This window comes from Schistocerca piceifrons, chromosome 2, assembly GCF_021461385.2.
Source record: "Schistocerca piceifrons isolate TAMUIC-IGC-003096 chromosome 2, iqSchPice1.1, whole genome shotgun sequence".
NCBI lineage: Eukaryota > Metazoa > Arthropoda > Insecta > Orthoptera > Acrididae > Schistocerca > Schistocerca piceifrons.
The window spans coordinates 313,084,768-313,228,946 of NC_060139.1; the positions used below are offsets into that span (position 1 = coordinate 313,084,768).

Below are 144,179 nucleotides of genomic sequence, written 5' to 3' on the forward strand. Positions count from 1 at the left end.
TGTGCCGTGTGTTGAGTTCCAGCGCTGACCGCAAGGAGGCGGGCACGTACGCGCAGACAGCGCGGCTGATGAAACAAATGAGCGCCGGTAGTGAGGCGCTCGTGCTCGGCGAGTGCGGTGGGTGATGAAACAAGTGGTTGGCAGCAGTCAGTGCACTCGAGAAAGGCAGTAGGGCGGCCGCTACTGTATTCCTCTGTTTTTGCCCTCCAACTGTGGCTGATGCAAGTCGCTGGCGCACTGTTTGTAGGCCGGGCGACCAGCTGCCAGTGACCCCTACTTTCGCTTACACTTAACGAGCCAGAAAATTGTGCAGATACACCAACGTTGTTTATCACTGGCATATAGCTGCATCAAACGACCACGCACATTTTCTGCCGTGCTTCCTGTTTCCAGCTGCATTACTAACCTTCAAAGTTTGCGGTGAAACATATTTGGTTCTTTCATTTCCTTGCGGGTCACTCCGTATTAGGTGTGCTTTTAATCAGTCCTGTACATTACGTGTTATACAAGATGTGTACTGATAATATATGACACGTCAAAACAAAAAGAAAGCACAATATTAAATTAAGGTACTACAGTTTGCTCCAGTCACGTAGCAAATACCGGCAGTGAAAACCTGCATTGTGTATAACAGTATTTCCAAGTACTTTTTTTCCACATGAGAATTTTAGATATTTTTTTTACTATGTGACTTATTTTCTGCTGCATACAGTATTACACCCGGGAATTTACTGGCAGCAATGTATTTCAATGAGTTATAAATGGACGATAAATAAAAGTATGGATTTTTTTAGCTTCTTGATAAAGGTAACTTGAAATGTGCAATCGGATGTACACATTCTATACAACATGTTATCATCCTTGAAAACAGGCACCTTTAAATGCGCGACTGTTTTCCGACTTTTTACCGAGTCTTTACGATGAGAAAAGTTACATCAAAACCGACCAACACAATGAAAATGGGAGAGACGTTTGTTACTGAGTTGTTCTTTTGCACCGTTGACAAATGTCATATGCAAGATCTGACACGAAAGAAATCAGCCTGCTGCTGCAAATCTGTGCACGGAACAGTAGGCTACTTCGTTTTGTGGCGGACACCTTACGACTCTATCCGCACTTGTTCCTTCCAAGGTTCATTTCTGGGTGTCATTTTTTTGTGAGTTCATGTGAAACCTCCATCGTTTTTGCATTCGATGAAGCACAAAAACACGTCCTAATAATCAAGGAGGTTACCCACTCCTTGATGGCAAACTGCCCGTCTACCACTACTGAGTTCATACATTTAGGTGGTACTCTTCATAAGGAACGAAGTAGTTCATATTCAAAAACAAAATCGCGCACTAATGCGGAACGGCGATGAGTTCCTTAGTAATGCGAGCAGTTCGTTTCCTTTTAATCAGATTTTTACATTTTATACCAGTGTGTATGTGTATGGAAGAGGGAGGTGGGTTACGTGCGTTCAATGTCGAGGTTATCAACGACCTTACGAAAATTAGTAGGGACAAATGTGGGTAAAACGTAACAAGTGAAAGTAAATCTTAAATAAAATTGCATTAACTCTCAATCTCAATATCTCAGTGCTTTTCGAATAGGAGACATAAGGCACAGAAATCAGTTCTTAACCATCGCAGCGCCTAGTCCATAGACTACGGGCGCGCTCCTTTCCACAAGCGCAAAAGCCCATAGGTTCTACGGGCCATTGCTGCGCGGTTTTCGCACCCCTTGACTATCGATATGCGTCTTGTTTACGCGATTCCGTTCTTAATGAATCATTGTTTCAGACTACGGATAGAGAACATGAAAGTGTTCTGTGTAAGAGAAACTATGCGCCGTGACTCGTCTGAGTAAGAAATTGCCGATTTGCTGAATTTTGGAGACATTGTCGACGCTCTGGCGGGAAACGCTTTTTCATTTTTATCGAAGTGTCGAATGCATTTTTGGTAACATGTTCATTTCTGACCGAGAAAATGACAGTACAGTCCTGCCAACAGCTCCAAATGATAAAATAAGGAAAGTGGGAGAGCATCTCGCAAGGAGACGTGTTATCATTGCGAATAGTGCTGTGTGACGTGGTGTATGGAACCCTGTTTTAAAATATTTCATACGAAAATGCTGTATAAATCCATGTAAAAACTGCTGTTGTATTTAAATTTGATATTCAGCAGTGACATTATGTGTTTATGAACTCATTTACTCTACCTATATGAATGTATGACTTCTTTAATTTTACGAAAACAATGTCATGTATAATAATATAATTTGTCCATGTTATACCATAGAGGATTTTGTTCATAGTTGCGTATTAAAGAAGACAAAATGGTCCTAAAAAAGAGTTAATTTTGTATTTATATGTTCGATATTTTCGAAGACATAAATTTTTGAACACAGTTAAAATTGCCAGTACTCTGCGGACAAGGACCGCTATTGGGCCGGTACTGGGAATGTCAATGACTAAATTGAAGGGGGTCAGAGGAAGAGAGTGCTATTCCACAAGAGAATATTTTGAGTTGCTTTGTGAAAAATGTTTGGTTGAATTCAAAGACAAAAACATAAATACAACGAAACGAAAGAAATTATGTAGGAACTAACAAGCATAGACCACTTAAATTCTTAGGTACACCTTCACAGGGTGTGGTAGAAGTTTTTTTTCTTTAACTCGTTCATGTGGTTGGAAAGTTTTGCCTACAAAATTTGTTGGCTAAACTTTCTGTAAAACTTTGAAAATATCAGATTTTTTCAGTTTTTTTTTTCAATAAATCTGTTTCTTTTGCTCCAAACGCTTTGACATCTAGTCCCTTTTTAAAGGCACGCAAAATTTTCTACAAACTTGATTACTACAACTTTTTTCTGCGCACATTACCAAGGGCGCTCGCTACATTTCGACAAAAAGCATCAATTTTTCAAATTTTGTGCAAAATGCCAAAATACGTAGTTTTTGAGCACATGTATTTGTTACTGTTTATACAGAAGAATATATATAATATTATATACTGGAGTTGCACATCTCACTTTGCGCTGGTCAGTTACTCTGTGCACAGTCGGGTGATTCCTGAGCTTCCATCTATTTGAAGTCTCTTCCTTTCTTCTGTCCATGTTGTTCCCGATTTTTTATTTCTTCTGTTTTGAAAGCCTTGCAAATTTAGTATTTTATTTTTATAACGGTTTCTTTCTGCTATTTCTGATTCTTTGGCGTTCCTTTCTAGATCTTTCCTTACTTCTGTAATCCATGCTATTGTCGATTTCCTCTTCCAGAAATACAGGAGTATTTGTTTTATTAGTCTATTTCCATCCATTCGGTAGGGGTGTCCGAAACAGGTTAATCTTCGTTTGGCCATTACTTCAGATATTTTCTCTATATTTTTGCACATCTTCTCTTTACTTCTTATTTTCCAACCATCAGCTGTTTTTATTGCGCCCATTATTTTTCTAATAATCCTTCTTTCCCGTACATCTAGTTTGTCCATCTTATAGTTCATCGTTAGGCATTCAGATCCATATAAACATTCTGGTCGTACCACTGTGGTGTAGTGTTTTAGTTTTGTTTGCTATATATACATTTCTTGTTGCAAATATTTTTGGTCAGACCATATGCTCTTCCCATTTTGTTAATTCTTACATCTGTTGCAGATTTTTCTAGTCCATTCTTTTGTATAGTTTCTCCAAGATATTTAAATTTATTTACTCGCTCTATTTTACCTATTTGTGTTTCTATGAATTTTGGCGCATTTTTTGTGTTTGTTATGAATTTTGTTTTTTCTTTCAGCTGAAATTTTGAGACCAGTTCTGTTTGCTATATTTTTTCTAGATGGTTTATTTGAATAACTGCTTCTCTCAGGTTTTCTGAAAGTATTCCAAAATCATCTGCAAAAGCTAAGCAGTTTACCTTAATTCCATTTGTTTTCCTTCCCAGAGTTATTGGTTCAATTTTGTGATTTTTTTAGCTCCGAATTCCAGATCCTTACAATTTTTTCTAGAACACAGATAAACAGTAAAGGTGATAAACCATCACCTTGTCTAACACCAGTTTTTATTTCAAATGGCTGAGATACTTCTCCCATAAATTTGACTTTAGATATTGTACCTGTTAGTGTTTCATGAATTATATTTGCTAATTTTAATTTAACACAAAATTCTCTAATGACCTTATCTATTACTCATTATGTTATATAAATATATATTAAATAACCAACGACAGAAAACTGAACTATACTGACAAATAAAATCACAGGACCAATAAATAATTAATGTAGAGCAATGAAATTTGGGGAATACATTTGTCTAGGTAATATATGTAAGTGATTAAAATTGCAAGATCACAGGTTAATGTAAGCATGAGAGAAGCCATTGCAAATGTTAAATTCTGGTATGTTAATAACTGGTGTAACTGCCAGAATGTGGCGCAGCGACAACTTGGGGTGGCCTCTTTGCTCGACGACTGATACGTTGTGTTCCACTGACATCTGCACATCCGTTGCACAGTCTGTGATGGCACCTAGAGCACAGGGCCAGAACCAACAAGAAGTGGCGCTTAATGCTCTTTTCTGAGAAGAGCAGATTCAGTCTGAGTAATAATTCTGGAAATACCCTCGTAACACGTAAAGCATACAGCAATGTTGTCAAACACGATCATTTTGGTGGTCCAAATGTTACGGTGTGGGGAGGCATTATGTTGCATGGGAGTATTGACCTCCAAATCTTTGAACACAACACTCTTACCTGTTAATGTTATTGTGATACCGTACTCCTTCCCCACGTGGATCTTTTCATGGGTGCATTAGATCCTGTCTTCATTATTATGGATGACAATGTGTCTCTGAATTGAACAGTAGAGGTAGAGGAGCTCTCGGAGCAAGAGATTATTTGGTGAATGGACTGGCCAGCCTGATCCCCTGACTTAAATCCATTGAGCACGTATGGTATGCATTGGGGAGATGTACTGCAGCACATCCACATGCACCAATGACCATCAAGCAGTTGTCAGCCGTGCTGGTGGACGAATGGAATGCCCTACCACAAGCAAGAACTCCATACCAACCTTGTGACCAGAGGCATCTTTCATCAACTGCTGGGTGGCATAGGGATGCTATGCGTTCTGAAGAGTGAGCTCCGCCCAGCGGTACACACATGATCAGTTGAACAACCAAAACACTGAGCCACACAAAATAACATGTGTATAATAATAAAAATTTTGCATAATATAAATGTGTAAAGTGGCCCCTAGACTGTCAATAATATTGTGCAATATTTCATACTGTGCAGTATTATTGACTGTCTGTAGATAAGACTGAAGGTTGTGCAATATATTGACAGATCTACTGAAATTAGAGTTTTATTGAGTAAACTGCTTAGATTGTACAGTCTGTCTAATATTGTCTCTTCGTTAACTCAGTCTCATATGCTAAATTGTTTATTTTGTGCAATTTGTCATATTTTGAAGTGGAAATGGCTTTGAAATCAGCAGATGTCCATTGATCTGAGAAGTATTAGAGGTACACAGTACAGGGGTTTGTAGGCCATATGGTGTGTTAGAACAAACAAATACAGTAATCACAAAAATAAAATAGAGCAATACAACCAGCTATTGATATACAGCGAAATGTACCTGGTAGCAGATAGCTGTAATTAGTAAAGAAATTTAACCCATTGTGGACAGATTACAGGAAAGAACTGAAATGAATTATGAGTGCATCGAAAAGCAGAGCTGGTGCTGGAGCCAATATTTAGGTACATCGATGCCATGAACTTTTTGCAAGGGCAAGAAATTTTTTAACACCCATGTAAATGTGTGCAATTCTTGTTTTTAAAATTGCATCTAAATAAATAAATCTTATGTAGATATAATCACAATTATAGGTGTAAACATTTGCAGAAGTACATAAGATGAGCGAGTATCCATTCTCGGAAAGTTCTTATAATCATTTGGCTCTTTTATTCTCAAGTCACTTGCTAAATTTTCATTTGTCATTCTCCCTCTCTTCTTATACCACTCCTTCTTCTACCTACAGTACCTCTTTAACTTACATGCAAACCCAAGAGCCAAAAAACAACTGGTGTCCATGTCCTCCATGTTTGCGTGTCTGATATGTTTACAGAACTATTGTGATTTGCTGTCTGGTGCCAACTGTCAGTACATTCCCCAATATTACTGATAGTGTAAGGGCAGCTCAAGATTAAAATATTAATTACAATGGACAAACACGTTTAAAGTACTTTAAACTGGCCACCTTTAGCCCTTTGGGGCAACTTTGTCCAACATACAGGAAAAATAAATAAATTATTTTGCTCCACAGATTGTACTGAAGCTGCAAATGTCCGTGTGTTCTATGCATTGTGGTAGTGTGTATAGCCTCAGATTAACTTGGTCACACTGGTTTCCAAATTTGTTTTCATACTGAAAAAATTGTCACAAGAGATTCATATCTTCGGTTGCAGTAAAGTAGGATAACAACTTCCTTGTCTGTGGATCTTAATTTCATCCTTAAAAAGACTCGATAAGTACTTGATTATTTATGTTATATAATATAAAATAACATTGTCTCTACTAAAGCATAATTTCCATGTATTTTCTTACAACATTTTGAAACCACACTTAGTGTTTCAATATATGTTATTTATGACAACTTGGTCCTGGGACAAAGTTGCCCCCGTTTCAATTAAATACACTTACTCATGTATTTGTTCCGTACAGTGTATTGATGCTTTTAATCTTCAGGTTAGACTGTATTTTATTTATTCCTCTTTCTCTTTGTGTACCAGTACATCAGATATGAGTGACCAGAGAAGAGAAAATAGAAGAAAAATTGGAAGCCAGAGGTACAAGGGCTCTGCTGATAATACGTTACAGAAGTGTTCGAATTACACACACAAAGGACGGCTGACTAACTCAGAAGGAGGTAGCAAAGCTCTGGAACATCCCCCATAGCATAATTAAAAACAAACTGAAAAATGTGCACACAAAAAATCTAGGAAGGTAACCAATGCTGTCAGTGGAAGAACAAAGAGCAGTCATTAAACACTTACACATGTTGTGTGATTTTAGGTTCCTCATTACAGAATATGTACAGAAATGTGTAGTCAAAGTGAATTTAGAAAAGGTCACCAGACATGTTAAAGAATTCTGTGATAATCTACCAAGGTGTGAATGGAGAAGATACCTTCTCCAACATAAGCCTCGACTATCGACTTGTGCTTCATCAAATGAGATTGGGCTACAATATCCAAGGAGACTCTTACATTTTATTCTTCAAATTTAGAACACAATAGTGGCATTCCACCTGAAATATGTAAAATTATAATGAAGCTAACCTAATAGGTGATCCAGACAGCAGAAAAGTTTTGTCAGGATGAGGAATGAGACACACTGAACAAGTAATGGATCCATCAAAAACACCAGTTATTACTTGTGTTAAACCAGTGGGAAAATTACTGCCACCTTATGTTGTATACAAGTCACAGAAGCTCTGGAACACATTGGTGAAAGGTAGTCCTAATGGTGCACACTATAATCGGTCAGAGACGATGGCTTGACTCTGCATCATTTGAGGACTGGTCTTTTAGTCTTGTGTTTCCTAGGTTGGGAAAACACAATAGAAAAGAGTTTTTGATAGGCGGCAGTTTATCAAGTCACATTAGTATGGAACTGCTTGCAGCCTGTAAAGAAAACTCCATTTTTTATGTTTGTGTGACACCAAACTCCACACACTTGACCCAACCACTGGATGTGGTATTCTTCCACCCCCTGAAGACAGCATGGAGGGAAATCCCATACGAATGGCGCAAAACTCAAACTGGAGAAAAAGTCAAGACTTTGCTTAAAGATGTGTTTACAATTTTCCTTAAGAAACTAATGATAGAATCTCTTCTAGGCTAAGAAGAAAATTTGTCTTCTGGTTTTAGAGGTTGTGGCATCTAATCAAATTGATAAGCTTCCCCAGAAATCAAAATCGCGGTTGTTAAAAGAGAAATGTTGGAACACGTGAGGCAATACTGACCCTATGACTTATCTTAGAAAATAGATTAAGTAAAGGCAAGCCTATGTTTCTAGCATTTGTAGACTTAAGGAAAGCTTTTGACAATGTTGACTGGAATACTCTCTTTCAATTTCTGAAAGTGGCAGGGGTAAAATACAGGGAGCAAAAGGCTATTTACAATTTGTACAGAAAGTAGATGGCAGTTAAAAGAGTCGAGGGGTATGAAAGGGAAGCAGTAGTTGGGAAGGGAGTGAGACAGGGTTGTAGCTTCTCCCTGATGTTATTCAATCTGTATATTGAGCAAGCAGAAAAGGAAACAAAAGAAAAGTTCAGAGTAGGTATTAAAATCCATGGAGGAGAAATAAAAACTTTGAGGTTTGCCGATGACATTGTAATTCTGTCAGAGACAGCAAAGGACTTGGAAGAGCAGTTGAACGGAATGGACAGTGTCTTGAAAGGAGGGTATAAGATGAACATCAACAAAAGCAAAATGAGGATAATGGAATGTAGTCGAATTAAGTCGGGTGATGCTGAGGGAATTAGATTAGGAAATGAGACACTTAAAGTAGTAAAGGAGTTTTGCTATTTGGGGAGCAAAATAACTGATGATGGTCTTAGTAGAGAGGATATAAAATGTAGACTGGTAATGGCAAGGAAAGCGTTTCTGAAGAAGAGAAATTTGTTAATATCGAGTATAGATTTAAGTGTCAGGAAGTCTTTTCTGAAAGTATTTGTATGGAGTGTAGCCATGTATGGAAGAGAAACGTGGACGATAAATAGTTTAGACAAAAAGAGAATAGAAGCTTTCGAAATGTGGTGCTATAGAAGAATGCTGAAGATAAGGTGGGTAGATCACGTAACTAATGAGGAGGTATTGAATAGGATTGGGGAGAAGAGAAGTTTGTGGCACAACTTGACTAGAAGAAGGGATCGGTTGGTAGGACGTGTTTTGAGGCATCAAGGGATCACAAATTTAGCATTGAAGGGCAGCGTGGAGGGCAAAAATCGAAGAGGGAGACCAAGAGATGAATACACTAAACAGATTCAGAACGATATAGGTTGCAGTAAGTACTGGAAGATGAAGAAGCTTGCACAGGATAGAGTAGCATGGAGAGCTGCATCAAACCAGTCTCTGGACTGAAGACCACAACAACAACAACAACAACAAAAGAGACGGATTGTGAATAGCCCAGTCCTTTCGATATAAATGCAGTTCTGAAATGGCCACCTGGTGCTGAATAGTCTGGGAATGCTGAATGTGTCAGTAAAGTATCCCTTGAAATAGTAAAAATCCCACTCTCCATATCTGTCCGTCTCCTCCTGTTCACATCTTCCTATGTCCCACCATCTCTCAGTTCATCTCTTCCTGCCCCTCTGCCTGTTCATCCCTCCTGCTGCCCTTGCCCTCTTCATATCCCCCTGAGCCTCCTCCATATACATCTTCTGCTCCTCTGCTCTTGTTCCATCTCCTCCTCCCCCTGACTCTGACTTACCCATCTCCTCCTGTGCTGTCTTTCTGTCCATCCCCTCCTCTGTCCATCTCAACCTTCCTCCAGTTGTGCCTATTCACACGTGTAGCCCCTGCAAAATGGTCAGTAAAGCAGGCTGACACTCCACCAATATAATACACATGTTGAGATGGTGTGGGGCTCCTTTTACTATTTTAAGGCAAACTGCCTTAAGGTGTAATGTGTTTGAGATATTGGCAAAGTGTCTAAGCTAACATTGTTGTTCATCAAAGAAATGTAACCTCATCAAAGAAACTATTATGTAATGTTCATTGCTATCTCGAGATTTTTTTTTCCTGTAATGGTCAAAAAATAATGATTCCTGAGTCTGTAAAACTCTCTCTCTCTCTCTCTCTCTCTCTCTCTCTCTCTCTCTCTCTCTCTCTCCCCCTCTCTCCCTTTGACACTTCAACTTGATAGGTGAAACTGTTCTGTAAGGTGTGGGCTGTTTTATTTAAATAATAGCAGCATAAAAATTTCCAATTTTTTTCAATTAATTTTGAGCACCCTGAGTCACTTTTTGAATTGAAGTAATTTTAACAAATGATTTTCACCTTAGCAATTATATTATCTGGTGTCTGTGGGGAAGTGCGCTTGATCAATTAGCATTTTTGAACAATCATAATTTCAGTACCTGCAAATGGGAACCTGCTTTGTTCATTATTAGCTTACGAAGTTTGATACTTTTACATGGCCTACACTGGGTGAATCTCTTTACCTATTTCAATGCTATCTTCATGCAACTACACGGAGCAGATGCTATTCGGTAACTTTGGCTTGAAAAGAACTCAGATAAATAGTAGAAGCTAATGTATTCAGAATTATCAGAACATGCACTGTAACAGGAACAGAAAGTTCCAGGTGCATTTAACAAATGGATAACTGAGAAAGATGCACAAATATCTGATGAAATACATAACGAGCTAACCAATGTTATTCAACATGTTAGTTCACAGGATGCACTACAAGCAGTAGAGAACACGGAAACAATCAAGACAGAATCACAACAGATTGGACATGATTTTCCACAACAGCAGGAACAGATTACTAATAAGATGAAGGAATTACATCAGGGATTAGTGGATGTTAGAAATGGAGGGCAGAAAGACATACTTATACATCCTAATAGAAGTTATGCTACTGCTACGATACCATTGACGTTAGAGATGATGTCTTTTTCAAGAAGATGAGTAATAACAACCATATACCTAACCTTCCAGTATATAACTGTAGGGTGACTGGTGGTACTGGTACTAGATCACAGTGTGCATGAGAGCAGATACAGGTTGATGTTCATATAGAAATTGGAGCTCCTTGTGCACATTCCTTGTAGTTAAAAATTTGTCTGTAATCTGCATCCTTGGTCTCGAATTCCTATGTGAGAGAGGACCAAGACTTGATTTTATTAATGGTAAATGTTTTTTAAAGGAGAAGGAGTTAATCGTAAATACTGCCGTGGTGTGGAGGTAAGGTATAGGAAGCCTAAAATATGAGTAGCTTTTGTTTGAAAAGCATGTTTGTAAACAATTCTTACACAGTCCAAGAATTTGAATGAACAACGACAGGTGCAACTTTATAACCTCCTTGCTAAGTACTTAAACATATTTTGTATAAAACCTAGAATTATCAAAGGCTATGTGTCAGTATGGATGTGACCACTCATAAAACTTTTTACCACTCAATCCGTTCTGTTTTGTAGACCAAAAGGTAGGCAGTCAACAAATTAGTAGAATGTTATAGTGAGGAATTATTGAGCCCTCTTTGTCACCCTACAGTAGTCCATTATCAGCTGTGGAAAGATAGGAGGTAGTGTGTGGCTGGTTTTAGACGTGACAGCAATCAGTCATATCAATTAGCAGTCCACACATGCCTGGAAAATCCTGAAGAACAAATATGGAGGATTTATGGAAATTGACATCCTACTGGCAGGTATTACTGGGTGAAGAATAATGTACATATACAGATTTTATATTTGCAGGTGAGAGCTACCAGTTCCATGTCGTACCTTTCAGTTTAAATGTTGGTACCAGGATATTCATCACTTCTTTAGACTGGTTTTAGACCTGGATTAACTGGATGAAATAGTTTTGTATGTGGATCACTTATTAAATGCAACTCTTACCTGGGAAGAACATTTAGACTTAATTAAAAGATAGCTAGTGAAATTTGTGGGTGCCTGAGTAACAGCAAATGTTCAGAAATTGAAGTTTGATAGTTCCACAATAAAGTTTTTAGGTCTCATATCATCACCTTCTGGCATAATACCAGAACCAGGAAAAATCAATGCCATTTGCAACTGTCCATACCCAAGCACAAAGAAATAACTTAAAACATAGCTCAGATTACTTCTGTAGGTTTGCGCCAGAGCAATTACCGGACAGTGACGCATTGTTGAACCTTTTACGTAAAAATACACCATGCATTGGTCAGCTGAATGTGAGAGATTAAGTCTTAATTGAAAATGCTTTACTCCAGTCTAAAATTTTACACCCTCTAGACATGGAAAAGGATTTTTATTTAGCAACAGATTTACGATGTTGTGATCTGGGCACTTTTTCAATTAGAAGAAGCTAATTGCAACACCGAAGTTAGAGTGATAGGCTTTGCAAGTTGTGTGTTATCTCAGTGTAAACAGTCATATTCCACTACGAAGTTAAGGACCTAGCAGCCTACTGGGTCTTAAAAAATTTAATTATTATTGAGCTGTACTGTGTCAATCAGTCATGGTACACCTTCCAAGTGCCACTGTTGCCTCTAGCGTTGTATGAGCCATTTCGACATAAACAAGTGGCCGTGTGAGAACTGTGTCCAATGGCAGGCAACGGAGCAGGAAGGGCTCTTCAGGCACAGTGTGTTGTGAGTTGAGCTGTGTGATTTCTCTGTCGTATGACTGGAATGCAGTATTCTGCCTGGGGCCACGTGCCCGAGAATAATTTTTCATCTTGTCAGTTCAGGAGGACATGAGGGAACCAATGTTATTCCTACTGCAAAAGGCAGTGGTTGTGACGCCTTGGTTAAGATGGAAGTATGGTGTCTTAGAATTATGGTGAGGTACCTTACTTCTGTTGAGTGAATTTGAGGACAGCGTGAGGTTCACAAAGTGTTCCTTTCTATTGTCTTCCGCAGTGTGTCGCCATCTGATGCACCTTACCTGCATTCATGGCTATTGGAACTCTAAAAAATAACTGTTCAATCTTCCTGTTTGCTTAAGACCCAGTCATGATTACACTGAGTGCAAGGTCAGAATGCTTGCACATGTTTTGTGGATACTTCTAGAGTGTATTCGAACCGAATATAGAAATCAAAATTATAAGGTCGAGGTGAGTTTTGAACTCACGACCCTCCATGCAACAGTTTACCATCATAACCACTACACCACAGAGCTACTCAGCTTCTTCTGTGACAATATTATTGACAACGCCATTATTGATCTGCAAATCCTTGCACAGCTTCTCTCTGAAACTGTCTCTTGCTGCCTTTGTGGTGATGAAGTTAAACTTTATGAGGATATTGGAGCTAGAATAGGTGTTGTGTCTAAATTACTTATTAAACATCAGAAGCGCAAAGAAACGAAAAAGCATTTCGTACTTTATCAAAGTGTTCAGGTAATGAATTGTATGAAACTAATGTGAGACTGTTCTATGGCCTTAGATGCACTGGTAAAGGTGCAAGGGCTGGCAATGTTTTCTGCATTGTGTTGAATTTGCCAAAACCACCTTCTAGGTATACGAAATATGTAACTGCAATTGGGGACTCTGTAAATGCTGTGGCTGAAGATACAATGGTTGCTGCTACATCAGAAGCTGTTGAACAAAATGAGGGTGACACAGGCATCAGCATTGCTATAGATGGATCCTGGCAAAAGTGTGGGTTTAGTTCTAAAAATGGTTTTACATCTGCAATAAGTATTGAAACTGGAAAATATTTGGATTTTGAAGTTCTCAGTAAGTACCTCCAAGGTTGTACAGCGAACCAGAACAGATTACTTCATAAGCAGGAGTGTATAAAAAAATTATGATGGCACAAGTGGAGTAATGGAGGTAAAAGGACTAACCAACAAAGTAAATGATGAATTACAAGAATATTATAGGAAGGCCATTAGAGAGAACTGTGACAATTTAGAGAAGATGAAAAGAGCCGTGTGGAGCACTTTCTTTCATCGAATATCAACCGATGAAAAGCCATGGCACACTTTGTGTCTACCTCCACCAAACACTTGGTGTAAATATAGGCAAGCTGAATTTTCTGGCACCTTGCATTGATTTACACATAAAAATTCTCTTCCTCTGGCAGTAATGGAGGCAATGAAACCTATTTACAGGGATTTGACAAATCCTGAGCTACTAAAGGAGTGTTTACATGGGAAGACCCAGAATGTGAATGAGTCCTTCAAAATGTTGTGTGGTGCTATGTGCCTAAAAATGTATTTGTTGGCCTTATGGCTCTAATGTTAGCAGTGTCTGATGCTGAAATAACTTTTAATGATGGGAATTATGAAAGACTTAAGGTTCTGGAGAAGTTAGGGGTAAGATTTGGACAGAACACAGTTAAAGGACTGTGGTAACTGGATGATCTTCGTGTACATGAAGCAGAGTTAGCTGCTCAGCAAATGACAAAAGAAGCAAGAAAGAAAAGGAGGCAGCAAGCACTGGGCTGTTGTGACACCGAAGAAGACACAGACTATGGGCCAGGGCAATTATAGTGCATAAAAGACGCAGAAATGTAAATCTGTATAAGAATGTGTAATAAAAAAAGTTTTACACCTCAATATCTCTGAACTACATTTTTTGTAATAAATGACACATTTTCTAAAAAAGTACTGATGGTAGAGACATGAAATTTTCACAGCATGCCAAGTGTGAGACTCAACACATGGAACTAGAATACTTAAAATATCCTGAGTTGTTTTGTTTTTATGTATATTTATTTACAAAATTCTGTCAAAAATTGAGTGTTTGAAAAAAAAAAAAAACCATACCCCACAGTACAATTTTAGTAAAAATTCTAGTTCATTGTATCTAGAAAGGTGCAGTCAATAATTATGGAAAATTGTAAGTTGGTGTCTTGTAAAGTTTCCAAAATTTGATAATTTAACATTGGCGGCATAGGACATACAGTGTCCCCTTAGTGACTGGCAAACTATTACATGAAAGACTCACATGTTGGACCCTTGCACTCCAAGGTCATCACTTTGAAATTCTACAAATTAAGGGAAAAGATAACAGCACAGTTGTTTGACAAGATTACCCCAAGGTCTACCCAAGTTCAGTGAATTAATAGAAAATTATTTATTTAAAGAATTATTAATTGACGTTCAGGCAAGTAGGCAACACATTCTTGACATACGCAACAATACGATTAAACAGTAGGATAATGGCCCAAGGTGGTGTCAAGTCAAACAGGTAAGAACAGAAAACTGGAATAACAAACGTTTACAACATTTCAGGATCTATAACATCATCTTATTTTATAGAAATAGTATAACTTTGGACTGCATCCCAGCAGTTAGTACACAAATATTTATACTGTACACCCATGACACATGGGAGCCCTTTGGGCCCACAAAATGAGTAAGAAAGCTAGGGCTTTACTATTACTTCCCAAGCACGAAAATATGACAGGTGTAGACTTCTTGTCTCACATGTCAGAAAATGAAACCACTTAAAGTATGTTGCAAAACTGAACTACATCCTATACTTTCCACCAAATCACTTCAGTTGACATCCATCGACGTTTCCAGACTGCTACCATCCACAAGGGGAGAACTTAAGATACTTATTTGCTATCTATACCATATTTTGAAAGTCTAAAACTGTATGCAACAAAATCAAAGCAGCAGGCTAAATAACTCAAAATATGGTGGATGACTACATACCTCACACAGGCAAGCCAGAATCAATACTGCCTGACAATGCTTCTAATTTCACTTGCACCAGAAGGGGAATGTTTTTGGGAGGCAAAACTTTGAACAGATTTTAATTTCTAGATTTCACCCTCAGACAAATTGTAAGGAACACGTTTTTTAGAGAATTTAACATATTTGTTTGAATTTCTGCTGCACACATACAAACAAAATGGGTAGAACTCATTGAACCTTTTGAACAAACTGTAAACCATTTACCTCATTTGTCCGCAACATACACTCCACCGGAGTTAATGTTACAAACTAAATAGTCAAATAAGTGGTTAGACCCACTTTCCAAAATGCTTAGGAAGGAAAATAATTAGAAAGAGAAATTTTATAAAGCAAAAATTTCACTTAGTGAGAATGCAAAGTTAAGGAAAGCAGCATACAACAAAACTATATATAAAACAAAGAAGTATAAGATAGGAGAATAATATTGTGAGAGCATTTCCCAAATCTTCTTTACTAAAAAATAATAACAAAAAATAGCAATATTTGTATACTGGACCACATATAATCACTAATATACCACATTAGGGTAGTTACTTCCTTGTTCTCATATGTGCATAAGCCAAAAGTACCGTATCATCACAGTGATTTAAAGAAATACATATACTGATGTTTTGTAGTATTTAGTTTCATAAGATCATTTTTAATATAACAGAGGGAAACATTCCACGCGGGAAAAATTATATATAAAAACAAAGATGAGGTGACTTACCGAACGAAAGCGCTGGCAGGTCGATAGACACACAAACAAACACAAACATACACACAAAATTCAAGCTTTCGCAACAAACTGTTGCCTCATCAGGAAAGAGGGAAGGAGAGGGGAAGACGAAAGGAAGTGGGTTTTAAGGGAGAGGGTAAGGAGTCATTCCAATCCCGGGAGCGGAAAGACTTACCTTAGGGGGAAAAAAGGACAGGTATACACAATTTTATGTAGTTATGTATGGAAAACTTTATTTTATGTATATATAGGTTTCATGAAAATTTCAGGAAAATTAAAGAGACCTTTGGAGAGAAGAGAACCACTTGTATGAATATCAAGAGCTCAGATGGCAACCCAGTTCTAAGCAAAGAAGGGAAGGCAGAAAGGTGGAAGGCGTATATAGAGGGTTTATACAAGGGTGATGTACTTGAGGACAATATTATGGAAATGGAAGAGGATGTAGATGAAGATGAAATGGGAGATAAGATACTGTGTGAAGAGTTTGACAGAGCACTGAAAGACCTGAGTCGAAACAAGGCCCCGGGAGTAGACAACATTCCATTAGAACTACTGATGGCCTTGGGAGAGCCAGTCATGACAAAACTCTACCATCTGGTGAGCAAGATGTATGAGACAGGCGTAATACCCACAGACTTCAAGAAGAATATAATAATTCCAATCCCAAAGAAAGCAGGTGTCGACAGATGTGAAAATTACCGAACTATCAGTTTAATAAGTCACAGCTGCAAAATACTAACGCGAATTCTTTACAGACGAATGGAAAAACTGGTAGAAGCGGACCTCGGGTTAGATCAGTTTGGATTCCGTAGAAATGTTGGAACACGTGAGGCAATACTAACCTTACGACTTATCTTAGAAGAAAGATTAAGAAAAGGCAAACCTACGTTTCTAGCATTTGTAGACTTATTAGAGAAAGCTTTTGACAACGTTAACTGGAATACTCTCTTTCAAATTCTGAAGGTGGCAGGGGTAAAATACAGGGAGCGAAAGGCTATTTACAATTTGTACAGAAACCAGATGGCAGTTATAAGAGTCGAGAGGCATGAAAGGGAAGCAGTGGTTGGGAAAGGAGTGAGACAGGGTTGTAGCCTCTCCCCGATGTTATTCAATCTGTATATTGAGCAAGCAGTAAAGGAAACAAAAGAAAAATTCGGAGTAGGTATTAAAATTCATGGAGAAGAAGTAAAAACTTTGAGGTTCACCAATGACATTGTAATTCTGTCAGAGACAGCAAAGGACTTGGAAGAGCAGTTGAACGGAATGGACAGTGTCTTGAAAGGAGGATATAAGATGAACATCAACAAAAGCAAAATGAGGATAATGGAATGTAGTCAAATTAAATCGGGTGATGCTGAGGGGATTAGATTAGGAAATGAGACACTTAAAGTAGTAAAGGAGTTTTGTTATTTAGGGAGTAAAATAACTGATGATGGTCGAAGTAGAGAAGATATAAAATGTAGACTGGCAATGGCAAGGAAATCGTTTCTGAAGAAGAGAAATTTGTTAACATCGAGTATAGATTTAAGTGTCAGGAAGTCGTTTCTGAAAGTATTTGTATGGAGTGTAGCCATGTATGGAAGTGAAATATGGACGATAACCAGTTTGGACAAGAAGAGAATAGAAGCTTTCGAAATGTGGTGCTAGAGAAGAATGCTGAAGATAAGGTGGGTAGATCACGTAACTAATGAGGAGGCATCAGGGGATCACAAATTTAGCATTGGAGGGCAGTGTGGAGGGTAAAAATCGTAGAGGGAGACCGAGAGATGAATACACTAAGCAGATTCAGAAGGATATAGGTTGCAGTAAATACTGGGAGATGAAGAAGCTTGCACAGGAGAGAGTAGCATGGAGAGCTGCATCAAACCAGCCTCAGGACTGAAGACCACCACAACAACAACAACAACAACAACATGGCTTTCTCTCAATTTGGGTGTAACTATCTACTTTGCTGCAAATCCTCTTTTATCGTGCAATGTATAGTTTATTTTTGTTAAGTTTTATGCTTGGAGGCCCAAGCATCCATAGCTTAAATATCTCACAAGACAAAGGTCATCACACCAAACAAACACTACCTATGTGAAAGTCTGAGTCAAGCCAAAATTCACTCACACATATGGCCACATGATCTAATGTCAAGAGATTTATATACATACACTTTCAAAGACTTTTACTATGTGAATGTAATCCGGGATTCTTTACCTGATGTAAATAATATCTGTGTGGGGGCAAACTCATTTTGCATCAGTGACATGAAGAAAGTATAATGAATAGTGTAATTGATGCTAACATAAATGTTGGTAACTGAGTGCTGGAATGTGAAAATATAAATGTGAAGATACTGACACACACTTTGAAAGACTTGTGTTAGTGCTTTATATTCATATTTATAGTAAATGGATGCTCAGGTCAGTGCAAAACACTGCCAGTATGGACTTGGGCCGAAAAGTGTGGTGGACTAAAGTCTTACTTACCTTTTTGTGAAGCCTGGTGTATACAGGTGTGAGTGTATTATCCAACAAAAAGTCTGGATGATCCTGGCAAACGGCTTACAGCACAAAACTGTACTTCAGTAAACATAGTTGGCAGTGTGAAAGGAATTAGACTGATGTTACAGTGGTCGCACAATAATGGGAATTGCATCTTGCTAATTGTTGACCAGGAATGTGGTGTGTGACTACAAACTTTGAAAAATGAAATAATGTCATTTCATGAACAAGTGAAGGTACAAGTACACTTACTAAGTGGATGTATCATGGGTAATGATGTGAAATGTGTATGAACTTGCAGATGGATCATGACAAACAAATAACATTTACAGATTGTAACATTATTTCATAATCTGTAGCAAAATGAACACATATCTGTTGTAGAGAGACACAATAAATTTAAGAAACCCAATAACATGTGGATCTGAATGATACATTGAATATAAACCACAACATTGTCATGTAGTTTATAATTTTTGTGTAGTAAGAAAAACTTTGTGTACTGTAAATATATTTAATCAGTAGAAAATCTCATATTGCCATATGAATTTTCATGTTTGCCAACTGCAAAGAGATGCCTTTCATCCTTGACCCAACCAAATCCAGAGGGATTTCGGGACCTGCAACATGCCTATAACTACACTTTGATGCCCCACCATGCGTCAGATGTCCTGATGTCCTATCAGCATCACAGGTTCCAGTCGACACTCTGTATTCTAACATTAAAAATGCAACAATTAGCAGCAGCAGACGGTGTAAAAATAATGTCATTTGTATAATGAGAGTGAAACTGGCATACACTGTTTAACCAGGGTTGCCAAAGGTTCTGGAAATCAGGGAATTTCAAGCACACCTGGGAAATGTCAGGGAAATTTGGAAAAAAAAAAACACTGGAAAAATCTCATTTTTGTCTCAGTACGTGAAATGGTTTGTTTACTGAGGTGTCGTGCATCGTCGCTGGCTGGGTGCAATGGAGTAAATGGGCCGCTTCCCTACTCCCTTATTACTACTGCTTCTCTCCTTTCTACCACTCCCCTCAGCTTGCAGTAAGTACTGCCACCACTTCTTGCCACTAACCTAACAGCTGCCGATGAGTGGCATGGGGGCATGAGGAGCGGTTTGTTTGGATCTGATTGTCAGACTGTGGGCAGTTGTGTCTGAGTGATTGTGTGATCGTTTTCTGACAAAAGCTATGGCTGAAAATTAAGTTGTAAGAGTGTGACTGTCTTTTTTTATGTGCCTGTCTGTGGCTCAGCAATCATCTTTATGTTAAGTTGCTACCTATCCTCATTATTATTGATTCTGAGAGTATTTAAACAAGTTATCTGTTGCATGGATTGATCACTGTGGTCTCATTTCACCAACATGTTATCTGTGGCTCATGAATAGCTGGCCACATGAGTGGATTTCCATGGCTGGCTAAAACCGCAGGCCGTTTCTGCAGGTATTTGTAATGGATTGGGCCTGCCGATCTGAAGGAATTCGGGTTCCCACTAATGTGCAGGCCCTGCCCGACTGATCTAGCCTCACTGATCTACCCGCTGGCCAGGTCTGTTTGTGTGTGGCGTAATAGAGTGGATTTTCATGATTTATCCATGGACCCAGGACTGCAGTGCTCCTCAGAGGCCAGGGGTCCTGGTTTTCAGGATATGCGACAGCCTCACCGAAAGTACGTTTTACTGTGTGGCTTTTTACAGACATTTTATTTGTTCTAGTACATTTTGGCACTTCAAAAGTAGTTTATAAGTTAGAAAACATGGATGATAAGAAGAAGAAAATTATGCTGGGACTTGTATGCTATGTACTTGTATACACTGATGTGCCAAAGAAACTGGTGTACAGGATGGCGGGTATGGGCAGGCGGTGGGCGTTATGTAAAGGATGAGCCAGACAATAAGGGATTTTACTTTATTATATGAGCCTCCAACCTGTAACTTCATTTTTCCATTGCGGCCAAGCCACGGCCGGCAGCGTTAGCTGCCTGTAAATTCTTTCGTCCCACGGTTTAGTAACAGGAAGTCAGCACCGATGAAGGGCACCTTGTTCACGCGCCTCTCTCGTGTGCTGACGAGGTAACGCCGTCCCAGGCGTCGCTTAGCAGGCAACGCTCTGGAAAGTTCCATGCCGCCCGCATGTGTATTCAAATACGAGGAGGCCGTTGGTTGCGAAAGCTAGAATTTTGTGTGTATGTTTGTGTTTGTTTGTGTGTCTATCGGCGTGCCAGCGCTTTCGTTTGGTGAGTCACATCATCTTTGTTTTTAGATATATTTTTCCCACGAGATAAGTAAAGAGGTATAAAATGGTGCTGCGGTCAGCAACACCTATACAAGAAAACAAGAGTCTGGCGCAGTTGTTAGGTCGATCACTGCTGCTACAATGACAGGTTATCAAGATTTAAGTGAGTTTGAATGTGGTGTTATAGTTGGAGCATGAGCGATGGGACACAGCATCTCCGAGGTAGTGACAAATTGGGGATTTTCCTGTACGACCATTTCATGAGTGCACCATGAATATCAAGAATCCGGCAAAACATCAAATCTTCAACATCACTGTGGCCAGAAAAAGACCCTGCAAGAACAGGATCAATGATGACTGAAGAGAATTGTTCGACATGACGGGAGTGCAACCCTTCCACAAATTGTTCCAGATTTCACTGCTGGGCTACCAACAAGTATCAGCGTGCAAGCCATTCAACAAAACATCATCGATATGGACTTTCGGAGCCGAAGGCCCACTCGTGTACCCTTGATGACTGCACGACACAAAGCTTTGCTCCTTGCCTGGGCCCATCAACACCGACATTGGACTGTTGATGACTGGAAACATGGCGCCTGGTCAGACAAGTCTCGTCTCAAATTGTATCAAGAGGATGGACATGTACGGCTATGGAGGCAACCTCATGAACCCATGGAACCTGCATGTCAGCAGGGGCTGTTCAAGTTGGTGGAGACTCTGTATTGCTGTGGGGTATGTGTAGTTACAGTGACATGGGACCCCTGATATGTCTAGATATGACTCTTGACATGTGACACATATGTAAGCATCCTGTCTGATCTGCATCCATTTGTATCCATTGTGCATTCTGATGGATTTGGGCAATTCCAGCTCGACAATTTGACACCTCACACACACACACAGAATTTCTACAGAGTGGCTCCAGGAACACTTTGCTGGGTACAGAGTGGCTCCAGGAACACTCTTCTGAGTTTAAACACGTCCACTGGCCACCAAATTCACCAGACATGAGCATTATTGAGCATATCTGGGATGACTTGCAACATGCTGTTCAGAAGAGATCTCCATCACACCGTAGTCTTATGGATTTGCGGATGGCCTGCAGGATTCATGGTTTCAATTCCCTCCAACACTAGTTCAGACGTTAGTCGGGCCCATGCCACGTCATGTTGCGGCACTTCTGCATACTCACGGGGCCTCTACACCATATTCGGCAGATGTACCAGTTTCTTTGGCTCTTCAGTCCATTTCTCAAAATAAAAATTATGAAATATCTGTAAAATAAGGGATACAGCACAGTGGGTAATAACCGACAATACTGAACTAGCAGAACCAACATTTTATTGGCAGTCACCTACAGTAGTGGTTTACACAACTCTTCCCTATATTACACACTTCTTTCAAGAGGCCTACTTTTTTCTGAGGTTATTTTTGAAATCAGTGAAGGTATTAAATCTGTGGCGCAGACGGGGTCGAAACCAGCATTGATATGCATTCGTCTTTGGACTCTGAGCATTGTCTTTGGGCTGTTCCGCCATCTTCAGTTCTTTGTGAGCCTTGCATGTGTTTAGGTGAATAAATGAACTACTGCAAAATGGGTGTTGTTTGGTGTAACCAACCCGAACTTCTCCCTCAAATCTGTCTTGCAACTCCAAGGAAATGTGTATTTTTGTCACCACATGTGTTTTGTTTTATTGAAATAAAATAATATCAGTGGTCTTAATGAAACACACATACCATTTGGCTTGCTTTATCCATATAAAAATAGTTCATTACAAAAGATGTTGATGTCAATACTTAAGATTTTTGCTCACATCAGAAATCACCATCTGCTTGCAAGTGAGCATGCAGCGACAACAACAACTGTTACCAAATTGTCTCGAATGAAAAACAGCCCACAGTTGCACTAAATTATGTTTATTCTAAACCTTGACCATGGTTTCTGCTGTAATAATACAGCCTTCTTCAGAAGTCATACACACTAATAAATGGCGGAGGACATACGGTGCCATATGTAATTTTACTTATGTTCAAAACAGGCTTAAGTTTATTGAAGTGTTTTTTGGTCTTGACGCAGCCGCTGGGCTAAGACATTTTTCATTTATTAGTGTGTATGACTTCTGAAGAAGGCTATATTAATATAGCAGAAACCATGGTCAAGGTTTAGAATAAGCATAATTTAGTGCAACTGTGGGCTGTTTTTCATTTGAGACCTTCTCTGCAAACTACTTAGAACAGATAGTTAGGAAACCCACTCATGATGAGAATCTATTGGATCTAATAGCAACAAGCAGACCTAACCTCTTTGAGGATGGCAACATCAAAACTGGTACCAGTGACCATGGTGCAGTTGTGGCAACAATGATTACCGAAATATAAAGAACAACTAAAATAAGCAGAACAATGCATATGTTCAGTAAACTAGATACAAAATCAGTAGTGTCATATCTCAATGAGGAATTTGAAACTTTCAGTACAGGTAAGGAGCATGTAGAGTAACTCTGGCTCAAGTTTAAAAAAAATGTTGACATGCACTGGATAGATATGTACCCAGTAGAACAGTTCATAACAGGAGGCAACCTCCACGGAGTACAGTCACTGTAAAGAAACTTCTAAAGCAACAGAGATTACTGCATAAAAAATGTAAAACTTAGCATAGGGCTATAGACAGAGAGATGCTGAATGAAACATGTTTGGCTGTCAAGAGAGCAATGTGTGATGCCTTCAATGACCACTGTAGCAGAATACTGCCAAGTGATCTTTTGCAGAACCCAAAGAAATTCTGGTCATGTGTAAAAAGGTTGTTATCAGTACCAAAGTTAGTATCCAGTCCCCACTGAATGAGACAGGAACTGAAACTGAGGCTAGCAAAGCAAAAGCTAAATGCTCAACTCCATTTTCAAATGTTCCTTTACAAAGGAAAGCACAGGAGAGTTGTTGCAATTTAATCCTTGTACCACTGAAAAGATGAGTGAAATAATTATTAGTCTCAGTGGTGTCTATAAACGTGAAATTGTTAAAATTGAACAAAGCTCCATGCCCTGATGGATCCCTGTCAGATGCTATACTGAATTTGTGGGTGAGTTAGCCCCTCTTGTAAATTATCCTCTATCATAGATCCTTTGGACAAAAAACTGTGCCCAGTTCTTGGAAAAGACACAAATCACACCCACCTACTAGAAGGGTAGTAGAAGTGATTCACAAATCTACCGTCCAATATGCTTGACACTGGTTTGTTGTAGAAACTTAGAACATATCCTGAGCTCAAACATAATGAATATCTTGAACAGAATGATCTCCTCAATGCCAGCCAGCATGGATTTCAAAAACATCAACGATGTAGCCTACACCCCTCCCATGACTACTACCTACTCTCTTCTGGAACCAATCTACTGTGAGTTTCTTTGCTCTAAGTCTGCTGCACCCTACTGTGACCTACAGCTGTGTGAAGCTCTTCCCCTCACGCAGATGTTGCTGGTTTCAATTTACTGAGACACAAATGCGCCAATTGGAATGAAAACCGACTGCCATCATTACCTTGCCACTTGTTATGTAGAGAGTGGACTGAAATATGAATTTGATTCTAATAGAGGACAACTACAGGAGCTGTCAAATTTGTGAGAGAAATATACATGTAGCACGTCTGGAATCATGCTGAACCAGTTATTTTTATTTTTTTGTTGGCTGCTACAAATTAATATTCAGATCAGCAGTTCAGAGTTTGAAGTTTCAAATGATAATGAGAAACCAAGGCAACAAAAGATAAGCTCGACCACTTTTTAGTATACAGTTGCCTTTTATGTACTGCTAAGGTTTTCACTGATATATAATATGGAATGCTTGTCCATAAAAAATGGTTTCATGCTGTAATTAAAAAAGTGGCCAAAATTTTCGAAGACAATGACGATTGGCTTTATCATTTGATTATGTACAGAACATCTCACTTCCACATTTGCTTTTGCAAGAATCTCAAGCAGTTCTGGGTTTGTAGTATTGAGATACACAACATACAAATGGATGAAGGTATGTTATATTGTCATGAGGGCCAATGTAAGAGAGGTCGTAATGAAGTGTGAATCTTTCTGTAGCATTACATTGAGAACTTTGTCGCCAACAACACAACAGAATGCCATTTCTCAGCTACAAAGGCAGTCTCTGTTGTAGGTATATTTTAAAATTGACACATTTTACACTAGTGACACATCTTCATAATTTCTTAGACTGCATAAACTGCACTGGTCCAAAAGCAGACTCTGAATGGAGCATAAGTGAAATTGTGAAATTTAAAACTGGAAGCCAAATCATAGAGAAAACTGGTGTGTGGACCGGCTTCACTACAAGCCTATCCACACACTGGTTTTCTCCATGATTTTTTTTCCAGTTTTATATTTTAATGTTGTGGTTACATTCCTTTCAATGTCTACTTTTTGACTGGGGATGTGCCCCTAACATGAAACTCATCACTTTTAAAATAAATACCTGCAACAGAGACTGCCTTTTAATTTGAAAATTGAATTACTGTTGTTGAAGCAGGGTAGAAATAGAGTAGAGAAACATATTTAGGAACCCAGTTGTTCAGTGATGCATGTGAACACCAAAATCACAATTATATGAACGTAAAAATGTTACTGAATCTGATAAAATCTATCACTGTTTCCCCATTAGATGCAACTCTTATGTAATGTAATTAATGTGATGTAATGTACCACCTGACCGTGACTTTGGTGTTGCAAAAAGAGAGTTGCGAATGTCCGACTGAGTGCTTATTGCAGAAAAGTATATTTCATCACTGAATCCAACCACCTTGGTTCCATTAAAGTTTATGCATCAAAAATGACCGAAATGGTGGATCCCTTTATGCAGAAAGGCCATCGTATTATATGAAAAAAATTGGAAAAAGGTACTTGAAAAGGCCAAAGCGTTGTTTGCTCTCCAGCAGTTTGTGTACTACGAGTACAGTTCAGAAAAGAAAGGGGAAGTAGTTCGTAAGCCCTATATCAGAGGACTCAAAGTCCATACCTTTACATTAGTGAAAGCCAGGATCTATTTTCCCAGCAAGAACACTGGGCTTCCTCAAACAGAAGTTAGTTCCAACACATAAGAAAAGTTAGATCTTATTGTGAAATTACTGTAGTATATTATAGAACCACAGTACCAACTCTTTTATAATTAGCTTAAGTTGTGTCTCACCATGGGAATGTATGAAGTTGACTGAAAAGCAGCTAGAACCAATCATCTTTTTTAACATGTTTTGTATTAATTTTTGGTAAACTTAAGACAGTTTTATGAACAAGTGGCATAGCATCTTTTGTAATGTGTTTTATGTTTATTTCATATAAACTTGGGGAAATTTTCTAAATACTTAAAAATTCTAAGGTTAATATTAAACATATTTGGTGGTGTAGGTTCTGAAGCATTCAGAAACAGCAAGTTATTTGGTTATCATTTAAATGTACAAGTACTTCATAACGTGATTATGTATGGTAATAATGTATTTTTCTGTGCAACAGTACACTCAGGACAGACATATTTGCATTTATTATAATCAGAATACTTACGTTCATACATTTTATATAAGTGCCTTAACTATATCTGCTTCCTTTTTATTGCTATAAGGGGAGAAATCCAGGTGTTAAAAATCACCACAGCAGCTACAATTATTTTTCAAACGCAGTAATATTAGCCTCACATGGTGCAGAAAATGAACTGTTTCTGACTGCAGAAAAAAATTATCAAACAAATGATGTAGAATGTGTTTTTCTTTCTCCTGCACAATGTATCAATCATGAGTTATCCCTTTTTTGATATAAGTGACTCAGTAATGATAAAGTTCATAAGTGAAAGAGTAAATAGCTTTTTCAAAAAGTAAATATTTTTCCCTAATTCGCCTAATTTCTTCAAAACAACTAATAAAGTTTAATGTCTGGCATGATGCAGCAGTTTTTCACGCATCTCACTGTTCATAACATCAATATACCATAAACTGGGGTGAATAGGGACAGTTCTGCGTTTCTTTTGTCATCCCTGAACAGTAAATAACTTCTGTACTGAAGGTAATATTTTTGTATTGCGTAACACTGCTCATGCAATCCATGCTATATCATGAAAATATGTTCTCCTTTTTCTTGAACATGTTTGTGTCCCTATTCCCTCCAATGCTGAGGTGAAAAGGGACATTATTTATTTATCATTGTGTTCCCTATCCAAATATCTGGTGGGCTGTATAGGGACATAATTTACCTTTTTAAGACGGACTTGATGATATTTATTACATAAGTCTGGCAGTACAAAGGAACTTTTGTTTATTTTAAACTGATACCTATAATTTTTACAATATAATTTACAATTATACAAATCAGGGGTAACAAAAAATGAACAAACTGATTATCCAAACAAATCAGTCATTACAGAAATAGATGGTGTCTTCAAAACACCAAGAATATCAGGTTTTGGGAAAACACACTCATCGGGCACAAAACACACACATCAGAGCACTTGTTCAATTGGCAAAGAAACATTTCACTATATAGTCCATTTTCTTTATCAATTTGAAGAACCTTACCATTAGAAAACTTAACCTTAACCCAGTCTCCCTCCTTTAAATTGTGGCCACATCACCATTTTGTGCATCTTTTACAGAAGAGTCTAGCTCATCTGGAATGGTTTCTTCCTCTCCATCTGATAATTGTTCGTGATCATTCTCTTTCTGACCCCTTGTCTGATCTGTGTCATCATTCTCATAATGAATTACTTTAAAAATTCTGTCAGCCTGTCTGTAGTTAAGTACTTTCTTCTGTTTAAGAGGAAATATACCTGCCTTATGAACAGAGAAAGTATAGTAAGTGATAAACTTTTTTCCCTTTCATCATTCTGTATGAGCTATCAGTGAGAAAATTTCGTAAAGGTTTGAAATTACATGTAAAGTTTGTGGCAAGTCATTGTGTGTTCTCGTTCTCAAATACTGCATGTATAAAATTTGGGAATTACGTCTCGTAGCCTACATTCTTTTTCACATACACTCTTTCACATACACTCTTACTCCTTTGATTGGTAGATGGTTCTTCTTAACCCCACAGAAATTCTTTCCGGACAACAGGTGATACGTATACCATGCTTTGTTGAAATCAGTCCAGTGGTTTCAGGGGAGATGTGGAACAAACATGAATACATACATTTTATAATTCTTTTTGTGATTCAATTTTGATTAAATATATACTATATGGTTTTCCCTAGCTACGCTTTAGTACCAGTGAAAACCCAATAAAATCAGTCTCATAGTTTTGGAAATTCACGTGTTCAGACAAAAAAAAAAAAAAAACAAGGAAGTTATAGTAAAACTTTGTATCACGATATCTTTTTGAAAAACTAAAACCTACATGGTGCCTCAAACTATGCCCAAGTTACCTGCGAAAACCCCATAAAAATTCGTTTTATTTACTTATTTATTTTCATGTTCCATAGATCCTTGATGCAAATGTATCGCTAGGATGTATATCATGTCAGATTATTACAGTAATAACCATATCTAAATGGTCATGAGGTTTACAAACTAAATCATATATAAAGATACATAAGGTTCAAGTGATTAGACAACACAAATTATAGTGGTAACAATGGTTGCACAAACAAATTATATGTCTTACATTGTAATAAATATAAAAAGCATTCTGCCATCAATTGATATGCCAGTGCTACATGGTCAGTTCTCAGAGGAATGCTTAAAATTAAACACATTGTACTAATTGTTACACACTGTAAATAAGTTTCTGTAAAAAATAGAAAGGGAGATTCCATGGTGACTGATGTTACATTCTCAAATCAGTTTTATCAATCCATAAACCTATATTTTCTTTTGTAAAGATCTGGAATTAATATTTAAGCAAGGAAGAGCATTAAAATTAAAGAACAAGAATGTAATTTATATTGTGCTCATGTTACAAATTTGGGACATCCTATTGCTAATGTGAATTTTACGTTATAAGTGTCCGCAAACTGTTAGGAGTGTGGATCAAGTTTTCATCAAAGAAAATGCAAATTAGGTTGGCATTCAAGTGACATAGTTACAGATTTCTAAAAATATTTATAGCGTGTAAAATATTAAAGTATATTGAAAAAAGTGCATGACTCAATGTTACGCAACTCATGTTACTTGCTACTTATTGTCAGAAAAACTTTTTCCTGTGAGCAGAGAATTGAAAACATGATGTTATTTACCAATAAGATAATCTTAAGATCACCATTTCACTTTTTAAACACTGTAAAAATTACACGAGCATGACATCAGGGAAAATAAACTGTAAACTTAGTGAGAAGTCAGAGGACTGAAAATATCGCCTTGCATCGACAATATCTGGTGGATTAATTTTTTTTATAATTTTCTCCTGTGTGAACAGAGTTTCCATCACATTTCACAAGCCATTTCCAATAGTGACCAGCATGCTCCACTGCACTCATTAGATAAGAATTTCCAAAAATTGTATGTACTTCTCCACATACACTTAACAACCATATTCTCCTTTGTATCAGTCTCCAATTTTCACACTTTCTATAGGCCTAGTTCCTTCAATATCATGAGCTGCATCAGGGAAATTCTTTGGAGACAGCAGATATGTTTGTAGTACTCCTTTCTTGTAGTGAAAACAGTGAATGCTTTTTTATGTTTGGTGCTGATCATGCTGGCAAAAATTTTTAAGCCAGATTAAGTTTCATACTGATTACTTGAATTTCATGAGTGGACATGAAGAACCCGTATAGTTGTGGTGAGCAAATGTTAATGCATCAACTACTACAAAATTTTTTACTGCCTTTCCACACGTGCACCAATTCCATCTATGGCTCCTTTAACATGAGATGCAGCAAAAAAGTTCCATTAGATTTCCACATTGAGGGTCGACTGAAGTTGAGATACAAGGGCAGTAATATTTTTGTTTTTAAATTGTGAGGCAGGTCCATCGGACCAGACTGAAACTACCTTCAATTTTTTTGGAATAGTTGACAGTACCTTGCTAATGTATGCAATCACAGTAACCTTGGAATGGGTTAAGCTGTCTGAAACAACACCTGTATGATGAGAGCCTGAATGGAACAGTGAAAATACTAACTTGTGTTCAATACACACCTTGCACCTCATCTAGATAAACAGAAATGCAATTTCAGCAAAATCAATATGCAGCAATGTAAACTCCTTATAATCTTCGCTGAGAACCATTTACTTTTACTGATAATAAGATGCAGACTGAACTCTCTTTGTACAGCAGTGAGCAAGAAACTAAGGAATTGTGGAAATTTTGTATTTCGCTATGTCAGCCGTAGAGCCTTCTTTCATTTTAATAATTTTAGAGTCGTTTTCTTCCATCTTCCAAATATACCATAATAAATTCACAACTTCCAGCTTGTCAATTTTATGGGCTTCTTTGAAACTTCTACCATTTTGACAATTTACATTCATTCCGTCAGCAAAGCTCTCTGGGTGGCTGGCATTTGATGGATGATGTAAATTTGTTGCTGTAAGCTGGACTGTTATATCATGTTTGCTATGAAGGCTGCTGACACCATTTATGAAATTTTCGTGATATTTACACTAACATATGTTATGAGGTAGTTTGCTGCGTAATTGAACATGTGGTGGCCGTACTTTTGCAAACTTAAGATTTCACAATTTGAACTTCAAGGTCTTTCTGTTTGGATGCGTCATATGTTTCCATGATAGATATGATTAAGTGATGAATGTGAACTGACTTTTTCCTCATTATTTTCTCTAATCACTTTTGTGTCCTCCCTGCCTGGTGACTGGCAACTGACGTCACGACAGATGAAACAAGTTACAAGTCTTTAGTTTCAGAACTAAGGTCTCTTCTCTATTTTGTAACAACTGCCATGACTGGGTCTTTCAGACTTTCCAATGGATGAATTTCCACACAAGTCACTGAATAGCTCACGAACAACTACGACTTTACATCATGGCGAAGATGGCTTTGCCTAGAGCACCATGTGACGTATACAGAGACACTATGTTTTCTAACTCTCTCGCTAGTTTCAGCTCTTCTTTCTTCAAGTCAGTCATTGTTTATGTGCACACAAATGCAGAAACTTTAGTTTATGCTTCTTTTGACTTTTTCTAGCTTCTTCCAGATGCATCCTCTTCAATTTTTCATATTTTTCCTCACTCTTTAACTTTTCCATCTCATTATTTGTCTTTCTGCTGCTGTTATGAGCATCCTGTTCCTGTAACCTTAAAAAATATAACTCTGACTCAGATAACGTGGCTCACGTTACACATTTAATTTTCTGTTTTTACAATATTGGTTAAAATTGGCAAATTTTTAATACTGATATTATTTACACATTCACACAAAGAAGTAAATAACTAAACAAGATGAAGTTAGCTCTAACATTCCTCTTAATATAAAAACTTAATTACATGAAAGTGACTCGTGTTACATGAAAGTTCATGCTGTTGTATTATGTTATTTATCCTAACCTGGAATTCACCTACTTCAGTTTTATACCGTTTACGCAATACAAGAAGGTATATAACAGTAATGTAAATAACGATATGCTAATTCTTACCTGCCAATTAGTTGACATCGTGGCCCAAAATCTCCAATAACTCACACTGCGCCATTACATGAAAAATAAAAATGGCTAGAAATTATGGAGGGAAAGCAATAATGAGCAACAAACATTGTTGCCATACAGTAAAAAGTCCAGTCATATCAAACAATATATAAAAAGTACCAAATTTTTAAGTTATAAAACTTATAAGTCTGCCCACTTTATATGGAATATCCCGAAAGAACTATTCGAAAGATAAAGTTACAGCTGTCTATTAAATTTAGTCATATCTCCAATGAATCATTTAACATGAAATGGAAGTTTATTTTTTACTTTTGTGGTAGTAGTTTTGGAACTTAGCGTGTTCACCGACAAACAGTCTTAGTATAAATGTGTTGACAGGGAGCCGGCTGATATGGTAGAGCGGTTCTAGGCGCATCAGTCCAGAACCACACGGCTGCTGCGGTCCCACGTTCGAATCCTGCCTCGGGCATGGATGTGTGTGATGTCCTAAAGTTAGTTAGGTGTAAGAAGTTCTACGTCTAGGGGGACAGGTGGCCTCAGATGTTGAGTCCCATAGTGCATTGAGCCAGTTTTTAAACTGTTTTTGTTGACGGGGCTGTTTCCGAACATTATTTTCTTGCTAACTTCTCTTGGCTATTGAACAAAATGTCTTCTGTTACTACGGACGTAAAATTTTTTTTACCTCCATCTCTGTCAGTACATATGTTGCAAAACAATATTTGTAGAATAATTTAGGCATTCAGGTTCAATTAAATACCAGTTGTATAGTAGTTGTGTACTTCGTTCTGATCTTCGACCATATATTTATGGTCGAAACTCGAAGGTTTTGATCGACACATTTTCATCTCCATAATTATTCACTGCGGTGTATGTTTACTGTTTGTATTTTGTTTTCGCGGGAACAGTGGAAGATGAGTTCTTGGCTTCTTGTTGTTCTTTTACGCCAGTGTGTTTAAAATACTAGTACAGCAAGTAACGTTTTTGTAAATGACATTTTTGTTGTAGTTATGGCATCAAATAAGGAGCTTGGCGCAAAAAGTGAGAAGCGTGTGACTTTCAAAGATGACAAACTTAATACACAAGTGTCAGTTCCATCTCGGATACCCGTTAGATCAAACTCCGTATCACGGCATAGCTGTAGCTCAAGAACTGGAGCAATTAAAAAATCGCCCAAGAAATCTCAGGCGAAAAAATCGTTAGTTAGAAATGTCGAGCAACCAGTATCAGTCAGCCGACATAAGGGACTATCCCAATGTGTCGATGTCCATAGTTTGTATTCAACAAGAAGCAGTAAAACTAGTGACCTAGGCGAACCTCCGCATAAATATGCCGTCCCAGAATTGTACACAACCTTATGCTTGGCAAATGAAATCCGTAAAACAGCTCAAACAGTACCAAAGGCGTCGATCAAAAGCACCAAGGATTTACCACCTGTAAAATGTCAAGTAGCGGAAGAAACGGTAAGATAAGTAATAACTTTACAGAAATCGCATACATTCAAACAATAATGGCTTACATTACTAAATGTAATTAATTTTTAATCAGCCTTAAAAGTCACCTCTTTCTTGTCAGGCGTTCCAGCTGCCCATTTGATCATATGCAGTACGATGTACTAGACGAAGTCGGACATTCAACGTAAACTAGTGATAAGAAGGAAGAATGTTCATGTTTGCAAACATTCACTTTCACTCATTGATTAGAAACAGTGATACTGTAGGTTTTTCCTATACATGATTCAAATACACTGTTATTTAGGTCGTATAGATTTTATGCTTTGTAGTAATTTGTTAAACAATTTTATTTCTATATTGGTTAGTATGAACCTTTCTGACACAAACATGTTTTGGTTGAGTTAACATCCTAGTTTCATTTTATTGTATTGTAATGGTAGGTCCTCTGTGTCACAATTTTTCCTCATACTACTAACATCACATTGCATTTTTTTAAAAAAATATATATTATTATGTCTATCATATAGATGCATGATGCATTTTTAGATAAAAATTTGTGTGGCTGTCTAGCTTGTGAAATAGAACATTTATTCATCTTTCAACGTGTTTACGTGCAATCAGTGTTGTCGTATAAAATTCATATACACTGAGAATTTCAAATTACAGTGATTTTACAAGGATCCTTACCTAATTATACTGGGTTCTCATTCAGCAAGGTGACGGTTTAAACAAACTTCTGGCCATCCAGATGTAGGTTTCCCAAGATTTCCCTAAATCTGTCCAGGCAAATTCCAGGATGGTTCCTTTGAAAGGCATGTCTGATTTCTTTCCACCTCCTTGGCAGATTCTGAGCTTTTGCTCGATCTCTAATTAAATCAATGTTGATGGGACGTTAAACTCAATCTTCGTCGCTTCCCTAATTATGTCTGAAGTAGGCTTTTACTTGGCTAACTTTGTTAGGAATGTAAATTGTTATACAAACTGATCAATTTCTTTCAAACCTAATACAGTATGCCACAATGAATCAGTATATTACATTAATATCTTTTTATACCTAAATAATTTGTAAATAATTATAATGATCACAAAGTTTTCATCTGTATTGCCTTATACAATATAACAAAGTAAATCAATATATCACCCTGTTAGCTTAATAAAATATTATGGTTTATAGTTTTGTGTACTCCCATCTCAAAACTGTATTGTATCTTGTCATCTATTGTACATTCTTGAAATTCCTTCACTGTATAGAATGCTTACTTTTTATCCACTCCATTATTACACTGTTAAATATATTCAGGAGCACTGAATGTGCATTTTTAGGTAGTTTGTTAAAATGTTTGAGACCAAGATATTTATAGCTCTTGTAGACCTCTGCTAATCTGGCATGTTGCTTGTCAGTTGCGTGTCTGTGCCTAGTTTTATAATGGTTTATTGACATCCTAAGGTCAAGAGTATTTATGTCTTCTTTGGTGTATACTAGGTAATTATAAATTTATAAACTAGGTAATGTCATAATATTCATTTCCTTAAAGTAATGTGTAGTAGACGGAAAGGCATCAGGTAAAACAGAAGTAATATCTGACGTTCCCCAAGGAAGTGTTATAGGCCCTCTATTGTTCCTGATCTATATTAATGATATAGGAGACAATATTGATAGCTGTCTGAGATTGTTTGCAGATGATGCTGTCATTTATCATCTTGTAAAGTTGTCAGATGATCAAAACAAATTGCAAAATGATTTTGGTAAGATATCTGCATGGTGCGAAAAGTGGCTGTTGACCCTGAATAAAGAAAAGTGTGAAGTTATTCACATGAGTACTAAAAGAAATCCACTAAATTTCGATTACGCAGTAAGTGACACAAATCTGAAAGCTGTGAATTCAACTAGCCTATGTTAAATACTTAGAGATTACAATTACAAATAACCTAAATTGGAACGATCACATAGATAATGTCGTGGGTAGAGCAAACCAAAGACTGTGATTCATTGGCAGAACACTTAGAAGGTGCAACAGGTCTACTAAAGAGACTGCTTACATCACTGTTGTGCAGTGTGGGATCTGCATCAGGTGGGACTAACGGACGAAATCGAAAAAGTACAAAGAAGGGCAGCTTGTTTTGTATTATCGCGAAATACAGGAGATAGTGCCACAGACATGATAAGTGAATTGGAGTGGCAATCATTAAAACAAAAGTGTTTTTTGTTGCGACAGGATCTTTTCGTGAAATTCCAATCACCAGTTTTCGCCTCTGATTGCGAAAACGTTCTGTTGGCGTCCATGTACATAGGGAGAAATAATCATCATGATAAAATAAGAGAATTCAGGGCTTGCACAGAAAAATTTAAGTGCTCGTTTTTCCCATGCGCCGTTCGAGAGTGGAATGGTAGAGAGACAGCTTGAAGATGGTTCTTTGAATCCTCTGCCAGGCACTTTATTGTGAATAGCAGAGTAATCATGTAGATGACTCTCATAGTGTAACTCCCACAATGTGTGATGGCCTTTCTTGGCATTTAAGGACAATTTCAGATCCAGGTGAGTGTCCCCATAGCAAAATTCCATATGACAGGTGGGAACTGAAAAAAAGCAAAGTATGCCCACAACAGCAGAGTTCCACTTATACAGCCTCTCAGCTTATACAGTATTTAACTCGCACGTGCAAGTCTGGAGCATAAGCTATCTGTTTGTGTAACCCAGCTTAGAAGTTGATCAGTATGGAATCCAAGAAGTTTCACTGATTTATTTTCTTTCTTGGGGGGCATTCAGATTAAATACAATGTTTTATGTTCTGCTACTGTTTATGTGCAATGCATTAACTTGAAATCGGGAGGTACAAGTGTTTATTGTCATTGCTACTTCCAATTGTAACTCATCTGAGCAATTAATGTGGTGTCATCTGCATGTAGTAGAGCATCACAGGGCAGTATGTAAGGCAGACCATTTATTTATATAGATAACAGAAAAGAGCCAAAAACGGAGTCCTGCGGCACTCCTTTTTTAATGGGTAAAGGATATTGATTTTTTGTTATTCTCACACACAGTAAATGATCTCTTCTATTGCTTAGGTATAACTGCAGGAGGGCTTCCTACCCTATTCCATAGCACTATTGCCTTCTTATTTGAATAGTGTGGGGCAATGTGTCAGAGGTTTTTGTTAAATCCAGTAGTGTCCCTCAACGCATTGACGCAGCAGTCTTATACCTTTGTTATGGTCCTGTCAATTGCTTTCGGAGTAGAGTAGGTGGATTGAAAGCCATACTGTGCAGGGCAGATTAGGTTATTATATTCAAAATATTGGTTCATCTGATGGTGTGTACAATGCTGTTATTTTATAAATAATTCGGATTAGTGAAATGAGTTGGTAATTGCTGCACTACCTAACTTATCGACTCGCTTGATTATGAAAAATTAGAAAAGCAATATGGTCTTCAGTTCAGGAATTACTGAATTAGTTATTGCTTCACTGACACGTCGGCAAGTTACGTGACTCCATTTAAAACATTCAGATGATTTATTGGGTAATGGCTGCAGTATTCAGTCTTGCTCACGTCAACCTTAATGTTGGTGTCTACTTTAGACTCTGCAAAGAATTTATTTGGTATATCAGGAGGAACTGGATACTGTAATCTATCTTTTGTCAATTTATTTCAGCTTTGATGCTTTTCCATGCTGGTTTACGTTATTTAAAAAGTTAAGAACATATCCATCACTGGCCTTGCATAGAGCTGTCTCTTGTATAGTGCTGTCTTGACTGTAGATATTTATTTTATTTTATTTGCATGTCAAGTTCTTTAGGACCAAATTGAGGAGCAAATCTCCAAGGTCATGGAATGCGTCAGTACATGAAATTACAACATAAAAGCAATAACATAAAATAAAATGTTTATGAACCCAAAAAGAGTCAAGCCATAAGTTTAAGTAAACACAATCAACCATATAACATAAGAATCAGCTTAATTTTTCAAGGAAGTCCTCAACAGAATACAAGGAGTGAACCATGAGGAAACTCTTCAGTTTCGATGTGAAAGTGCGTGGAATTTTGCTGAGATTTTGAATTCTTGTGGTAGCTTATTATGGATGCAGCAGTATACTGCACACCTTTCTGCACAAGAGTGAAGGATGTTGGATCCAAATGCAGGTTTGATTTTTGCCATGTATTAACCGAGTGAAAGCTGCATATTCTTGGGAATAAGCTAATATTGTTAACAAGAAATGACAGAACTGCATTATTTGAAACAGAGCCAATGTTGCTCACAACATCCTTTACTACCAAGGTGGTGTCATCAGCAAACAGAAATATTTCAGAGTTACCCGTAATACTAGAGGGCATATCATTTATATAAATAAGGAACAGGAGTGGCCCCAACACTGATTCCTGGGGCACCTCCCACTTGACGGTACCCCACGCAGACCCGACACCACAGCCATTCTCAACATTGTGAATAATGACCCTTTGCTGTCTGTTGCTGAATCAAGAGGTGAACAAATTGTGAGCTACTCCCTGTATTCCGTAATGGTCCAACTTCAGGGGCAATATTTTCTGTTCAACACAGTCAAGCGCCTTAGTTAAATTAAAGAACATGCCTAGCATTCGAAACCTTTTGTTTAACCCATCCAGTGCCTCACAGAGAAAAGAGAATATAGCATTTTCAATTGTTAAACGTCTTCTAAAGCCGAACTGTACATTGGATAGCAAATTGTGATATAAAATGATAAATTATCCTTACATACACAGTGTTGTCAATAACTTTAGCAAACATTGATGGAATATAAATAGGTCTAAAATTGTTTACATAATCCCTTTCTCCCTTTTTATAAAGAGGTTTCACTACTGAGTACTTTAATCGTTCAGGAAACTGACCATTCCTAAAGGAAAAATTACAAGTATGGCTAAATACAGAGCTAACATGTGCAGCACAATACTTTAATATTTTGCTAGGTACTCCATCATATCCATGAGAGCCCTTAGTCTTTAGTGATTTAATTATTGCCTCAGTATCCCCCTTGTCAGTATCACAGAGGAGTATTTCAGACATCAGTCTCAGAAAGGCATTTTCCAAGAGAGTTATATGATTCTATGTAGAAACTAAGTTTTTATTTAATTCACCAGCAATGCTAAGAAAATGATTGTTGAATACTGTACATTTATCTGACTTATCAGTAACAGAAATATTTTTACTACAAACTAACTTTATAGGGTCGACAGAAGCGTCCGATCCAACACGTCGGCTTTGACCCGTGACGTAAGGGTGTTGTCGTGTGTGACGTCATGACGGCGCGGAGTTTGGTTTGAGTGTGGCTGTCTCCAGTTCTGTTTTATCTTATTTTATTTACTTTTCTGATCTGTTCGTTCTATCTCGTGAGATTTTTTTAAATTTAAAAACACTTATTACTTATTTTAATTATCTGTTTCCTCGAATTTCTGTTTTAGTTTATTATATTTATCTTTCTGATCTGTTCGTTCTATCCCGTGAGATTTTTTTTTAAAAAGACAAAAAACACTAATCAGCTACAGAGGCATCTTTATCTTCTATGGGTTGCAGGGGTTACGACCCCAGGGGAGGTGGGTGGGTATTCATGCATGGCTGTCTTCACTTACACTTTGTAGCTACGCAAGGCGTCTAAATTTGTTTATATTTAGTTTGCCCCCCACCCAAAACACCCCATTTCCCGCGCTTGTCCCGTTAGTGTCATTAGGCTTCTTGTGGAAAGTGTGTGTGTTTGTTTTTGTTTCCGCCATATTTGTGACGTCATGGGTCAAAGCAGACGGGTGGGATCGGACGCTTCCGTATTTCCACTTTATATCGTTGACCTTGTGCTGCTGACCAGGCACTTCCTTCACAGCTGATGACATGGTTTTAATTTTATCCTGTGAATTAGCTATTCTATTTGCATACCACATGCTCTTTCCTTCCTAATAACATTTTTAAGCACCTCACAATACTGTTTGTAATGGGATACTGTAGCTTGATTGAGACTACTTGTAACATTTTGATATAATTCCTGCTTTGTTCTACATGATATCCTTATCCCACTGTCCAGCCACTAGGGCTACCTATTACTACTTGTACTCCGTTGAGAACGTTCTAATGGAAAGCAACTCTCAAAGAGCATGAGAAATGTGTTAAGCAAAACATTATATTTGTCATCTATGTTATCAGCACTGTAAACATCCTGCCACTCTTGTTCCTTGACAAGGTATAAAAAGACACTCTATTGCTGTTGGATTAACTTTCCTACATAGTTTGTAGTTACATGTTACATTTGTTTGAGTACAAAAGCCTTTTAGTGTTAAAATTTGTGCATCATGGTCTGAAAGGCCATTCACCCTTTTACTAACAGAATGCCCATCTAGTAATGAAGAATGAATAAAAATATTGTCTATGGTTGTGCTACTGTTCCCCTGCACCATAGTTGGAAAAAACACAGTCTGAATCAGATCATACGAATTTAGATCTACCAACACCCTTTTTCTTGCACCATCATATACAAAATTTATATTTCTGGTACTTCCTACAAAGTGAATCAGGAATCCTCTCTATCATGAGCAGAAATGCTCTCAAGTCAGAGTTAGGGGACCTACAAACAACAACAATTAGAAGTTTAGTTTCACTAAATTCAACTGCCCCTGCACAACATTGAACTATCTGTTCAGTGCAGTGTCGTGATACGTCTATGGACTCAAATGGAATACTGTTTTTTACTTACATAGCGACTCCCCCACCCCGCAAAGAACGTCAAAAACAGTCAACTAATCTGTATCCTCATGAAGGAAGCCTCTGAATCATCAAATTATTTAAGTGGTGCTGTGACATACAAATAATTTCAGAGCTAACATCTATAAGCAGTTCACTAACTTTATTTCTAATACCTCTTATATTTTGATGAAATATGCTAATTCCTTCTCTACTTGGAAACATGATATCCTCTGAAGGTGAGCACTCTATTAGAGGGACTTCCTTTTAGCAAGTATACATATCAGCTAACTTCAGTCTAAAAAAGGTGCAGCTCTAACACCAATTACTAGAGGAATTTTTCCATGAATGATCCTACCACCACCCACTACACTGTCACCTATAAGCTTTGCCAGCCTCCCCTTCGAATATATATTGAGGTGCATTCCATGCCGAGTGAAACCCAATCTACTCTGCTATCAGTGCCCTATCCAGTCCCATGTTAACGTGCCTAACAGCTGCATTAAGATGAGGCCAATCATGACGCTAAAACAATTGCACGAAATGCACATTAGTACCACCAGTTTGAGTAGCAATCTTTACCACGTCACCACCTACATCATATTCCCTGTCCCTGCTCAACCCACTATCACTACTTGATCTTCCTTCGTAAATTCCTACATAACTCCCCTATGCTGTCAGTTACCTGAGCCAACATTGCAGTAGGCTTCATAATGCTGGTGACCTGGTACTCACTCCCCAACACTTTCTGCAACTACTGTCCCACATATCTACTGTGCGAACTACCTAGCAGCAGAACCTTCTTGTTTCTGTTAGGCTTTGCAACTGACCTAGGACTCCTAACTGCTGAGGACTGCTGCATGTTCCCTACATCTACAGCTACAAGAGGCTCCTCTCCACTCAACTCTGACAGTTGGTGAAATCTATTGCATATACGCAAAGTATACCTCCTCCTCCTAGCTGCCTTCTTGCCAACTGCCAGTTCCCATTCCCCACCACCCTTCACGCCCCTCAACCTACCTAGTTTCTCCTTTGCGCATTGTAACTGCACCTGAAGGGCACAGATCTTACGCTCCTGCTCCACTATCAACTTACTTCTACTACAGATTCTGCACTCCCAGGAGAGGATCTCAGTAGACTGCCCACTGTCTTCCCCACTGCATCCCCCCCCCCCCACCCCAATGAAAATACTTTGAGCAAATCCCACACTTTAACCCACTACTCACAAACCTATGACAGAGCCCACACTTCTCACTCATGGTTAAATTTTACAGTTACTGGAAAAAACTATATGTTACGTAAGTTCAGTTATACCAGTAGGACTATTTATAGTAGCAATAGAGATCTCAAAATTCTCTGTCTCCTAAGAAAGAAACTTCTTACTACTTGTATTAATACTACTACACCATAGCTAATACCAATATCAACAAAACTTCACAAAAGAATTAGCTAAAACTAAAAATACAAGCGGCCACTGGAACACTCAACAAAGTTAAAACAGTGAATGAAAATTTTACTGAAATATTTCACTAGAAACAATAGGAAACAGTGGCTGAAAAATAAAGCACAAAATTTACTAAACGACTCCAACACACAGAAAACTAAAAAAACACAGCAAGTGAATGTTTCCAAAAGTTTATTAAATTGTTATTTTGCCACAAACAGAATGAAATACCGCTGAAAACTATTAAATTTAACAACTGTATAACAGTGCACAAATAACTTTGTCGGTACTTAGCTTTATAAGAACTACAGCTGCAACTACATGCCGCAAAATGTAAACACACTATTGAGGCATGAGGCTTGGATGAACGGCATATGCATATTCATGAACAACAGACCACTTGAGTCAGTAACACAGGTACAAAGACTGAGATTAATGAAAAGCCACTAATAAGATACTTTTACAGCAAATGTTAAAATAAGTAACTGAAGACTAAAAACATGTAGTGCTTGTTTATGGTCTTGTGTTTATACCTATCTGGCATAGTCCATATCAATTCAGGCAGGCTAGGAAAAAATCTTACTTTCTTAGTCTCAGGTGTTATTGAATTTAGCATATGTTAGAATGAAGGACTAAGTAAGGAACACGTATCTTTTTGCTTCTCCAAAACAATTTCTGCTCCGAGATACAGCTCTCTAAAGATGACACTGCACGCGCCATTTTGAAGATGCGTAGTTTGGAAAAAATTTTAAAATGCTGTATCTCTGGAACAGTTCTAGTTATTTTGTTTTTTTAAAATATTATTTGAAAGATAATTGTTTCAGTATTACAAAGAAATCCTCCATTTGGGCTTATCTGTCAGAATTATTTTACTACAGAGTTCTGAACTTTTTTTGTAATTTATGGATTTTTTTTTCTCCAAAATTCCAATCCATAAAATTTTGATTATTTTTCTGTTGATTAGTACCATATAATTCTACATCGCCTGAAAAGGAGAGCTTCCACTTTTGGGTTGAACAGGTTTTATAAACAATTGAAATTTTTGCCATACATAAAACCCTTTTCATTATCACATAACAGTCTCATAAAAATCAAAACCTACCCTTATTTAACATAATTTTGGATTTGAAAGATGAGTAAGAGACTCATTTTTCAAGCATTTTAAATGATTCCAAAATGTATGTGAAAGGCCCAAGGTTTCAATTTATACTACTTCTGTGCACTCTGTTTTGGACAGAAATTAGTCAGTCAATGAATTAAAAATGTGTTCCACTGCTTCAGTATCTTCCTTTGACATACAATGATACCTTCCTGTTGAACCAATAGGAACTGGAGCAGTTGCGATCTTCAAAACATTGTGAATAGGAAGTGAGTATTGATGGCATTGTTGCTGTCATTCAGCCCATAACTGGTGTCTATAATCTCTGCAATCCACCAGTCACACACACACACACACACACACACACACACACACACACCCCTTGTAAAGTTGTGAATCTGATTATTATCCTGATGTTTCTGGGGTGTTGGCCGAACAAACGAAATTTCTTCTTTCTTGTTGTTTAAAGTGCTTGCAATATGAGTTCTCCCCTTACTCTGAGTCCAAAAATGTGTCTTCTGAATTCCTTTCATAGTAGTAGTTTGTTTGGACCATTCTTCTTTTTCTGCTCACAGAATTATTTGATTTCCTCTTTGGACAGAAGAATGAGGGCTGTGGATGTGTAAGATTTCAAAACTCTCATAAAATCCTAAGCATTCTTATTCACAGCTGTATTTGGTCTGGGAAGATTACATTTTGTAGCATGGTGCTTCAGCAGCCTCCTACACCATCACAAGGCCTCTTGCTGTGACCAGTAGCACTGTATACCCCATCAGTTGGCACAAGTGACTGTTTCAATTCAAACAGCTGATAATAATTTTGAAAACGACAAGGAGCACCATCAGAGATAATGGTGATCTTCTCTGCCCCTGTTTGTAGTTGAAGAATTTTGCGCATTGCTAACAAAGCACATGCTGAGTCGTGTCCTGTGTCATCACTTATTACTGCAACACTTGTGGTCTTGTTTTGAAAATGTGTCACTCCTGTAAAAATTGAAACCTGGTCATTACTCCAATGATACCCTTGTACTTCTTGTGGGAGAATTACAGACCAGTTCTCAGCAAAATCACAGTGAAGCACCAAACATAGTTCTTCAGCCTGTACACACCCTTTCACTTCTGCAGTGTGTTGTTGTTGCAATTTCTTCAGATGCTGGTGTGTTACTGCTTTCAATGACCATTTACCAAGTTCATCACTGAAACTGTCAAAGGCAACAGTTTTCTTAAATAGTTTATTTTCCTTCCATGTTGCATATGTAATTTCTGCTGTTGCATATGTAATTTCTGCAGAGTTATCTGCTACGTCTTCCAGGCCAAGTGTCTGTAAAGACAGTCCTCCATTTCCAGGGCAGTCACCACATTCTTGAAACAAACAATTCTCTTGGTTTATGTTACAGACTACTAAATGGCATCATATGCCCGACCAAGGTGTCATGTGTCAAGTGCTCCAGTAAGTTCTTCAAAGTTGCCACACAAAGTCCAAAATTTGTGCAGTACACACATAAACAGACATCTCTAGGTGGGGGGTGCTCTTCCAATGTGTGAAGTTTTATAGTCGCTCTTATAAACTGCAAGAATTTCTTTAATACTGCAAGTTGTGTACTTCTTCACTTTCACAACTTTTTGACCTTCAGCTGTTTTACAGTTATAGTGTCTTTTTTGTTGGCACTCTGGCGAGAACAGTCCCATTTATCTTCCAGATAAAATGACTGCACTATTTGAACTTCAGCTGCTGCTACTGGATGACCATAATAGGGATCTGGTCTTCCAAAGTCTCCTTTTCACACCTCACATTTCTCGATTTGTCTACCACGTACTTTGATATTGATGGAAGGTGGTTCAAAATTGTTTTCAAATGTCTCTGGAATAATAATTAAAACTTGCACCTTTACACTGTACAATGCACAATATTCAACAGCTGAATTGAAATTTGTGAAAAATTCCTGGCAAGAGGTGCAAGAATGCTTTGGTTTATTTTCTTCTGAAAATGGAATTTCTACTTCGAAGAGAGTGGTCAGTTTTGCTGTAGTGTATTCATCCATAGCTTTAGTAATTTCTCTGCGCTTTCTTGACGCATAGAGCTTATGACTCGACTTCACTGACCACAGTTTCTTAACAGGACTAACACTGACCTCTGTAGTCGACTGTTTCAGAGTATATAATTCTTCCTCTATTGATGAAAAATCTGCATCATCTGCACCTGGGAGGCTTCACCTTGTTCAGATATTACCATTGTTGTTACTCTGCCAAAACATTTAGAACTCAAAAAGTCGTCGTAGGAAACATCTTCACTTTGAAACAGAGTCTTCAAATGAGAACACTTATTCCCAACCTGAACAAAGTCTGTTTTTTAGTTTGTCTTGTACATCATTCTTTTATGGATATGCACACTTCACTCTCATGTGGCTCCAGTCAGAAGACATTTTAAACAGTCCTTTTCACAAAACACACTGCAGTTGTCAACTGGCAAATTCCTCACAAAAACACAGAACTCACTGGATGGTCTCAGATTTCTTAGAAGCCTCTTCAGTAAACAAATTAGCACTGAACAACTACAACACAGAAACCTGCCATGAACCACCACGACAAAGAAACTGACGAGAAACTACTACAAAGTGTAAGAAATATCTGCAACAATGAAAGTGAAAAGAAATAACTGCAACAAAAAAGTGATAAGAAATAACTGCAACAAAGACAATAGAAATAAACATTGCAACAAAGAAATTAGTAAGAAACAATTTTAGTGAAGATATCCATTACCTTTGAAAGTTAAAAAAATTATTGTTTAAAATAAAACCTGTCCAACTTAAAAGTGGAAGCTCTCCTTTACAGAGAATGTAGTACTACATGGTACTAATCAACAGAAAAAAATCTGACTTTTCTTGATTGACTTGACATTTTTGGGAAAAAAATGTGTAAATTATAAAAAAAAAATTCAAAAGGTGACAGTAGAGGAACTTTGGCAGATATGTCCAGACGGAGGATACCATTGTAATCATAAAGCAATTATCTTTCAAATAAAAATAAACTGTAACAAAATATCTAGAACTGTTATAGAGATACAGCATTTTAAAATTTTTTCCAAAATTCTCATCTTGAAAATGGTGTTCACAGTGTCATCTTTGGAGGCCTGTATCTCCAGGTAGGAATTTTTTTGGAGAAAACAAAAAAATGTCTGTGTTACTCACTCTTGAATTTTAATGTATTCTAAATTCAATAACATCCGAGACTACAAAGATAACCCCCCCCCCCCCCCCCCCCCCCTGCCTGAAGTGATACGGATTATGCCACCTGCTTTACTGTGTTTTCATAATACAGGAGCATCAAGATTCTTAAGTTGCGGTATTTAGTTGTGATGTGTACCAGTGTTTTAAACTTCCTGGTTTAGAATGCGGGTTATGCTTGCAATATTTCTTATGATATCTAGGGAATAGTTTTTCAAAGATTTCAGTTACCATTTCTAAAAATCTTTTGGTTGACTTATTAGCTTCCATATCATGTATAAGTAGTTCATTCCATTCTATTAATGTTAATATAGACTTTAGTTTGTTTAGCTTCTGTTCATTTATGGGGCTGATTATTCTTTCCTGACATATATCTGTTTTATGATCCATAGGAATTCTAAGCCATAGCCCTTCATGGTCAGAAATATGTAGTGTGATTATATTAAACTGTTATCTACTCATGTGAAAATTACAGATGGGCTTGTCATTTATATAGTCATAATTTAGTGACCTTAATGTATTGAGTAATTACTTACAGTTCTACTTCTAAAATTAATATCTGTAGAAATGTCACCAAACATTAAAACTCTGCAATTTTTGTACTTGAAGCAAGACTGTTTCTGAAGACTTTGTATAAATGATTCTTCGTTGCGATTGGGAGGATGATATGCAGACACTCTTATAATTTCCAGCTTTGGTAATAGTACTGCAGCAACTTCAAAGCTAGATTCTATATGAAGTACACTTACATCTATAATTTAATAATTTAGTTTTAGTGTTTCATTAATGTAGAGAGACACACCACCATGTTCCATATTTGTCCTGCAGTAACTTGCAAATAATTCATAGCCATTTTGTACTCTAACTGTAATTCCTTACATGATAACCATGTTCATTTATCATAAGCATACTACAATATGCTAAGATGAACATCAACAAAAGCAAAACGAGGATAATGGAATGTAGTCGAATTAAGTCGGGTGATGCTGAGGGAATTAGATTAGGAAATGAGACACTTAAAGTAGTAAAGGAGTTTTGCTATTTGGGGAGCAAAATAACTGATGATGGTCGAAGTAGAGAGGATATAAAATGTAGGCTGGCAATGGCAAGGAAAGCGTTTCTGAAGAAGGGAAGTTTGTTAACATTGAGTATAGATTTAAATGTCAGGAAGTCGTTTCTGAAAGTATTTGTATGGAGTGTAGCCATGTATGGAAGTGAAATGTGGACGATAAATAGTTTAGACAAGAAGAGAATAGCTTTCGAAATGTGGTGCTACAGAAGAATGCTGAAGATTAGATGGGTAGATCACGTAACTAATGAGGAGGTATTGAATAGAATTGGGGAGAAGAGGAGCTTGTGGCACAACTTGACTAGAAGAAGGGATCAGTTGGTAGGACATGTTCTGAGACATCGAGGGATCACCAACTTAGTATTGGAGGGCAACGTGGAGGGTAAAAATCGTAGAGGGAGACCAAGAGATGAATACACTAAGCAGATTCAGAAGGATGTAGGTTGCAGTAGGTACTGGGAGATGAAGAAGCTTGCACAGGATAGAGTAGCATGGAGAGCTGCATCAAACCAGTCTCAGGACTGAAGACCACAACAACAACAACAACAACTACAATTTACCTCTTCCAGCCAGTATTGGAGTTCCGGAAGTTTATTTTTTAAGGACTTTATATTTACACAAAGGAATTTTGCGTTGCAAGCTGTTTTTAATATGTTTACTTCAGAATTATCATGATCACTTACTCCGCTTGTCAGTTCTAGCTGTTCTGCATTATTTTCTTTTAAGACAGAGGAATATGTACTTGCAGATGTCACATTATCATTTATTCAGTATAGGGTTTAATAATCATAATGGCATTTTTGTGTATTCTGAAAGAAACATGGACTGCTGTAGTGTTTCTTATTAGAGAATCAACTGTTGTTAATAAAACTGAATCAAATGCTGGTACATCTGATAATGTGATCTCTGAATCAGTTTCATCCATATTTATTTTACTTATTTATTCATCCAGAGATCATCTCACAATTGTATAGGATTTGTCATCATAATAAAATGAAAATAAATAGTTCAAACATACTAATGAGGAGGTATTGAATAGGATTGGGGAGAAGAGAAGTTTGTGGCACAACTTGACTAGAAGAAGGGATCGGTTGGTAGGACACGTTTTGAGGCATCAAGGGATCACAAATTTAGCATTGGAGGGCAGCGTGGAGGGTAGAGATCGTAGAGGGACACCAAGAGATGAATACACTAAGCAGATTCAGAAGGATGTAGGTTGCAGTAGGTACTGGGAGATGAAGAGGCCTGCACAGGATAGAGTAGCATGGAGAGCTGCATCAAACCAGGACTGAAGACCACAACAACAACAACACACATATAGGCCTAGAATGTATTAAGATGTTTTTATGATGATAGCGCAAATGATCTGCCGTTGGCTACCTAAAAAAACCATCAAAGCATTTGTCTGAAAGGCTTTAGGAAAATCTAAATCAGGATGGACAGGGAGGGAAATCTCGGGAATACTGAAGAATGGGATACAACCCATCAGCTTTGATCAATGATGTCACAAGTTATGACAGATGATGTATGGAAAAGATTTAAAAGCATAGATGAGTGTTGAGAGCAAAGGAATGTAGTACCGGGAAAACAGATTGTAGACACGCATCACGACCATCCAGATTTCAAACGTAATTTACAAATGACCTATATAGATCATACATACATTTATAAGTAACATTACTCAGCACGAGTTTAGCTAACAAATTTTGGTAGATACATGTGCCCAACACATTTGAGGAAACACTTAACCGAGCGAGGTGGCGCAGTGGTTAGACACTGGACTCGCATTCGGGAGGACGACGGTGCAATCCCGCGTCCGGCCATCCTGATTTAGGTTTTCCGTGATTTCCCTAAATCACTCCAGGCAAATGCCGGGATGGTTCCTCTGAAAGGGCATGGCCGACTTCCTTCCCCATCCTTTCCTAATCCGATGGGACCGATGACCACGCTGTCTGGTCTCCTTCCCCAATAAACAACCAACCAACCGAAACACTTAAGCAGACAATATGTATCCGGCAAAGTTCGCCTCTTAGAATATTCACCCAAATGTCTTTGTAAATTTGAAAAGTGGCATATTCCCCTCCCCGCAACAGATTCAGTTGACCTCTATAGGACAAGTGAAGAATAGGGTACTAATGCTGGCAGAAGCAAAAAAAGCGACATATGTAACATTGGCGTGGAGTACCTCAGTTGACATGTATAGATTGTATCCTGTACTTCAGTTGTTCAGTAAAGGTCAGCTAAAGTACAGGATACAGATTTTAAATGTGTTGAGTTTTTTCACTTCACTAGTATTAGTATCAACTGAAGAATAGGATACTAGTATTAGAGAAGGCAAAAAAAGTGACATTCGTAAAATTTGTATCTTATATTTCAGTTGATTTATACAGGCCAACTAAAGAACAGGATGCAACATTGGTAGCTCAACTGAGGTACTGGATGCCAGTGTTATGGATGTCGTTTTTTTAGCTTTCGGAAGTACTAGTATCCTATTCTTCAAATGACCTACATACTGCAGGACACAAATGAATTGCAGAGGAAAGAACACCCCTGATAGTAGCATTCATGAAATACTAGTATTATGTAAACAGTAAACATAAAAACATAAACAAACCCAAACACGAAACAGAGAACAATATGAAACGACCGTGAAATAAATGAAAGGAGACAAAATAAAAATAAGACTCTAAACTCCAGAGAAAACCAAGGCTGGCCTTGAGAGACACCATCAAAAGTCATATACCCACAACACTATATAGAAATAGATAAACACATATGTACAAGGACATACACCCACAAAATGTATAAACAAAATGAAAGGAAAGTAACAAAAAACAAAACTGCAGATGAAACTCGACTCAAATGGTTCAAATGGCTCTGAGCACTATGGGACTTAACAAACTCTACTCAACACAAGAAAAGGAAAAAAAAAATTAAATAACCCCAAAAAACCCAAACCAACACTGTAAATCGTCACCACCAAAACCCAACCTGTTCCATAATCATCATGTCCCCCCCACCCACTTCCTCAGCATTAATTTAACTAACTAATGTTGGTGGACACGTGTGACCAACGTGTTTAAGAAAATACTTAAACAGGTAATATGTGTCCGGTAAACTCCGCCTCCTAGAATATTCATCCAAATGGCTCTGTAAATTTGCAATGTGACTTTTCCCCTCCCTCCAACAGATTCCTTTATTTCTATTTACGGTGATGACACTTCGCCATAGAAGATGACTGATTTATTATCTATGCTTGAAAATTAAGAAATAAATATCTATGATTAAAATGTGACATTGTTGGTCAAAGATGATGAGGTTTATCCAGTTCTTAGTGTGTCCCCAATTGTCTGTCCTCCCAAATATTGAGATAAGTGTCTTAACAGCTGCATTGCCTCATTCATTTGGTGTCAATTGTACTATAGCCATTTGTAAAATTGGGTCAGAATCCATCCCTTATGCATTAAACATTAAACTCAGGAAAATGACATAACATTATAGTATCTTGCATGACAGATCTTGGCGTGTGATTTTTTTTTTTTTTTTAAATATTACATTGTGAATGGGTATTGTTATGTGATGGGATGTTGTAGTTGTCACTTTTGTGTATTAACCTGTAATATGAGTTCTCTAAGCAATCTTCAACTGTACAATATGCACTACATAGGCCTGTGAATTGTGTTTTAGCTGCCTTTTTAAATAGCAGTGTTTTAGTAATATTTTTTACCTCCTTGAGTGGGTAATTACTCATTTGATTCTCTGACAGAAAATGCTATTTTGAGGCTTTTTTCCTTGGTCCATAATAATATAGAGAACTATTACTGGAATACTTGCTAATGTCTTTCCTTAATGCACTCCATATTGATAGATTCAGTAGGGATTCTTTTATAGATGGACGTTGCTAGATGCTAAATTTGTTTTGTTTGAAGATTATACGAACATTACAGCAAGTAGCAAGTGAGATACAGATTTGGAAATGGCTGCTAATCAAATTTTCATTGACATTAAGAAATGGTTAAAAGCTAATTCATTGTGATTAAGCTTTGAAAAGACCCACTATATGCAGTTCAGAACCTGTAAGAGATTTCCTTCCAGCACATGGATAATATGTGAAGACATGTAGAGGGAAGAGGTTGACAGCACTAACTTTCTGGCACTATAACTCAGTAATAAATTCAGTTGGGAATGGCATAACACAGAATTTGTGAAGCGCATGATAAAGTCTGTATTGTAGTGTGAATAATATCAGATGTAGGATATATATAAAACTTCCATACTTTGTTTACTTTCATTCTATTATGTCATATGCGATCATATTCTGGGGTAACGCATCAAACCAAGCAAAAGTTTTTAGAGTGCAAAAGTGTGTAATAAGAATCATTTGCAGTGTAAATTCAAGAACATCATGTAGGATCCTGTTCAATGAACTGGGAATTCCAACCACTGCTTCTTGGTGTATTTATTGTTAATGAAATTTGTTGCAAATAATATGTATCTGTTCCCAACATCACCCTGCGGGTTCGGGGTTTAGAATAGGCCCGCGGTATTCCTGCCTGTCGTAAGAGGCGACTAAAAGGAGTCTCAAAGGCTTTGGCCTTCTGTGATGGTCCCCTGTCGGGTTTGACCTCCATATCTCAAAATTCTTCCGAAGAGCGAGCCGATTGGGGAAGGGCGCCCTACTTGGTGCATTGTGTCCATCTTGCGATCAGACCTTTCACCAGCTTATTTGTCGTTGCATTGCAGTCCTGCCCGCTCTCCATCTCTTGTACTTTCCATCTTGCGCTGTGCAGTGCCACTTTCTGCACTGACAGCGACCATGGACCACATGTCACCTAACATCCAGCACGGTAGCCAGTCCGTTGTGGCGGGTCCGCCATGTACCCTATTGGTTGTAGCCCCCTGACAACACAGGGATCGCTCTACTGATGGCTGCGCCGTTAACTCCCCACGTATGCCAAGGAGTAGATGCCCATCTCCCTGGGGCATCAGGACTCCCGGCAATGGCCATCCTGCCAGGTGGCTATTGCTGAGGCTGGGTGGCGCCCTTGGGGAGGGCCCTTGGTCGGAGTAGTGGCATCAGGACGGATGACCCGCAATGAAGCGTGGTACATCATCTCTTGCTGGCGGCCAGCCGCCAGCAGTCTCTAAGCGTTCTCGGGCTCAATTTAATGCTCAGAAGTACGATCCAAAAACGTTCCCCTCCCTGGCCACGCCCTGGGAGGAGTGTAGGTCTCAGGATGGCGGTAACAGTTATTCACCCCGATTCTTAGTTTGTACGAGAGCTGATGGGGAGTCTTTTCTATCCACAAAGCCTCAGTTCTTCGTTGCGCATTTAGAGGACAAGTTTGGGGAGGTGGAGGGCTTGTCCAAAATGCGCTCTGGGTCAGTCCTGATACAAACGGCATCCTGCGCCTAGTCACGCAGGTTACTTGCTTGTGACAAGTTGGGGGATGTTAACGTTACCTTCACACCACATAAGAGTTTAAATATGGTCCAGGGTGTTATTTTCCATAGGGACCTACTTTTGCGGTCTGATGACGAGCTGCACGCCAACTTAGAGCATAGAGGTATTCATTTCGTCCGGCGCGTTCATCGGGGTCTGAGGGACAATCAGGTTGCTACCAGTGCGTTCATCTTGGCCTTCGAGGGTGATACATTACCGGAGAAGGTCAAGGTGATGATCTACCGTTGTGACGTCAAGCACTGTATCCCTCCACCGATGCGGTGCTTTAAGTGCTGGAAGTTCGGCCATATGTCTTCCCGCTGCACTTCCAGCCTCACATGTCGAGATTGCAGACGCCCATCACATTCCAATACTCCATGTGCCCCGCCTCCCATCTGTGTCAACTGCGGAGAGCATCATTCACCTTGCTCGCCAGATTGCAAAGTCTTTCAGAAAGAGCACAAAATCATGGGATATAAGACCCTGGACCGACTGACCTACACTGAGGCCAAAAGGAAATATGACAGACTACATCCTGTGAGAATGACATCTTCTTACGCTGCTGCTACAACAACTGTGCTAGCCCCATTCGTTTCGAGACTTCCAGCCGGCTCGATGTGCAGTACAACTCCTCCTGCCCCCTTGCCTGTGGGGGGCTCTACCCACCCAGTTGCTCCTGCACCACCTGCCTCAGGAGCAACATCCTCCCACCCATCGGGGACGTCCGTCCCCGCTTCTCAGCCGGAGAAGCATCCAACTTCTTCGGCTACTCTCGCTCGTTAGGGTTCCCTTGGGTCCCTCCCTTCCCAGGCTTCCACCAGCGGGAAGGATGACGCCAGACAGTGGCATAAGTCCCCACCAGCGGCTGGTCGTAGGGCTTCGCGATCCTCCTCCGTCCCGGAGACTGAATCGGTGAAGCCTTCTCAGCCGGTGAAACCCAAGGTTCAGCGAGAGAAGTCCAAGCGAAAGACCTCTAAGGCCAAAGAACTTGCGGTGGCACTGACCCCACCACACCCTTCGAGCTCTGTGTCTGAGGATGAGGTCGAGATCCTGGCGTCCGCTGAGGACCTTGATCTCGCCGGTCCCTCAGACGCCATGGATGTCACTCGCACAGGTACTGAAACAGTGGCAGCGAGTGAACACACAGCGTAAATGGCCTCCCCAGTCCCTTCATGCCTTTCATAACTCTCTGTGGGGTGGGTCAGTGGCGACAGGTCGAGGCACCACCATTGAGCATTTATTGGCACAGCTCGATCTTTCAATTTTAAATGATGGTGCCTGCACACACTTCAGTGTGGCACATGGCACGTACTCCGCCATTGACTTTCGATCTGCAGCCCTAGCCTCTTACCGTCTGTCCAATGGAGAGTGCATGACGACCTGTGTGGTAGTGACCACTTTCCGATCTTTCTGTCACTGCCACAGCATCAGTCTTCTGGGCGCCCTAGCAGGTGGGCTATGAATAAGGCTGACTGGGACTTGTTCTCCTCCACTGCTGCTATTGAGCCTCCCTCTAATGACGACATTGATGCGGTGGTTCACTCGGTCACCACCGGCATTGTTACCGCCGCAGAATCTGCCATTCCCCGTTCTTCTGGATCCCCTCGGCGGAGGATTGTACCTTGGTGGTCGCCCGAGATCGCTGAAGCGATTAAAGATCGCCGGCAGGCGCTCCAGCATCACAAGCATCATGCCTCCATAGAACACCTCATCGCCTTCAAACGGCTGCGTGCGCGGGCCCGCCGCTTTATCTGCCAACGCAAGCAGGAGTGTTGGGAGCGGTATGTGTCCACCGTTGGCCTCCGTGTCACTCCATCGCAGGTCTGGGCCAAGATTCAACGCCTCAATGGCTATCAGATCCCTGTCAGCGTCCCTGCGCTCTCACTGAATGAATGGAGCAGTTTGTACAGACTCTGACGTAATTGCCAACTGCTTGGCAGAGCATTTTGCTCTGAGTTCTGCTTCTGCCAATTACCCACTGGCCTTCCGCTCCATTAAAGAGCGGATGGAACGTCGGAGCCTTTCATTTTGCACCCACCATCCTGAATCCTACAATGTTCCATTCAGTGAGTGGGAATTTCACAGTGCCCTCGCCGCTTGTCCTGATACCGCTCCTGGGCCAGATCGCATCCACTGTCAGATGCTGAAACACCTTTCAGTGGACTGCAAGCGACGCCTCCTCGACCTTTACAACCGTATTTGGGTCGAGGGTGAGTTTCCGTCACAATGGCAGGAAAGCAGGAAAGTATTGTTATCCCCGTTTTAAAACCTGGCAAGAACCTTTTGGAGGTGGACAGCTACCGTCCCATTAGCCTCACCAACGTTCTTTGCAAGTTGCTTGAACGGATGGTGAGCCGGCGTTTGAATTGGGTACTGGAGTCTTGGGGCCTTCTGGCTCTGTCTCAGGGTGGGTTTTGTAAAGGCCGCTACGCCGCCGACAATCTGGTGAGCCTGGAGTCAGCCATCCGTACTGCCTTTGCCCGCCGTCAACACTTGGTCGCTGTCTTTTTCGACATGCGGAAGGCGTACGATAACGACATGGCATCATCACATCCTTTCTACACTTCATGGATGGGGTCTTCGGGGTCCACTGCCGATTTTCATCCGAAATTTTCTGTCGCATCGAACCTTCCGCGTGCAAGTTGCAGCCTCCCATAGTTCCTCCCGAGTTCAGGAGAACGGGGTGCCACAGGGATCTGTTTTAAGTGTCTGCCTGTTTTTAATAGCAATTAACGGCCTCGCTGCGGCTGTGGGAACGTCTGTCTCAGCGTCCTTGTATGCTGATGACTTCTGCCTTTACTATAGCTCAAATGGCATTGCAGCTGCTGAACATCAACTGCAGGGCACTATCCGCAAGGCACAGTCTTGGGCTGTAGCGCATGGCTTTCAGTTTTCGGCAGCCAAGACCTGCGTTATGCATTTCTGCCGGCGACGCACTGTTCATCCGGAGCCGCGGCTTTACCTTGATGGCGAACTTTTTGCTGTGGTGGAGTCACATAGGTTTTTGGGGGTGGTTTTTGATGCCCGGCTGAGTTGGCTGCCTCATATTCGGCAGCTTAAACAGATGTGTTGGCGGCATCTAAATGCTCTGCGATGCTTGAGCCACACCCGCTGGGGAGCTGACCGATCTACCCTGTCACGACTCTACCTGGTGTTAATCCAGTCCCGTCTGGATTATGGGAGCCTGGCTTATGGTTCAGCATCCCTATCTGCATTGCGGGTGCTGGACCCAATCCTCCACAGCAGGATACGCCTTGCCACTGGTGCTTTCCAGACCAGCCCTGTGGACAGCATACTTGTGGAGGCAGGTGTCCCTCCACTGCGGTTACGACGCCAACAATTACTGGCTGCTTATGCTGCCCATGTTCTAAGCTCGCCCGGGCATCCAAACTATCGTCTCCTGTTCCTGCGGTCGGTCGTCCATATGCCAGAACGTCGGCCCCGGTCTGGTTGTACAATAGCGGTCCGCGTCAAAGAGTTTCTCTCTGGGCTTCAGGTTTTCACTGTTCCACCTCCTTTCCGGGCTACTTTGCATACACCCGCATGGTGTGTTCGTCGCCCTTGCCTTCGGCTCGACTTGGCACAGGGCCCTAAGGACTCAGTCCCTCCAGAGGCCTTCCGCCGCCGCTTTTATTCCATCCTGGCCACGTATCAGGGCTCTGGTGTTGTTTACACTGACGGTTCGATGGTTGCTGGTCGTGTCGGATATGCGCTCACTCTAGGGGACCATTCCGAACAACGTTCCTTGCCGGATGGCTGCAGCGTTTACACTGCTGAACTGGTCGCCATCTTTCGTGCCCTTGAGTATATCCGCTCCTGCTCAGGTGAGTCCTTCGTCATCTGTAGCGATTCCCTGAGCGGTTTACGAGCTCTCGACCAGTGTTTCCCTCGTTCTCATCTGGTGATGGCTATCCAGGAGTCTCTGCATACTCTCGCCCGTTGCGGCCGCTCTGTGGTCTTTGTGTGGACGCCCGGTCGTGTCAGTATCCTGGGTAACGAACATGTTGACCGCCTGGCGAAAGAGGCCACCAGTAAGCCATCTCTGGACGTTGGCCTCCCAGAGACTGATTTGCGGGCAGTCTTCCGCCGCAAAATCTTGGCGCTATGGGACGATGAATGGCGCGAACTGACAATGCGCAATAAACTGCGTGCTGTCAAGGAGACGACGGCTGTGTGGCGGTCGTCCCTGCGAGCCACTCGCAGGGACTCAGTAGTTCTTTGCCGGCTCCGCATTGGCCACTCCCGGCTGACACACAGTTATTTACTGCGCCGGGAGGACCCTCCTCTATGTCGCTGTGGGGCGGCTTTGACAGTGGCCCACATTTTGCTGGCCTGCCCCCTTTTAGCTGTGGTCAGGCAGACATTTGCGCTGCCTGCTACGCTCCCTGCCCTTTTAACAGACGACTCCGCTATGGCTGACTTAGTTTTACATTTTATTCGGGCAGGGGGATTTTATCATTTAATCTGAGTGTTTCTGTTTTATTTTATTGTTTTGTGTTGATTCTGGCCTTTGGCCTATGATTTTAAACTGATTTTTTAATGTGTTTCTATGTGGTTGGCTTTTCCTTTTTTATTTCTATGGTCGGCCAACCACCGTCAAACTCTGTGTGGTTTTAGTTCGTTTTGTCTTTTCTTTGTCTCAGTTTCTCTTGTTCTGTATTGTCTGTGATCTCTTCTGTTCCTCGTTTTTATTCTCTGTGGGTGTTCTTTGTATTTGGAACAAGGGACCGATGACCGTAGCAGTCTGGTCCCTTTAATCCCTCAAACCAACCAACCAGTCCCATCTGGATTATGGGAGCCTGGCTTATGGTTCAGCATCCCTATCTGCATTGCGGGTGCTGGACCCAATCCTCCACAGCAGGATACGCCTTGCCACTGGTGCTTTCCAGACCAGCCCTGTGGACAGCATACTTGTGGAGGCAGGTGTCCCTCCACTGCGGTTACGACGCCAACAATTACTGGCTGCTTATGCTGCCCATGTTTTTAACTTGTCCGGGCATCCAAATTATCATCTGTTCCCGCAGTCAGTCGTGCATCTCCCAGAACGTCGGCCCCAGTCGGGTTGTCCGATCGCCGTCCGCATCAAAGAGCTTCTCTCCGGGCTTGGGGTTTTCCCTGTTCCACCTCCTTTCCGGGCCCCTCTGCATACACCCCCGTGGTGTGTGCCTCGCCATTGCCTTCAGCTCGAATTGGCACAGGGCCCGAAGGACTCAGTCCCTCCGGAGGCCTTCCGTCGCCGCTCTTATTCCATCCTAGCCACGTATCAGGGCTCTGGCGTGTTTTACACTGACGGTTCGATGGTTGCTGGTCGTGTCGGTTATGCGCTAACTCTAGGGGACTATTCCGAACAACGTTCATTGCCGGCTGGCCGCAGCATTTACACTGCTGAGCTGGTCGCCATCTTTTGAGCCCTAGAGTATATCCACTCCTGCTCAGGTGAGTCCTTCGTTATCTGTAGCGATTCCCTGAGCAGTTTACGAGCTCTCAACCAGTGTTTCCCTCGTTCTTGTCTGGTGATGGCTACCCAGGTGTCCCTGCATACTCTTGCCCGTTGCGGCCGAACTGTGGTCTTTGTGTGGACCCCCGGCCGTGTTGGGATACCCGGCAATGAAAATGTTGACCGCCTGGCGAAAGAGGCCACCAGTAAACCATCTCTGGAGATTGGCCTCCCGGAGACTGATTTGCGGGCAGTCTTACGCCGTGAAGTTCTCTCGCTTTGGGACACTGAATGGCGCAATCTGCCCACGCCAAACAAACTCCGTCCTATCAAAACGACGACGGTTGTGTGGCAGACATCCATGCAAGCCACTCACAGAGATTTCTGTTGTTCTTTGTCGGCTCCGCATTGGCCCCACCTGGCTGACACACAATTATTTACTGTGTCGGGAGGACCCTCCTCTATGTCGTTGCGGGGCAGCTTTGACAGTGGCCCACATTTTGTTGGCCTGTCCCCTATTAGCTGTGGTCAGACAGACATTTGCGCTGCCTGATACGCTCCCTGCCCTTTTAACTGATGACTCTGCCATGGCATGCTTAGTTTTACGTTTTATTCGGGCAGGGGTTTTTATCATTTAATTTGAGTGTTTGTTATGTTTTTTGTGTTGATTCGGGCCTTTGGCCTACGATTTTAAACCGAGTTTTTAATGTGTCTCTCGGTGGTTGGCTTCTCCTTTTTTTGTTCCTATGGTCGGCCAACCACCGTCACACTCTGTGCGATTTTATTTCGTTTTGTCTGGTCCTTGTCTACGTTTCTCTTGTTCTGTGTCGTCTGTCTACTATTCTGTTGAACTTTTTTTTTTTATTCTCTGTGGGTATTTTTAGTATTTGGGAAAAGGGACCGATGACCGCCGCAGTCTGGTCCCTTGAATCCCCCAAACCAACCAACCAACCTGTTTTCAACCAATATCTCAACACATAGTATCAGTACTAGGAATAAGAATACTCTAATTAAAGATATAAAATCCCTCACCTTGGTCCAAAAAAGGGTCCTGTATTCAGGAACACACATTTTCAATAAATTACCAGCAGCCGTTAAAAACTTGGTTTTAAATAAAGCACAGTTTAAACAGAGTTTGAAAGAATTTTTGATAGGCAACTCCTTCTATTCTATAGATGAATGTCTTAGCAGTGACTGTTAAACCAGCTTCAGTAAAAATGTCTCTTAGATTTGATTTTTGACGGTACTTGGTCACAACAGTCAAGATTAGGTATTTTTTGTATTAAGCTTATTAAAAGTGCATAACTGTACTTCATTCTGAAAGTGTATTAATTCTGTAAATATTAGCAGTTACACTTTACTGTAATGTATTCACATATTTTGACAATCTCCTGACAAATGATCAGGGAAGGGAGTATTATATTCAGATGTTCGATGTTTTTTATTTTGTACTTTTTGTCATCTTCCACACCCACAAGAATCATCTCATTTTTGGGTCTATGGAACGAAAACTGAATCTAGTCTAATCTAATTTAATAATGTGTGAATCCAGCGTTGTGTGGAATGTTATCATATGTGTGAATGTTCTCAACATATTGGCAGATTCAGTATGGGTTTTGTTTAGTGATGGTCCTTGGATGTCACATTGTAAGGAATGTTAAAATGTGTTCCTCAGTAATACAATCCTTGAAAGATTGTTTGAATGGACTTTAGTGATGTCTTCTTAATGTCTGATTGAAATCTCCACTTCTAAAAATGAGAATTAATTTTCCTTGCGGCCCTTTTCGGAGAACATTCTCTATGTTAGTATCTGGATGATGTGTCAGAATTTACACGCCATCATTGTGTGTGTGTTTGTTGTATAGTCGATATCATCAAAAGAGATGAGTGTTGAGTTACTACATATAAGATATCTTTTAACATCGTTGTATACCTATAATGTTTTTTGATGCCACAACTGACTATATCTGTCTTGATTTTTCAAGTTGTCAGTGTAAACAAAGTTTTGTTTTGAACTCTGTAGCTTCCAAACAGGGAGGATTTTATTGTGATTCATACTCTCATTTTCATCATTACAAGCAAATGTGTCATGTTGCTAATCACGTTATCACAGAGGAATAAATTTCAGTAATGTTAATCTTAATGACTCTTTTGTTCTCACTATTGCAACTGTTTTGATGTTTATATATAAAAACAAAGATGAGGTGACTTACCGAACGAAAGCGCTGGCGGGTCGATAGACACACAAACAAACACAAACATACACACAAAATTCAAGCTTTCGCAACAAACTGTTGCCTCATCAGGAAAGAGGGAAGGAGAGGGAAAGACGAAAGGATGTGGGTTTTAAGGGAGAGGGTAAGGAGTCATTCCAATCCCGGGAGCGGAAAGACTTACCTTAGGGGGAAAAAAGGACAGGTATACACTCGCACACACACACATATCCATCCACACATACAGACACAAGCAGACATATTTAAAGACAAAGAGTTTGGGCAGAGATGTCAGTCGAGGCAGAAGTGTAGAGGCAAAGAAGTTGTTGAAAGACAGGTGAGGTATGAGTGGCGGCAACGTGAAATTAGCGGAGATTGAGGCCTGGCGGATGACGAGAAGATAGGATATACTGAAGGGCAAGTTCCCATCTCCGGAGTTCGGATAGGTTGGTGTTGGTGGGAAGTATCCAGATAACCCGGACGGTGTAACACTGTGCCAAGATGTGCTGGCTGTGCACCAAGGCATGTTTAGCCACAGGGTGATCCTCATTACCAACAAACACTGTCTGCCTGTGTCCATTCATGCGAATGGACAGTTTGTTGCTGGTCATTCCCACATAGAATGCATCACAGTGTAGGCAGGTCAGTTGGTAAATCACGTGGGTGCTTTCACACGTGGCTCTGCCTTTGATCGTGTACACCTTCCTGGTTACAGGACTGGAGTAGGTGGTGGTGGGAGGGTGCATGGGACAGGTTTTGCATCGGGGGCGGTTACAAGGATAGGAGCCAGAGGGTAGGGAAGGTGGTTTGGGGATTTCATAGGGATGAACTAACAGGTTACGAAGGTTAGGTGGACGGCGGAAAGACACTCTTGGCGGAGTGGGGAGGATTTCATGAAGGATGGATCTCATTTCAGGGCAGGATTTGAGGAAGTCGTATACCTGCTGGAGAGCCACATTCAGAGTCTGGTCCAGTCCCGGAAAGTATCCTGTCACAAGTGGGGCACTTTTGTGGTTCTTCTGTGGGGGATTCTGGGTTTGAGGGGACGAGGAAGTGGCTCTGGTTATTTGCTTCTGTACCAGGTCGGGAGGGTAGTTGCGGGATGCGAAAGCTGTTTTCAGGTTGTTCGTGTAATGATTCAGGGATTCCGGACTGGAGCAGATTCGTTTGCCACGAAGACCTAGGCTGTAGGGAAGGGACCGTTTGATGTGGAATGGGTGGCAGCTGTCATAATGGAGGTACTGTTGCTTGTTGGTGGGTTTGATATGGACGGACGTGTGAAGTTGGCCATTGGACAGGTGGAGGTCAACGTCAAGGAAAGTGGCATGGGATTTGGAGTAGGACCAGGTGCATCTGATGGAACCAAAGGAGTTGAGGTTGGAGAGGAAATTCTGGAGTTCTTCTTCACTGTGAGTCCAGATCATGAAGATGTCATCAATAAATCTGTACCAAACTTTGGGTTGGCAGACTTGGGTAACCAAGAAGGCTTCCTCTAAGCGATCCATGAATAGGTTGGCGTACGACGGGGCCATCCTGGTACCCATGGCTGTTCCCTTTAATTGTTGGTATGTCTGGCCTTCAAAAGTGAAGAAGTTGTGGGTCAGGGTGAAGCTGGCTAAGGTAATGAGGAAAGAGGTTTTAGGTAGGGTGGCAGGTGATCGGCGTGAAAGGAAATGCTCTATCGCAGCGAGGCCCTGGACGTGCGGAATATTTGTGTATAAGGACGTGGCATCAATGGTTACAAGGATGGTTTCGGGGGGTAACAGATTGGGTAAGTATTCCAGGCGTTCAAGGAACTGGTTGGTGTCTTTGATGAAGGATGGGAGACTGCATGTAAGGGGTTGAAGGTGTTGATCTACGTAGGCAGAGATACGTTCTGTGGGGGCTTGGTAACCAGCTACAATGGGGCGGCCGGGATGATTGGGTTTGTGGATTTTAGGAAGAAGGTAGAAGGTAGGGGTGCGGGGTGTCGGTGGGGTCAGGAGGTTGATGGAGTCAGGTGAAAGGTTTTGCAGGGGGCCTAAGGTTCTGAGGATTCCTTGAAGCTCCGCCTGGACATCGGGAATGGGGTTACCTTGGCAAACTTTGTATGTGGTGTTGTCTGAAAGCTGACGCAGTCCCTCAGCCACATACTCCCGACGATCAAGTACCACGGTCGTGGAACCCTTGTCCGCCAGAAGAATGACGATGGATCGGTCAGCCTTCAGATCACGGATAGCCTGGGCTTCAGCAGTGGTGATGTTGGGTGTAGGATTAAGGTTTTTTTAAGAAGGATTGAGATGCAAGGCTGGAAGTCAGAAATTCCTGGAAGGTTTGGAGAGGGTGATTTTGAGGAAGAGGAGGTGGGTCCCGCTGTGACGGAGGACAGAACTGTTCCAGGCAGGGTTCAATTTGGATAGTGTCTTGAGGAGTCGGATCATTAGGAGTAGGATTAGGATCATTTTTCTTCGTGGCAAAGTGATACTTCCAGCAGAGAGTACGAGTGTAGGACAGTAAATCTTTGACGAGGGCTGTTTGGTTGAATCTGGGAGTGGGGCTGAAGGTGAGGCCTTTGGATAGGACAGAGGTTTCGGATTGGGAGAGAGGTTTGGAGGAAAGGTTAACTACTGAATTAGGGTGTTGTGGTTCCAGATTGTGTTGATCGGAATTTTGAGGTTTTGGAGGGAGTGGAGCTGGAAGTGGGAGATTAAGTAGATGGGAGAGACTGGGTTTGTGTGCAATGAGAGGAGGTTGAGGTTTGCTGGAAAGGTTGTGAAGGGTGAGTGAGTTGCCTTTCCGGAGGTGGGAAACCAGGAGATTGGATAGTTTTTTGAGGTGGAGGGTGGCATGCTGTTCTAATTTACGATTGGCCTGTAGGAGGATGCTCTGAACAGCTGGTGTGGATGTGGGAGAGGAAAGATTAAGGACTTTTATTAAGGATAGGAGTTGACGGGTGTGTTCATTGGCTGAGTTGATGTGTAGGTGAAGGATTAGGTGGGTGAGGGCAATGGATTGTTCAGTTTGGAACTGGTATAGGGACTGATGGAAGGAAGGGTTGCAGCCAGAGATGGGAACTTTAAGTGTGAGGCCTTTGGGGGTGATGCCAAATGTCAGACAAGCCTGAGAAAATAGAATATGGGAGCGTAATCTGGCTAGGGCGAAGGCATGTTTGCGGAGGGAATGTAAATAAAACTTAATGGGGTCGTTGTGGGGGTGTTGTGAGGGTGACATGGTATTAGAAGGTGGAAAGTGTAACATGAGGTGAAATGAAAATATATGGGGAGAGATAAAGGTGAACCGGAAAGTAACTGGAGATCTGGAATGAAAAAAGGCGAAAAGGTGTTGGTTACAGCTGGGCTATGTTGGACTTGGGTTGGTAGACAACGATGTGCATAAAGGTTAGGTGGTTGTGTTGCCTCCAAAACACGTTAAAGGACGGAGAAATTCGGGAAAATTTCGAAAAAACTGCATGTAGTATATTAAAAGGAGTGGTATTGTGGTGGCAGATTATGAAAATGAGGCTAACAATTGTCTGACGAAGAAATAATGACGTTAAAACCTGTGGGAAGCGGCTAAAAATTATAAGTGATGTGGGAAAAACGGAAATGGAAATAAAGCGAAAGTTATTAGAACTGGCCGAAATGGTTGTTTAAAAGGTGAAAGGAGCTGTTTGTGAACTAGAAACGGTGGATATTATAGCGGCGGTAGTGCTGAAAGCGGAAAAAAAATTTTTTGGTTATGGTTTGGAAGTGGGTTACGTATTATTGAGTATATATATAGGCGGGATAAAATAATATAGCAGATTACGGTAAAAAGGAGAAGGTGAATACAAAGTGAAACTACTGGCAAAAACAGAAAGAGGAAAATAAGACGACAGAAAAGATTTCAAAATGCAACAGTGACAATAACAAACGTAATTGTTCAATTCAAATTAATGATATCAATATAATAGAAGGAAACATTCTACGTGGGAAAAATTATATATAAAAACAAAGATGAGGTGACTTACCGAACGAAAGCGCTGGCAGGTCGATAGACACACAAACAAACACAAACATACACACAAAATTCAAGCTTTCGCAACAAACTGTTGCCTCATCAGGAAAGAGGGAAAGACGAAAGGATGTGGGTTTTAAGGGAGAGGGTAAGGAGTCATTCCAATCCCGGGAGCGGAAAGACTTACCTTAGGGGGAAAAAAGGACAGGTATACACTCGCACACACGCACATATCCATCCACACATACAGACACAAGCAGACATATTTAAAGACAAAGAGTTTGGGCAGAGATGTCAGTCGAGGCAGAAGTGTAGGGGCAAAGAAGTTTTTGAAAGACAGGTGAGGTATGAGTGGCGGCAACTTGAAATTAGCGGAGATTGAGGCCTGGCGGATGACGAGAAGATAGGATATACTGAAGGGCAAGTTCCCATCTCCGGAGTTCGGATAGGTTGGTGTTGGTGGGAAGTATCCAGATAACCCGGACGGTGTAACACTGTGCCAAGATGTGCTGGCTGTGCACCAAGGCATGTTTAGCCACGGGGTGATCCTCATTACCAACAAACACTGTCTGCCTGTGTCCATTCATGCGAATGGACAGTTTGTTGCTGGTCATTCCCACATAGAATGCATCACAGTGTAGGCAGGTCAGTTGGTAAATCACGTGGGTGCTTTCACACGTGGCTCTGCCTTTGATCGTGTACACCTTCCTGGTTACAGGACTGGAGTAGGTGGTGGTGGGAGGGTGCATGGGACAGGTTTTGCATCGGGGGCGGTTACAAGGATAGGAGCCAGAGGGTAGGGAAGGTGGTTTGGGGATTTCATAGGGATGAACTAACAGGTTAAGAAGGTTAGGTGGACGGCGGAAAGACACTCTTGGCGGAGTGGGGAGGATTTCATGAAGGATGGATCTCATTTCAGGGCAGGATTTGAGGAAGTCGTATCCCTGCTGGAGAGCCACATTCAGAGTCTGGTCCAGTCCCGGAAAGTATCCTGTCACAAGTGGGGCACTTTTGTGGTTCTTCTGTGGGGGATTCTGGGTTTGAGGGGACGAGGAAGTGGCTCTGGTTATTTGCTTCTGTACCAGGTCGGGAGGGTAGTTGCGGGATGCGAAAGCTGTTTTCAGGTTGTTCGTGTAATGATTCAGGGATTCCGGACTGGAGCAGATTCGTTTGCCACGAAGACCTAGGCTGTAGGGAAGGGACCGTTTGATGTGGAATGGGTGGCAGCTGTCATAATGGAGGTACTGTTGCTTGTTGGTGGGTTTGATATGGATGAACGTGTGAAGTTGGCCATTGGACAGGTGGAGGTCAACGTCAAGGAAAGTGGCATGGGATTTGGAGTAGGACCAGGTGAATCTGATGTTTATGGACACAACACATGCCCATATTGGCAGCCATTGACAGTGTGGCCTATGCTGTGAGGGCAGGCATGTGACCAACATAACAGTATTTTAATTTGACATTCTTCCCAAATAAGTTGTAATAATCAATGGCCTAGGTGCATTTACAGAATGGGATTTATATCTTGTGCTGTTTTGCTGAGCAGTAGTACTGAAAACTGTGATGATAGTGTTACTCACCTAGAAAAATGAAGACAAATAACATGTAATTATTGATTATACTCTTTCCAATCTTTTCAAACAGACTCAGGCATTAGCTTATGCCAAGAGAGGAGTCCATAGGTCCCTAAAATTTTTGGGACAACTTTTTTTGTGTGTTATCAAGGTATCTGTGTCATCCATGTATTTTTGTAAGTGATCAGCTAGCTTCAAATTCCTGTGCATCCATTTCAGTTCTCCTCTTGTCTTAGTTAGGTTTCTTTTGACCATCTGAACAATTTTAATGCTATAGTGCACTATGTGAGCTAGTGCGATTGTGCAGGTGATCTAGGAGTGTAGACTGGAACGTCTTTGGATCCACTGCAGGTAGTATGGGCAGATAGTCTTGTGAACACAGTTTTCCAAAAACCGTCTTAAACGACAAGTTAGATAACCAACATGCAACAGAAATATCTCAGACCATTAAACTTGCCTGACATTATCAACAGTGTCAGTATCGAAATGGAAAAGCCATGTGGCTAGGGCCTCCCATCAGGTAGACCGTTCGCCTGGTGCAAGTCTTTCAAGCTGACGCCACTGCGGCGACTTGTGTGTCGAAGTATAGAAATTAGGATTAGTGATCATGATGTCATCATAGTGTCAACAGGTGGTGAAGTCAAGAAGGCCAGGGTAATGTTCATTCTAGAAAAAGCAGATAAGCAGTTGTTAGCATCCCATGTAAACAATGAGTGGACATCATTTAGCTCTAGTATGTCAGATGTAGAGGTATTATGGGCAAAGTTCAGACTTATTGTAAAGTGCAATCTGGAGCCTTTTCTCCCAAGTAAGTGGATTAAGAATGGAAAGAACCCTCTGTGGGTTAGTAATCAAATTCGGAAAATTCTGAGGAAACAGAGATTGTTGCACTGTTGGTTCAAAAAACAGTGTGTAAATGTTGACAGGGTAAAGGTAAAGAAATTTGTGCTTCTGTAAGAAGAGCAGTGCATGAAACGTACAAAAACTTCCTCCTTCATATCATAGTGAAAGCTGTTGCCGAGAACCCGAGGAAATCTGGTCATAAGTAAAATCTCTAAGTTGGTTGAAGGCTTTCATCCAGTCAGTCATTGACTAGTCTGGGGTGGCAATAGAAAACAGTGAAAAGAAAGCTGAAGTTTTAAATTTTACATTTAAGAAATCATTTGTGCAAGAGGAACATACAAATATACAGTCGGTTGAATGATATACAGACTCCTGCATGGAGGACAAAGAATTTGCCAACTGTGACATAGGGAAACAACTGAAAGAATTGAAAACAGATTAGTCACCAGGGCCAGGTGGAATCCCAGTTCAGTTTTACAGAGAGTACTCTGCAACTCTGGCCTTTTACTTAACCTGCATTAATTGCATACCTCTCATCCAGTGAAAAGTCCCAAGCGAGTAGAAAAAGGTGCAGGTGACTCCTGTACACAAAGAAAGGTAAAAGAACTGAACCACATAATAACAGACCAATATCCCTTACACTGCTTTGCTGCAGAATTCTTTAACACATCCAGAGTCCAAATATAATAAATTTTCTTGGCAGAAAAATTTTGTCCACAAATCAGCACAGATTTAGAAAGCGTCACTTGTGCGAATCTCAGCTTGCCCCTTTCTCACATGATACCTTACAAACCATGGATGTAGGGCAAAAGGCAGATTCCATATTCCTAGATTTCCAGAAGTGTTTTACACAGTGTCCCACTGAGGACCATTGATGAGGGTCTGAAAGTACAGTTCAGATTCCCAAATATGTGACAAATATGTGAGTAGCTCAAAGTCTCTTTAAATAATAGACCCCAGTATCTGGTACTCAACAGTGAATGTTCATCAGAGACAAAAGCATCATCAGGTGTGCCCCAGGAAAGTGTGATAGGATTTCTCTTGTTCTCTGTGTACTTAAATGACCTGATGGATAGGGTGAACTGATGGCTGGGTGTTGTGTGATGTCCTTAGGTTAGTTAGGTTTAAGTAGTTCTAAGTTCTAGGGGACTGATGACCACAGATGTTAAGTCCCATAGTGCTCAGAGCCATTTTTTTGATAGGGTGAACTGCTATTTACGACTGTGTGTCAATGACGTTGTAGTGTATGAGAAGGTGTCGTCGTTGAGTGACTGTGACTTAGACAAAATTTCTAGTTGGTGTGATGAATGACAGTGCACTCTAAACATAGAAAAATGTGAGTTAGTGCAGATGATTAGGAAAAACAGTCCTGTAACATTCAAATACATCATTAGTGGAGTGCAGCTGGACACAGTCTCTTCGATTAAATATCTAGGGGTAACATGGCAAAGCGATGTGAAATGGAATGAGGACCTCAGATTGATAGTAGTGAAGGCAAATGCTTGACTTTGTTTCATTGGGAGAATTTGAGGAAAGTTAAGCTCATCCGTAAAGGAGACAGTGTACAGACCTCTGGGGTGACTCATTCTTGTGATTTCATTTCCCTGGTATTCTATCAATAAACCAAAGACTACCACCTGCTTTACCCACGACTGAGCGTACGAGATCCTTTCAGTTCATATCCATACAAAGTGTTACACCCATGTATTTGTATGAGTTTAACAATTCCAGCTGTGACTCTCTGACAATTCCAGCTGTGACTCACAAATATTATAGTCATAGGATCTATGTTAGTGTCTTTTTTCTGTAAGTGCACAGTTTTACATTTTTGCACATTGAAAGCACCACTTTGAGATCATATCAAGATCTGACTGAATATTTGTGCAGCTGCTGTCAGGCTTACTTCGTTATAGACAACTACCTCATTGGCAAAAAGTCTGAGGTTACTATTAATATTGTCTGCAAGGTCATTAACATACAACACAAACAGCAGAGACCCAGTGTACTTGGCTAAGTCTCACATCAAGTTAGTTCTACAATCTGTGTGAATGCCGTGATTAATGGCTTTCAGAATGTGTGAGGAAAATAAGAGCTGTGTTTCATGTGAATGATGTTCTTAAAATCCATCTCGGTTGGCAAGGAGGGAGTGATTCTGTTAGAGATACCTCATTGCATTTGAGCTCATAGTATGTTTTAAAATTCTACACCAACTGGATGTCAAGGATATCATATGGTGGTTTTCTGAATCACTCCTGTTACACATCTTGTACATGTGTGTAATGTTCTCCCAACATTGGATGTGATTTTTACGTTAGATGGATCTACAGTGTATTATGGTTAAAAGAGGAGCCAGTTCGGTGTCAAATTCAATATAGAGCCTGATAGTGATTCCATTGGGCCCTGGAGCTTTGTTCAGTTTCAAAAATTTGCACTGTTTCTTAACATCACTGACACCAATATCTATGTTGTCCATCTTAGCATTTGTGTGAGAATTAAATTGGGGCAAATAGAATTATGCAGACATGCATGAACATTTGAAAGTGGAGTTCAGCATTTTTGCTGTAACTTTGCTACCATCAATTTCAGTTTCTGTCTTGTCCACGACTCTCTGAAACTAACTTTGGTGTCAGTAACAATCTTTACATATGATGAGAATTTCGTCAGATTTTGTTAGAGATCTTTTGATAGTGTTCTGCTACAGTGGTCATTGAAGGCTTCACCCATTGTCCAGTTGACAGCATTTCCCTATCTCTGGATTAATGCTTTATTTTACACTCATTGAGATGTGACAACCACTGCCTCTTTGTCTAGTTTGCTGGACATATGAACCTTTCTGAACCTTTCTTCGGAGATGTATATCAACAGTAAAAAGTAGAGGATCACACATTTCTAGATTCCATACAAAGAATAAAACTAAATACAGATTAAAAGAACATAAGAGAAGACATTCATTGATGTTTGATGCTCCACTCCCTCATGATCCTGACCTGCATATATGGCCCCACAATGTCAATGAAATGTTTGTCAGAAGCCAAGTATTATCAAAATTAGCTTCTACCTGATTAAAACTGCTTCAGGAGAAAGTGCTAGGAAATAAGCAACTTTTGACAGTATTCCTTCAGTTGTACATTATTTTTTGTAAGTGTGGTACAAAAGCTTGCACACAAAATGAAGGAACTGATAGAGGAGTAAAAATACAACTGTGGAATAGAAACTTATGGTCTTGGAAGCAATCCAGAGACAGAGAAAGCTGTGGAATGTTAGGAACAAAAAGGACAATCAATGCACACATGCCGTAAGTTCAGCAACTTTTAGAGGATGTTCAACTTAAAATGTGTTATCAGATGTGGATTCAACTAGAAGGAGCAGCTGCGTGCTTTTCTGTCTAAGTACATGACATACTCAGTGTCATATATCTCAGGCTTTGAATTGTAAGGTCATTGTCACCTCACTCCCCTGTTGTGATGCCCCTTTCTTTGACAGGGGAGCTGGGGGCCATGTCAAAAGCCTCGTGTTTGTAACACTATTCGTGATAAACAAACTCTTTACAGTGATACTTGCAGCATGTGATGAGGATCGTGCAATGCCTAGTGTACTTCTTAGAGTGTACCAGAATTATCTGTTAAGAAGCTAGTGCTATATTGAACGCAATGGTCACCATTGTTGAGTAAACAGTACTTTATCTTTGCTTCTACGTCTCAGTGGTAAAGTCATGACTACAGATCCAAACATCATGAGTTGGTTCTCCAGTCAGTAATAGGATTTTTATCTCATTTATCAGCATTTCTTCCACCTCTGCCAATGTTTGTTGATGTGAAAAATAATGAGTTGCGCTGTATTTCAGAGTCTGCTATAGATCTCCCTAATGGATCACCCTTTAACTGGCTAGGTAAGTTTGTTCAAAGCTCGGAAGAAGGCACCTCCATACCACCTGTTGTGGCTGTGTCCTGTTGTAATGTTTTGTGGTTCCTTGCTGGTTGAGGAGAGGGTGGTATGATGAGTGGGTGGCCGGTTTCCTCTCACTACAACACAAAATGCACATGTGGTTAAAATAAACTTTATTACAGGATCCGACTGAGTTCTTAACTCCAATGATGTCCAATCTGAAGCTGTGTAGTTAACAGCAATCAAATAACATATACTAATTCGTGAGTCTTGTCTGTGTCCATATCACAATTATATACAGTGACTAATATTCCCTCACTGTGAAAGGCTAGAGAACAGTGCGACGTATTGAGGTGCAATGCGAACCGAATCCCGATGCGACGCACTGAGGTACTGAGACTGAGAGAGAGACAGCTCGGTCATTGGCGGTGGCATATATGCAAGCTGCCCAGGGGTCGTTATAGGTGCGTAGCCTTGGTCTTCTATTGCCATCAGCGTGCTTAGTTCAACGCTTGCTATACAATGTTTCCTAGTGCCGACCAGTGTGCTGGTGAAAGTGTATGCCAGCACACCACCTCCAGTGGGGCCATGCCGAGTAAAGCACTGTGTTGTTCAAACCAACTTCATGTTGACAACTGCTTTATCTTAGCTCTTCTGATCTTTTGTGTATGTGGGGAAGGGAGGGGGGGGGGGGGTTTGCAGTATTTGTTCCTGGCATTCTGAAGCTTACACTGGCTCAGGATTACTTCCAAAACCATAAGTTCATAGTCCAGAGTTGTTGTATTTCAGTATTTCAACTCCTCTATTGACTCTTTCAAGTTGTGTGCAACCTTTTGAATCACCCTCTGTATATCACATCACAGTCCCTTGCAGATGTGGAATCAACCATGTGGACCTGTTGTGCACAGTGTGGCTGAGTGTTTCTAGTTAAAGCCTATTTTATTTGTGATGGCATAAACTGACCAGTTATCAGTGATAGTAATCTGGTGTCATTCTTTTGCCAGTTCCATTCCACGAATGTATCTTTCTGTTTACTAAAAATGTCTTACTCGACTTTCGAGTTAGTTAGTTTCATGTAGATAATGTGAGAAGTAAAAGTACTTATAACAGTTCTCCGTATCCTGTAGTTGAGTGGTTGAGAGGAGCATAAAAGAAACTGAAAGTTCAGTAGTTCAGAATACATGTTCACCTTCTTGGCCACTTTGTCTTAGCCAGCCCCATTGAATTGGCACTGCACTGTTACAGTTTAATTGTCTGGGACAATTTAGCCCTGCAGCTCTCTCTCTCTCTCTCTGTGTGTGTGTGTGTGTGTGTGTGTGTGTGGGGGGGGGGGGGGGGGGGGAGTTAGATGTGAAGGAGACACCACACCTGTGTGTGTGTGTGTGTGTGTGTGTGTGTGTGTGTGTGTGTGTGTGTGTGTGTGTGTGTGTGTGTGTGTGTGTGTGGGGAGGGGGGGGGGGGAGTTAGATGTGAAGAAGACACCACACCTTCTCAAAGCATAACTACATTTTCAGTCGTTTCATATGTTCCTGTCAACCACTCAGTGGTGCAGCTGTGCAGTGAGTCATTTACCTAACTTCTTCCATTACTTACATTTCCCATTGCTCTGTACTATTCACTAAAAATTTTTAGAAAACATGTTTTATAGCCAGCCGGCCGGTGTGGCCGAGCGGTTCTAGGCGCTTCAGTCTGGAACCGCGCAACCGCTACGGTCGCATGTTCCAATCCTGCCTCGGGCATGGATGTGGGTGATGTCCTTAGGTTAGTTAGGTTTAAGTAGTTCTAAGTTCTAGGGGACTCATGACCTCAGACGTTAAGTCCCATAGTGCTCAGTGCCATTTGTTTTATAAACAATGCACCCAGTAGTTTTATCATCAATCAATACATCGATGAAAAATATATTTAGAAGGAACTATATATTTATGGATATTGTGTCAGCCCTGTGCCCCTCTCTCACCGCACTTGATGAAAATTGAACATTAAATTCACCCTCCTAATTATTTTTTTTTATTTCCATTTATTTTTATAGTGTCAATTTGTTGAGTCATTTGTTGCTAGTAGTGTTTGAGATGTTTGATCTTTTGCGCACATCTCATCATGTAAGCAGCATGCTTTGTGGAATTGTGTTAACAGTCAATTTCTCCTAGCCTACATTTAGGGAAAAAAGCAACTAAGTGCAGTAAATTTATGTCAATATAATGCCCAAATATTGTAGCATTTTTTTAAATATTGGAATTAAATACAATGTAACTATGTCAGTATAATCGTAGCAAGGAACTCATTTTTGCATTATCTGATGTGAAGGCTCTATTACTCCTCTTTACTACTTCACTGGCACTACTATAACAAGACTTTTCTTGTTTCCTAGATTGCCAAGAAACTGAATTTTCCTGTCGAGGAACATCTGTACCGAGACTTGATAGCCCTTAACGTGCGTGAAGAAGACATTGTTCCTGCCATTGGAGACCGTCCTTCATCTCGGGTATGGAAAAAGTTTCCTAAAGACAAAGAACCACAACTGTCAGACTTTTTCAAACCACAGCCAATGCCAGAATACTGTTGTATACCAAAGGTGACTGTAAAACCAATAGGAAAGATTCAAAGTTACGATGGTTTGTCACTGTACAAGCGCCAACAACTTTGGAACATGAGCAGGCCTGAAGATACCTGATCGTGATGTGGCATTTGTGGTTTATGATTACAGGCTGAAAACAATTGCGTAAGAGATTCCGTGTGTCATCATTGCTGATACACTATCTTTCAGGTTGATTTACCCTTAGATTATGCAAAAGAGAGTTCTGCTAATTGTTGTATTCTTCATTTGCATAGGTTGGAGAAGCTCCCGAAAAGATGCTGTTTTGTCCTTGCGGCTTGCAGTTGATTTCTGCTAGACATACTGCTAATTGTATAAAGATGATTTCACTGTTTGCTGCTATTGTGTTTAGTGAAAGTGACGTGTATGCATATCATATGTGCCAGAGACTATGCATATAATTAATTTTTCTTTTGAAATGCCTAAATCCACTATTGACTCTTGAAATATGTGATGAAACCACGTACTTTTAAGTTAAGCATTTTCTTGTCATTGACTAGATATTCATTGAAGAATTCCTTAAAAGTAATGCTTCTTTTGCTGTCTCACAAGGCATCTTCATTGATAGAAAATGTAATTTTAATGTGTCTAGGTATGCTATGTTAGGAAATATATAGTATACAATTAATTCTAATGTAATGGACCTGGTTTATGACTGTGTAATATAAAGGGAAATAAGTTTAGCCTAGCTGGCAGATCTAATGCTACTGGGAAAATTGTGCACAGTAAGTAGAGAGACCCACTTACCTGAAAGTGAAGTAACCTTTCTGTTGTGGAAGTTTAAGTCCTTACTACAAACTGAAATTATAGCTTAAACAATTGCAAGGCAGAGCTAGCCAGAGTGCATAAAAATGTTATTGAATGTTAGTGATGAAACCTCATTGACTTCTGTCAGCCAAGCCACGGAACTTGAGGCAAGGAGTGGAAATGGTACACTAATCTCCAGCATTGGTATTTTCTATTACTGTGCTTTCATTCACTAAGGTTCTCTTTGATACCACATTCCTTCTTGTGGTTAAACCTATATCTCAGTGTATCCTAGAATGACATTAGATTATTTACCTATACTTTATACTAAACATGATAGCCAAATGGAAACTTTATGCTCCTTCTTTCTGTGAAGTTCCATCCGAGATAACTGACCACTGCAGTCCCCTAACCTAATTGTGTAACATGCATACGTTTAACTATATACAGTACAGATGCTGATGACTGCACCATGTATCTAATGTGAGGATTATACTTCAGTAACCATGTGGTTCTGAAAGGAAAGAAAACTGTAAAACACTGTGACAACATGGCCCTAGTTGCAGACATATGAAATATCTAAGGAAATAATACAACCATTTCCTCTCAAGTGGTTCAGTTGGAATAAAATCTTTATTCTGTAGTACTGATTCATTTTGACTGTCAGTGATTGATGACTGCATGTATATCATAGCAGTAACAATCTAGATACAACAGAAATCAAAAGAATAAAAATGTGTTATAGGCCTACATATTTTTATTTTCGAATTTAATGGAACCATGATGGAAGCTTATTGCTAGGCTGTAGAACATGTCAAATAATTAAAATAATAATCCTTTATAAATGGTTAGAAAACATAATCTAATGCATATGTAAACAGTTCTATGAAAATAGAGATTCAAATACTTCGACAACTGCAGTAATAACAAGCATGCTGCCTAGTTACAAGGCTTACCATCTGACTTGTGTGACAACAGCTTTGTTAAAAAGTAAGATGCTAGTGCTAGGTAATAAGTTCATACAATAATTTCATTTGCTTTTGATTGTTTTCTCCAGAATATGCTGCCATATGTTGTAAGTGAATAGAATTATCCTTTGCACACCACTCTGATTATTCACCTGTCACAAATAGATGTAATCAAACAAATGGAAAATACTGCTGATCTCAAGTCTTTAACCTAGGTCAAGGATGTGAACTGACCAGTTTAGGTTGCTATGAGCAAGTATTCTCTAAAATTCGAAGACTCTGCTCTCTCTGTCTTTATCCTTATATTTTATTTCAACATCTTCCTGTTGTTTCTTTGTGCCATGTGTAACTGAATGAACTGAGTCTTGTTGGCAGTGAGTGACAGACCATTTCAAGTGAACCAATCTAGAGCCCCCATGAATGTGTTGGTAGAGGTGTTTGTAATGTGCCGGGCTGTATCCTTGTATTAGTGCCACTTAAAGTTCACGTCACAACCGGATGTATTGAAACATTTTCTCACCCAGTAGATAGTGCGCAGTGCTCCCGACCTACCTTGCTTTGCTTATTCAATATTGTCTTCCCGGTAGCTGCGTCCATCTCACCTAGATCACACTGAAATTAGGAAGCCAGGATCCTAGATTAAGTTTTCCAAAATCAACAGTCAAGATCGTATTCATTGTTGAACATTTATGACAACCACAGTGTGATTTATTTGTTATCACTCACACACACAATATTCATGTGACCAGGCCTCTTACACTTAATCATCACATTAGGTAGGTCAAAAACTTCCAGTCTTTAACAATGTCCTCAATTACACTTTTTTGGTACCGACCAGAAAAATTAACCGACTTGCCGCACTTTAGCTCCATGAGAATCTGACCAAGAACTAACTGAGAACTGCACCACCTCGGACCTTATATAGACGAGTGCTTGAATATTTGACTATTTCTGTTAATATATTATAGTTTATAATTTCCCAGGGTTAAAATGATCCTTTCTAATTAGTTTTGAAGTTAACTATTGGGTTTTATTACTTAAATAACATGAGTGAGCTGTATCAATTTAAATACGCGGAACTAACTTATGCATCCACAGTGGGAATTCCCAACTTATAACCATGGCAGTCCTCTTGAACAATAATTTTTACTTATATAAATTTATTTAATTCTTAATTAATGCACTTACAAAGTTGAGACTGGAGTCATTTTACGTAGAAAAATAAAGGTAGCAAAAGTATCGAAACAGATCTCGGAATTATTTGGTAGTTTGGTCACAATTGGCACTGAAAGTCATACAGGCTACAGATTTCAAGTCTTAATATCTATTTAACTAATAGACTTTAGGTTAATTTAAACACTTTGTTGGAATCAGTAAAATTTAGGCTTTCTTTTGGATGCAATCTTATAGCTGAATTCAATCTATTAGCTCACTTGAATTTTACTTAATATGTATTGCACAATATACGTCATTGTTCATAACTTTTAATAGGATGCATTCACAATAAAGCTAATTAGCTCATTACTTTCAGAATATACATTAGAATGTACTGAAATAATAGATTTTACTATGTTGTTGTTGTTGTTGTTGTTGTGGTCTTCAGTCCTGAGACTGGTTTGATGCAGCTCTCCATGCTACTCTATCCTGTGCAAGCTTTTTCATCTCCCAGTACCTACTGCAACCTACATCCTTCTGAATCTGCTTAGTGTATTCATCTCTTGGTCTCCCTCTACGATTTTTACCCTCCACGCTGCCCTCCAATACTAAATTGGTGATCCCTTGATGCCTCAGAACATGTCCTACCAACCGATCCCTTCTTCTGATCAAGTTGTGCCACAAACTTCTCTCCTCCCCAATCCTATTCAATACCTCCTCATTAGTTATGTGATCTACCCATCTAATCTTCAGCATTCTTCTGTAGCACCACATTTCGAAAGCTTCTATTCTCTTCTTGTCCAAACTATTTATCGTCCATGTTTCACTTCCATACATGGCTACACTCCATACGAATACTTTCAGAAATGACTTCCTGACACTTAAATCAATACTGGATGTTAACAAACTTCCCTTCTTCAGAAACGCTTTCCTTGCCATTGCCAGCCTACATTTTATATCCTCTCTACTTCGACCATCATCAGTGATTTTGCTCCCCAAATAGCAAAACTCCTTTACTACTTTAAGTGCCTCATTTCCTAATCTAATTCCCTCAGCATCACCCGACTTAATTAGACTACATTCCATTATCCTTGTTTTGCTTTTGTTGATGTTCATCTTGTATCCTCCTTTCAAGACACTGTCCATTCCATTCAACTGCTCTTCCAAGTCCTTTGCTGTCTCTGACAGAATTACAATGTCATCGGCGAACCTCAAAGTTTTTATTTCTTCTCCATGAATTTTAATACCTACCCCGAATTTTTCTTTTGTTTCCTTTACTGCTTGCTCAATGTACAGATTGAACAACATCGGGGAGAGGCTACAACCCTGTCTCGCTCCCTTCCCAACCACTGCTTCCCTTTCATGTCCCTCGACTCTTATAACTGCCATCTGGTTTCTGTACAAATTGTAAATAGCCTTTCGCTCCCTGTATTTTACCCCTGCCACCTTTAGAATTTGAAAGAGAGTATTCCAGTCAACATTGTCAAAAGCTTTCTCTAAGTCTACAAATGCTAGAAACGTAGGTTTGCCTTTCCTTAATCTTTCTTCTAAGATAAGTCGTAAGGTCAGTATTGCCTCACGTGTTCCAGTGTTTCTACGGAATCCAAACTGATCTTCCCCGAGGTTGGCTTCTACTAGTTTTTCCATTCGTCTGTAAAGAATTCGTGTTAGTATTTTGCAGCTGTGACTTATTAAGCTGATAGTTCGGTAATTTTCACATCTGTCAACACCTGCTTTCTTTGGGATTGGAATTATTATATTCTTCTTGAAGTCTGAGGGTATTTCGCCTGTCTCATACATCTTGCTCACCAGATGGTAGAGTTTTGTCATGACTGGCTCTCCCAAGGCCGTCAGTAGTTCCAATGGAATATTGTCTACTCCGGGGGCCTTGTTTCGACTCAGGTCTTTCAGTGCTCTGTCAAACTCTTCACGCAGTATTGTATCTCCCATTTCATCTTCATCTACATCCTCTTCCATTTCCATAATATTGTCCTCAAGTACATCGCCCTTGTATAGACCCTCCATATACTCCTTCCACCTTTCTGCTTTCCCTTCTTTGCTTAGAACTGGGTTTCCATCTGAGCTCTTGATATTCATACAAGTCGTTCTCTTATCTCCAAAGGTCTCTTTAATTTTCCTGTAGGCGGGATCTATCTTACCCCTAGTGAGATAAGCCTCTACATCCTTACATTTGTCCTCTAGCCATCCCTGCTTAGCCATTTTGCACTTCCTGTCGATCTCATTTTTGAGACGTTTGTATTCCTTTTTGCCTGTTTCACTTACTGCATTTTTATATTTTTTCCTTTCATCAATTAAATTCAATATTTCTTCTGTTACCCAAGGATTTCTACTAGCCCTCGTCTTTTTACCTACTTGATCCTGTGCTGCCTTCACTACTTCATCCCTCAAAGCTACCCATTCTTCTTCTACTGTATTTATTTCCCCCATTCCTGTCAATTGCTCCCTTATGCTCTCCCTGAATCTCTGTACAACCTCTAGTTCTTTTAGTTTATCCAGGTCCCATCTCCTTAAATTCCCACCTTTTTGCAGTTTCTTCAGTTTTAATCTACAGGTCATAACCAATAGATTGTGGTCAGAGTCCACATCTGCCCCTGGAAATGTCTTACAATTTAAAACCTGGTTCCTAAATCTCTGTCTTACCATTATATAATCTATCTGATACCTTTTAGTATCTCCAGGGTTCTTCCATGTATAGAACCTTCTTTCATGATTCTTAAACCAAGTGTTAGTTATGATTATGTTGTGCTCTGTGCAAAATTCTACCAGGCGGCTTCCTCTTTCATTTCCGTCCCCCAATCCATATTCACCTACTATGTTTCCCTCTCTCCCTTTTCCTACACTCGAATTCCAGTCACCCATGACTATTAAATTTTCGTCTCCCTTCACAATCTGAATAATTTCTTTTATTTCATCTTACATTTCTTCAATTTCTTCGTCATCTGCAGAGCTAGTTGGCATATAAACTTGTACTACTGTAGTAGGTGTGGGCTTCGTGTCTATCTTGGCCACAATAATGCGTTCACTATGCTGTTTGTAGTAGCTTACCCGCATTCCTATTTTCCTATTCATTATTAAACCTACTCCTGCATTACCCCTATTTGATTTTGTGTTTATAACCCTATAGTCACCTGACCAGAAGTCTTGTTCCTCCTGCCACCGAACTTCACTAATTCCCACTATATCTAACTTCAACCTATCCATTTCCCTTTTTAAATTTTCTAACCTACCTGCCCGATTAAGGGATCTGACATTCCACGCTCCGATCCGTAGAACGCCAGTTTTCTTTCTCCTGATAACGACATCCTCTTGAGTAGTCCCCGCCCGGAGATCCGAATGGGGGACTATTTTAGCTCCGGAATATTTTACCCAAGAGGACGCCATCATCATGTAATCATACAGTAAAACTGCATGCCCTCGGGAAAAATTACGGCTGTAGTTTCCCCTTGCTTTCAGCCGTTCGCAGTACCAGCACAGCAAGGCCGTTTTGGTTATTGTTACAAGGCCAGATCAGTCTATCATCCAGACTGTCGCCCTTGCAACTACTGAAAAGGCTGCTGCCCCTCTTCAGGAACCACACGTTTGTCTGGCCTCTCAACAGATACCCCTCCGTTGTGGTTGTACCTACGGTACGGCTATCTGTATCGCTGAGGCATGCAAGCCTCCCCACCAACGGCAAGGTCCATGGTTCATGGGGGGAGATTTTACTAGAGGAATTTTATTTAAACTATTTCTGAATTCTGTACTATGAGGCCGAAGGCCACAGAATCTGTAGTCTGAATCTGAGTAGTGAAAAAAAAAAAAAAAAAAAAGTTCATTGCTTAACTAAGTTACTGAAGGAGTGTAAAACCAAAACAGGATAGCAGTGGGCAACCCTGCTTCGTGTTACATCACCCCCCCCCCCCCCCCTCCTCCACCCCCCCCCCCCCCCCCCGCCCCCTGTGGAATTATAGTGATGAATATTTTTAAATATGAATCCGAATAATTCCATGGAAAAAAAAATTTACATACAGGTGTTACATATAAACCAACATCATTTCACTTTAAATTCACACATGTAGCATTTCATACACTAAAACATTTCAATAGAAAACCCTGGAGGCACTGGTCATCAAATAACACATATTATTCAAAAAGACAGAGTAAGAATTAACACATTTAAATTTGAATTTTCAGTGACATATTGAAATTTTCCTATCTCAATAAAAGAATAGTTACAAAACAAAAGAAAACATGTACAAAAAATTGACATAATAATATTTACATTACATGAAAACATTCTTATTTCACACCTATGACAGTTATCTGACAGCTTGCCAGTTATATCGATCATAAAACAATTCGTAGCTTACTGGTGAGTCATTCCTCACACTTGAGCTAACTCATTCCACTTGAGATCACTGTGGTAGTGTCCATTATTTATTTACCTATTACCCAGAAGTCTTGTCCTTTTACCATTAGGGTGCTTTGTCGCTTCTTTCAACCCCACATTACTGATATATATATAATAGAGGGAAACATTCCACGTAGGAAATATATATCTAAAAACAAAGATGATGTGACTTACCAAATGAAAGTGCTGGCAGGTCGACAGACACACAAACAAACACAAACATACACACAAAATTCAAGCTTTCACAACAAACTGTTGCCTCATCAGGAAAGAGGGAAGGAGAGGGAAAGACGAAAGGATGTGGGTTTTAAGGGAGAGGGTAAGGAGTCATTCCAATCCCGGGAGCGGAAAGACTTACCTTGGGGGGAAAAAAGGATGGGTATACACTCACACACACATATACAGACACAAGCAGACATATTTAAAGACAAAGAGTTTGGGCTTATATAGGCGGGATAAAATTGTATTACGGTAAAAAGGGGAAGGTGAATACAAAGTGAGACTGCTGGTAAAAACAGAAAGAGAAAATAAGACGACAGGAAAGATTTCGAAATGCAACAGCGACAATAACAAACGTAATTGTTGGGTTCAAATTAATGATATGGTTATAATAGTGGGAAACATTCCACGTAGGAAATATATATCTAAAAACAAAGATGATGTGACTTACCAAATGAAAGTGCTGGCAGTTCGACAGACACACAAACAAACACAAACATACACACAAAATTCAAGCTTTCGCAACAAACTGTTGCCTCATCAGGAAAGAGGGAAGGAGAGGGAAAGACGAAAGGATGTGGGTTTTAAGGGAGAGGGTAAGGAGTCATTCCAATCCCGGGAGCGGAAAGACTTACCTTAGGGGGAAAAAAGGACGGGTATACACTCGCACACACACACACACACACATATCTATCCACACATATACAGACACAAGCAGACATATTTAAAGACAAAGAAACAAATTTGTTTGTGTGTCTATCGACCTGCCAGTGCTTTCGTTCGGTAAGTCACCTCATCTTTGTTTTTATATATAATTTTTCCCACATGGAATGTTTCCTAAACAAAGATGAGGTGACTTACCAAACGAAAGCGCTGGCAGGTCGATAGACACCCAAACAAACACAAACATACACACAAAATTCTAGCTTTCGCAACCAACGGTTGCCTCATCAGGAAAGAGGGAAGGAGAGGGAAAGATGAAAGGATGTGGGTTTTAAGGGAGAGGGTAAGGAGTCATTCCAATCCCGGAAGCGGGATTGTCTTTCCGCTCCCGGGATTGGAATGACTCCTTACCCTCTCCCTTAAAACCCACATCCTTTCATCTTTCCCTCTCCTTCCCTCTTTCCTGATGAGGCAACCGTTGGTTGCGAAAGCTATAATTTTGTGTGTATGTTTGTGTTTGTTTGTGTGTCTATCGACCTGCCAGCGCTTTCTTTCGGTAAGTCACCTCATCTTTGTTTTTATATATAATTTTTCCCACGTGGAATGTTTCCCTCTGTTATATATATATAAGGAAACATTCCACGTGGGGAAAAAAAATATATCTAAAAACAAAGATGATGTGACTTACCAAACGAAAGCGCTGGCACGTCAATAGACACACAAACATACACACAAAATTCTAGCTTTCGCAACCAACGGTTGCCTCGTCAGGAAAGAGGGAAGGAGAGGGAATGATGAAAGGATTTGGGTTTTTAGGGAGAGGGTAAGGAGTCATTCCAATCCCGGGAGCGGAAAGACTTACCTTAGGGGGAAAAAGGACGGGTATACACCCGCGCACACACACACATATCCATCCCCACACATATACAGACACAAGCAGACATATATATATATATATATATATATAAAATCACGCCGATCACCTGCCACCCTACCTAAAACCTCTTTCCTCATTACCTTAGCCAGCTTCATCCTGACCCACAACTTCTTCACTTTTGAAGGCCAGACATACCAACAATTAAAGGGAACAGCCATGGGTACCAGGATGGCCCCCTCGTACGCCAACCTATTCATGGGTCGCTTAGAGGAAGCCTTCTTGGTTACCGAGGCCTGCCAACCCAAAGTTTGGTACAGATTTATTGATGGCATCTTCATGATTCGGACTCACAGTGAAGAAGAACTCCAGAATTTCCTCTCCAATCTCAACTCCTTTGGTTCCATCAGATTCACCTGGTCCTACTCCAAATCCCATGCCACTTTCCTTGACGTTGACCTCCATCTGTCCAATGGCCAGCTTCACACGTCCGTCCACATCAAACCCACCAACAAGCAACAGTACCTCCATTATGACAGCTGCCACCCATTCCACATCAAATGGTCCCTTCCCTACAGCCTAGGTCTTCGTGGCAAACGAATCTGCTCCAGTCCGGAATCCCTGAACCATTACACCAACAACCTGAAAACAGCTTTCGCATCCCGCAACTACCCTCCCGACCTGGTACAGAAGCAAATAACCAGAGCCACTTCCTCATCCCCTCAAACCCAGAACCTCCCACAGAAGAACCACAAAAGTGCCCCACTTGTGACAGGATATTTTTCGGGACTGGATCAGACTCTGAATGTGGCTCTCCAGCAGAGATACAACTTCCTCAAATCCTGCCCTGAAATGAGATCCATCCTTCATGAAATCCTCCCCACTCCACCAAGAGTGTCTTTCCGCCGTCCACCTAACCTTCGTAACCTCTTAGTTCATCCCTATGAAATCCCCAAACCACCTTCCCTACCCTCTGGCTCCTACCCTTGTAACCGCCCCCGGTGTAAAACCTGTCCCATGCACCCTCCCACCACCACCTACTCCAGTCCTGTAACCTGGAAGGTGTACACGATCAAAGGCAGAGCCACGTGTGAAATCACCCACGTGATTTACCAACTGACATGCCTACACTGTGAAGCTTTCTATGTGGGAATGACCAGCAACAAACTGTCCATTCGCATGAATGGGCACAGGCAGACAGTGTTTGTTGGTAATGAGGATCACCCTGTGGCTAAACATGCCTTGGTGCACGGCCATCACATCTTGGCACAGTGTTACACCGTCCGGGTTATCTGGATACTTCCCACGAACACCAACCTGTCAGAACTCTGGAGATGGGAACTTGCCCTTCAGTATATCCTCTCTTCTCGTTATCCGCCAGGCCTCAACCTCCACTAATTTCAATTTCAAGTTCCGCCACTCATACCTCACCTGTCTTTCAACAACATCTTTGCCTCTATACTTCCACCTTGACTGACATCTCTGCCCAAACTCTTTGCCTTTACAAATGTCTGCTTGTGTCTGTGTATGTGCAGATGGATATGTGTGTGTGTGTGTGTGCAAGTGTATACCCGTCCTTTTTTCCCCCTAAGGTAAGTCTTTCCGCTCCCGGGATTGGAATGACTCCTTACCCTCTCCCTTAAAACCCACATCCTTTCGTCTTTCCCTCTCCCTCCCTCTTTCCTGATGAAGCAACCGTTGGTTGCGAAAGCTAGAATTTTGTGGGTATGTTTGTGTATCTATCAACCTGCCAGCGATTTCGTTTGGTGAGTCACATCATCTTTGTTTTTAGATACATTTTTCCCACGTGGAATTTTTCCCTCTATGTCGTTCATTTTAAAATTGTAATATAAAGTCTTATCTAAGGTAACATACAGATACATATTTAACACTATTTAGTACCACAGATCAACAAGGATTTCCTCAAAGCTTTCAATAAAGTTATAGTATTATGTACACATTGCATATGAAAAAACATTTCTCTTTATGGAAACTGTTTCTAATATAAGTTCTCCACTTATTGTTTCCTAATTAACTTTTGCAAAGGAGGTAAGATATGATGGAGTCCAACCAGCAGTACACATACTTTTTCAAATGCTAAATATTTTTGCAATTTGGATTCAGTGGGTGCCAATTGTAATAATTAATTCCTTAGGAGTGCCATATTGATTATAGTAGAGAACCAATTTGTTGCCTTTCTTTACCTAGGTGTCATAATACCTATTTGTATTCTAGTTCTTAACTCGTCATTATAATGCTTATCTATATTTCAATTGTGCCATACTCTCTTTTTTCCTCACTTAACTGTAAATATGTGAAGAGTATCCCTACTAAAACATTAATTACAGCAGACACAGTGTCTCTAACTATTCCCTAACCATTACTTTATTTTACTATTTCATACTTGTTGACTTCATATTCCTTATTCACCATTATTCTCATTATCATCATTAAATAATTAATTAACTAACCCCCTGCTCTGCCTTCACGCAACCTCTAATAACAAGAAAGACACATCACAGTCACACTTTTTCATACTTATCTTTGACTTACTTTATATACAGAACTTCATTATTGCACACTTTATATACTTCAATACTCATCATATTACTGATTATTCATGCCTGAAGCCTCAAACTATTATCACACCTAAAGATGTTTACTTCATTCTGTTAATACTCCATATAGGCAACTCTGTTTCATCACTTGACAGTATAACCAGTATTCCTTCTAATTATTATTATTATTATTATTATTATTATTATTATTGTTAATTCCCCATTAAGGAGAGCGTTAAAACACAATCAATATTCACAATGACAATATGGTACATAAATTGGTACCTTTCAAATTCATGGCACTTTTTTTCTGTCTCTTTCTTTTCTCTTCCCAAAAACCTCTCATAAATTCACTGTGTTTCTTCTTCCTCTCTTCTGTCCATTTCTTTCCTGATTTCTTCTCTTTTGGTGTTTCTTCGAATTTCTGTTTGTTGATTTTTTTCTCTGTATTTTCCTCTGTTTGATATTTCTTCTGTGGAGATGTTTAGATTTTTGAGGTCTTCCATGGTTTCCTTTACCCAGTTAGTTTTTACCTTATTCGTCACCACTATGTTAAAAATCTTCTTGGTCAGCCTATTTTCATTCATCCTATGAATGTGCACATAGAATTTTGCCCTTCTTTTTCTGATATTGTCTGTAATTGTCTCTGCCTGTTTGTACAATTCCTTTGTTGGTCTCTCTATCCAGATCCCCTGTCTCTGAACTGGCCCAGTGATCTTTCTCAGAATTTTCCTCTCTTGCTTTTCGATTTCCTTGATTTTAGTTCTTCCTCTGATTACTGTTGTTTCTGAGGCATACAAGGCCTCAGGTAAGACTACTATTTTGTAATGTCTTAATTTGGCATTGACGGAAATATTTCTTTAATTGTAGTGGTTCCATGTAAGTCTGTATGCTTTTTGTAGTTTTGTAACCCTTTTTTCATTGCCTGTTGAATTCAGTCCTGTTTTCTGTATAATCTCTCCCAGGTATTTGAAACTTTCTACTTGTGTTATCTTTCCGTACTTTGTTATCAATGGGCTTCTGTCTGTAGATTTTGTGTCCACGTACTGGGTTTTTTCATATGATATTTGTAGTCCTGTTCTGGCTGCGATTTCATGCAATATCTCTAGGGCTTCTCTGGCTTCTTTTCTGTCGTTTGTAATGATGGCTATATTGTCGGCAAAGGCCAGACATTTTATGTTGACGGTTCTATTTTTCTCTCTCCCCGTCTTTACCCCATTGACTCCTTTGTCCCATGTCCTGATTATTTTCTTTAAAACAGCGTTAAATAAAATGGGTGACAGGCCATCTCCCTGTCTCACTCCTGTCTTGATTTCGAAAGATTCTGAGATCTCGCCCATGAACTTCACTTTTGACTTTGTATTTGTTAATGTTTCCTGAATTAGTTTTCTGTTCTTATTGTCTACCTTCATTTTCTAGTGTATTGAAAAGTGTTTCTCTGTCTATGGAATCGTAAGCCTTCTTGAAATCAACAAATGTTACTGTGGTGTTTCTGGACTTTCTCGTTGTTAATAATGTTCTCAGACACCAGATCTGCTCACTGCATGGTCTTCCCTTCCTGAACCCTCCTTGGTATTCTCCGATCTGTGGATCTATCTGAGGTTCTAGGCGATTTAACAGAGCTTTTGATAGAATTTTGTATGCCACCGGCAGTAACGAAATTCCTCTATAGTTATTAGGGTGTGTTTTGTCTCCTTTCTTGTGGAGGGGGTGTATTAGGGCTGACTTCCATTCTTCTGGTATCTTTTCTGTTTCCCAGATGTTTTTGATTATACTATGAATTTTGGGTGTAATGTTTTCATGGTCTAATTTCCAGATTTCTGCAATCAGTCCATCTTCACCTGGTGCTCTGTTATTTTTCAATGATTTTCTCATTTTCACGATTTCTTCATATGTTGGGGGTTCGGAGTCCCGGTTGGGTTCTGGTTTTGTAAACTGTAATCTCTGTTTTGGTTTATCACAGTTAAGTAACGTGTCAGAGTATCTGGCTAATATTTCACAGTTTTTCTTCGGATTTGTCTCCAGTGTTCCATCTTGTCTTTTGAAGCATAAGCTTGGTGGCTGATATCCTGTCATATTTTCTCGGAATACTCTGTAAAAATTCCGTGTGTTGTTTCTGGTGAAGTCTTCTTCTATCTCCTTCAACCTGCTGTTTTCGTAACCTCTTTTTTTCTCTTCGGATTATTTTTGAAGTGTTTTTCTGTATCCTGTTGAAGTCCTCCCATTTTTCTTGTGTTTTATGGCTGTTAAATTTTTTCCAGGCTTGTATTCTGTCTTCTATGGCCCTGTCGCAGGTCATGTTCCACCATCGGTGTTTCCTTTTTCTCGGTGGCTGCCCCAATTTTATCAGTTCTTTTATTTTTTCTGACAGTTCTGTCCAATTGTTGCTATTGATTTTCGTAATTTCTCCTATTATTTCTTTCTTGTTTATTTGTAGGTACTCTGGATCTGTTCTGAAAGGTCTGTTGGTTCTCTTAATTTGTCTATTGGGTATAAACTTTACTTTAATTTGGAGAAGGTGATGATCAGATTCTTACGTTCATTATTTCTCTGGTGTTTTTTGTGGGTATTGCTGCGTGGTCTGTCTGAAATTCTCCTAGAGCATGGTTGGGGGATTTTCAAGTTACAAGTTTTCTGTGTGGTTTCTGGAATTGCGTTGACATGATTTTCAGATCAAAATTTCTGCAGAAGTTTATCAAGTTCTCTCCATTTTTGTTTGTTCTCATGTGGGCCGTGTGTTTCCCTGTCGTGTCTCGGAATTTTCTTTCCTTGGCTAACTGGGCATTGAAGTCTCCTAGTAACACTTTTATGTGATTCTTGGGGATTTTGCTGGTAGTTTCTTCCAGATCTTCCCAGAATTCCTCTATCATCTCTGGGCTCTTCTTGTTGTAATTGTTTGCGGGGGCATGTCCATTGATTAATGTATAGGCTTTGTTTCCAGATCTTATTGTGAGTGTCGACATTTTTTCTGATTTTGAGGTGAAATCTATTACGGAGTCCAGCATCGATTTAAGTACTACAAAACCAGTTCCGAAGAGTTTGAGATTTCTTCCTGGGATGGTTATGGCGGGTTTCCCCTTATATATTCTGTAATTTTCAGAATCAAAGTGGTTCTCATCTGCAAATCGTGTTTCCTGTATTGCCATAACTTTGATGTTGTATTTATCCATGGCGTTTGTTAATTGTTTCAGTTTACTTGGCTTCAGTAGTGTGTTGGTGTTGAGTGTTCCCATGTAAAATACTTTCTTTATCTTCAGGGTTATTAAGAGGCTCCGATTCTTCTCTTTATGACATGCCTGATCCCCTGGAATCTGATGATCAGGTCTATTACCCAGTCTTACTGACTGGGGCCCAGGGTAGTGGATTCTTTCCCGTTGTTCTGTCATGATTATTGGTTTGTGTTGAGGTATTGGTGGTGAAATCACGAAGGATCTCACATAATTTCGACTGAAGTTTTGAGTTCCAGAAGATTAACTTACAGCCGAGCTCACAGAGCCAACAGACGCTGACCAGAGTACCGGTGGCTGCCACGCAGGTGTGTCTGGATTTTGGGGCTTTGCATGTAACCCTATGCAGGGGCCCTCACAGGGTGCTACCATCTGGAGCCAGATGGACCCAGGTTTTTTTTTTTTTACGAGGTGTTACTTCTCCCCCTCCTCCTTCCTCATCACTTGCGAGATGAGGCCCCGGGCTTGGGACCGGCAGTGGCGGAATTCCTTCTAATTATATTTGCAAAAAAAAAAAAAAAAAGGGCATTATATTTCTCATATTATTTTATAACCTTACAATATTATTGCTGCTGTTCACTGATACGCTATTACTGTACGTTCAGGCAAGTGTTTTCTTACTTTAATTTGCATTTTCCCATTTTGCTGTCCAAGTAATCCGTAGCATTTCTATTCAAATTCCAATACATGTTATATTTTTAAAACTTATTTCAAATCACTTTCCACCCTTTGTAGCTTCCTATTCCACCAGTTACCAAATATCATTACTAATACATACATAAATAGTAAACTGAAAATTAAATTTGCATGGCCTAACTTATACGATAAGAACACCGACCAGCTAAGATATTCTCAATGGGCACTTGCAAAGTAGAAAAATGGGTAACATCAATAAAGTTTATCATTAATCATATTTCCTCCTCTGCAGCTTTCTATCTAATTATTTCTCCAAATACTATGACAACACCTTCAAATAATAATTATTCATATACCACAGCAACATTGATCAATCTTATAGACAAAGGGATAGTTAAAGATAATTGGTTTCACTTATACACTTAACACAGGATAGCAGAAAGAGAAAAAACTTGCCTGGAAGAATGCAAACACAGCTGGGTAGGCACCAAACGCCAACTTGGTGTGTCCATTAAAATAAATATAGACCCCCTATCTTAGTAGGTGGCGTATTTTTATGTCCTACTTACCATGCCCTCAAATCTATTTGCAAATTGTACCTCTCCCAGTTTTTTAAACAGCTCCACTTGCTGTGGATCAATCTTTAAATGTCTGACTGGCAGAACATATGGTTTTAGATCAATAATGTTTGTAAGGCCATAAATTTTACCTGATTTAACATAAGCCAATTCATATGCGTTATCATGTGCTATCCTTACTATTTTAAAAGGTCCATGGAAAATGTGTAAGAATTTCTTAATTTCTTCATTTACGTTACTTGACTTTTCCTTGGTTTTTACTAACACCAAATCATTTACTTTAAAAGTAACAGGTTTTAGATTCTTGTCATGCCTTTTCTTCCTACCCATGGCTTTCTTTTTCATCATCTCTTTTGCAAGTCTAATTTTTTCGTCATGAGCTATATCACTAATCACTGGAAAATCTACCTCCTCACTTATAACATTTGATGGTCTCTCTCCAAACATTAATTCAACTGGAGCAAATCCTGTTGATTCATTCCACATATGATTAATGATATCTTCAAAGGATTTAATATGGCTTGCCCATGCAGTGTGCTTTTTGCTACAGTAAGTTCGACACTGTCTATTTATTTCTTTCATTACTCTTTCACTCATATTTCCTTGGGGAAAGTAGGTTGATATCTTAATATGTTTTATTTTGTATATGCCCATGCAGTGCACAAATCCTTCTGATAAAAATTGGGGCCCATTGTCAGACAGTAAAGAATTTGGTACTCCTACATTAGGAAAATAATCAGTCTCTAATTTTTTAAGTATTGTTTTAGTATTGGCCCTCTTAATGAGATACAACTTAACGAATTTGGTGAAGGTGTCCAAAACAACAAATATATATTTACAACCTCCTGTAGAAGCAGGAAGGGGTCCTAGTAAGTCAATCGCTAAAAGTTCCTTAGGTTCAGAAGGGAGGACAGGATGCATTAAACGCCTAGATGTATTATTAGCTGTTTTTACTCTCTGTCACAAGTCACACTTTTCTAATCTCTGTTTTACCTTTCTCCATAGATTATTGAAAGTTACTGTTTCTTGAATCTTAGCAACAATATTTCTAACCCCATAGTGCCCATAGCTTTCATGCAAACAATCTATCAGTTTGTTAACATGTTGTTCAGGAAAACACAATTTCCGGTCCTGATCATTTAAGGATTTTCTTCTAAATAGAACCTCTTTATACATAGTATAATATTGTTTTACCTTGGGATAATCATTGGATTTATAGTATTGTATAACCAATTTTAAATAGGGTCATCATTCTGTTCTTTCTTCATTTGTTTACAAATTTTTCTGACAGCTCTCTCATCCTTCACCCCCTGCATATAGAACCGTTTAATATGGTCTTCCTGCCCATCTTCATTTTCCTGGTCATTTCTACCCAATGGCATTCTAGATAAAGCATCGGCCACTTTATTACTTTTCCCATTTACATCTCTCACTTCCAAATCAAATTGCTGCAAATACATAGCCCACCTAGTTAACCTGCCATGTTTCAATTTACATCTTTGTAGGTAGCTCAAAGCTTTATGATCTGTATATACTATTACTTTATGACCCAACAAATAGTACTCAAACTTTTGACACCCAAAGATGATAGCTAAGGCTTCTAATTCTGAAATATAATAATTTTTCTCATGATCATGTAATGTACGGCTGGCAAAGGCTATAGTTCTGTGTTCAACATCAGCTTCAGTCATAATCAACTGAAAGATTTCAACTCCCAGCCCACAAATACTGGCATGAGTACTCATACAAAAAGGTTGTGAAAAGTCAGGATGGTACAATAGCTTACTGTTTACTAAACCTTCATGTAAAAATGCTGTACAGGACCTAGATCTCCTTGCCAGACTAATATTCCGGTATCCACAAGTCACATCAAAAGAAGTCAGAAATTTACACCCATAAAACTTTTGTAAAATCTCATCAATGTTAGCTGGTCTGTCACTCTCTTTTATTATTATTTCATTCAATTTCCTAGCATCAAGGACCAGCCTAACACCTCCATCCTTCTTTTTTACTACAACTAAGGGGTTTGAGTACCTGCTGTTTGATCTTTCAATTATATTCCAGGACAACATCCTTTGTATTTCTTTCCTTACAGCTTCCTTTCTAGAAAATGGTATAGCATATGGCTTTTTAAAGAATGGTTCATGCTCTGTTAACCTCAGTTCACATTCAAAGTCCCTTACTAAACCAGGTTTATCAGAAAAAGATTTACTATTTTGTAACAAGATCCCCTTCAATTCCTCCTGTTGTTTGACTGTGATACCCTCAATAGCTTCTACCTTCTTTACTATTTCATTCTTAATCTTTTCTTCCTCACCATACTCAAAGTTTGTTTCCACAGACATATGTCTTAAAGGTAAATCTAAAACACTTTCATTAGCACTATTGACCTTTTCTGAAAATGCCATTTCGTACATATTCTCTTGGCTCTTAAAACTAAATTTACCATTTGCAAAATCAATGTTTACATGCCATTTACTCAAAAATTCAATCCCAGAAATAACTCCAACACTGAGACAGGGAGCCATTAGGAAGTTGCATTCTAATAGTTGGTCTGCCAATTCCACTTTTAAGAGTACTTCATGTTTTATGCTTTTAGATAGTTTACCAATAGCACCAATAATTTTTATACCAGATACAAGCACAACAACTATTCCTTCAGTATCTTTTATAGATTCAAAGAAAGCTTGTGAAATACAGTTTAAATCACTACCACTGTCCAGTAAACATTTCACAGGTACACCCTGTATCTTAGCAGTAATCACAGGATGTCATATCTCGCTAACTCTAGCCTCTGTGTTCTCCTCATACAAAAGATCTTCAATGATTTTTCTCCCTGCTAAAATGGTCACCTGCTTCCCCAAAACCTTCATTAACCACAGCTAAGTGACAGATAGCTTGTTCCTCTTCACTTACCATTTCTTCATCTTTTCTACCATTTTTTCATTACCTGATCAGACTTACATTTAATATTCCTTTTACTTATTAAATTATTCTCATTATCCAATACAAATTCAAACACTTCATCATCATCATCATTATCAGTACTAGAATCATCACTATCCTCACCACTATTTACGCTATTCTCAGACTCTGAGCTACTGTCACTTTCACTTTCTATCAATAATTGATATATTAATTGTTCCTTACCCTCCTTAGATGACCATAAGGCTAAACACCTGAATTCTCTCTAATAACTTGGCCTCGGAACACTGTTAGCATCAATATGGCACACTCTGCTATCCCTGGCTACTTCCTGAGTAGAAGTACTTCTACTCAATTCATCAGCATTATCTGAAGGAACAACCATTTCAGCACTTACTCTCGGGGTATTGCTGGCAAGATTTCCATTTTAACTTCTCAATAGTTACTGTATAGTCATTTGTGTGTGGCTCTACATAGTACCTTGCCCAAGTGCGAGCCTTCACAGGAGCCTGTCTTAGTTTAAATGTCCTGACTGAAAATTTCCATTCCTCCCTCTGTTCCTATCTCCGGACATTCTCCCTTCACTTCTGTCTCCATTCTGGTTATTTTCCCTCCAATTACTTCTATTGGCATTATCATAATTTCTAGAGTTAGATCCACTCATATTATTAACATGGAAATTTCTCCCTTGATTAATACTGTCATCAGAACTTCTCCTACTGTTATCAACGATAGGTTTTACTCTCTCCACTTTGTCCACATAACTTAAAAATTCATTAATGCTACTCCTTGGAGCAGGTACCAGCAATTCTCTAACCTTTTGTGGTAACTTTGTCTCCAATCCCATAATAATCACTTCACTAGCCAATTCCGTATCTAAATATTTCAGTTTGTTAATCCAGTACTGACAAAAGCCTTTGACAGTACCCTTTCTAGATTCATATCTCTCTCCTCCCCAAAACTCACTCAGAATCTTTTGCTGTTTCTCCTTAGACCAATATTCCTTCAAAAATGCAGTTTTGAAGTCACCCCATGAGTTACAAGCATCAGCTGCTTGTGCTGCCCAACCATAAGCATATCTCCCATCATAAAACCTCTAGCAAAAGACGTTTTCTCTTTATCACTTCAGGTATCAGGTAAGTCATTGAATTCTCTAACAAAATCTAATGAATGCACTCCCCCACATGGGTCAAAGTTACTGAATTTCCATTTCAGCTAATTTAGACTCTACACTAGTGTTTACAGTCAGTAGCTTAACATCTAGTTCACTCTTTACATCCCCGATTTTGCTTTCAATTTTAGATCTATTCTCAGCACAAAATTTCCTAGTTGCTTGTACTTCAGCCTTACCCTTTTTCTCAACAGCCTGTACTGTATTCACAAAGTCCTCACATAACTTCCTTCTCCCCTCAATGCAATTAGTACTCACTTTTTTAAGTTTGTTATCAGTCTCTTCCCTTACTTTTATCATATTACTATCACAGCTCTTTTGTACTTCATTCACGTGTTGTTCTAATCCAGACACTTTTTCCTGAATGAGACTAATTTCCTTTTTAATGTCATTAGCTAGTATGCCTCCCCACAACGGAGGGGTATCTGTTGAGAGGCCAGACGAACGTGTGGTTCCTGAAGAGGGGCAGCAGCCTTTTCAGTAGTTGCAGGGGCAACACTCTGGATGATTGACTGATCTGGCCTTGTAACATTAACCAAAACGGCCTTGCTGTTGTGGTACTGCGAACGGCTGAAAGCAAGGGGAAACTACAGCCATAATTTTTCCCGATGGCATGCAGCTTTACCGTATGGTTAAATGATGATGGCGTCCTCTTGGGTAAGATATTCCGGAGGTAAAATAGTCCCCCATTTGGATCTCCGGGCGAGGACTACTCAGGAGGACGTCGTTATCAGGAGAAAGAAAACTGGCATTCTACGGATCGGAGCATGGAATTTCAGATCCCTTAATCGGCCAGGTAGGTTAGAAAATTTAAAAAGGGAAATGGATAGGTTAAAGTTAGATATAGTGGAAATTAGTGAAGTCTGGTGGCAGGAGGAACAAGACTTTTGGTTAGGTGAATACAGGGTTATAAATACAAAATCAAATATGGGTAATGCAGGAGTAGGTTTAATAATGAATAAAAAAATAGGAGTGCGGGTAAGCTACTGCAAACAGCATAGTGAACGTATTATAGTGGCCAAGATAGACACGAAGCCCATGCCTAGTATAGTAGTACAAGTTTATATGACAACTAGCTCTGCAGATGACGAAGAAATTGAAGAAATGTATGATGATATAAAAGAAATTATTCAGGTAGTGAAGGGAGACGAAAATTTAATAGTCACGGGTGACTGGAATTCGACAGTAGGAAAAGGGAGAGAAGGAAACATAGTAGGTGAATATGGATTGGGGCTAAGAAATGAAAGAGGAAGCCGTCTGGTAGAATTTTGCACAGAGCATAACTTAATCATAGCTAACACTTGGTTCAAGAATCATAAAAGAAGGTTGTATACATGGAAGAATCCTGGAGATACTAAAAGGTATCAGATAGATTATATAATGGTAAGACAGAGATTTAGGAACCAGGTTTTAAATTGTAGGACATTTCCAGGGGCAGATGTGGACTCTGACCACAATCTATTGGTTATGAACTGTAGATTAAAACTGAAGAAATTGCAAAAAGGTGAGAATTTAAGGAGATGAGACCTGGATAAACTGACCAAACCAGAGGTTGTACAGAGTTTCAGGGAGAGCATAAGGGAACAATTGACAGGAATGGGGGAAAGAAATACAGTAGAAGATGAATGGGTAGCTCTGAGGGATAAAGTAGTGAAGGCAGCACAGGATCAAGTAGGTAAAAAGACGAGGGCTAGTAGAAATCCTTGGGAAACAGAAGAAATATTGAATTTAATTGATGGAAGGAGAAAATATAAAAATGCAGTAAATGAAGCAGGCAAAAAGGAATACAAACGTCTCAAAAATGAGATCGACAGGAAGTGCAAAATGGCTAAGCAGGCATGGCTAGAGGACAAATGTAAGGATGCGGAGGCTTATCTCACTAGGGGTAAGATAGATACAGCCTACAGGAAAATTAAAGAGACCTTTGGAGAAAAGAGAGCCACTTGTATGAATATCAAGATCTCAGATGGAAACCCAGTTCTAAGCAAAGAAGGGAAAGCAGAAAGATGGAAGGAGTATATAGGGGGTCTATACAAGGGTGATGTACTTGAGGACAATGTTATGGAAATGGAAGAGGATGTAGATGAAGATGAAATGGGAGATACGATACTGCGTGAAGAGTTTGACAGAGCACTGAAAGACCAGAGTCGAAACAAGGCCCCGGGAGTGGACAACATTCCATTAGAACTACTGACGGCCTTGGGAGAGCTAGTCCTGACAAAACTCTTCCATCTGGTGAGCAAGATGTACGAGACAGGCGAAATACCCTCAGACTTCAAGAAGAATATAATAATTCCAATCCCAAAGAAAGCGGGTGTTGACAGATGTGAAAATTACCGAACGATCAGTTTAATAAGTCACAGCTGCAAAATACTAACATGAATTAATTACAGACGAATGGAAAAACTGATAGAAGCCGACCTCGGGGAAGATCAGTTTGGATTCCGTAGAAATGTTGGAACACGTGAGGCAATACTGACCTTACGACTTATCTTAGAAGAAAGATTAAGGAAAGGCAAACCTACGTTTCTAGCATTTGTAGATTTAGAGAAAGCTTTTGACAATGATGACTGGAATACACTCTTTCAAATTCTAAAGGTGGCAGGGGTAAAATACAGGGAGCGAAAGGCTATTTACAATTTGTACAGAAACCAGATGGCAGTTATAAGAGTCGAGGGGCATGAAAGGGAAGCAGTGGTTGGGAAGGGAGTGAGACAGAGTTGTAGCCTCTCCCTGATGTTATTCAATGTGTATATTGAGCAAGCAGTAAAGGAAACAAAAGAAAAATTTGGAGTAGGTATTAAAATCCATGGAGAAGAAATAAAAACTTTGAGGTTTGCCGATGACATTGTAATTCTGTCAGAGACAGCAAAGGACTTGGAAGAGCAGTTGAATGGAATGGACAGTGTCTTGAAAGGAGGATATAAGATGAACATCAACAAAAACAAAACAAGGATAATGGAATGTAGTCGAATTAAGTCGGGTGATGCTGAGGGAATTAGATTAGGAAATGAGACACTTAAAGTGGTAAAGGAGTTTTGCTATTTGGGGAGCAAAATAACATGATGGTTGAAGTAGAGACGATATAAAATGTAGACTGGCAATGGCAAGGAAAGCGTTTCTGAAGAAGAAAAATTTGTTAACATCGAATATAGGTTTAAGTATCAGGAAGTCGTTTCTGAAAGTATTTGTATGGAGTGTACCCATGTATTGAAGTGAAACATGGACAATAAATAGTTTGGACAAGAAGAGAATAGAAGCTTTCGAAATGTGGTGCTACAGAAGAATGTTGAAGATTAGGTGGGTAGATCACGTAACTAATGAGGAGGTATTGAATAGGATTGGGGAGAAGAGAAGTTTGTGGCACAACTTGACTAGAAGAAGGGGTCGGCTGGTAGGACATGTCCTGAGTCATCAAGGGATCACAAATTTAGCATTGGAGGGCAGTGTGGAGGGTAAAAATCGTAGAGGGTGACCAAGAGATGAATACACTAAGCAGATTCAGAAGGATGTAGGTCGCAGTAGGTACTGGGAGATGAAGGAGCTTGCACAGGATAGATTAGCATGGAGAGCTGCATCAAACCAGTCTCAGGACTGAAGACCACAACAACAACAACAACAACAACAACAAGATAGCTGGTATGGTCATTCTGGTACCCATATTACTTAATTTAGTACCCATGCTAATCATATCACTCCTCACCTTACTAAGTTCATTACTAAGTTTTGCATTACCACTACTTATATCGTTACCCATATTATTCATAGCCCCCATGATTAGCATGAGTATATCTTATAAATTATTCTCATTTGACGAAGCCTGTACCCTTTGAGCGCCACTATCAGTGTTCTTTTCCTCATTGAAGGCCTGTCCATCAACAGTACTCCCCTCTCTCCCCACTTTGTTTCTAATTGCAGTGGACAAAGCCTTAATTTCCTCGTCCTGAATACCACTTACTTCACTGTCAGTTATGGTCGAATTTTATTCTGACCTATACCCACTGTCGTCTGTGAATTCTAATACTTCAACTTTTCTACCCCCTAAAGTGTCACTCCCTTTCATTCCACTTGCAATGTCACTAATGTTTTCCACTCGCTCAGTCTCTACTGCTTTGTTTTCCTCACTTTCCATTTTGACGAAAGTTAATATATATGATACCTTAAAGTTCCGGGTGTCTTCTCCGTCGGTCATCAGCCGGTCTCTTGTTTATGATGTCTGTGGTCTGCTATTGCTGCTGTTGTTGCAAACTCACGAGCTGCCAAGCTGCTCTCATTCGTATTTGGCACCTGCTGTCACTGACCCTGGACAGCTATGTCCGGCTTGCGTGGATTGGCTGCTGCTTCCATCATGGCCGCCACTGCTGCAAACTCGTCGCGTTGGTTGGCTGCTACTGTTGCGGCTATCTTTAAACTGTGTTGGGTGTAGTTATACGTGCACAGTTCTCACTTCTGCCATTGTTGCCACTGATTTCACTCTCATTCGAAGTCGGTCTTCCAAATATAATCAATCTTAAGGTTCGTAAGTTCGATTTCCTCAGCCAAAGGGGCACCCCATGTAACGTGCCGGGCTGTATCCTTGTATTAGTGCCACTTAAAGTTCACGTCACAACCGGATGTATTGAAAAATTTTCTCACCCAGTAGATAGTGCGCAGTGTTCCTGACCTACCTTGCTTTGCTTATTCAATATTGTCTTCCCGGTAGCTGCGTCCATCTCACCTACATCACACTGAAATTAAGAAGCCAGGATCCTAGATTAAGTTTTCCAAAATCAACAGTCAAGACCGTATTCATTGTTGAACATTTATGACAACCACAGTGCGATTTATTTATTATCACTCACACACACAATATTCTTGTGACCAGGCCTCTTACACTTAATCATCACATTAGGTAGGTCAAAAACTTCCAGTCTTTAACAATGTCCTCAATTACACTTTTTTGGTACTGACCGGAAAAATTAACCGACTTGCCGCACTTTAGCTCCATGAGAACCTGACCGAGAACTAACTGAGAACTGCACCAGCTCGGACCTTATATAGATGAGTATACATTTTTTCTAAAGCCAGCAGTGAAATTATATCTGTGTTTGTGAAACTTTAGGATGATAGTATGATGATGTCTTTGCTGACACATTAAACACTACTCAAAGCCTTGTAGTACTTCATAGTTGTTTAAGCACTGTGAGGTGTGGCATGTAATAGATTCAAATTTGCATTTCTGTGGTTATCAGTTTCATGTGATTCAAATCTTTCTATTCTCTGATATAACTGACATATGTAATGTGTCTTTATGTCTGGCTGACACGAGCCTTCTCTCTAAGCACTGCAAGCATCTTGTAGTGTTATTTATGGAATCTACCAATCCTACATTTTGTTTTTCACTGATAGTTTCATCATGAATCTACCATTTTCACTTTGAATCCACCATTTTCACAGTGTTCCTCACAGCTGTAGATCTTCCTCTGTGTGCATGGAAACAAGAGTTCACATCCTCTTGCTGCCAGAACACTTCAATTTGAATGTTAAGGTTGTGGTTGCATGTCACACATTGAAATTGATTGAGTGAGATGATATCTTGCCTGTCACAATCCAGCTGAAAACTTTTTCCTGCAAGGTAGAGTTGTTTTTCTCTCTTCAGATAATGAGTTTCAATACATCAAAGACAACCGGAGTCGGGGAATCTTATCAAATGGTGTACCTGCAAACATTATGTGCTTAGGAGATCGCCAGGTGCTTCCTCTAGACCAAGAAGAATTAATGCTGGACAGACGATATTCAATAGTAGGAGTCATATCAAACTAGGTTCTAAAGACAAGGTTATGTGCAGAGAGGGAGAGACAGAACAAATGTTATCTTATTACAAATATATTAATGCATTTATATGCAAATGTGAATATGCTCTGGAATAGTATCAGAGCACATTACTGTTCTCTCTCTGTATAGTAATCAGTTTTTGTGTTTGAAAACAGTCTCAGATAAACATTGGGGCTGTTTAAGGCACCGTGTTACAATTAATGTATTATGCACCTCCCTTCAATGTGCATTTCCTTGTTTCCATGGCCAAGGTGAAACTGGAAGCTGTGCTGATGTGGGGCTGTTACAGTATTGTGGTTTCTGCTTTTTGTGTCATTGCAGTCTTGGTTGGATGGACATTCTGTAACGCAGCACTCACATTCACATCTTCTGCAACACAAGGTGCACTTGCTGGCACTTCATTATTCATATTGACACTCCTGTGGTGATGCTGTGCAGAATGGAAGAGGTTTTGTAGTTGCTGTATGCTGGAAAATTTGTTTTCCATGCTGGGAAATGGTGTTAACAACATTGTCTATTATTGTCCACCATTCGTTATTTATTATAAGTTTGTATAGTGGTTCGTAGGTCTCTTTTGGTTTCCTAATTCCATTATAGAAGTCACTGTTGAAAAAAATGCGGTCTGGTGTTCACGTATGACCACACTGACATTTCATTGTCTTTCCTGTTAAACCTGTACAGGTTAATTAGATATGTACTATGTCCCATTAGGTAATGTACCACGTTCCGACTGAGGTATGGTACCTTACTAATGGCAGTAGGCATTTTCGAATGCATGGAAGTAGTTGGTAAACTCACGGACCTGGTTCACTGCTGCCCCAGTCATTCTGCCATGTCATTTCCCAGTTCAGGAGTTAGGCCTCAGTTGTTACTCTTTGGTGTAAGGTTTCTTGGTCTTCATCAAATTCCCTGTACATTACCAGTCGGAGGCCGCACAGCATCTTACCATAATATCTACTGGGTAGATTCCGAGGATCACCAATAAAGCATCGATTGGCATAGTGCCAAAGGCCCCAGTGAGTCTGAGGAGAACACTCCTCTGTGCATGTTGCAGGATGTACCTGTTCTGTGCATGCTACAGTCTGTGCACCTGGACACTTGTTGCACAGCCTGTGATGGACATGCAAATTGCATCATGATAGGTTCACACTGCATGCAGCGGTAGCATGTAGCATGCTGTTGAGGCATAACGTTACTTGCTGTGTTTACTATTATCTGAATGTTCTGTGGGAAGTACACTTTTCTTCCAGTTGGATTCCATGTGTTGTGTAACCATTTGTGTGGTGAGAGAAACACTGTGTAATTAACTCTGTGATTACTGCGTAATGGAAGTTGACCTTTAAAGAGAATGTATGCGATTTTTCTAAGGGTGGTTACAGTTAGTTTGTTGTTTACATGCCATCACTGCATCCAGGAGAGGACTCCATTTTCCACCTCCGCCAGCTGAGCTCTTGAGTTTCACGGACCCAGAGCGAAGATATCGGCATACACCGCCACCCCATCAACTTGGTCACCTTCTTCCAGTTGGCTAAAGAGGGGGCCAGTTGCCAGATCCAAAATATTGGCACAATAATTGACCCTTGTCAGCATGCTTTGGTAGTTCTTTTTACTACTTTTTGTGTGCTGTCCAACCGTTTCATGACTCTACCCTTATGAAGCTGTAATATAGACACTGGAGGACGTTTAGATCATGCATTTTGGCAAAGCAGGCCATCATAACTTATCAAATGCTCCTGCAATATCAGTTAATATTACTATGGCATATTTTTTGCTACATGTGCTACTGTTTTAATCGCCTTGTTCAATGCACCTTCAATAAATTTCCGTTTTCTAAAACTATACTGGCACTGGTTAAGTCTGTGAAGCTCTCTGTGCCAGTGTAACTGTTACACAGGAGCCTTTCCTGGACCTTTGCTAGTCTGTTAAACAGGTTGGTTTAGTTAGTTACGTTTCCCGTTGACAATTTGAACGATTCTTTTATCGAAATGGTGTGGAATGAGTCAGTTTACAGGATATGTATACATGGCTAGTGTTAACATTAATGAACAAATTATTATTTTATTCCTACTTGTGCTACTTCGCTTAAAAACAAGGTGATTTTTTTTAAATCCTTGGACTTTTTTATTACGCCAGCTTTTGCTAACTCTCAGCTAGCAGGCACTCTACCCACTGTTAAGGAGTCATTTAGTAGTCTGGTTAGGAATGAAACAATTTGTTTGAGAACTTCAGCAGGGCTATCATCTGATCCTGGAGCTATCCCATTTTTCAATTTTCTTCTTCTTCAGTGAACAGTATAGTTGTTAAAGAATTGTTGTACTTATTGTTTAGGTCATATCATAGTTGCCTGTTAGGTTGCTTATCCTCTTGATCATGGTACAGGAGGAGTTTGCTGAGCAGGTATTCTGCTTGTGTCTCTCTGTGGGTTGTCAATCCATTTTTGATTTTCATTGTGGATAAAATGACTCTCTCTCTCTCTCTCTCTCTCTCTCTCTCTCTCTCTCTCTCTCTTTCCCTCCTTTCATATGCTTTACCCCACTCACTGGTTCAATAACATCTGACTGCAAACCCAGAACTTCATGGAATATTTCCTTGCAACAAGAGAGAAATGTAGGTTCAAGTTGCAGTCCGGCAGAAATTTTCATATATCACTAAAAGTTATTACATTTATACCTAATACTGCTGATGTCTAACAGTTCACAGTAAGTGAATAAATTTTGAGTAATTGAATATATTATAACAAAACATTCAACATCCCATGCAGAGCCAATGACAAAGTATTTTAACTTCATACTTTTCATAGCTTTACTTTTGAAGAAATGTAAGCATCTCAGTCAAATAATATTATCCTTGGACATATAATCATTAGTGGATGGACCAATAAACTCTTCCCAGAAGTGCATGGACTCTCCTCCCCCCCCCTCCCCCTCCCAACACACACACACACACACACACACACACACACACACACACACACACACACACGATGTAACATTATGCAATGATGATTCTGTAATTACTTTCACAAGGTGGGAATGGGAGCAAGGATTGTGAACAACACACGCATAAAATGAGATGATATAACATATGTAAGAGACATAACTCCTTTTGAAATATACAAATTTATTTTACTGCAGTTGTTTTTAACATGTTACACTAAAAAAATCTCATTCTTTGCAACACTTCAATAAACATTTTATGACAGTGGGTTTTACAGTGGAATGTAAACCATTTCATTTTCTTAAAGTGTACCTATGATACTACTATTGACAGTGCCATAACATTGATATACTACCAGACACATTAATTTAGCACAGATGGTAAAATATAAAATAATGATCTTGGGTATTCGCCATGGCCTATTCTTAGTAACCATCCCAGAAAATGTATGGTGGTAGCAGAGAACTTTTGGTTGTACAGTCCTGTAGTTCTGGTGTGGTACTGGATTTGCAATGTGTTTCTGAAAATAAATCAAAGGTATACTGAATGAATTTGTGAATAGTTTTTGATAGAACATGGCACTAATGAACAGAACTAACATAAGTAGAATAATGAAGAACAAACCGCCTTCAGTCACAAGTTGCGTTTATTTACTGCACTATGCATTTCGAGTCCTGGAGGCTCATCTTCAGGTGCTTTTTAGTGATTTACATCAGGTTTTTTAGTTGTTTGCCTGTTGATATTACATTTTTGTGTTACAACATGGTATATTGTAGATATAAGTTTAACAGCATTAATAATATGAAACTAACTTACAGTTTAACATTGTATGATGTCTGCTTCTGTTGTGCTGTTGGTATACACAATACACATCTTTAATTTTGCAGTACATGCTGGGATATATACATAGTCACACACTTTTTCGCACATTGTAGTAGCAGAACGTAAACATGCCAAAGATTCTCCTTCATACAGTTGTTCTACTTCTAAATATAATTGTTTTCTTGTTTCACGGAAACACTGAAAAACAATGTATAAAATTAAGATAAGTAGAATATCATCACTGCATGTCAAATTACGAAAGAATTTAGTACGTACTGATTAGTAACATGAATATTGTATTTAGAGTACACCATTCCATCGCCAATGAGATACAAATCAACCTCAAATGAAGTACCTATGAGTAAAAACTCCTGCATTTGAACAGATATTAAGTTGCCAAATACTGAAGTGCATATCCAGCTAATCTGATCACATATTGCATCAAATTGTAAGTGAGAAGTTGGAAATAGTGACGCTAGTATTTAGCAACAGTAATTTTGTAGGTGCATCATCAAGGCATTAAGCATTCTCACAACACCTTCACAATATATTCATTTACGAATGTGGTTTGATATAAACAAACAATCACAAATTTCAAAAGAATAGTGATTTCTTCCACTCACTGACAATAATGACATCACTGCAAAACAAATATTCACCCAAAAATCAAGCACACAGAATCCTCAAAATTTAACAAAAAAATTACAAAAATGAAAACTATTGCTGTTGTAAATTTCACGTGACCTATACATCTCAAATGAAGACCCCAAAACCAGTAACCCATACAGAACTCAAAAACTCAACACAATTTTCGCTTGACCTACATAGCTCCAACAAAGCCCTCGATACCAGGAACCAACCACTCTAAAAGCATGGTGTTGTAAATTTCACTTCACCCACATAGCTCAAGCAAAGCCCTAGATACCACACTTCCACTTACTATATCTAAACCAAAGTTCTCAGTACAACAAACCAAACCATTCTCACATGACTAATATCAGAAATATATCCTAACCAATGATGGTACATCAATACCCATGATACCTACGAATAACAGTCCAATAATTACCAAATACTTACAAGGAAATCCCGAAAATTCATGAGAGCTTTCACCATCACCAATTTCAATATACACAAACAACTTCGCCCATTGCAACAAGCAATGAGCTACTCATAAATATCTGTATCTTCTTCACAGCTGAAGAAAAGAGATAAATATTAAATCTCCAACCACGAGAAACACATGGCACTAATGTTTCCAAACATAAAAATGAATCCATCAGCCAAAATATGCAAATTCGAAGTAGAGTAACTCATCAGAAAGCCAGCACAAATCCTTTCAATAGCAACCTGAAACAGTCATTTCGTGTCAAACAATTCACTAACGAACATCCAGCAAAAGAGAGTGCCACCAAATACATCAATACACAATCTACAAACACAAAAGCTCAAAAACATCAATGCTTGCCATGACATCACTGGTGAAAGCACCTGACCTTGTGCGAATAACCTAACATTAGCCTCAGGTAGGAAATAGTGATGAGGCAATGACTGCCAATTGGCAAGAAAACAAGACTAATTCATCAAGAATGAAACTTAATTACTGTTGGAACATTTGTTCAGAGTTTGCATCTTTTTGGCACAACCCGAAAAGGCCAGTACTGCCTGCTTTGCATTTAGATCTTTCTCACTTTACTCACCCAGAAACAGGACTGACAGCATACTTTTATTCAATCTGTCCTACAGCATTTTCTGTCTAAGCTCTAAAAATTGTCCATTCTAACACTGAAATCCTAATACTTACATCCTAAATCTCCCTAATGATACTTGTGATTAATAACAAAGAGTGAATTTACTAGACACTGATTTGATTTACGAATTTTCTGAATGTCAGGCGAGACATTCATATGAATCCTTACCTGCTATTTCAGCATCTTGTTTTGCAAATGGAAATTTCCCACAGTATCTTCAGTTTTGCTGCATTTCTCTTCCTGTTTTTAGCGAGTTTCATCACTGTATACATCAGTGACTAAAAATAAAGTTCAACAACTCCATTACTTAACAACTCAACATGTTTAAATGAGAGTTACCTTTGAAGAAGCCTTCCAACAGCCACTACAACAGTACTAAGTTGCATACAACACAGCTATGAAACTAAATCTGCCATTTATAACGTTCATGAGTACAACACTACACATGCAGCTTTTTGAGTACATATGTCACAATATTAATTAAATGCTATACATTTATATTCTATGAGAAAATACAATATTCTAACCACAATCATTTTAACCGATCAGCTTATTTGCCTCCCAGAATGTGAATGTATATTTGCTTCAGCTGAAATTTTGTTACATTTTTCTTTTGTTTTGACTAGCAATATGTCACCAATGTTAAAACTGGTGGGAGCAGATTTTGTGTCGTGCCTTTTTTATTCCCTGTCCAAACCTTTTTTACGTGTTTTGGCCCTTTGTTTATCAGGAGTTTGACCTATTGACTTTACCTTAGCCTCTGTTTCTTCTAGGATGTAGTACTCATCCACGTTAGTATCTTGCACATTATTGCCAAATTCAGTGTCTTCCTGTAAGTATCCCTTATTCCTCATTACTCTAGTAGGCAGTTCCCATGCCTCATTATTACTGCCCACATAATTTCCAACGAAAAGGTCCATAATCACTCTAGAATCTGGTAAAGTCAACATTAAGTGGTTCTGACCAAAATCAATCCTTCCTTGACATGTAGTTAAAAGGTCTGTACTAAACAACATTCTGACATTTAACCCAAAAATGGTTAAACGAGGATGATCTATTATTATGTTATCTAAACTGGTTCCTATCAAAGCTTTGTATCCATTGCTCTAGAAACTTTTCCAGTAGCACCTATTATTCTTATCTCTTACTTTCATGACAGTTAACTCATTCTTATTACGAATAGACTCAAATAATACATGGGACAATGGGACAAGGCACTTGCTTCACTGCCACTATCAAGGAGACAATGTACTGTCATTCCTGAGATGTTAGCTTTTAAAATAGTTTGAGTTATTCTAGTTTGAATAAGTTCCTCATTACAGTCTTCTAATAAGCCTTTTTCCAGTCTGTCTCCAGCTAAAGTAATTTTGTTCAGTTGCAATTTCATTTACACATTGATTCAGGGGTCATCAACCTCTCCAGCCACAGCTGCCTTTTCCAACCTGCCCATCAATTTTAAATCAAAGAACTCGACGATGTCCTCTGCTTTCTTTTGCTGTACATCAGTTAAACTGTGATTCTTGAAGTTTTCCCGGCGGACATAATGTTCCATCATCTTTCAGGCGTGCACTCGGGGCAGCGACAATTCTTCTTGCGATATTTCGGCTGGAAACCTCCCAGCCATCTTCAAGGCGAGTCAGAGACTGAGTTCATAGCGTTTGCGCATGCCTATTTATACGGAGAGTCATGTGATACAAAGCTGCTGAGGATTGAAAGCGCATGCGTCAAAGATATCAAAGTCGCCACTACTGCGCTAGTCATAGATAAGATGTATATAGCAAAGATAAACATATAAGCACAGAGTGCAAACAAAATAGTGCTGCTGCGAATCCACCGTGCTTGTAAATAAATAATTAATCTTTAAAATTGATAACATCTGTCGGAAGTGAAGATGCAGAAATTCTTTCCGACGAAGGGGTGAAATAAGCGGTTTCCAAGCATTGTCAAGATGAAATCCTTCGTCACGGTTTAGCAGGTTGTCGGCTAGTTGTATTTCTACAGCTTCCTTAACAACTGAGTCCTAGAAAGATGAAGCAGTAGTTAAAATCTCAACATCTTTATAATCCATGGCATGGCCAGTAGAAAGGCAATGTTCGGCAACTGCTGATTTGTTTGACTGAAGAAGACGTGTGTACTGCTGGTGTTCGACACATCGTTCCTGTACAGTGCGCGTGGTTTGCCCTATGTAACGTTTGCCACACTCACAAGGGATTTCATAAACTCCCACCTTTCGCAAGAGCAGATCATCCTTAACGGATCCCAACAAGGCTGCAGTCTTAGCTGGTGGGCGGAATATCACATATCACATCCACTTTATGTTTCTTCAAGATTCTAGCGATTTTAGAAGAAACATTACCCACGTATGGGAGAAAGGCTGTAGATTTCACTTCCCTTTCGCTGTCCCGAGTGCACGCCCGAAAGATGATGGAACATCAGTTAAACTATTCTCTACCTCTGAGCAGCTGCATCCCTGAGCAACATTGCTATCTATAATACTGTCATCTGCTTTTACAGTTTGTGGCAAGTCAGTGCAGCTGATAGGTTCCCTGACCTCATTATTATTGCTACCCCCTTCGTCTAACAACTCCTCCTAAAAACCATGCATAACTGACGCTGATTAGATGGGTAGATCACGTAACTAATGAGGAGGTACTGAATAGAATTGGGGAGAAGAGGAGTTTGTGGCACAATTTGAAAGAAGAAGGGACCGGTTGGTAGGGCACGTTCTGAGGCATCAAGGGATCACAAATTTAGCATTGGACGGCAGTGTGGAGGGTAAAAATCGTAGAGGGAGACCAAGAGATGAATACACTAAGCAGATTCAGAAGGATGTAGGTTGCAGTAAGTACTGGGAGATAAAGAAGCTTTCACAGGATAGAGTAGCATGGAGAGCTGCATCAAACCAGTCTCAGGACTGAAGACAACAACAACTGACGCTACTTCCTCCATCAAAACATTAGCCTGCAGATTGCCATCATCGTTGAAAATGTAAGCCTTTAGTTCTTCTTCTTCTTCTTCTTCTTCTTCTTCTTCTTCTTCTTCTTCTTCTTCATCATCTGAGTCAAATGAGTTAATTTGTGCTTCCCTATTATCTTTAGTGCCCCGCCTCCCCCTTAATCTGGTGTGTCCAAAATGCTGTCAGCTAGATAATGAGATGTGTTTCCACCTAGTGAGTGCCAGTTTCCTCATAGTTCTCCAGACACGGTCAGTTGTGTTTATTCGATTCAAAATCAGATCAGTTAGCATTCTGCTCCCCACCTTGTTTCAGTGGTACATTATTTATATTTCTGCCTTAGTCATATTTATTTATTTATTTATCCATCCATCCATCTTTAAGCATTTACATGCAATCGATGTCGTCATGAGTAATGTACAATTTACATATTAAGAAATATAACTATTGTGAGGTATCACACAAAGCTAAAGTATACATTTTAAAAGAGCATACATAATAAAGGAATACATGTGATACATAAAGATACCCCACGTAACTAAAGTGTGCATTTTAAAGAATGTGTGTAAGAAAAGAATACATTTCATACATAAGGATTTCTCCACATGTTTAACAGTTAAACATGAAACTAAGGACCAAAAAAAAAAGCGTAGGAAGAGGTACAAACAGAGTTGCAAGTTGTTTCGTAAGTCAAGTCTATTTTTGAAGAGTTTTCAAATTCTTTAACACTGTAAAAAGCTTTGTCTTTCAGCCATTTTTTAGTCTTACTTTTAAATATATTAAGAGAGACACGATGTGCCTGCACAGGTAATGTGTTGAAAAGCCATGTCTTCATAACTGTCTTGTGTTTTCTTGAGTCGAGATGTTGGTATGTCTCTCTTAAATGTTTGACGAGTGTTATGATTATGAATGGACTGCGTAAGGTTGTAACTGTTAAAGTTTTCTTTTATGTACAAAAGGCAGCTGTATACAAAAAGAGAAGGTACTGTCATTATCTGTAGTTCTTTGAAGTATGACCTATATGATATGTTGGTTTTGGTAATCCCAGAGGTGCTCCTGATGGCTTTCTTCTGCCAAATAAAAATTTTCCTGGACCATGGAGAATTACCCCATAGAAGAATACCATAGGTAATATGGCAATGAAAGAGTGCATAATAGTAATTAATCAGCAGGCTTTCAGAAACACAGGTGCATAGTTTTTTCAGTAGATAGATAACCTGCGAAAGCTTTCGAGATATATTGTCTATGTGACTCTGCCAGGTTAATTTCATATCTAAGTATATGCTAAGAAGTTTGGTAGAAGTGTACTCAATATCAGCATTGGATAAGCTGAAGGATATATTTACAGTCTTTTCATAGTTACTAGCTAACTCTTTGGCTTCGAACCACATATTGGATAATATGAGAAAATCTTTATGTTGCTCCTTCAGTTTATTTATGTCCTTCCCTGAATTGATGAAAGTTGTATCAACTGCGTAAAGCACAGATTTGCATGGCATATTGCTGGGCAAGTCATTTATAAATATTATAAACAGTAATGGCCCAAGCACTGATCCTTGGGGAACACTGCTAGTGACATTCAGTAACTGTGACTTTTGACCGTTGTAGCTTACAGTTTGCTTTCTGTTACTGAGATATGATTTAATGAGGGAGCGTTCCAGATCCCTAATGCCATAACACCATAGTTTTTCCAGCAGTATTGTGTGGTTTACAGAATCAAATGCTTTGCTTAAGTCCACTAGTGTGGCTTCAGCAGATAATTTGGATTCAAAAGAAGATTGCACAATAGAAACAACATTTTCAACAGCATTAATTGTTGATAACTGGGCCCTAAAACCATATTGAGACTTAGTCAGTATATTGTTTTTTGATAAATGCATGTTAATTTGCTTTTGTATACAATATTCGATTATTTTTGAAAAAATAGGTATCAGAGAAATTGGGAGATAATTATTAGTGCAGGATTTATCGCCCTTTTTGTGCAATGGAATTACTACTGTCCTCTTTAGACATTCTGGAAAAATACCACTGTCAAATATCCTGTTTATGAATGTGCAGGGAGGGAATGATATCAAGTCGATTATTTTTTTAATCACAGAATTTGAGAGGCCATAAATATCTTTTGATCTGCAGTCACTTAAATTTGCCACTGATTTAATTACATCACTTATTTCCACATGTCCCCAATTACAGGTTGGTACGATATCAGCAAAGTTTTGTAAAAACTGGTTTATATTAGTAGATTGTGAATTTGTTTTTGAACTCTTCTTATGAGGAGATGAGGGATTAGGGTTTGCTGCATTGATAAAAAAGAGGTTAAATTCATCTGGGGTGATACTAACATCAGTTGTAACTTTTACACTATGACTCTTCTTATGAGGAGATGAGGGATTAGGGTTTGCTGCATTGATAAAAAAGAGGTTAAATTCATCTGGGGTGATACTAACATCAGTTGTAACTTTTACACTACGACTACCTGTACCTAATTCTGCTTTAATGACCCTCCATGCAGGCTTACACTTATTATTGGAATTTTTGATGAAGTTATCATTTGCTCTACATTTTGCTAATCTGATTTGTGATCTATAGTGTCTCTTGATGCTAACATGCATTGCATTGTCAACACTACCATTTTTTACCTTATCATAGCATATCAAAACCATTAATCTTAGCTTCTGTAAATATGGTTTGAACCACCTATGTGGAGTAGTTCGACCATGCTTTCTTGCCATAGTTTTGTTTCGTTTGGTAACCATTGGACAAGAGGTATTGAAAATTTCAGATAGAGTACTAACAAACCTGCTACAAGCCTCCTCAACATTGTTGGAAGCATATATTATATTATTCCAGTTTAGTGCCTTCAGCTTATCCCTGAAGCTATTTATGCTTTTATCATTTAATAACCTGACATACCGGGTTGGTTCACAATCCCCCATTGTTTCATTAATTGTTAGTTTTACCCATTACCTTTGTGATCTGTCAGATGGTCGACATTAAGGAGTCCCAATTCAAAATCATTTTTATGTATATTTGTGATAAAATTGTCGAGACAAGAAGGTTGTCTTGTGGGACTATAATTTGCACAGAAGAGATTATGGGATCTTAGCATGTTAAGCAAATTAGTATTTTTGTGTGGTTTTTTCCTTACATCAAAATTTAAATCTCCTAAAATTACTGTCTTGTGTTTGGTATATTTTTCTGTACGGTGAATAAGTTTATCTAAACACTCTACAAATTGATCAGCATCACTATCAGGAGAATGGTATATTGAAATAACTGTGAGTTTTTATGTTGGCAGTAGCATGACAGCCACTTCAAGAATGCCTTTAACACGTATCTCCCTAACATCAAGCACAGTATATCTTAACTCTATGTTGTCACTTATATATATTGAGGAACCCCCATAACCTTCATTGGGTCTGCACTAACTTGTAATTAAATTATAACATGGTGTTACATACAGTTTTATCTCTTCTTCTCTTAACCAGTGTTCATTAATACATAATACTATTCTATTGTTTCCATTCAATACAACACCAAGGTGATCAGCTTTATATTTCAGAGATATAATATTTATGTGCATGAATAATATTGATTTTTCACAGCAAGAGGGAAGATGCGTGGTGTCTTGTAAGTCTACTGCTGGTAGCCAGGCCCCATTTTGACAACGTTCGGATACATCTAGTTTTCTGGGCTCAGAGTGAATGGTTTGAAGATTATTTTGAGCCTGCTGGAACATATCTGTTAATATTTTGCCAGACAGACCAGCAGGCTTTACAGGTTTCCGTGATCCAGCGGTATTACGGTAAAGGTGGCCATTTCTTTACTCACAGTTTTGGTAATCAGTTTCGAGATTAATCTTCTTCCTTGGTTGTTGAGGTTGAATCCTTGTCGTGTATAGCACTCCCTGTAAAACTCACTGGCTTTAATGATTGTGCTATTTTTGAATTTCGAACACAGGTGATATAGCCATTTGTTTACTTCCAATACCTCGCGATTTATGCAGGATTGTTTCGCAAGATCATATCTAAATGGAACATTGACAACAAACACTTTTGTTGATGTGTACTTGGTAATGTGCTTCTTAAACCTTTTATTAAGTTCATGCTGTTGTTTTTCGCCATGTCATTTGTTCCAGTCATAATTACGACGACATCAGCTTCAGAAGCCTTTTTGTTAGTGTTTTGCAAGACATCATTGACTTCTGCTGAAGGATACACATACCCCAGACACTCGAGATTTACGTTTTCATTAAGGTAACTTGAAACATTACGACCTTGGCTATCACTCAATAAGGTAATTTTACAGGTTTTACGTACTATATTTTGACCATCACAGTGTTTCACTCCTGTTTGAATTTCTTTTTGATATTTATTAGCACTATTATGTTTCACTGCATATGTTACCTGTTCGCTACTTTGTTCATGAAACTTGCTAATATTCACACTGCAGCTACTTATGCTGTTTTGCTGCGAATTTATTATTTCTCGTTCAGCTACAGGCAAAGCATGATACACTTACAAACATCAACATAAAAATTTAAATTAACATTAACAATGATTTACAATAAAATTTTCAGGGTTTCCAGCCACAGAAGTGCTTGGTCACTTATCACATGTATGTCCATCAGATTTCCTCCCTTAAGTCCGTGTACGTCGCACTCAACTATATGCTGCATGGTTTGACTCTCTCCGCACTCACAATTGGGGTCCTGGGAGAAACCCCACTTTTTCAACAAATATCCGCACCGACCAACACCTTTCCGCAGACGATTTAGGGTTACCCACACTCTACGTTGGAGTTGGAAGCCTGGAACTCGTTGAGATGGGTCCTCAATAAGGAAACTGTTATTCACTTTGCTTTCCTGCCATTGCTGTTTCCACAGGTTATCGATATCAATCTGTTGTTTGAGTTCTTTCCAGAAGGGATTTCTTGACATCAATCTGTCAGGGGGAGGAGGTAGGTCCCTGAACTTTTCTTTGTACCTCTGGATTGCTCTTTCACGTCTAATCGAGGGTGGTTCGATATTGGCAAGGACGGGCAGCCAAGGTTTCGGGGTGGGTCTTACTGTTCCTGTTATGAGCCTCATTGTCTCGTTAAGTTGCACATCAATATATCTGACATGCCTACTGCGGGCCCAGACGGGTGCGCAATATTCCGCTACACTATACAGAAGTGCCAGTGCTGATGTGCGTAGAGTTTCAGTGGAACATCCCCAGGTTGTTCCTGCCAGTTTCATTATGATGTTGTTTCTTGTTTTCATTTTTTGGGCGACTTCGTACAGGTGGCTCTTATATGTGAGAGTGCGATCTAGCTTAACACCCAGATATTTTGGCGTTCTATCGTTTTTCAACAATTTACCTTTTATTTGCACTTTTAGCTCACGATTTGCATCTTTGTTACACAAGTGCATTATTGATGCCACGGATTTAGTCGGATTTACTTTGAGGTTCCAGTTGTCATAATATTGTTGTAGTCGTTCCAGATCCCTGTTTAAAATTTCTTCCAGTTCTTCGAAAGTGTTGGCGTGAGCCGCGATAGCGATGTCATCTGCATACATAAAAGAACGAGATTCCAGGTTTGGGATGTCCGCTATGTATAAATTGAAAAGGCATGGAGCCAGCACAGACCCTTGGGGGAGACCATTTTGTAGTGTCCTGTAGCTGCTTGTTTTCCCATTCAGAGATACCTTGAATCTCCTGTTTATCAACATATTTCTGACTAGATCTATGATCTTCTTGCATTTCACGACTTTTGACAGTTTATACAGTATCCCTTTTGTCCATACGGTGTCGTATGCTGAGGTGAGATCTAATAATACCATGCCCGTTTTCTTTTTGTTTTGGTAACCTCTTTCAATGAAAGTGGTTAGGGCGAGAACTTGGTCGCAACAGTCTCTTCCTTTTCGAAAACCGCCTTGCTCTGGGGGAAGAGCAGCTTCTATTTTACTTTCTATTCTGCCTAGGATGACTCGTTCAAACAGCTTGTAAGTGGTGCACAATAAAGATATCGGTCTATAATCTTTAGCATTCTCTCCTGTTTTCCCTGGTTTCTGGATGGCTATGACTTGTGCGTTTTTCCATTGCTTTGGTAACCGGCTGGTATCTATGATATTAGAGAAAAGAGAAGACAGCCATACTCTTCCCTTTGGCCCGAGGTTCTTCAAGAATTCTGGAAGAAGGCCGTCACAGCCAGCTGCTTTACCAGGTGACATTTTCTTTAGTGCTATATTTATCTCTTCTTGTGTTACCCAGTTCGCTAAACCTGCTGCGAATGTTTCTTGTTCATCACTTCGTTCACAAAACTTACTTACGTTCACTATACAGGTTTTTACACTGTCTTCTACCGGGCAGAGCTGAGAATATTTGTTTACGTCTGCGAACCTTACTCTTCTTGGTGGTTTATTATTATGGCAAACTGTTTTGCAGAGCGGAAGTTCCTTTACAGTACAGGTTACCTTTGATATCTGCGATTCGTTATTTACTGCTTCTGAAGGTCCCACATGCTCTCTGAGTGAGTCTTAGCTGCTGATTTTCTTTCTTCAGGTATACGATTTCTTTATGTAGGACTTCCACAGTTTTCTGCAGACTGATTATTCGTTCGTTTAGCTTCGCAGTAATATCACTACAAAAGTGCAGTGGCTGCCTACCTCCTCTTCGTCTACCATGACCTTCACCACAATAATCAGATCGTGTATTCTGATCTTCCATACTTCTAACATTCACGTTCCCATGGTTATTATTTTGTCTGTTTATGTGACTGTCAGAGGACCTATTATTATTCTGTACCCGTTCTCGAAAACAGCCATTCTTCCCACTTACTAGTGATACTCAGTGAACATCTCTCCCCATTATCCCCTAGGTGCAGAAATGATTCTTTTCTGCCTGTACCAAGGCAGCTTACCTTCTAGTCCCATGATCATCATTTCCGGTTTCATATTTTCTGCCACATGTGACAGCCATGAAACCCAGTTTCTAGAGACGTCTTTAACTGGTTCACAACCTGAATTAAGCTGTTTACCACTCATTTTGTTTGTTGTGTGACCAGTACCCACAATGAAATGCAGTTTTAAATTTGGGAGTAATTTTACATCTAATCATTTCAGTAAGTATCGGGAATCATCTCTTGACAAATTACTTATTAAAAAAGAAATTTTTTCACGTTCTGACCTGCATTTTGTAAAACATCCTCAAAATCATTCCAGAACTCTAATGGGTGAATTTGTTGTCTGCATCAAAATGTAAAAATTGATGACATCCAGTGAAAGCTGTAGTTCTACTGCCTCCACTCTGTCAGAAAAGTTTTTATCAGCATCCTCACATAATTTCACACAGACAAATTTTATTTTCTTAATATCCTTCTGACAGGGATTTATTTTATATAATTTTTCCTCAAACTGACTGCAGCAACGTTTGGATTCATTGCCTGTTCTTTCTGATAACCTCCATTCCGTAAGATCATCTGCGTCTTAGAAACCTTACAAACTTCACCATTTTCAGTTTTGAAAATACCATGTAATTTAGTTAACTGTTGCCCTATTTGGACTAGCAGATCATGATGGTTAGAATCATTTTTATTATTTAAGCTATTCAGTTTTGAGTTCATTTCATCCTTTAGTTCTTTATTACTAGATTTAATCTTACTGCTTAACTGTTTACTGCCAGATTCCATCTTCTTGTTCAGTTCTTTATGATATGATTCAAATTTAGAAAACAATAATTGCATCTGATTTGGTGCCTTTACCTTGCCACTTAGCATTTCAACCAGCTTTAAAGTAGTTTGTAGCATTCCCTTACTCAACTGAATTTCAGAAATATTGAACTCAGTTTCATTATCTGATAATTGTATTAATTTTACTTTTTTGACTTCAACTTTAATTACATCATCATCAGCTATTGGTTCTAAAATTGTCGTAGCATTGAAATTTACCTCTGGTTCTACTTTTGACAAATCAATTTCAGATTTTGGATTTATTACTTTGACAGAACCATCCTCATTAATTTCAACTTCTAATTCTGAGGATTCATCATCAGAGACTAGTTCCATCTTAACTTTCACATCATTCTTATCAGTAGATTCCATTTTTATAGCCTGTTAGAAGGAATTTACAAATACTTTAAACATTCTTGACTTGACTTAGTTGCTTGACCTCGACGAGCGATACCAGCGCTGTGTACCAGCAAACATGATGCGTCGCATAATAACGTAATGCAGGCAGCAGCAGCTATGGTGATGGGTCTCGGCTACTGCAGTAGCTCCAAGGGGGGCCTGGGCACCACTGAACACGTGCATTAGCTTGCAAGTAACTTGCAGGTTAGTGCAGCTCCGTGATGATTCACCATCTTCTTCTAACTTCAGTGCCGTTGGTAGCCACAATGTAGTGTCATCTCCTTACCTCCTTCCATCATGTTCAAGGTTACTGCAGCTAACATCCACAATTTAGTTTCCACACTTTCAAACAAATCTTAACACTGTTCCCACACTGTGTTCAGCATATCTCACTTTGGTATCCTGTTAGTGCCTATTGAGTTCCCTGTTTTGTACCAGTCACATTCACAGCTCAGTTTCCCAGCCGATGCACCATTGTGGGGTGGCAGGTAACAATCAGATGGTCATTACTTTATTATGTAATTACAAAAAGACTCTTTAAATTGTCTGCGCTTGCTTTCCAACTATTTTTGCCTTCTACAAGAGTGTAAAATTGGTTTTTGTGGTCAGTCAGAAAGCAATGGAGAACATACTGACCATAATTTCCTGTCTGCAAGTCAATATTGCTCTTTGTGGTCACTGAAAGAAAATGTTCCTGCTTGCTGTTTACTCAGGAGGATCAGTAACTACAGCTATAAATGAAAGTTTTGAGTTTTAACTGATTGATGTGTTCTGTAAAAGTTCACACGTACAAGATATAAGTCAGTATTGTAACTAAATCCCTATTAGAAACAGCACTATTAACAGTTAAGAGGTGAACTGTACAGGAAGTTCGAAGTAAAATGATCTATCACCCTGACTTCTAGTCACCGAAGTTAATTTCTTGCTTTCAAAGTGGAAAATAATCTTGCCACTTGCCACACAGTTTTGACAACAGTACAGGTGCCATACAAACAGTTTCTCCTGTGCAATCTAAGCAGTCCAGGATGGAGTACAATCCTCGCAAATTCACTTCCTGCTTTCACCGAAAATGCATTCAAGTCTGCCCATTTTTGATGTCACCTAAGGCACAACGCATGCTGGTGTTTGACTGATGCAGACAGTTTGATATGTCGGTCTGAAGTGTGCCCTATCACTGCCTCTCTGGTTGTATTTAGATAGGGGTGCAGTGGACCACCAAACAGAACATCTCCTGTCAAACGCCCTAGGCACAGGTAGCAGTATCTGAAGTGGCCCCTTTCTCAGACATGTATTAATTAATAGCTGTGTTGTATAACAATTTACAATCTTCTTAATTTTATATGAAAAGAGTTAAGTTTGCTTTAGTTACTAAAAAAGTTTTAGTTCGATTGCATTTAAATTTTGCTGGCTACAATTTTTAGAACGGAACTGACAATAAATCACAACTTCTGAACTGTCTAAGACTTCTAATAACCATTTTTGTTTACAATACAGTCTTGAAATTTGGTACAGCTATTATTTCATGAATGTGATCGATTGCTTTAATGAGAACTTTCTGTTACAAATACAAATGATGGTTAATCTACCATGAATAAGGACATTTTCATTCCAGATTTGGTTTTTACTAAATAACTTGAGAACTAATAGAGGTAGCTTATTGGTATTACATATTTAATGTTTTTATATGAAACTGAGACTACATATGAATTTTCTGCTTTCTGAGTTTAATATTTAGTGGCGTCAATTTTTTGTAAAAATACCGATTTTAACCAAAATATTGCCCTGATCAAGTTGAGACTTGTAACTTTTAATTGTGACCTACATTTGCATATTTTGACCAATTTTTAGCTTTCTAGTTTTATTATTGCCACTTATTTTCTTCTTAAGATCATATATTTTGCCTAACATATTCATTTGATAGTTCTGAGATTTTACAATCGAAAAGTTACTTTAATTTTACTCTTAAATTATGGTGCAGTCCTTTGTATATTATTTTATGATTATGATAATGTGGTGTTGGTAGTAGTCAACTAGGGTAAGTCCTAGACATTTGCTTGCCTATGTACCCCTTATAATGATACAGCACTTGTTTCGCCTATCTTAGAATACTCTTCTCTTTATGTGGTTCTTACTTTGTTCATAGCATAGTGTTTTCAATCATTATCTTTACTGCCCTCAGACAGTGCCCATGAAAACATGTTGATTTTATATAATATATTTTTAGCTAGTTTTTTTCCGCTAGTATATTTCAAACTTCCCAGTATGAATCTGTTGTAAAGCCATTGTGTCTATAGGGATGATCTAAATGATGATTGAGCTAAGGCTCAAGTCAGTCTAATTCCCAGCAACAGAAGTAAAAGGACATTTCTCATGCTTTAATAACTAATTGTCTTTTTTATTTTGGTTATGAAAGTGATAGCTAAGATTGTGTGAGAGTAGTTATTGTATTCTCCATGGAAATCTTCAATAAATGGCTAACCAGATGACTATGGTACTAACTCTAAATTAGTACTTCTCAAAATTCTTATCTCAGTAAGTTACATTTATAGTGTCCATTTTCACCTTCATAAAGAAGTAGTGTATTGAGCAGTTGTACCAGTAATGTTTCAAAATCATCTGGATAGAAAAACTGAAATTGTTAGCATATAGTAATCTATGATTATCTATCGTGTTCAGCAGAATGCAAATAACTATTTGTATTGATTGAAAATGTATTTAATATCCATGATAATGGAAAAATTAATACAGATGTGTGTTGTATAAGAATAAACATTATTTTTCCATTGCAATATACCTTCAGTTTGCCATTATCATATTGAAATCCCAAAGGCACAACAGATCTCATGTATGTTTGTAGCACCTTCTAAAATGTGGATGGTGCATTCACTCATGAACAGATTAAATACCTAATGACATTTTGCTTTTTGAATAAAAAATTACCGACAGTAATGATCCCTTCATAGCATAGATAACTTAGCAAAACACTATATCATATTTGTTTATCTCTAACAGTTGTTTAATTTTTGTAAGAAAAAAAATGAAAAGTATAAATACAATGATTAATTATTGTAAAACTTATACTTTGAGAACAATAAATATTATTTCTGTCAGATGAATATGTAAACACTGTTTTTGATTGTAGATGGAACTAACACGGCATTTATTAAGCTCATGGTTTTCCTGTGACACACACAAATTTTTATACGCTAGTTGTTGTTTGTTCTCCGTATGAAGCTGTCAGCACAGAAGGTTCATTCTCTCTGCAGCCACTTGGGCTGATTCTTACAGTAATATGGATGATGGTAAGCTTGCACTAGCATCCTGATGTCATTAGTCTGATTCTGATCCAAAACCTTAGTAGACATCTCACAGTGAGGTGCAGTCTGTTATATCACTGCCAGTATTAGGTCCTGTGCTGACCTGTGCTCAAATTCTTCATCTCAGATAATGCAAAATGAATGCATGACATGTAGTCTGTGTTCAATTATGGATGTTTTTCTTCCCAACATGAATGCACGTCATCTGTTCCAAACAGTTATGCAGGACAAAGTGCTGCATCTGATTGACATATCTCAGCCATTTCTTGTTTCTTTTGAGACAGGAATGATGATATTTTCCTATAACATTCTCATAACTCATTTTCAGTGAGGTGATGCTATGAATAAGTCGTCGGAGTCACTATAGATTCTCTGTTGTCACTAGAAATTGGCTGCCTTCTGTGGAGCCTTTAAAACTCCATGCCAACATCTCTATAGTACGACTGCTTGGCAGGGAGGTAAAGGAACATGTTCTACAGCATATTACTACCTTCACAAGAACATTAAATTTACATGTGGTGAATTGAGAGGACTGACGGCCATTCCTAGACATCTGGATAAGAAAATCCGAAGGTACACTGTGTGCAGGAACATGATCAATAGGGGCTTAAATATATGAGCCTTCAACTGTGATCAATGAAGTCAGGAGAACACCATTTGAAACATCAGGTCCACATAAATAGGGAAATTCTATAATTATAATTACAGTACTTGAAAGAGATTTCTTATAAGAGCAACTACAGTGAGAGAGATGCTATTACGCTGTATGGAAACACATAGTACCAAAGACACTGAAAAAGAAAGTAAGATTCACCTACCTACCACTAAGCTCTACAGGAATTTGAGCAGATACAGAATTAAAACTTGGCTCCTGCGTGGGGCTAAGTTGCAATAACTAACACACAGGTAGACATCAAGCAGTATGGTGTCTGTATAACAACATAAATTTATTCTTACCCATCCTGGCACATTAATTAAAAGGAATAAAAATAGTTTGGACCACAGGCGTAGATGACAGTCTCTGAACACAGTCACTGTATCAAGCCGAGATGCCAAAGTCTACGATGGTCAACCTCTGGAGGCCAAGTCCCAGTGTAGGAAATACAAAGACTGGTGGCATTTCCAAGATCTCCAGTAGTGTTAATGTAGCTTGGAGACTGGTTCAAGATTTGGCAACTCAGCCACTGGGAGCAGCTGGTGTAAAAGTGCAGAACGTGCACTGAGCAAGTGCTTGGAGGTTGAGTGTGAGCTCAAATGGCTGAGAGGCTGGGTGCAGCCAATGTAAAGCCTGAAGAGAGTGTGCACTGAGCAGATGCTGTCTGCTAATCATTGTGTAACATCTTCAATAGGTAGGCAGAAGGATATCTGCGTGGAGCAAGTGATGTGTGGATGCAACATAGTGCCGTGATTGAAGCAGGGTTTGACATCTCTTGTGGCAGCTGCTGGAGATTCTGTGAACAAGAAGCCAGCATGTTTTGGTCACTGTCGAGACACTGTATGTAGATGAGGCACATATGCTGCCCAGTACTGGCTTCCCAGTGCATAGGCTGGTTCCAGCAGATCACTGGAGCACGGTAACCCATCAGGCACAGGTATGTGTGTGGTAGTTTTATTGATAGGGTTGTAGTGGGCACATAGCATCCCTTCCTCTCAGGAAAGAGATGGTGAACCATCTTAGTGAAGAGTGATGATTCTACTCTTTCCTCTTCCCCAGACAACTGAAAGATGATAGTTCCATTTTGATGATGGAGGGCGGGGGCAAGGAGCATCATCGCCACCCAGTGGAAGTGGCTCAGGCCGTTTGAGACATTGGCCAGTGGCTTTGTCCTTGTGCGCAGGATCCTGGACCTGTCCTGAAGCCTGGTGTGGGTGATTTGGGTGTAGCTGCGAACACTGAAGTTGAAGCAGTAGTATATTCAACATGGGAAGAATGAAACCCAGTGGAACTAAAATCATAAGCTGAATAGGACCAGCTTTTGACGCATTGTTTTCCCCAGAGAAGGAACAGCATAATCCAGTATGTGGTTTGAGAAGGCCATCCCTGCATGATACTCATGGTCACACAAGCAGTCATCCATTGGTAGAGTCTCAGAGAGGGTAACAGACTAGAACATTGTACCAGAATGAGATTTTCACTCTGCAGCGGAGTGTGCGCTGATATGAAACTTCCTGGCAGATTAAAACTGTGTGCCCGACCGAGACTCGAACTCGGGACCTTTGCCTTTCGCGGACAAGTGCTCTACCATCTGAGCTACCGAAGCACGACTGACGCCCGGTACTCACAGCTTTACTTCTGCCAGTATCTCGTCTCCTACCTTCCAAACTTTACAGAAGCTCTCCTGCGAACCTTGCAGAACTAGCACTCCTGAAAGAAAGGATATAGCGGAGACATGGCTTAGCCACAGCCTGGGGGATGTTTCCAGAATGAGATTTTCACTCTGCAGCGGAGTGTGCGCTGGTATGAAACTTCCTGGCAGATTAAAACTGTGTGCCCGACCGAGACTCGAACTCGGGACCTTTGCCTTTCGCGGGCAAGTGCTTTTTTTAGAACATTGTAGGTTGAGTGCCACATGAGGACATACTGCACCTCCCAGAGACTGTAGCGAACCACACTAGATGAGTAGGCAGGCAATAATCCATCTGGCAGATAGGTGAGGGTAGAGTACTGGGTAATGAAAAGTTGAATGTGTGTGTGTGTGTGTGTGTGTGTGTGTGTGTAGAGGAGTGTGACTATACCTTGACTTTTCCATGCCTGAAGAACGGTCAGTAGTGCAAGTACATTTTGAAATCAACATGCGAAGAGATGGTGCACCTGGCTGGAGCGTGGGTAGGAGTGCAAGAGCACTTGTGAAAGGAATTAACTAAATGTTTTGTGCCCAGAGGGCATCAAGATATGTGAAAGAACTGTGCAATGCATAATGCGAGAGCACCTTGTAATGAACAGTGTGACAGCACTGTGGAAGGGGAGATTTGGAAAAGGTTGGGCCTTGATGGCATACAGGAGTGAATGGAAATTAGATGTGGCATGTCTAGGGTGGGGGGGGGGGGGGGCAAAGCATATGGGAATGAAAAGTGGACTGGAAGGGAGTCCTAGCACGTCAGTGTTGATGCCTCCTATTGGGTATAGTGTGTAGGAGCACATAAAAGAGCTCCATGAAACCACAGAGACATAGGTTTGGGCCTCGGGTAAGAGACGAGGGTCAACCACTGAGGTCACTCATCGATGTTGGCAAGGAGGGTCAGTCTGGTAAAATGAGAGGAGGATACCTGTTGGTGGGTATCGCCTGAAGGTCCAACTATGAGGAATAGTAGTTAAGAATGGAAAGTAGTGGTTCCAAAGTTCTGGTGCTGTGCCAGAAGTGGAAAGCTGCAGTGGAGCTGCCTGGAGTCAGTTGGCACCAGAGGTGCTTTGGGGGAGGTGGCAAGGTACCTCTGGAACTGTGGTCATGTCAACCAGTATCTGGTCTGATGTGTGCTACATGGTGTGTAACACAGACATAACTGGAAGCACTGTGTCAGGGTGAGATTGGCAAACACATTGCAACAAGAAACACCTGTGAGGACACCTAGTATTGGCAAAGGGAGCTGGGAGAGAATATGCACTGTCTACCTGGGGAGCAGTATAAAAATGATGTCTAAATTGTCTGAACAACCTCGTTGCTAATGACTGAAATGTAACATTAGAGACACTCTAATGTAACACAAGAGACGTTTGTCCTCATCGACTGTTGATGTTTCCTGAATGGGGCTCAGGGCGGAAACCTTATACCCAGGTAAACTAAAAGCAGTATGGTTATTAGTAACAGCAAAGGTTAACTTTTCCCCCATCCTGGAGTACTAATTAACAGGAATGCAAATATTCTGCATGAACACAATCACAGTATGGAGCCGAGATGGCGAGGTTCAGAATGGCCAAGTGTCGGGAGGCCGAGTCTCAGCGTAGCAAAGGATGAAAGCTGGGGATGAAGGCCGCTGATGGCTCCAAGAAACTCCGGTAGTGTGAGCCTAGCTTGGAGACCGGTGCAAGCACTGATGGATGCGCTGCAGCCAGTGTAGAAGCTGGAGCTTGTGCTGAGCAAATGCTCAGAGAAGCTGAGGATGAGCAGCTGGGTGCAGCTGCATGAAGCCCAGAGCATGCATTGAGTGAATGCTACCTGCTAGTTGTTGAGGGACATCTTAAATAGGCAGGTGGAAGGATACATGCGTGGAACACATGACTTGCAGACACAACCTAGTGCTGTGATTTCAGCAGCATGATTACCAGTGCTCACACTGCTTGTGATAACTGCACAACACATAGCTTTATGCAGAATTCTGGAAACATCCCCCAGGCTGTGGCTAAGCCATGTCTCCGCAATATCCTTTCTTTCAGGAGTGCTAGTTCTGCAAGGTTCGCAGGAGAGCTTCTGTAAAGTTTGGAAGGTAGGAGACGAGGTACTGGCAGAAGTAAAGCTGTGAGTACCGGGCGTGAGTCATGCTTCGGTAGCTCAGTTGGTAGAGCACTTGCCAGCGAAAGGCAAAGGTCCCGAGTTCGAGTCTCGGTCGGACACACAGTTTTAATCTGCCAGGAAGTTTCACATAGCTTTATGCCTTGCCTGGGCCCATCAACACTGACATTGGACTGCTGATGACTATAAACATGTCGCCTGGTCAGACGAGTCTCATTTCAAATTGCATCGAGTGGATTGACGTGTACGGGTATGGAGACAACCTCATGAATCCGTGGACCCTGCGTGTCAGCAGGGGACTGTTCAAGCTGGTGGAGGCTCTTTAATGGTGAATGGTGTGGGGAGTGTGTAATTAGTGGTATGGGACCCCTGATATGTCTAGATATGACTCTGACAGGTGACATGTATGTGAGCATCCTGACTGATCACTTGCATCCATTCATGTCCATTGTGCATTCCAATGGACTTGGGCAATTTGACGAGGACAATGCAACACCCACATGTCCAGAATTGCTACAGACTGGCTCCAGGAACATTCTTCTGAGTTTAAACACTTCCTCTGGCCTACAAACTCCCCAAAAATGAACATGATTGAGCCTTGCAACATGCTGTTCGGAAGAGACCTTCATCCCCTCGTACTCTTATGGATTTATGGTCAGCCGTGCAGGATTCGTGGTGTCAGTGCCCTCCAGCACTACTTCAGACATTAGTCGAGTCCACGTCCTGTCATGTTGTGGCACTTCTGCATACTCACAGGGGCCCTACACCATATTAGGCATGTGAACCAGTTTCTTGGGCTCTTCAGTGTATAATGAAGTACAATCTGAAAGAAGCTACAGAAATATTCAGTTGTATCTTGATAAGATTTCAGAATGATGCAAAGATTGACAACCTGCTTTAAACACATCTGCTGGGAAAGCTTGAAGTCACATATGCTTTAAATCGTTCAGAAATGTAAAATTGTTCACTTAAAAAAATATTTTCAACATATATTTATATTATCCTTCCCACTCCTAAGTTCTTTTTAGGTGACTAAACTTCATGCCCAAGCACAAAATTTTCCTAGACAGGCCATACCTTGTAAGCACATGATGTCTTCCTCATAACATGACCAATGAATACTTCATAAATGTTAAGACAGTCGCTCTAAGTACGTTCTGCACAAGATAACATATATGCCCTTTTCCTCAGCTATACCTTTTATTTCACTTTACTAGTAAATTCAAGGTCAGGAGTCAAATTTGCGTCTTTCCCAACAAGTAACTATCACACAGTTTATGTGCAGGTGCAAGGTATTGTGTCCGCCTAGGCGGGCCTCATGATGCTACGGTCAGTTCCAATACGCATCACGGTCACAAAGTGGGGCCGAGGCAGTTTCAGATAAGTTTTTACAGTCTGACGATAATTTATGGATTTGTAGTTTTAGCTTGACGATGTCCACTATGGACAAATGGTAGTTACTTTTATTCCGAAGAAGGTTGGTTTATCCCGAGTGAAACCTAGGTAAATTCTAGGCAAACAGTGCAACTGAGACTGTTGGTTATTAAAATTAAAATTAACTTAAAAAACCCTAGTATCCTATGACTATAATATCAACAAGTCACAGTTGGAATCCGACAGCTTGTTCAAATACCTGGGTGTAACACTCTGTAGGGAAATGAAATAGAATATTCACATAGGCTCAGTCATGGATAACTCAATCAAGTGACCTACCCTAGAATTTTAGGCAATGTGTGGGTCACTACCAAATAGTGCTAATGCGGATACTGAACTATACAGAGAAGGCCATCACGGATGGTCACAGGTTTTTATGACCAGCAGGAGTATGTCACAGAAATGTCGAAAGATTTGAGCTGGCAGACTCTAGAAGATAGATGTGAACTACCCCGAGAAAGTGAACTTACAAAGTTTCAAGAAGTGGCTTTAAATGGTGACTCTACATATTATTCCCACAGGGATCATGAAGATAATATTATATGAATGGAATGGGGAGAAAACCCTAATAACTTGCATAGTGGGACGTATCCTCTGGCATAGATTTCACAACGATTTGCAGAGTATAAATGTAGATATCCAGCACTCTCTCAACCCCCAAGGCCTCAATCTATTCTCTTGTGTGAATGTTGTTTTCTGTTATGTGTTTCTCTGATCCTCGCATTGATCCACTAAGCGCAAGCCCTGGTGGCAGGAGAGGGACAATATTCACACCATTACCACCACCACAGCCACAACTACTACTATTGCTACCACTACCACTACTACTGCTATTGCTGCACTTGCAAGGCCTGGCAATAGGAGAGGGACAGTACTCACTGCCGTGATACCTATATAAAGAGGTTCCAGATATCTTGTTACATTTTGAGTTAGAAGCACAGAGCAGTTTTTGACAATTTCACTCTAATGAAAACTCGAGAGATTTGTTCATTTAACTCACTTAAAAGTCTGTGTGATCATAACTATTGAATGTGCACACCGTAATAGGCTTTGTAAGAACTAACTCAGTCTGTATCTTAGTGATAAACTTTGGGGTCTCAGCCTTATAAATTATGCTATTGTGTCATTTTAAAATTTAGACATATCTGTCGGAAATAATTTTATTGTGAATTCACCTACAGATGTGAATTTTAGGTCTGTCACTCTACCTACATCTAGTGTGCTTTCATGTGGAATACTTAGATAATTTTCCTTGAAAATTAATTACTGATTTTCTGCAAATGGACTTTCATTAAGCTTGCAAGAGGACTGTTAGACCTATTAATCAAGGATTTTGATCAGTCTTAGGTATGCTGTAGAGGGTCCTGTCCTGAATACCTGGCTAGTGGCTTTTCATACGACAGCCCTAGTTTCTGGAAAAACAATGTTGACGTTTTGTACATACCATCTATATCTGCAATATTAGTCATGTTTTGACCAAGTGAGCATTGCGCAGCAGTTTAGGTCCAAGGCTACCATGCTGATGGTACGGGTTTAATTTCTGCCCATGTACTTCTCTCCTTTTTTTTCTTTCGCTGATTGTTTTTGTATGTGTCACGATCAATAGTTTTCCATTTATCCATACAGGTTCCTCCTCATTTAACACCCTCTTTCCATCATTAGAGAGTTGTTTCGTGTTTCAATAGAGAGATTCCACTTCTGACTATCACCACCCTCTTGTAATCCAAAATGGTTGACATGGTTCTTTGTGATTTGCAGTGCGCATATTTCGAATGATTTTTTTCTGTATTTTTAGTATCCGTACTATGTTTGTTGAGTTACCCCAAAAAACAATACCATACCTAATAATGGATTCCAAGTAGCTTGTATATGCTACTTTTCGTGTGTCCGTGTCATTTGCAGTCGATAATATCATTTGCAGTTGATAATATTTGCATTGAAAATGCAAAGCTACCCAGTTTGTTTGCTAGGTATTCAATGTGTGTCTGCCAGCTCAAATTTTTATCTACATTTAAACCTAAGAATTTGACTGAGTCAGCTTCTTCTATATCTTGGTTGTTGGGTACAATCTTAATCTGCTCACATTTCAACTGCATTTTACTGCATCATGTGAGTCTTAGATATGTTTAGATTCAACCCATTTAGCTGAAACCAAGTTTTTAAGGTTATGAGGGTACTGATCACAGATTTGGGAATTTATTCTGAATCCTGATGTTCAACTAAGACAGAAGTATCATCTGCAAATAGAACTGATTAGGAGCTGATATTTAATGGTAAGTCATTAACATAGAAGAGAAGTAGGACTGGGCGCTATACGGAGCCTTGTGGATCACCCTCAGATATTTTTTCCCAGTCAGAAAAACAATATGCGCCATTTGAAGAGATGCTAACTCTTTGTTTTCTGTTTGATAAGTAGGATTTAAGCCATTGTAGGGCACTGCTGCTAATGACATACTTTTCAAGTTTGTAAACAATAAATGCACGGTTTACAGAATCAACCGTCTTTGTGAGGTGGCAGAAATTCCTGCCACCTTATTTCTCTTGTCTAAAGATGTACCTATTTTCTCAGGTGAGCCCTTAGTTAGAGGCACTTCCTTTAAGCAGGTATACCTATCAGCTGACTTCAGTCTAAAAAAGGTGCAGCTCTAACACCAACTACTGTAGGAATTTTTCCATGAGTGATACCACTACCACCACCACCACCACCACCACCACCACCCACTACACTGTCACCCATAAGCTTAGCCAGCCTCCCCTTCCCATACCTATTGAGGTGCAGGCCATGCCTAGTGAAACCCCATCTACTGATAGACCCAACTGGCACCACTGAGATGTGATCCATGCCCTCCGCCATCAGTGCCCTCCCCAGCCCCACATTAACGCGCCTAACACTGCATTCCCCCCCCAATGAAAATACTTTGAACAAATCCCACACCGTAATCCACTACTCACAAACCTACGACAGAGCCCACACTTTTCACTCATGGTAAATTTTACAGTTACTGAAAAAAAACTATATGTCTACGTTACCAAAGTTCAGTTACACCAGTAAACTATTTAAGAACTAACAATAATGGTCTCGAAATTCTCTGCCTACTAAGAAAGCAGCTACTTGTATTACTACAACACAGCAATACCAATACCAGCAAAACTTCACAAAATTATTAGCTACAACCAATAAATTAAAACTACCACTGTAACACTAAGCGAAGTTAAAACACTATATGAAAATTTTACTGAAATATTTCACTAGAAAGAATAATAAACGTCAGTTGAAAACTAAAGCACGAAAATTACTAACGACTTCAACACACTGAAAACTCTCTAAAACACAGCGAGCGAACGATTACAAAAGTTTATTAAGTCGTTATTTTGCCACAAACGGCTTGCAACACCACTGAAATCTATTAAATTTAATAACTGTATTACAGAGCACAAATAAGTTTGTCAGTACTTAGCTTATCACCGCTACAGCTGCAGTGCACGCCACAAAATGTAAACACACTACTGAGGCGCGAGGCTTAGACGAACGACGAAGGCAGACTCAAATAACAGACCACTCGAGTGAATAACACAGGAAGAAAGACTGAGATTAATGAAAATCCACTAATAAGTTACGTTTACGGCAAACATTAAAACAAATGAACTTTAAAATAAGTAAATGAAGTCTAAAATTTATAAAATATTAACGAGCTATTTCAACAGCAGTGCAGCGCACGTGACGTCACACCAGTTGCATTGCTTTGCAAACTGTTGTTTTCCAATGCAAAATATGAGACCATTTATGCCACCTCTTGAGGCCTTTTCCTGTTGATACTGATTTTGTGTGTGTGTGTGTGTGTGTGTGTGTGTGTGTGTGTGTGAGAGAGAGAGAGAGAGAGAGAGAGAGAGAGAGAGAGAGAGAAATGTTTTCCTAAGCCACCCTTAAGAAAACTGCAATGATTTCAAAACTGGGTGTTGCGGTACATATCTCCACCCCAGAGGCATCAAAAGAAGGGCTGAAATGTGGGTAAGATGGGGTGTCACTTTCTTATCATGTTACATGTACATGGTGGCATTGGGCATTAACCCATGTTATACCTCACATGAACTTCTGAGCTCTGGCATTTTCTTTACATGCGTCGACACCTTTGCACTGCCAAGCCCAAGGGCAATGCTGCTTTTGCACTGTTGAGGGGAAGGTTATAGACACCTTTGAGCCAAATTTCAAATTACTCTATTACAATGGTAGATAATTAAGGGGTTCTGAAAAAGTGGCCCTTTAATTGTGTTGCACAGTGTATTTAATAATGTTCTGTATGCTGAAATTGGGGAAAAAATACGTAGACAGAAAGCAGGAATATATAAAATTTCAACATTGGTTTGAAATTAGGGGCTCTCACATGAAAAGCCACAAGCCAGATACTTGGAACATGTCCCTCTACAACATAACTAAGATTCCCGGATGAGATTTTCACTTTGCAGCGGAGTGTGCGCTGATATGAAACTTCCTGGCAGATTAAAACTGTGTGCCGGACCGAGATTCGAATTCGGGACCTTTGCCTTTCGCGGACAAGTGCTCTACCAACTGAGCTACCCAAGCACGACTTACACCCCATCCTGACAGCTGTACTTCTGCCAGTACCTCGTCTCCTACCTTCCAAACTTTACAGAGTATTCTTCTGCCTTGAAGATTGAAAATAGGTTAACACTAAGCACCAAACTGACTACAGATGAGTGGATATGCCTCAGTAGAGTCATTCTAGACTCTAACTGGTAACAGCTGATTGACATTGTCAGATGTCCCTGTATAATTCCCAAAGGTTTAAATAGGGAGCACTGACTATGAGAGGCAGGTGTCTAGATTTGATTCTTAACATGCAGCATGCAACAGGTCTCCAGTACTGAATTGTTTCCACATAGTTTGGTCCAGTAAACACATGATGCCTTTTGCCATGTAATGGCAGTTTCATGATACTATTTATTTTTTAAAAAAAGAAACGTGACAGTTCTCACTGAGCAGCCTTATGAAATGTTAACAATGCTAGACTTGTTTTGCACCATACTCATATGTCCACGAGATCAGCAGTAATAGGAAATAAGTAGCGAGCTAGGTCAAAAACCAAATTTACAATCCTTGCAGGAAAATGACCCACTTTATAAGCTAGCAGCACAATCCCACAGTGAGGCAGTTGTCTACATGGTCATGAGAATCAAACAAGCAGTTAGCATGCACTTTTTAATGCTTTGAGTGGGTCATTACATAGCAAAAGGGTGATATAATGAAAGTTTATTTCATTATTGTTTAATTAAACAGTGCTTTAGCACATATTATGTAAGTTTATTTTATTGTTGTTTGATTTAAGTAAGATTAAGCTATGATTTTGCTTGTAAGCATTTACCTTGGTAACATAAAGATAGCTATTCTTTACATTTGTAAAAAGGATGCCACATGGCCACTCACGTTATGAAATTGGCGTGCCCACCTGCGGATCAACTATACTAACAAAAAATAAAGAAGGTACTATTTTATGTTAATCTTAAAGTAACTGATTGGGAAGTAAAATTTCATCATTAGTCTGCAGCCAATTGAAGCAATGTATAAAGTGCCACAAAACATACTGAAGATGTGAGTTTAGCCATTTTTTTAAATAAAGTTTTAATCAAATTGGTGTATAATAATTTGTCACCATGAACAGAATACACATTATAACTAAAAGTGTAAACTGTATGAGGTATTTATTATGTAGACAATGAGAAAAATACCTTGACTCATATTTTTATGATAACTGTACTGTATATTTCCCAGAAATAGAAATACAGCTTGGTCCACTAATTCGACACTAAGAGTGATCCCATTACTGTGTAGCCTCTGGATCAATGTTTCATTCATTGTATGTTTTAATTAATAAATCATGTGATAGTATGTTCAGAAATATTATGACGAAATCTTTCTTCTTGTTATTGTCTTAATACTACTCCATCAAGTAGACAATGTGGTGAAACAAGCTGCAGTTTTAGAACAGAACTGTCAAGGACTTCTTCTGGATTACTCTGTAGGACTCTTGAACTTTTCACCCAACAGAAAATTCATTGTTTTATGTGTGTACTCCACAACACAGCATAGCAGACATTATACTCAATATAATTTGTATTTTGTGCCTTCCAGAATCAATAAATTAGTAGAAATACCTGGGAAATCACTGTATGTGGCAATTTAAATACTGATTTTGTGTCATATCATACCTATCAAGGGCACATAGAGTGACTGAAGTCTAGCTTTGGATTGTTCCTCAGAGTGACAATCCCAACACACACTCAGTACATTGTAATGAAGTCTAAAGCAGTACAATGTATTCAGCAACAGCAGTTCCAAGTATGAGGCACACAGATGTAACATACCTCTGTCCACCACATTTCCTCTATTTTGAGAGCCATGTGAAGCCTGGGCTTAACACAGCAATTATAGCTGCACTTGTGTGGGAAGTGCAGCTATAATTGAGTGTGTGATTTAGGTTACAGAAATCTTATTGCCTTGTATAGACTTGCAAATATATGAGTTCTAAAGAAGACAGCTGTACTAATAAACCAAGCAGTTTTGTCCCAATAAAATATCATTGTTATTCAGTTTGTAGTATTGTAATTGTAGCATTGTCAGTCATGCCTAAACTTGAATTCCACCTGCTTCTTAAGAACTCAGTTTATATCAGTGAGGTAGGTTAAGCCAAGTATGAAATTTCACTTGCGCAAATACGGATTGTCAACAGTTCTATGCGGACTCTTCTGTAATGGACATCACTGTCCATAAGACTCCTTACAACTAAAGAATCCAGTAATAGACAATAGTGGCTATTTATCAGTTATTCAAAGTGTCACAAGTAGTAGACTGTAGTTTGAAAAGGTTGCAGCAGTACATTCTGTACAATGACAATGCTGTCTGTGTCATCATAGCCTGAAAATATGGCTCCTTGACATTGATCATTTTCTGCATTGTAATATTTATTGCCTGAGGAAAAGGAGAAGCACCCAGAGGGGGACAAGGAAACGAAATGAAATTTCACAAATTGAGAAAGTTTGTGATGTTATTTCAATGATTACAATATTGTGTCCAAGAACATGGCAGTATGAGCTCTTTTATCAGTTTGACTTTGCACACCCTCTGACCTGGATGCATGCACTGATTCGGTGAGGAAGGATGTCATAAAATCATTGTATCCTTTCCTGAGACAAGATGTCACACAGTTGTTGCACATGGTTTTTAACATCGCCTGAACATAATGTGACACTGTTAATCAGCAGTCCATGCTACCTTGTCAGGGCACTACTCCAGATCAGTCATTTGTGATGCTATGTTTATGACCGCCTGAGCACAGATGGTAATTCTCTAATGGGGCTGCAGCTAATCTCCAACCAGTGGTGCAGGATAGCAGAATGTTGCAGAGTGTCCATTACTTGTTCTCGGATGGCAGGGGCAGATGTAAAGGGGTTACAATGTGCTTCGTGCCAGGTACGGTGATCCTCCCTTTTGGGGCTCAGATGTGGTTGATCAGACACTTGACAGCAAGTATGCCTGTCCTCATGTTCCCAAGCAGTCCAACACTGGGCTACTGTCAGATCTGAATGCCTCATATATCTGAATATATTCGACCAACCATTCATCGGGAGACAGATCCACTGAGCCTGCTTTCCAAATTCAAATGCATATAAGTGGAAAAAGCCTGGTAGAATTTCAACTGACAAACCTGGACTCTTGTACATCTACTCTGACCAATTGTACACCAAGATAACTGTGCAGCCAACTCTATGCAGCCTTGCCATCTCAGTGTGAGGACGAATGTTCAACCACTGAGCAATTTGGTACATTATTCCATGCCTACATCACATGTACATGAGTCTTGCTAGTACTGCAATCCCAGGAACTCTAAGCTGGGTGGAGACTCAGACATTCTTTGCCCATTCACACGAAACAAATTTTTCCAGAAATCATTAATAAAATAGTTCTTCCCGACATGGGGTCCTTTTCCCACCAATCAGCAGCAGTTTCAAATTAATATTTTGCTATCTTGGTATTTGAGTGGGGTTTGAACAAAAAAGTATGCAACTGGACTGTTATGCCCTAAGGACCCTGAAAAGCTGCACAAATTAGCGGGCAACTGTGAATGCATATGATTTGTATTCTCATTTACATCTAAAATAAGGGCTCATATTCTGAGTCAGTTCTGCAGCACAGAGTCACCTTCAAAATACAGGAGGGTGCTATGAGAGTCATTACTGGGAAGAGCAGGAATGGAGTTTATCACATGATGATAAAACTGAACAACAAACCACCTAACTCTATAAAGTCTGTTACTGATGCAGAAAGGATTGAGATAGAAATAAGAACATGCCCACTGAACCACTGTTATCTATCCTTCGCTGCATCGGTAGAACACTCACAATGGCAGTAATGCAGAGACCAGTGGAAGAAACAAAGAATTCATGAGGTTGATGACAGCAGTGTTCACAAAGTGAGTGGGTAAGGGAGTAGTCTGAATAAAAAATGTAGTACACACAAAGTCAAACTCTACTGATCAATTGTGCATACTTAATGCTTCAGTGAATCAGTGAACTAGCAGGACTGACTGGCAAGTGTCGGGCCATGATGTTTAGAGGCAGACTTGCGTCAGTGGACAGCTCCATGTGACATGCTTGCAGTGGCTGTGCTGCACCTCGCAAAAACTGCCACTAGAATACGTAGCTCAAGTTTCTCTGCCCTTTTCTTCATGCTGATACTTAGACTGGGTGGGGAATCCAAATCAATGTTGGCTACTAAATTCCATCTATTCAGTAAGAATTCTGTTAATATGTATCGATAATAGTAATAATGGTAAATGTGAAACTTGACCATGTTATATAACTGTGTACATTAATTTCTTTAAATTTATGAAATAGGATGCCCAATCTAAATGAATGAAGTACAACCTTAAATTTAAGATGTCTGATATCAAAATACACTGTGCTGTATATGACCCAATTGCCAGATAATATACAGTATAAATTAAATTAATATGTAAAAGAATCTGGTAAAAGCTCACATCAAGGGAGTTTGGATTCTGAAGAACTGAAAGAATGAGCAAAGCAATGCTCCCCGTATGAGTTACCTTAGAAGATAAGGCGCTGTAAATTAATACCATATTCATATCATTTGTAGATTAAGGAAAAGCTTTTAACAGCCTTGACTGGAATACATTCTTTGAAATTCTGAAGACAGCAGGGATAAAATTTAGAGAGCGAAATGGTATATACAGCTTTTACAGAAACCAGATTGCAATTGCAAGAGTCGAAAGGCATGAAAGGGAAGCAGTAATTTAGAAGGGTGTGAGTGAGGGTTGCAGCCTATCCCCAATGTTATTGTCTGTGCACTGAGAAACAGTAGAGGAAATCAAAGAAAAATTTGTGGAAGGAATGAAGTTCAGGGAGAAAAAATAAAAACTTTGAGGACTGTCGATGACATTATAATTCTGTCAGAGTCAATAAAGGGTTTGGAATGGCTAGGTGTCTTGGAGAGAAGTTATAAATTGCTCACCGTCGACAAAGAAAAACAATTATAATGGAATTTTGTCAGGCAATGAAGAGGGAGTTAGCTTAGTAAATGAGACGCAATACAAGTTTGGCTATTTGAGGGGTGCAAAGTAACTAATGTAATATAAAATGCAGACTTGCAATAGCCATAAAATCTTTTCTGAAAGAGAGATATGTGTTAACATGTAGCATAAATTTTAGTGTGCGGGGGACATCGAGGCTAGCAACAGTGCTGACCAAAGAGTTTCCACGGCAGAGTGGAGTATCTGTGAGTGGCTTGAGAAGGCAGTTTGGTCTAGAAACTGATGTAATACAGCTGTATTTTATGGTGCTTATGTGCTAATAAAGAAGTGGTATTCTATATTGTGATGCTTACTGTTATGAAAGTTCTCCTTGTACTGATTATGGAACTCTGCCACATGGGTGACCTGCGACAACCACGCCAACAGGACATCTTGTTCCATTCTGAGTCACTATGCACTAACAAAGGAGCCATTTTACTGTTCACGTATTACAGCAACTGCTTCACATGACTGCACCTCATGGATTCCATCGAGTGATGTGCATTACCAGTGTTACCACCACCTTAACTGACAAGAAGTGCTGAAATATGAACCATGTTTTATTATACACGCTTCCTTGCAGATCATCACATTTCTGGACACACAATAATAGTGGTGCAAGATTCAGACCCATCTACAGCACTTCTGAATTCCATTACTTGGCTCACATTAATTATGACCGATCCTGTGACTACAACAACATTCACACCAGCTGCGTCATGACTGCCACTCAAGATCATGACCATCTTGCATGACACAAGGCACCAGGCTATGCACTACATGGTTGGCATTACAGGACCTACAAGCATGCCATGAGTGGTTCAGGGCACCACGTCCATCCTACCGTTCTGCATGATTCCCATACTGTCACTGCAATCATCACATTTGGCCTGTATATAACATCGGGGACTTGTCTCCCAAACTAAACTACCACCATTTTGTCCAGAACAATCAGCTCTGTGGTTTGCATTGCTAGGAGTTTTGGACAATAACTCCAAGTCTGTCACACTGATCTGCCACCTGGCCATGCACACCAACATCATCACGCAAATATGTAACAGGCAGATCCGCCTTGCTTCAGTACCAACCTCACACACTAGAACAACAGTTGTGCCGTGCAATATACGATGAACAACTAGCACTTAAAACCCCATCTCAGTTGTGGCGCCAGCTACAAGCATTGACATGACTCTGATACCGGATATCATATTCTAGAAGCTCTGGATTGTTAAACTGCCTCCTCCAGAGCTGCAACTTGTGATGATACACCCCACTCCTGCTAACTGTTAGATCTTGACTGTCCACTTCACACACAATACTGGTCCAATCGGAGTTGACGACAACTGATGGTGGTGTTGGCAGCTCCATCCTGGCCACCGACATGCAAGCTGCACACGACGCCCCTCCCGCTGTTGTCTCAAGGTCACAGCTCAGCTGGTACTACTCGCAGTTTGGTGATGCCATGTGCAATGCTAGTCTCTCTGTGGGTTCCCAAAGTTAAAATGCAGGCAGCTGTAGGCAGATAAGCTAGCACTGAGACAAGTCACATTCACCTGTGCCATGTGGGACGCACATTCTTCACACCTGCCAGCCAATGTGACAGATGGATGACTGTATGTTTTTGACTTCAACACACACATATTTCCTAGTAGATACAGGATCACATGTTAGCACAGTACCAAAGGACATATTCGCACTTCTCACTGACACAACTGGGTTACAGCTCTGCACTGCCAGCAATCCTCTAATCTCTGTGCATGGAACAGCACATCATGTTTTATAACTCAGCACAAATCTCCAGTACCTGTGGACCATCTTCACCACCAATGTCAGCAAACTGATGGTGGAGACTGATGTCTTCTGAATTCTCAGTTCTCCCCAGACCTGGAACATGTGGCACTTTTACACCACACAACCCTCTCATCTCATCCTGGGACTATTTGCTACAGCCCCACCTCCTCCAGTTCATACAACATTGCAATCCATCAGCCTTCCTAGTCACGATGATGATGTGCACCCTGCCATCATAAGAGGCTGTGCTACAACTGTGGATGCCATCATGAAGACACACTAACATTACCTAGAAACCCACAAAGCATCAGACATGCTCCATGCTGAAAATTCAAGCCTGCTACAAATCATCCATGATGTATTACTTGCTCTTGCACATGCACGTGAACTGATTCAGAGCCTCTCCAGCACTCCCACTTGTGATGAACATGCCTCATCGCCTCCCCCTTAGCCAGCCAGCTACGTCACTGGCATCCTTGACCATACAGCATATCTCCTAGGTTAGTACAGCATCTTCTGCCCTGGTACCTACTGCATTGCCTGAGTGTTCCAACTCGTCCTCAGTATGAACCAACTGAAATGGTATGATGCATAACATTCTCATGACTCCCAGCCTCTTTAGTTCCTTTCCATGCCCTGTGGATTGAAAAATGCTGCCCAAACCTGGCAACGATTTATCAGTGGTGTTTGCTTCAGACTGGGCTGTTGCTGTGCGTGCCTTAATGATGTCTTAATCTTTTCTGTCTACCTCCACGATCATAAACAGAATCTTGAACTAGTTCATTGCCCACCAAAATGGGGGCATGGTCTTTAATGAGGAGAAATCTGAGTTGTAGAAAACCAAAGGGCCCTTTCTCAGACGCATCCTCAATGCCGAAGGTATTAAACCCATGTCCGAACAGAAGGAACTCATTCTGCTGTTCACACCACCATAAACATACAATGATGCAAAATGTTTTGTAGGCGTCCTTAACTTTTATCGATGGCACCTGCTGCATGTGGCAGTGACTTCAGGCTACACTCACAATCACCCCCACCAGGTGAGGAAACCCACGTGGACTCCTAACATGCAAGCTGCGTTCGACCACGCCAAAGTCAGCCTTGTGAAAGATGCTGCCCTAGCACAGACACACAACTCAAGGTTACAAGAGACAAAAGGAATTCAGCCATTGGGTGGTCCTACAACAAATTGTGGCAGGCAGAACATAATCAGTCCACTTCTTCTCTAAGAAACTCATGGTCTCACAATCAAAATTATTCGTGTTCAGTTGTGAGCTACAAGCTGTGCATGAAGCAGGTAGGTATTTCAGAGAAGAAATAAAAGGCAGACATATGATCCATACAGACTATAAACCATTCACTAAACAATACATCACCCATCAAAGTGTGCCAACCTTTGCCACTTTTGCCGCCTTGAGCTCAACGTGCAACACACAACAGATATCTCTCACGTACATGGAGCTGACAACAAAATCACAGACTACCTTTTGCATATTAGTAATATTTCACTTCCCCTCAACTACACCAAGCTGGTGGACAAATAAGACTATGACTCATCCTTCACAGACTTAACAATGATTCTTCTAATTTACACATTGAACAACAAGAAATTCCCGGCACTGATGCAAGCATCCTCTGCAATGTTTCACATAACAGAGTATAATCTCTCATCCACACATCACTCAATCTTCAATCAGTTCCACAACCTGGCTATGCTGGGTGTCCAACCAATGGTCTGGCTTGTAACCAAATGGTTTGTTTGCCAGAACATCAAATGAGATTGCCGCGCCTGGTTTCAGGCTTGCTTAGTGTGCCAATGTGGCTAAGTCAGTCGCTAGCACAGTCTCCTCTTGGCTGCTTCCATATACTGCATGCTCAATTCTGGCACATGCACCTCGACCTCATCAGCCCCCTCCCAGAATTGGAAAGCTACAAATACCTACTGACAATAATTGAGTCTCACATTGGGCTGAAACCATGCCTAGGAAAGAAATCACAGCTGAATCCACCAATGTTTCATCAATGTGTGGATATCCCACTTTCTTTATCCTGAAATAATTACTACACACTAAGGTTGACTAATCAGATCCTCTCTGTTTGAAACACTGTGCCACCTCTGTGTCATTATCTACAATTGCACAACTTCATACCACCCACAGAGTAATGGACTCATGGAGCATTGGCATCGCGCCCTGAGGACCATACTCGTGTGCCATGGCAGAGAATGGACGGAAGCCTTACAGTGGGTGTTACTTGACATTCATACGGCATTTAAGGAGGACCTATGGGTTTCCCTAACAGAAATCCTGTACGGTGAGTTCTTACGCTCCCAGGAGAGATTGTTCTACTGACATCAACCCCTACCCAGCACATGTGCAGTCGTTACTGCTACGGGTGAAGTGCAACAGTCAGGATTTGCAGATGCCACTGCCTGTGGCACACACCACTCCGTGACACTTTCCTACACAAGACACTATTGGATGGTGACCAAGTCACATCCCGGCAGCTCTACAGCCAACATCCTCTTTACCCTTTCCAGTTGTCTAGTGAAGTCCACGTATCTTCGACATCTTGCCCAGTGGAAAAACGTCGACAACCTCTCTGTACAGAGTGAAACTGGTATGGGTCCTCCATGGCCCCAGCATCTCATGCTCTATGAATATCGATGGTCCACAAGACAACAGTTCCCCCATCGGCATGACATTGGGCACTACACAGCCCAGTGATCCAGCACTCACCACCCTCAACATCCATGACTTTGCTCTGGAAGATATCAGTATCAAACTTGTTGATGACGAGCTCGTCACAGAAGCATGTCGCTTTGCGCCCAACATGCTCACCACTCCTGTCACCTACCCCCTCACCCACACTTATCGATTACTGCCACACATTGACTACCCAGCCTTATCTTGTTGTCTGCTGGCAGGCGGCATGCTCATCATCACTGCACCAGTACAGATTTCCCACCAGCCATTACCTCATACTACATCACCGTCATGTGTAGTGGCTTCAGACTGAAAACAACAACAGCAGTCTGCAACATTTTTGTTATGATTTTAGTATTATTATCATCATCATTATTACTGTTGTCATTACCATCAACAGCTGCAGTAAATGGAACTACAATGAAGAGCAACAGAATACTCAATAAAATAACAACGATTTGCTGAGAAAATAGTCCTACACATATCCATACACAGACTAAAAGTGTGATTAACATCTTGGATACTCCAGAGTCATTAAGAACAGATTTTGTTGATCCTTATGAAGTTAAAAAATGTAATTACGTAAATGATATGAATATAATAGAGGGAAACATTCCACGTGGGAAAAATATATATAAAAAAACAAAGATGCTGTAACTTACCAAACGAGAAAGCGCTGGTAGATAGACACAATAAAAAACAAACAAACACACACACAAATTTCAAGCTTTCGCAACCCAAGGTTGCTTCAGCAGGGATACGACTTCCTCAAATCCTGCCCTGAAATGAGAGCCATCCTTCACGAAATCCTCCCCACTCCACCAAGAGTGTCTTTCCGCCGTCCACCTAACCTTCATAACCTCTTGGTTCATCCCTATGAAATCCACAAACCACCTTCCCTACCCTCTGGCTCCTACCTTTGTAACCGTCCCCGATGTAAAACCTGTCCCATGCACCCTCCCACCACCACCACCACCACCACCACCACCTACTCCAGTCCTGTAACCCGGAAGGTGTACAAGATCAAACGCAGAGCCACGTGTGAAAGCACCCACATGATTTACCAACTGCCATGCCTACACTGTGAAGCCTTCTGTGTGGGAATTACCAGCAACAAACTGTCCATTCGCATGAACGGGCACAGGCAGACAGTGTTTGTTGGTAATGAGGATCACTCTGTGGCTAAACATGCCTTGGTGCATGGCCAGCACATCTTGGCACAGTGTTACACCGTCCGGGTTATCTGGATACTTCCCATTGACACCAACCTATCAGAACTCTGGAGATGGGAATTTGCCCTTCAGTATATTCTCTCTTCCCGTTACCTGCCAGGCCTCAACCTCCGCTAAATTCAAGTTGCCGCCCCTTGTACCTCACCTGTCATTCAACAATATCTTTGGCTCTGTACTTCCACCTCAACTGACATCTCTGCCCAACCTCTTTGCATTTACATATGTCTGCCTGTGTCTGTATATGTGTGGGTGTGCGAGTGTATACCTGTCCTTTTTTCCCCCTAAGGTAAGTCTTTCTGCTCCCGGCATTGGAATGACCATTGAAATTCCGAGATAGGGAGAACTTTCCAGGAAGCGTCGGGGAAACACATTACTAACTCGCACATGTCTCGCGAAACGGTCACGACGATAACATCGAGAAATTAGAGCTAATATGGTGTTTAGCAAAAGTCATTCTTTCCGCGCGCCATCCGTGAATGAAAACTGGAAGGGGACTATAGATAGTGGTACCAGAAGTACCTTGCGCCACACACCTTATGGTGGCTTTCGGGGTATAGGTTGTACACATACTGAAAGTTGAATGGGCTACGTCTCGGGTGCAACAGCATGTGTTTTCTTCGTGTATATCAGCATTGGAATGTATGGAAATTCAGCGATTTCAGACGTAGTGGCCTGCATCTCACACCTTTGGTAAGCCTTGGCTAGCCTGCAACACTGATGGTGCGGCGTCACAGAAATGCTGGAAGGAACGCCGTGTTACGTCTAATGTGTGGTAACGCCCCTCCCATCTCATCTCCTCTTGACTCGCCGGAAGCTGGCGAAACTTTGTAAAGGGTGCTGTGTCTGCCAGACAGATGGGGACAACGTAGAAGTAGGCACACCGTGTAAACGTTCATTTATTTGATTCAACCAGACTGATAAAATGAAAGAAATTGCTAATGTCGGTCACAGTGACACACCCCCCTCCCCCCTCCACACACACACACACACACACACACACACACACACACACACACACACACACACACCGGACCTGTTTGCGCATTTCACCGTTCAGTCACTTTCTAATATACACTCAGCAATCAAGCAGTTACGGAAAGTACGAGCTGGATTGATAGAAGAGATAGAGAAGATTCAACGAAGAGCAGCGCACTTAGTTTAGGATCATTTAGTAATCACGAAAGCGTTACGGAGGTGATAGATAAACTCCAGTGGAAGACTCTGCAGGAGAGACGCTCAGTAGCTCGGTACGGGCTTTTGTTGAAGTTCGAGAACATACCTTCACCGAAGATTCAAGCAGTATATTGCTCCCTCCTATGTATATATCGTGAAGAGACCATGAGGATAAAATCAGAGAGATTGGAGCCCACACAGAAGCATGCCGACAATCCTTCTTTCCATGAACAATACGAGACTGGAATAGAAGGTAGAACCGATAGAGGTACTCAAGGTACCCTCCACCACACACCGTCAGGTGGCTTGTGGAGTATGGATGTAGATGTAGATGTAGATGTACCCTCACCCTTAAAACCCACATCCTTTTGTCTTTCCCTCTCCTTCTCTCTTTCCTGATGATGCAACCTTGGGTTGCGAAAGCTTGAAATTTGTGTGTGTGTTTGTGTGTTTTTTATTGTGTCTATCTACCAGTGCTTTCTCGTTTGATAAGTTACAGCATCTTTGTTTTTTATATATAATTACGTAAATGAATTGATTCAATAAAAATGTAAATGACCTATGAGCCTGAAAGACTGATGCTGCATACAAAATGACCAAGGGCACCTACTATCAAAATTCCATCTCCATGGACATAAAAGTCAAGCATTATACCATTCTAATTAGACATCAAGCACTCTTTGCACCAGAATGAATTGTTTTACTCAAAATAGGAGAAATGGTGAGAATGCAAAACAACATTGGTAATTCTGGGCCCAAAAAAGATGAAAATGCAAAACACATCGCTACTACAAATGATTAATTTGTTTTCAAAGTTCTATATTTTCCAAAGTAATACATGTACAAACATGGCTGATGTAGAAATAGAGTTTGCACTACGCCCACCAGTTAGCATTGCACGTGCAGGGCCTTGACAAAATGGCGACAAAGCAAGAAAAAATGTTTTTGTTTGTTGGAGTATGTGAGATACTTATGCGCTAGAACAGTGCAGTGTGCTTTCAGAAGGAGTTATGGAAAAGAACTGCCATGTAAACAGAGCATTGTGCATTCGTATCGACAATTTTGAGGACACTGGTTGTCTCTGTAAACAGAAAAGTCCATGCAAGCCATGGACTTAAAATACTGCAGCAGACTGCATGGAAGATTTTGCAATAGTGGTTACATTCCAAACCTCTCTGTCTACAGCTCAGGTAAAAATTAAAACTGGCATCACAATGGAGGAAGCACTTGAGGATGAACATTTCACCCCCAAGTTGATATTCAGTGATGAAACAATGTTCCATTTACCTGGAAAGGTTAGTTACTACAATATGAGAGTATGAGGCACTGAAAATTCTCAATAAATTAAGGTGCGTGAACGAAATTTGCCAAAAGTCAATATCTTCTGTCCAGTGTCACAGACAAAGTTGTATGGGTCATATTTCTTACATGAGAAGACTCTTTGGGGTACCTCTTACCTTGATATGTTACAGTTGTGGTTGTTTCCACAACTAACTGCCAATTCTCAGAATGTCACCTTCCAATAAAGTGATATGTAGCAGAATGGTACAACATATTCTGAATATATCCATACCATGTCAACACCAGATTACAATACCCCTGTCAGTCATTATGTATGTATGATTTCCAATGCAATCTCAATGAATTTATATAAAAACTGTATTCTAAAGCCCATAATCATTGTGACAATATAAAAAGAGACAATCATTGTAACTTATCGAATTTTCAAGTAAAAAAGAAGCAGTAACAACAACAACAACAACAACAATAATAATAATACGTTATTCAACATTGAATGATTCATTGCATATTCATAAAAACAGATTACAATTCTTGATACGTAGCACAGTAATACATTATTCTGAATATGTCATTGATTAACAAAATGATTAAATTACAAATAAAATGGTGCTTAACACTATTTAGATATTTTTTTCGAAGCACTTCTTATTCTGCATGTAAGTATGGTATTCTTCTAATGTGTAAAATGGATTTTGTAATAGGAATTTCTTCAGATGAAATTTAAGCTTCCTTGTGGGTAGGGTCGTAACTTTACTGGGCAGGGCATTGGCTAACTTTAAACCTGCATACTGCGGATCCTTTTCATAGAGTGCTGTTCTGTGGCTGCTGCAAAATTTTTCTTTATTTCTGGTATTGTACTGACACAAATCGGAACAAATGTTTGGCTGAAGTCTTTTAACAAGTAATATGGCTTTTAGAATGTACATGTTTACTACAGTTAGTACACCAGATTTTGGATTCAAGCCACAGCATGATTCCTTATATTTTGCTCCACAGATGATTCTTATAGTCCTTTTTTGAAGTAGCAATAGCTTATTTAGATTTGCTTTGGTTGTTGATCCCCAAATTTCTATTCCGTAATTCAGGTGTGAGGAAAATAGAGCATGGTATGCAGTCTTCAGAACAACAGTGTCTTTGCAGAGCTTGCCAATCATATTAATTGCAAATATATTATTAGGCAACTTACATGCTAGAGTGTCAAGGTGTGTGTCCCATTTTAGATTGCTTTGAATTGTTAAACCGAGCAATTTTACACTAAACTCTGTTTTTTCTCATTCATTCTCTATGTATAGTTTAACTTCATCATTAAAACTACAGACAGTAAACACCATGAGACACGTTTTACTACTGCTTACATTTAAGTGGCTGTCATTAAATGATCCACGTAAAGGACTATTTTGGAACTCTGAGTGCAATATCTAATGTTATTTATATAAATCAAAAACAGAAAAGGGCCCAGTACTGAGCCCTGGGGCACTCTCTATTTTATATTAGTGATTTTGGATTTGTGGACACCACTTTCAGTTTTAAGCAGTACAAACTGTTTTCAGTTACTCGTTTAAGATTTTATTAGGTAATGAGCACTGCCTCTGATGCTAATGTTCAGAGCTTTTCTAGTAGGATTGTGACATTCACACAATCAAAAGCTTTCTCAAGGTTGAGGTATATACCACCAGCATGTTGCTTGTTCTCAATGCCACTTATTATTTCTTCAATTAACTGAGGAGCTGCTGTGATTGTTGATTTACATTTTTTAAAAACCATTTTGATTTTCAAACATTAGATTATGCATCTGGAGAAAGTTTATAATTCTGCTGTTCATCACTTTTTCAACTATTTTGGAAAAGACAGGAAATATTGAGATTGGTCTGTAGTTTTGCATTTTGAGTTTGTCTCCTTTTTTAAAGATTGGTGTGTTACCTGAGCTATTTTCAGTCTGTCTGGGAAGATGCCTGATTCTATGTTATTTACTGCTACAGACAGAGCTACAGAAACATTTTAGTAATATCTAAATCAGGATAATACTAAAGTAATTTATGTTTTCATGACATGCTTGTTTACTCATTTAGAATTACATATTTGCATTAATTAATCTTTGTAAATCAATAGAATTATTATTCAGTACAGAAATTTGAATCAAAAACAAGCTTTATTCATTAATAAACTGTTTGTATTTGTGGAACTTTAACAGTAATTCATAAAAAGTATGCAAACAACAATGTATGTACTTAATTTTCGTAAGTCACGTGGTGAGTGTTGGAGCAGTTTTCATTATGTGAGTTCTGTACTATTTTTG

The 144,179-nt window shown here is 39.8% G+C and overlaps 1 protein-coding gene across 2 annotated transcripts; it reads left to right on the top strand.

Annotated features, from left to right (window-relative positions):
• The first annotated feature begins 32,293 nt into the window (after nucleotides 1–32,293).
• On the top strand, nucleotides 32,294–72,823 carry LOC124777403. 2 transcript variants are annotated; one of them, XM_047252799.1, is made up of 3 exons: nucleotides 32,294–32,875; nucleotides 72,137–72,250; nucleotides 72,598–72,823. In XM_047252799.1, the coding sequence occupies exons 1-3, from the start codon at nucleotides 32,423–32,425 to the stop codon at nucleotides 72,760–72,762; spliced, it is 732 nt and encodes a 243-aa protein (XP_047108755.1). In that variant the 5' UTR covers nucleotides 32,294–32,422; the 3' UTR covers nucleotides 72,763–72,823. The 2 variants fall into 2 exon arrangements, with proteins under 2 accessions (XP_047108755.1, XP_047108754.1); XM_047252798.1 differs by having other exon boundaries at nucleotides 72,137–72,487; nucleotides 72,598–72,734.
• Nucleotides 72,824–144,179: the final 71,356 nt, after the last annotated feature.

What these genes read in the sequence shown, in the direction of transcription:
- LOC124777403 (XM_047252798.1), top strand. Translation starts at nt 32,423, where the DNA reads ATGGCATCAAATAAGGAGCTTGGCGCAAAAAGTGAGAAGCGTGTGACT. An exon ending in GTCAAGTAGCGGAAGAAACG is followed by an intron (nt 32,876 to 72,136) that starts GTAAGATAAGTA and finishes CTTGTTTCCTAG; the next exon opens with ATTGCCAAGAAACTGAATTT.